This window comes from Brachyistius frenatus, unplaced genomic scaffold, assembly GCF_029030835.1.
Source record: "Brachyistius frenatus isolate BFR_SWC_R1_liver_20210118 unplaced genomic scaffold, ASM2903083v1 Contig_23, whole genome shotgun sequence".
Taxonomy (NCBI): domain Eukaryota; kingdom Metazoa; phylum Chordata; class Actinopteri; family Embiotocidae; genus Brachyistius; species Brachyistius frenatus.
In genome coordinates this window covers 3,387,472-3,531,650 of record NW_027210622.1, presented here as the reverse complement: position 1 = coordinate 3,531,650, position 144,179 = coordinate 3,387,472, and the positions used below count along the sequence as shown (strand labels likewise).

General features: G+C 39.6%; 6 protein-coding genes across 9 annotated transcripts; 2 read left to right on the top strand and 4 right to left on the bottom strand.

The window, feature by feature from the left end:
* Positions 1-68,260: 68,260 nt before the first annotated feature.
* stim2a (tromal interaction molecule 2a) lies at positions 68,261-84,031 on the bottom strand. Its single transcript, XM_069697428.1, has 12 exons — positions 83,313-84,031; positions 80,581-80,729; positions 79,335-79,446; positions 79,059-79,170; positions 78,832-78,947; positions 77,322-77,499; positions 77,055-77,232; positions 76,735-76,896; positions 74,484-74,584; positions 73,428-73,681; positions 72,181-72,373; positions 68,261-72,040 (listed from the first exon to the last, which is right to left on the bottom strand). Exons 1-12 carry the CDS (start codon positions 83,431-83,433, stop codon positions 70,531-70,533), a joined length of 3,186 nt encoding a protein of 1,061 aa, XP_069553529.1. The 5' UTR covers positions 83,434-84,031; the 3' UTR covers positions 68,261-70,530.
* A 3,180-nt stretch (positions 84,032-87,211) lies between these two features.
* rbpja (recombination signal binding protein for immunoglobulin kappa J region a) lies at positions 87,212-98,828 on the bottom strand. 3 transcript variants are annotated; one of them, XM_069697448.1, is made up of 11 exons: positions 98,790-98,828; positions 95,625-95,663; positions 95,430-95,525; positions 95,143-95,308; positions 94,533-94,707; positions 94,188-94,325; positions 93,973-94,085; positions 93,651-93,791; positions 92,615-92,770; positions 89,445-89,548; positions 87,212-89,250 (listed from the first exon to the last, which is right to left on the bottom strand). In XM_069697448.1, exons 3-11 carry the CDS (start codon positions 95,516-95,518, stop codon positions 88,908-88,910), a joined length of 1,425 nt encoding a protein of 474 aa, XP_069553549.1. In that variant the 5' UTR covers positions 95,519-95,525; positions 95,625-95,663; positions 98,790-98,828; the 3' UTR covers positions 87,212-88,907. The 3 variants fall into 3 exon arrangements, with proteins under 3 accessions (XP_069553549.1, XP_069553547.1, XP_069553548.1); XM_069697446.1 differs by lacking the exon at positions 98,790-98,828 and adding an exon at positions 96,451-96,476; XM_069697447.1 differs by lacking the exon at positions 98,790-98,828 and adding an exon at positions 96,203-96,438.
* Positions 97,160-108,088, bottom strand: hgsnat (heparan-alpha-glucosaminide N-acetyltransferase). Its single transcript, XM_069697429.1, is given in 20 exon segments — positions 97,160-98,404; positions 98,790-98,985; positions 99,229-99,341; positions 100,519-100,589; positions 100,771-100,848; positions 100,992-101,078; positions 101,299-101,425; positions 101,888-102,009; positions 102,201-102,316; positions 102,476-102,636; positions 102,998-103,028; positions 103,177-103,253; positions 103,603-103,703; positions 103,877-103,946; positions 104,256-104,325; positions 104,456-104,574; positions 106,327-106,463; positions 106,587-106,702; positions 107,520-107,601; positions 107,603-108,088. Coding segments are annotated over 19 exon segments (1,947 nt in total). The 5' UTR covers positions 107,690-108,088; the 3' UTR covers positions 97,160-98,404; positions 98,790-98,803.
* Positions 108,089-108,195: 107 nt separating this feature from the next.
* On the top strand, positions 108,196-111,064 carry LOC138620305 (dynactin subunit 6-like). The gene is made up of 7 exons (XM_069697389.1): positions 108,196-108,282; positions 108,471-108,535; positions 108,717-108,822; positions 108,922-109,007; positions 109,130-109,177; positions 109,325-109,467; positions 110,741-111,064. Exons 1-7 carry the CDS (start codon positions 108,254-108,256, stop codon positions 110,831-110,833), a joined length of 570 nt encoding a protein of 189 aa, XP_069553490.1. The 5' UTR covers positions 108,196-108,253; the 3' UTR covers positions 110,834-111,064.
* Positions 111,065-111,541: 477 nt separating this feature from the next.
* On the bottom strand, positions 111,542-121,474 carry gtf2e2 (general transcription factor IIE, polypeptide 2, beta). Its single transcript, XM_069697388.1, has 7 exons — positions 121,281-121,474; positions 115,180-115,262; positions 113,913-114,020; positions 113,275-113,457; positions 113,097-113,190; positions 112,231-112,346; positions 111,542-112,069 (listed from the first exon to the last, which is right to left on the bottom strand). The coding sequence occupies exons 1-7, from the start codon at positions 121,438-121,440 to the stop codon at positions 111,950-111,952; spliced, it is 864 nt and encodes a 287-aa protein (XP_069553489.1). The 5' UTR covers positions 121,441-121,474; the 3' UTR covers positions 111,542-111,949.
* Positions 116,051-119,997, top strand: smim18 (small integral membrane protein 18). 2 transcript variants are annotated; one of them, XM_069697387.1, is made up of 2 exons: positions 116,051-116,294; positions 118,815-119,997. In XM_069697387.1, exon 2 carries the CDS (start codon positions 118,823-118,825, stop codon positions 119,135-119,137), a length of 315 nt encoding a protein of 104 aa, XP_069553488.1. In that variant the 5' UTR covers positions 116,051-116,294; positions 118,815-118,822; the 3' UTR covers positions 119,138-119,997. The 2 variants fall into 2 exon arrangements, with proteins under 2 accessions (XP_069553488.1, XP_069553487.1); XM_069697386.1 differs by having other exon boundaries at positions 116,054-116,294; positions 118,818-119,997.
* Positions 121,475-144,179: the final 22,705 nt, after the last annotated feature.

Genomic DNA, 144,179 nt, shown 5'->3' with positions numbered 1-144,179 from the left:
TAAAACCAGCTACACAGAGTGAAAATCTGTATACAGCCCACACAAACACACACGCAGATACACACAAACAGCGGCATGTTTGTCTGATGAATAAAAAAATAAAAACATTGAATAGAGGGAGGCACATCTCATTGGTTATGAGCTTTCACAAGTGGTGTGAGCCAGTGTCTACTGAACTGTTCAGTGTCAAGGGAGAAGCATATGTAATTTAGTGGTGTAATTTGTGTAGCCAGAGCTCAGCGCTTAACCACTGTAATTCAGGCGTTAAAATACCTGCCTTCTCACTACTACAGTAAGCACTAAAATGGTTTTACAATTTCAATAATGTAAAACCAGCTACACAGAGTGAAAATCTGTATACAGCCCACACAAACACACACGCAGATACACACAAACAGCGGCATGTTTGTCTGATGAATAAAAAAAAAACCCACATTGAATAGAGGGAGGCACATCTCATTGGTTATGAGCTTTCACAAGTGGTGTGAGCCAGTGTCTACACACACAAACACAAGGTCATGATAATATACTCAATGATCACACACAAATACGCATCTGCTTATACACAGACACAATGACAGTGCCGAGCAGTGACAGTTCAGTTGTGGTGCCGTCATGCACTCCTAGTTTTTCAGCCACGCAATGTAGAAATGGTTTTCAATTACTCCCCATTATTTCTTTCTCTCTCCCGTTTCTCTAAAATACCCATTCACTGTTCCTCTTAGCATCCAGACCTCTTGTTTTCTCCCCTCATGCCAAATCCCCCTTCATTGTTCATCTCCATTTCCCCATCTCTTAACTCCTTCCTCTATAAGTCCCTCATTCCCTCTCTGTCACCTCAACCTGCCTCTGCCCTTTCTTGCTCTGCCAATCCTTTAGTCCATGTCCCTGTCATTGCAGTGCTGCGAATTTGCATTTAAACACTGTGCCTATTCACTTGATTACAATGACACCACCGCTCCCCTGATCTAGTCTGAGCACAACAGCAAACAACCATTAAAAAAAAAAGTGAAAGAAAAAACACCAAAGAGATGGTACACATGGAGCAAGCTCACGCAAGCACAGATTGGCACAGATTGGCTTTGATTACGTGTGTAAACAGTGATGTTAAAGAGAAACGAGGGAAGTGTGTAATGACGACAGACCGGAAGCATTGAGGACACACAGGTACAAAGACATATAGACATCGAAACATGCAGCGTTTCGCTCCGAGTAGTTGGTAAACAGTGATGTGTGTCTGAAAGAGATAGAGTGTCAGGGAGGTGCCAGCACAGCACAACCAACACGTCAGTCAAGGCAAACAACGGCACTGAGCGGTTTAGTGTGTGTGTTGGGTGTATGAGGGAGCGTATAAGTACGCGCGTGTGTGTGTGTGTGTGTGTGTGTGTGTGTGTGTGTGTGTGTGTGTGTGTGTGTGTGTGTGTGTGTGTGTGTGTGTGTGTGTGTGTGTGTGTGTGTGTGTGTGTGTGTCCCTGAGCCGTCCCTTTAGGACGGGTTGCCAGTCAGCATCTAAGCAGAGGAGGAGAGCAAATGAAATATTGATCTCTGATAAGACATGAAGTACCGTGTCGGCGTCTCTTCTTTGTTTGTGTGTGTGTGTGTGTGTGTGTGTGTGTGTGTGTGTGTGTGTGTGTGTGTGTGTGTGTGTGTGTGTGTGTGTGTGTGTGTGTGTGTGTTTATAATCTTCTTCAAAACACAAATAACTAATGTTCATGAGTCATAAATGCAGTCAAAGAAAAACAAATGTGACAGGAGGCTGAAAGTAACATGTCTTGGTCATTGTAACACCTGCAGGGAGATTCAGGCAAAGTGCCTCATTAGACTGTTGTTTGACAGGAGAGCAGATGTACATTTGCAAGTTAATATGACTGGCTTGTTAAGGAATCAGAGACGAGATCAGTCAAATTTTTATGTACCACAGTCTGACTGATAATGGATTTTTTTTTTTAAACTGATACCAATATCGATATTCAAGAGTCAAACAAACCCAGTAATGATAGATTCTTATTATTATATATATAGCCTGAAGCATTATGTCTGCAGGTAGTCTGTCTGTCCGTCCGTCTGTTTGTCTTATTCTTGTGAACAAGATATCCCAAGAATTCCTGGAGGGAATTTCTCCAAATTTGCCAAAAACGTTCACTTCCACTCAAAGATGAACTGATTACAATTTGATGACCAAAGGTTACTGTTACCTTGCAAAACAGGTTTGTGCCCATAACTCAAGAATTCCTACACTAATTGTGACAATTTTACATAAATATCTTATTCGATTAAAGGATAAAAGTGATGTTGTTCTGCAAAAACACGTTTCTGTTCAATTCAACAACAGGGCTCAGGAACAGAAGGAAAGACCATATTTCATGTTTGGCTGAATATTTAATTGGTGACACTAATCTTGGGAGTCCACCTTGAAACTGCTGATTGTATAGATCTTCTGTGCTGTGGGGTTAAAGGTGTGTGTGAAGCATCCATGTTTTAGAAGTTGTGATTTTTTTTTTGTGCAGCAACATCCGTATTTGAAGCATTGTCTACTGTCATTCAACTTTACTGGCCAAGCTTGTAAACACAGAGGGATTTCTTCAAAGTCTTCACTACATATATTTTATGAGTCTGGACAGATATGGATGTAAACTGCAGCTTGACTTGTTGGCAGAGGCACACCACAACAAGGCAGTAATTCTAGTTTATTAATACAAACCCAATAAATGTAATTATTCCCCAAATTAGGTCATTAAATAACTGATCCAGGCATGTACTGATGAGGCTATCTTCTTATTGAAAAATACAGTGCTCTGTAGTGAAGATACTATGCAATGGTTAGACATTGTGTTTTCATTGTCCACTCTATGTGGTGAATCAGCCATTTTGTAGTGATGTTTGAATTTTCAATCGGAAATTGTATTCACTAGATCACTTGTGCATTACAAAATCATGATAAAATCAACCTAGAACATCATCCATTACAGCAATTCTCATGAAAGTGTTGTAGAGTTGCAGAAGAAGAGCTGTTACAATGGGTTAGCACCAATGGCAGGCTGCTGTGAAAACAATTGGTTATTTTAATGTGTTTAATTACTTTGCATGAATAACATTACTTCACAAATAGTATACTGAAGATTAGTATATGATAGCACAGAAAGAGCTTCAGTCCCTGTCATGCTTGCATAGGTGGCAACAGTGCAGATTAAAGTATGTCGTGAAGATACGTGTCAATTACATATATGTACTTACCAAACAAAAAAAGGTGTTCATGTAAATTTCTTGTCAGCTGTTACACAGATATTGTGTAAGGTGAAAAAAAAACTTAAGGGTACAGCCATGCTAGTGGCTCTGTGGGGCTGATCTTTAGCCCAGAAGTGCTTTGAGCAAAAATTGCTAATTCCAGCGTGGTCGCACTGTTAACATGTTATTGTTTACTAGGTGTAACACTGGTACTCAGTACAACTGAAGCGGATAGATGTCATCGGTTTTGCTTGTATGGATTCATAAATCAGTATATGGCAGATATTAAAATGGTAACATGATGGTGCAATATGAAGGGAAGTGAAAAGTGAAGGATCACCAAAGTTTTTACAATTCATTATGAAGGAGAGGTGAATGTATGTATGAAATTTAATAGTAAACCATACAATAGACCAACTACATCTGTACAGTATATATCCACAGAGCCATTGAGCTAGCATGGCTCAAAATGGCCCAGCTGATGTGTGAACCAAACTAACCTTGACTTTAACCCTCTTCCCAAGACGGTATCAGGGAATTTATTCTTTGTCCAACAACACATGCTCATAAAAATACGTTACCGCATAAACCATGGGGACGCCCACCAGAGAAAATCCATAGTTTAGGCTCAAAGCTAGTGCAAAGCAATCAAAGCCTTGACCTTTAAAGTCCTGAGCCTCTCTAAGCTCTGCCAGCAGCCTAAGTCTGACCTATCAATTAACAATGTAAATATCCAACATAAATTAATTAAATGTGGTCTAACTGTTGAGGGGTAAATAAGGTAAAACAAACATATGAAAAAAGAAATCAATTTTGCTGCATGAGCAAGAAAAGGTAAACTAAAGGTCACTACCTGCCAGCACCACACACACACACACACACACACACACACACACACACACACACACACACACACACACACACACACACACACACACACACACACACACACAGACTGAACATTTGCACACATGCAGGTGTGTACACGAAAAGTTTAAGGAATGAAGTAAAGTAGCAGTTTAAAAATAGTTTGCAGAAGCAGCACCGTGTTATAGAGCTCTGTGCACTCTGTCTTCTCATCATCACTGCCAGAGGTTAAAGATAATGTGCGTCACTTTGTGTGTGTGTGTGTGTGTGTGTGTGTGTGTGTGTGTGTGTGTGTGTGTGTGTACAGAGCTCTCACTCAGCTAGCTCATCATAACTTTCAGAGGTTGAAGAGACATTTGTGTTTGTGTATGTTAGTGTGTGTTATCTTCCTATGTATGTGTGTGACACAGTTCTGCTCTGTATTCCTGTCTCGTGCTGATTGCTATAAATGAATCTCGCCCCAGCCCGCAGAGAGAGAGAGAGAAGAGAGAGAGAGAAAAGAGTTAAGGGAAAGGATGAATGGATGAAAGCAGAGAGGGAGAGAGGGAATGGCGGATTAAAGGGGTTGCAGGAGGATTGGAAAAGTGCATGTGGTGGGGATTTTGCTCCCCTTCAATCAGGTGCAATGCGGAGAAGGTGTTAAGATTTGCTGAATTTGCTTACCCATAAGCTTTAGCAGGTCGCTGTGAATAGGTCACCACTACAAGCAGGAAGTGAAGTTATTGAGCAAGATGCCAGATGAAGAAAAAAAAACTTTTTAATTCTCTTAAACCTTTTCATCAGATAAAAGTCTATAGGGTGTTAGGAGCAATAGCAATTAAAAGCTTATTAAGCTGGTAATTCTGAGGACAGTACAAACATTTGTCTCTTATAAATATTAAATCACTGGCAGTCATTGTAAATTTTCCCCTGGAACCATTTGGCCTGTTTAAACCCTTTCCAATTTTGAAACTGTGTATTAGAAAGTGACTTGTAGTAACTTCCAACAGAAGCAAGTTGGAGATCTAAAGAATGGTTTCTTGTGAGGGCCTACATATGAGCATCGGCTAAAAGCTATGCTCCATTTTGTGAAGGAAATGGTAAATAATAACATTATGTTGTACTTCTGCATTAGCAAAATGATTCATGACTACTATTCAGGTAAATGACAGGGAGCGCAAGAGACAGTCTGTGTGGCACCATAGTGCGTGGACTGGATGACGTCTTCTTCACTTAACATTTATAAATGTAATCACACATTTAAAAAAAAAAAAAAGTGCTAAAATTTTTAAGTGCCGTTATTACTGAAAAATCAATGACAGTCTCCTTTGCATGTCCTCCAGCCATTAGTGGGACAAGATTGGCTTGAGTTGCAAATGTATGAACACATCAAATGATTTTGTTGTAGAGGCAAGTCATTGATAGCAATGCAGCCAAGTCTTTGGAAGATTTTGTCCAGTCTACCAAACACCAGACATTCTATGAAAATAAGGAAATAGGTGACTGTTCTCTCATCATTGTTAATGAAATGTAGCACTTTTAACACAGAAATAGCTTAAAGACAAAAGTAGGTGAGGAACTCCACTGGGAAACAACAACAACTATTCAATCTGAAAAGTCATTTCATTTTGATGGTCTGGCATTTGGCTTAGGTGGTGCCCAAAATGGCTTAGGTGCTGCACACAAGCTTTATAATGGAAGGGAGAACCCTGAAGATAACTGACAGCATCTATGATGCACTTGACCTGACAGCCATTCTCCAGTCCATCATTGTTTAGATTAGAAGTTATATTTGTCACCTAGTGAAATTAAATAGTGATACAATCATCTTAATGCACATCTAAATGTGTGATACAGTGTGCTTAAACCTTGATCTTTAAGATTTCAAATTAGAAAGCTCATGGCCCACTGCTTCATAGTGTCCCTCGGTATGATATAAGTCGCTCCTGCAGTACCGTAACAGGCACAAAAAAAACAAAGCTGATTTATTGTGAGATATCTAGGTTGAAAAATCTTGGCTCTGCATGAGTTTTTTTTTTTTTAAATAGCACTGAAAGGGGCTCCACTGCCTACAGTACTGAACAACTAAACACTTACATTGACACAAATCAAACTCATTGCTGCGCCTGCGAACTTAAATTCAGGATTATAACATCTCAAATGGAGAAATAAAACTTATCCTACAAGCCCCAGAATGAGGGAATCCGGAGACTGTGCACAACACATCGTTCTGTCTATTTTGAATAAACTGCTCTCTAACAAGAATTACCGATGCTATCTATCAGTCAGCTAAACAGCCAAATTCACACAGACGGTAAACTCCAATCCATTTCTTGAGCAGCTGTATCACAATGGTTCATTCATCAAAGCCTGCTTCCTGTCCTCTGTCTCCCACCGGAACCAATTTGTTCATAACCCCATGAATTCTGGCACCCTCGCCCCCAATGTGGAGACAAGGACCGCTTCCTACATAATTAGTCTGTACCAGGCATTGCCGTCACAGTGACAAAAACACGACCTTATCCAGGATGGTCTGTAATTCTGGTCTGCGCTGGAGGAGGCACAGAGGGAGTTGGAAGGCGCATGAAGGGAGGTGAAAGGAAATGATAAGGTATGAGCAAAAAGTGAGTGAAAGATTAAAAATCTGTTATAATTAGGTTGTGCCGTATAGGGACCAAGGAGAATGAATAAGATGATGAAAAAAATGAAAAGAAAGATCAGGACCGAGCAGAAATAAAAAGTAAAAGGACAAAAAAAACCAACTATGAAAATGTGTTGTCATCTGGAACAGCGAGTGAAACAGTACGTGGAAGGTATTCAATGGTAGACACACATAATAGGAAACAAAATGTTCTTGAAGCAGCACAGTTGTAGGGGAACAAATCTTGAAGATAGATAAGTTTGATGTCGTGAAAGTTTGTGAAACAAGCACACGTGATGCATAAAATGTGAGGAAAATATACCCCACCGTGCAGGGATTTATGTGTGGGAGCTGAAATTAGAGACAAGTGAAAGAAGTAACAGATAGATAGAAACACTTTGGTAAATTGTAAGGGTTTTAAGGTTGTCAGGGGGATGGATTTACAGTTACGTCTGCCTTTATAGCTGACAGCTGAGTTTAACCCCCTACTCGAGATGTCTACCTCACGGTAAGACTTAATTAGCGTTTACATTTTTAGATGCCAACTGCTACATGGTTCAACAAAGTTACACATTGTCTCACTCACTCAGTCTTTGACACAATCACAACTGCTGTTCAATTTGCCGGCATGTGGTTAGTTTTAAGCATGACCACAATTGTTCTGATTTTTAACCAAGTACTTATGTAACTGGTGGACCTCTGCTTTGTGTTGAAGGACACCGTAAACATTTGGAGGGTATTCTCTGTTTATTTGGGGGCACGTCTGGTGACAACACATCAAGACAGTTTAAAATCACTGCGTGTAGCCCGCTCCTGACCCTCTGCAAACAAAACAGGCACATAGAGACAACGAGGTTAACCTAATGTAGCGTTTAACATTTAAGCTAAAAAAAATAAAAAATAAAAAATACTTGTTTCACAATAATCATTTTCTGGGCATCAATGCACCAAAAATACTGACACCACCAGGTACACAGCAAATTCACATCTTTGGAATAAACTCTCTGAGTTCAAATCAACTCTTTTTGCTTATACATGTGAGACCATCTAATACACTCTCAAGCAAAGTGAAAGTAACTCTTTTATTGGAGTTGATATTTACCACTTTTCAGGAGTTGAACCTGAACTCTTTAGGAGTTAAAACTCGACTCCCATGAAGAGTAAAATTTTATTTTAACGAGTTGTTTGAATATGAACTCTTTCACAATGTTAACAGTCTACACTTAAAAGTGTGAATTATTTTATATTCATGGAGTTACAATTTAATCACACTATAAAGGTTTTTAAGTAATAGTGACTAAAAGATAACATATTCATCACATATTTATATTACAAAATTATATGCAGTGTGCAATAATTAATGCTGCATGAAAACTTTGTGTGACAAGTTTCAAATTAACCAAATTATAAGTTCTGTGATTGGTATGTTACATTCCTACCTTGTACTCTTATGGTTTTAAATGATAGCCCCATTTTATTTAGCATTATGTCTTCATTGAAATATTGATAAACAGCATGTTTTAACAAAACTAAATATAATTTTTGCCCATCACTTAATTTGGTTGCTTTATTCTCAAAAGTTACAAAGAAATAACTAAGGCATCCTGGGAAATGCTAATACAGCAACAAAGCTGTGCAGTCAACACTGGGAGTCCTGTTGAATCATGCTCCTCAACACTCAGCGAATTAACCCCCAAAATATTACCCCACTAAAGATTAACACTGAACACAAGCTAGAGTCTAACTTAGAAAATGAACTCCCAAAATCAAACTCTTTGTTTAACTCCAGGATATTTCACTCCAGAAATTTGCTGTGTAGGATCAAATCCAAAATAATTCATAATAACAAAAATACACCCTTAAACAGAAAATATCAATAGGATTCATTTTGATTCAGAAACACGACAACATGGGGATTCATTTGAAAAGGGGAGTGGTAGGAGGATCCCAAAGAATCAATATTGGCAGACCACCACGGAAGAAGAGCACAAACGGGAGGGGCTTTGAACTTAAACTAAAGGTGCTTTTTTAGAGGAGGTGGGAGACCGATTTTGTGTAATTACAATGACCCAGTTACACTTACACTAACCCAAATCAATATACAAGTTAACCTAATTGTACCTAGACCTTGCTGAACATTGATCCATGGCAAGATCTCCTGTATTTCTGAAACTGTCTTATTTTGTAGTTCTTGAAGGCACTCACAAATGAAAGGCATGACAGATACAAAAATGATTATTTTGTATGTGTTATACTAGTGGGCAATGACAATGTATTTTGTCATTCAGTAGTGAGCTATTGTTCTGAGCTAGTATGTGCACGAGCAAGTGAAAGACATTCCTGACAACCGCATCAAGCGGTGAAACCAACTAAAAGTTGGTGACAGTGATGCAACGAAATACAAAGCAATGTGCCAGCCAAAAGGTGTGGAGGAATACAACTGCAAGCCAATGCAAACAGTTAGTTTACACATCGTGCATTTTACGGCGTATACACTCAGTCCCTCCAGGAAATCGAGAAAATCTTACAATCGCAATAATGATCACAAATTCAAGCAAATTCTGCAATATTTATGTGAGCTTACAATTTTTAAAAAAAATTCCCGCGATTTTTCCACAAAAAAGGTCATCAGCAGAAGCTGTGCTAAAACTTTTACAGCTATTGTTTTAAACAAAACTCGCTTTATTAACCAATCATTAACCAGTGGGAGTGGTCAAGTGTGATTATGTTGAAGTCAAGTATTTGTTTATGAATGTAGTTCCAACCATGGCAATGGTGGTAAAGCTAGATGAATGCAACAGGTTACCGACATGACGTTGCACTCACATTGGGGGAGGGTCTCTGGAGTTTACAGATTGGTGAGATCTGGTACACAACATACATCAAATGGTGGTCAACGCTGATTGGTCAAAGGTTTCTCCAATAGTTTCAAAACTAACCTCAAGTCCACACCCATTAGGATGCAATGACTTGGAAGAAGCCCTATGGCCAGACCCATATTTTCATGCAGTGAATTTAGGTCTCGTAATGCCAGTGTAATACTGCACAAAACCATGGAAACATCTAGAAAGAGATGGCAGCAAGCAGATCAACACGTGCGCTCTCTGCAAAGCATTTGCTGGTGTTAAAATAAGCCGTGTGCTGTGTGGAGCTCTGAGATAACATCTTGTCCTCTGTGATTGCCAGCTGTGCACAAAGAAGTACAGTTTCAATGGACAATGACAGTAATGACAGTTTAGCACTAAGCTACACCTACCCTCTTATTAAAACCTGCACATTCTATTTCTCGAAGGTAACGAACATCCGTGCGCACAATGCAAATGTACGTACACATCATGAGCACATATACATTCTGGATGTGTGGGCGAAATGCATCCTGCAGCCTCATTATGCTTCTCTAAACATCACTGAAATTAATTTCTAATAGGCCAGGCTGGAAAAGGTTAATAACCACCCTTATTAATTTTGGATTAAATACGCTGCAATGAAATCACAGAGCTGTGCTCAATAAACTGTTAAATGTTGTACTTCAGAAGAAGTATGCCATCGCCTTCTGATCACTCCCTGCAGCTGTTGTCTAATTTGCTTGTGGAAGGCTTTTATTTTGTTCATTGTATTCATTTTTTTTTTGTGGGGGGGGCTAATTGGAAAAGCAGACATCATGTGAAATTAATGCAGTTAAGCAGTTGGTTGATGAACTTGCCTTCCTGTTTAGTGAACTTGAGTGGCTTATTGTAATGGTGACTCATGACATGCAAAAGACCAAAACAAAAAGCTAAATTAAAGATTTTCAGGGAAGCACTTGAGGAAAAATTGTGTGTGTTCATACGTGTGCCTGTACTTCGGTTTGCCACTTGGGATGACTGAGTTTGATTGCGAAAAGTCTATTATTGTGAGTCACATTTTGTTGAAAATACCAGCCGTACAGTTTGATGATCAGTGTTGTCCAATAAATATTTACACAACATCGTTAACAACTCATTTTGCTGAATAACAACATACTGAATCAGACTCAAATGTTAATCAGTCATGATTGGACCTTTTACCTTGACTTGTCCTTAAAGACAGCACGTAAGGAGGACGAAGACAAAGTGATACGCACTTGTTATTACAGCACTGCTGTGGCTATTTAGGGCCTGAGTTTGTATTCATTATAGATAAAAGTAGAGTAGGGCCTTGTCTAAACCCTCGAAAATTATTCTAAATTATCTAAATATGTTCTGAATGCTTTACAATGATTGCAAAATCCATGTATAATCAATCCATATTTGTAATAAAATGGTTCACAGAGTTTTAGACTGATTAGGGAGCAGGAGGGAGAACAGAATATGGATTGATATACAGCCTAAATTATCTTAAATGTGGACCAGCACCAGAACGAAAGGGTGGGCAGGGGCCCAAGTATTGGAATTGGTTTATCAAACCTTTTCTAATTTTTGGATTCAATCAATCAAACAGTCCTGCAAAGTCCCACTCTAAATATCAATTCTGGTGTCAATGGGATCATCCTCCCACCCTCACATTAATTCCCCATTCATACATTTCATTATTCTGTTATATTCCAAATACTGGTCTGTACTAAAATAAACATAGACTGTATTGAATTCAAGACAGTTTTTTTTACATAAAGTTTTGCCTACATTAAGTAATCAACAGTGAACGGTGAAAAGAATTGTACCTCATTTGCCAAGTTATTTGGTTGTGATTGAGATATGTCCTATTCATTTCCCTCATCATTTGTGGCATATGCCTCTCTGTTTTGGTACATTAACTACTTTTAACAATAAAAAGTATTGATTGATAATAGTATTGATATCAATGATCCTGACTTGATAACTTGGTACTACAAAATTTTGTGGTGTTGCCCATTCCTCGTGACTGCTATTGGAGCCCCGTTGTACCATAAAATAAAGGTGAGAACCTCTAGTGTCGATCTAAAAATAAGATAATTCACTTAATTTAACATTTTAAAGACATACAAGTTTTCAACATGCCTAAGCTGGTAAGTCTGCAAATTTGGTCATCATGTTTCTTTAGAAACTCAATTCGATGACCTCTTGGAAGGAGCAATTTCATTTATTTTGTTTTAAGTTGGAAAACATCTGAAAATGACAACTTTTAGGTTGAATTAACTGAAAAGTAATAACACTTATAAAACGCAATAACATTAAAAGATTAATTGGTCCATTAAATTCAGATATGACGTTTGAAAGTGTATCAAGAAAAGGGCATAGGGTTTATTGTATTGTACGTACTTCACGGTGCTGCCACAGTGGGGACATTTGTTAATTATTTAAATCCTCTGACGGTTCACCAGTAATTGACCTTCTGTGCTTTTCTATTCACCTGGAAGATGTTCTATGAAGGTTTATCCAGTGAGCGCAGCCGCTGTACTTAGAATACGTCCTGAGCTCTATCAAAGGTTCTGCCGTGTCAACAGGATTATCATAGGGTACTCTATGTACCATGTAAGCGGTGATACTTTTCTTTACTCAAAGGTTTTGGAGTAGAAGTATAATTGTTGACACAGGCAACTTTTTCAGTCAATTGAAATAATAATAGACGGTAAAACTAGAAACAGTTTTACCGTACAAATTATCTGTACAGTTGTTCTCACTGCACAGACACTGTATTGTCTGGGTTTGTACAAAGACGTTGAACAGAATATAATTGTATCCTGAAATGTAAAAGCTTATTTGGTGCCATATGTAATGAATTAAAGGTGGTCTTTACATTTAATTAAGATTTGGAGTGCTCTATGTTTATATTAGGGTAAAAGCAATTTTCCACTGGTTCCGTCTCCGACACGTTCTGTCTCAGACACAGCTGCCGGAGCGAATTGTCATCGTTAAAGTCAATGCTTCATATCTCACCGACTGCGCCGCGGTCCGGCTCACCAGCGTCTCAGAAGTGGGTCGGCGCACTGCTCCGCGAAAGATAGGCGGCGAGTCTATTTTTGACGGAAGCCGGTCGGCGACCACGGCAAGCTTAACAGAGCAGATCAGCCAGGCAGAAAGTTTGTTGAGAAAATTTAATTAAATTCTGGGAAATTTTCAAAATAAAACACCCATTTGCAAACTTTGGATTGAAAAACACATCACTACATCACCATGTACCCCCGCGGTCTTTCAAATTGGAAAATCATTTGGAAAAACTTTGTTGGTAGGCTGCAGCACAAAGTAGAAAATGACAACAATAAACGCACAATAGACAAAAAAAATTTGCCATTTAACAACGTTTCCCCGCTAGAAGCACAGATATCAAGGAAACATGACGAAATCAGGAAGTAACATAAAACAGGCAGGCAAAATGCTCCACTTCTCAAACGCTCCCCGTGGGATATGAAGCCATGCAGAGGACAGAGCTGAATTGGGGAGCACACGCGACATGACATGCAGGTTAGACTGATCCACTCAGCTCATGGGACTACATTTTAAAAGTGAATGAGGGAGAACTAATGTTATTGCATTTGTGAGAACAACTCTTACTCCAGCCTTTCTTACGAGGAATAGTTTTTCTTCCTAGATGGTACCGCTTAAGCGTCTCATCTTAGGGGTAAAACTGTGGTTAATTATTCTTTACTACTTCTGTTGCTGTTTGGCCTAGATTATTCAGTTACATGTAAATTTTTCATATTCAAAATGACAGAAACATTTATTTAAAAAAAATGAGTAAAAAGGCTCTAACTTTGGTCTCTGCTGCTGAAAGCAGTGGTTCCACATTTGCCTTGTCAGTTTCTAAGCTATTTACTGAGAATACTGAGAGTATTATCTTCAGTGAGTGGTTCACCTAACAATGACATACACTCAGGCACAGACTATTCAATTGTTAAATAACATTCAAATCATGTGAAGCCATTTGTTCAGTGCGATTCAGCTCGATTCAACTCTTATTTTCAAGAGCATTTCCTCTAGTATTTAAAATGACTAACAGTTCAGTATTTAAACCTCTAGAGCAGAGCTTTCACATATAATCAAGCTCGCATTACATTCATGTCCTTGTCAAACCAGTTCACACACTGTATTTCACAGTATACAGAGGTTTTACATCGGTTGTCTGGGGAGACATTCCCAAACTGGTGAATGCACATTGGGCAACCTTATGTGGGCAGAGCATGTGCACCATAGCCTTCTGCTGACCAAGCGGGCTAACTTTGGTTTAGCACTATGCTAAATTCAATAATTCACTCGTACAGCAGAATGGATCAAATACTGATCATGACACCTTTTTTCATTTATCCACAATTTACCCACAATTTGACTGCAGAAACAGTAGTGATGGAGATGGCTACAGCGGAGTCTATGACGTAAGCATGATTCTCATTGGCAGAAGGGGAGAAAAAAGTTTCGTAGCTTTAATAAAAAAAAATATCAGGTCCAATTGAACATTTAAATTTCCTGAGAATAAATACCCCCCCCCCCCAAAAAAAAAATCATCTTATTCTTTTGACTTTCTTTCAATGACACACACACGAAATAACATAAAAATTAGCACAAACTTGATATGTATGATGCTCAAGCTCAGTGTATTTGTTTATAGATATTCCATCAATAAACTAAAGACTCACTTAGATGCAAACTAGATCTAATCTCAATCTAATTCAATCTAAAATCAGCCAGTTGATTCCGATTTCAGCAGTCACACTAAGAAAAAAATTCACAAACACAATTCACAAACACAATTCCAGTCAAGAACTCATATTTACTGAGTGAACCTCAGAGCAACAATCATTTGTTCAGGAAATCTTTTTTCTTTGTCTCTGTTAAAAAACAAAACAATTTATCAAATCTACCTGATTACTTGATGACCCTTATCTGATGGGATTGTGCTACGGTGTTTGCTATTATGAACGAGAAGATGATAACAACATGCCTTTAATAATTGTGTTTAAATCTAATCTGAGAGCTTAGATTTAGTCTTAATATTTTTTGGATGATTGTCTCTTCTTAGATGATGAGGATTAGGATGAGAGATATGAACCAAATATATTGTTTTTCGTGTCTTCTTTTGAACAAAATAATCAATCAATCAAACTGACACAATAGTCTGACTGTCAAGGACAAAAAAGCAAAAAAATAGCCACAGGTTTGTTTTTGATCAGTATATTCAATCTATGTACCATCTATGCTGGGATTTGTCTTTGCAGCACCTTTTCCTGAAACACTGAGGGAATTAAATGGCTGTTAATTAAATGCAGAGTAAATGCGTGATTGTCTTATACTGAATACAGAGTCGAGTGCACCACAAAATGCAGCTTGGTGATGCATCACATGTTTAGATTTATTGAAGATGCTCCTGTTAAACATCATGATAAGGAATATGGTTTGTCATCGTATATAACTGCTGCCCTATACTCCTGGTTCTCGTTCTTGAACTTTATGTCAAACTCAAGACAATTACCTTGTTCACATCTTGGTCATAAAACATGCACATTGCACTGTTTCTCAGACTAGCAGGTATAAATGTGTTGCGTTAAATCATTTTGATGGTACAGTGACCTGCAGCAGGGAATTGGCGCCTCTTTCATTACCACTCAGCAACCCGAACGCCGGTTCTTGCACTATGTAGCAAGGTACGATCTCCCGTGAAAAGTGTGTAACGCTTTATGCTACCATGTCGCACACCACTAACGATTAGTCTTCAGCTAGTTCAGTATTCTCAGTACAGACATCATGTCGAATGCATCAGGGTGAGGATTATAAAAAAAAACTAGTCTCCCATAGTTAGACCATTGTCCACCACCCTGGAGTGCCAGAGAGTGGTCTGGATACATCCGTATATCATTCTGGTATAAGGGATAGAAAAACATCCTGGCTTGTCTGTATTTGCTCGTGGGGAAGCGAACCATGACATTTAAATGATTAAATCTCTGCATAAGACTGAAAAGAAGATAGCGATAAGATAGATATTTTATTAATCCCACAAGGGAAATTGTTTTCGCTGCAGCAGCATATACAGGTACAGCAATACAAATTACAGGATTAAAAAATAGAGGTAGTAAAAAAGAAAAATTTTAAAAATGTAAAAATGCACATTAAATACAAATAAAAATAGAATAATATTAAATTAAACTTTAATTAAAATTAAATCCAGTGTCACTTTTTACCCAGCTGTCCAATCACAGCGAAGGAGGGACAGGACAAAGGCACATAAAAAAACAACACTGGTCGCTGATTGGTCCATACTTCAGATTTGTTAAACAAAAGCTAATACAAGCAGCGTATTCAGACTCTAATCACATTGAAGAAAACTCAAGCTTTGAATGATATTCTGGCGGAGTCAGGCTACTTGCTTGGTATTTGGCTGTGTCAGCAAAGTTGTTGGCTCGCCAGTTTTGGAGCATAATGCAACTTAGCCCATTTTAACAAAGGTTTAACCGCTGTCTAGACATCCTCAGGTGATGTTATACATTTGCTAGATAACACAATGTTGGCTAGGCTGCCACTCAAGTTTGTATCACTTTGAGTCAGGATAATCAATGTTATTTAAGGTTAAATTAGTTCAAATTTTTAGCATCCTATGTATTCTGACTTCATATGAGTGTGCAGCGTGATGGCTGGTTTGCATTGATCTTAGAATTTTGTGTGATTACCACTTCTGCCCACAGAAGCCGCTGTTGCTGCCACTTATCAAACGTTTTTAAATATTGCTTTAAACCACAGCTTACATTATTCTCAAACTTAACTGAAGTTTGAAAGTTAAAAAAAAAAAGTGTTTTTGTGAGCTACCAATTATCTGCGTAGCCCTTCTTCTTTCCACCTAATTCTTTTGGGGTGTAATCAAACTATCAGGGCTTGTTTTGTGTTTCAAAGAAAGGTAGGGAAAAAGTTAATGACAGTAATTTTTGTGCTGTTTGAAAAACAACTTCCACAGACCTGAAAATTGCTTGTGCTTGGTAATCCATCATAATAAACAGAAAGTCTTAATTGGATTTTATTATAGTTGCTGTGTTATTGTTCCTTCATTGGAAGTTGAGGGGTTATTTTCATATTATTTCACACCTACTGTTTACTGTCAATCACCTGAAATCCACAGGAAAAACTGGAGCTCTCCAGCAGAAAATAATCCTTCATAAATGTCACCTTTTCAAATTGGTGTCAAATCTAAATCTTTTCATTTGGGACATTCGGCTTAATGACTGCCGTACCATCACGATGGTTTGATAATGCATTGTAAGAGTTATAAATTAACCACCTACCATGACAATCTAAAAATGCTTTTCAAATGCATATTGAATAAAAAAAATATAAACTGATAAACAGTATTCATTTAAAAAATATTTTTAACAAACGGCAAGCAGACAAAGATCATCAGTAATGACTCTACTGTGCTTCTCTAGATACCTAAACATTACCAAACTTGACATTTACTTGTTGATGTTTTTATCACTAAAAGTTCTTCTTGCTTTTGGAAATACTTGCCAGATGGTGTCACTCAACTTATCTCACAAAAATGGTGTTCTTTCTATTTAATGGAATGTGGTCTTCATAACCATAAAAACGCAAGCAAACATAAAAAGAGACCAAACCTACTGCATGTGGGCGAAAAGTATTACAAAAGAAAACATTTTGTATTTGGGTTATGTCAAACAGACAGACTCATACACATGCACAGACAGATTTTTTACCTCCCACTGCAACTTCCCTAAAACCCACTGAATTTTTATCCCTGGCAACACTTTCCCTCCATCTACACAAAAGGTTGATGACACCGCGGCTGACTCAGCCATACGGTAGAAATCTTCATTGTGCTAATTAGATCCTTCGCTGTCTGTTAAAGACTTTTATCTCCCCCACATCTCCATGCCCATCTTATCTGGCCTTATCTGCAGGCTCCATCTCAAGGTGATTGCAGAGATAGTCTATGCTATAGAGTTAAAAGGAACACTGTTGTCTGAGTGAGCAGAAATTATGTCTCATTTCCCCTCAGTCAAACTTGTCTAAAGTCAGACTTCACATTTGTGTTTGTGTGTTCAAGTGTGGCTGTGCATGTGGGTCTTTTTGAATGTGTATGCACATTGTTGCCGTGACCCTGGGGAAAATTCTCTGAATTGGTACAAAATGTCATTTTGTCACTGCAGGCCATCATGCAGCAAACAAAACCAGAGACACACATGGTGGCACACACAATAAAGTTAAATAAAAACACAGCTGGCTTGTTCAAACCCCAGACAATTGGTTTTGTTGCAGGATAAACATTTTTAGTCAGTGCCACTACCAGCTGTGTTCAGGTCATTTTCATAGTGTTTATACATTTTTCTGTTCACATTTGGTTTGTTACATTTGGAGCACCTCAGGGACTCAAATGCCTGCTTTCTGCTCAAGCAAACATTTCTGTGAAAAAGGGTCCAGATGACTTGGATGAGGCGATTTGACTGTGTGTTGACACTGCAATGATCATCTATTTTAGACAGCTGAACACATGAGACAAGCTCAAAAGTGGTGGCCATGGCTCTCCATTTTGAAAGCAAGGGAAAGATGCCTGCAGCTTTACTCTTGGCAAACAGTCTGGCAGGAGCAACACAAAATTTGCCTGCTGCTGCATTACGACCACCAGAACTTCAGGTAGCAAGTTAATAGTTATTACATTACCACAGTAAAAAATATGCAGTCGTTGGTGTTGATCCAAATACTTAGATCTCTATTCCCTGTAGGAGTCTTAAGTAAATATGTGTTGCCTCATGTGGATTGGGGTAAAACAGAACAAAACTTAGGCTGTGTTTAAACTGTCTCAGTCTTAATTTTTAGCCACCATGATGACAGTGGGTGCTGTTGAATGTATTTAGCTGTGAACGGAAGTGTTGGGAAAACTAAAAATTAAAAAACTGATGACAATGCAAGATATATTTTTGTTTATTCTAAAATGGTTATGTCTACCAAATTTTGTGATCTTTAATCCAGTTGTTTTAGAGACATTTCATTTAAGACCTCAACTGTGATCGGTGGAGGGAAGTTCCAGAATCGCCAAAGTCATTTGACTTCCTCCTCCAGGGACCATAAATGTTAGTAGAAAAAGTAATCCAGTGTTTATTGTTACATTACATTTCAATTAGCTGACGCTTTTATCCAAAGCGACTTACAATTGTTCAGTCTGGATCCAAGTGGTGGACTCTACCATGTTAGTAGTGGCCAAACACAACGCATTTTCAATGGAGTTATAGGGATGTCATGCATTTGCCGAAAAACTTGAGCTCTCTGCCTTTTTAAATGTTTTTTTTATTATTCCTTCAATTTATAATGTAATTGGTTTTACCTGTGGCCAAATGCAGATGTATTAAGTCAAGTTCCTGACTTTTGACTGTGAAGTTGCCATTTTCCACACTATGAACCGTGACTATGTTAATGATGTCCAGCATACACTGAATGTCAGACACAGCATCGGCATGGTGGCATCTGTTTAAACACATGAACACCACAGCTTGTGAGTGATACATTGTAGAAACTTCTGTGCATCAATTAGTCTTATTAGAATTTGAAGTATCTAGTAGCATAAATTTACATTTTTGTCAGTTTAATTGATTTCTTTAAAATACTACACTCATGGTAAAGCTGCATTATACGACAAGTGTGTTAACATATTAATACATTCTAATTAATGCTTTACCTTGCTTCATTAATAGCCTCAACACCATAACTGGCTATCTTTAATTCACTCTGTCAAAGTGATTATTGCAGGATATTAAACAGCTGAAGTGGCTTTTAGCCTGTTATATATATTTTTATGCCCCTGGTGGCTAAAGGTGGTTCATTCTTGTAGATGTTTGATGTATATCAGATTTTTAATCGTTAAGCCCCTGCTACAAAGAAGTTTCTTAAGCTGTATCTTGTGATACTGCACTCCCATAAGCTTGATGTATATTTAGTTGCATGCTCTGGTTTCCAAGATACTAATCACAGTCACAGAAGCAACTACATCAAGAACATTTTAATTTTTTCCACAAAATGACCTCTTCTTTCTTTTCTGCAAGCATTTCATCCACATCTGTTAAAGGTAAAAGTGCCATCTGAGGTTCCCGACAAGAAAACTGTCACAGATATAAAGCATTTCAAATGCAAAGGGACACGATGTGAGCAATAGTGTGCTGTCCAAGATCCAGCATTGGATACAGTGGCTAATTCATAAAGTCAATTGCAGTTTACTTTATTGGCTACTAAAATTGTAAAAAAAAAAAAATAACATTAACAGTAATTTATTTTTTAAAGTGTGAGTTTAGACTTTAAAGTTACATAGGTAAACAATATATTTTATCCATAATGAACGGGGGACAATCGTGCAGCACAGGCACACATTTTACAGACACATTACCTTTAATACCTCCTTTTTTCTAGTCAAACTGTGAACAACCACAAAAAGCCATGTCTGCTGGGAAAAAGATGGATCTAAAATGAGTTTACTGCACAGATTTAGACATTAATATCAAAAGCACAGTTGTAAGCCTAATTATAAAATATATTCACATCAACACTAACACATGCGCACACACACACACACACACACACACACACACACACACACACACACACACACACACACACACACACACACACACACACACACACACACACACACACACACACACACACATACATCACATCCTTTGAAACATTCAGGTTTTCATTTTTGAGAGCTAACACGTTTTCTTTTATATATTGCTTTCTCTTCCTTTTCCCCTCCTTTTCTCTGATACAGCATTCTCCTACGACGATACGCTTGCAGAGTGATATCGTGACAAACTCAAAGGCTGTGGTCGCGTGGGAATTTGCAGGTATGCATGTGTGCTTTGCAGTGAATTCTAATGTTTTTAATTATTCTCTTGCTTTTATAGTAGATAAGAGAGCAGAAGTAATTTCAAAATGCATCTTTTGCACCATAATTTACAAGACAATTTATAATATTGGGTAATTTAAAGATCTTGAAAAGACATTCCTGAGTGCAGTTGCTACAGTAACTGCTACTTCAAGGGCTGTCATAATTCCTCATTCTCCATTAACACTACCACCACTTGTTGATAGTCCAAATCACAACAGAATAGATAATGCCATATCCAAGTATCAGAAGGCAAGTGTTGTTGACCTCCCGAACCCCTTGCAGGGTTGTGGGTATTGTGGCTGAATACGAACACATAATTAGTTTATCTTTATAAACCCTAGCTCTGGTCCCACAAACACTTTTATTCACTATGCTTTCTCACATTTTAGAGATGCTTGCAGTGGTGCCACATGTAGTTCTTTGTTGAGGTTTATGCTGGTGCTCATACTATTTGCATTACATTCCCTTCACTAAGCTAAACATCTCTGACTATCACCACTGTCACAGATTGTAGCACCAACAAACAAGTCTAATCCATAATAGCTGCAAGCAAAATAAATGGCCTGAGACTGATTCCTCTATAAGAGTCTATCCTTTGCTGCCATGAATGGGGAAAACTGCTTTTTTTTTGTGCTAAAATGCCTGAGTGGATGTCTTGGCTTTTCAGCTGGTGATTGTGTGCTTAGTAAAGTCAGACAATTATGATATTGCTTTATTTATTGTTCTACAATGTCACCATTAGATGCACTGGTCAGTAAAAGAATAAATACAACACTGTAAATCTCAATTGTTTATTATTGTGCAAATGTTTTAGCTGATTATCAACTGTAGCTGTTAGGTGAAAGTAGTTGAGTAAAAAGTACAGTATCTCCTTTGTAATACTTTCCCTGATAGATACAAACACTGAAGCCATAAATAGCCCCCCGCCAACTGTGCTGCACTCTGACCTGGTTTGAGCTGAGCAGAGGTGCAGGCACAACTTCCCCTCATATTTGACACCTAAATTGCACTGCACAGGCGCATATTACAGACACATCCCTTGTTGTATTCTTCTGCCCATCTTGACAAAGCCGGATTGCCACTGAGCCACAAAGCATGGAGAAAAAGCCCTTTTCTGCTGCAACAAAATTCCAGTGCACTTGAATCTGTGATGCGCTGTGCCGCGCTGCGCTAGGTACCAAAATAGGGCCCTTACTGTTTTGGTTGTGTCAAAAAATGATACACTGCCAGTTTAATGGGGAAATGCTCCCACAGAAAGAAAAGATGATGTGGAACATTACATGATGCGTTTCATGTTCATTACTCCTCTCAAAGGACTGAGCTCCAACAGCATACCACCACTCACTGTGAGCACAGCTGCAGCTGCTCTGCCAAGGTGTCATTGGTTGAAGCTCGGACTGTGACTGCATTTGTGTCTGAATCGATTATGATATGACTACAGTAGCTGTGCAGTGGCTACTCTTAACACCTCCGTTTACCACTGGCCAAAAAAGCATTGCATGCAGGTCTACAAGTGCTTCAAATGTGACAGATGTGTTAACAATACAAAACTAATAGCTGCAATACAATACTCAACCAGAACAACCATGTGAGTTCAATGCACGCGTATAACTCCATGTAGTGCAGTGCATGTAGTTAGTTAATGTGTCACAACCATAATCATAACAACCAAAGCATAGCCATGGCGACTGCCACTGTAACAAGTATATCTGTATCATCCCATGGTTACGGTCATAATTATAGCATCAACATGTCTCATTGGCCTCAGTAGCTGCAAGTTATTGCCTAAAACAGTGAAGAGAGCTACATTAACTAACTCTACTAGTTATTTACAGTGCATCCAGAAAGTATTCACAGCGCTTCACTTTTTCCACATTTTGTTTTTACAGGTTATTCCAAAATGGATTAAATTCATTTTTTTCCTCAAAATTCTACACACAATTCCCCATAATGATAACGTGAAAAACGTTTTTTTATTTTTATTTTTGCAAATACAGTGAACCCTCGTTTTTCGCGGGGGTTACGTTCCAAATAGAAACCGTGATAGGCGAAATCCGTGAAGTAGTAACCTTTATTTTACAATTGAAATAGATAGAACTGGACATTAAATATATCTACGTTACATATAGTCGTAATGTGATTTCAATGCACGATGCAAATCCGTGAAGCAGCGAGACCGTGAAAGGTGAACCGCGTTATAGCGAGGGTTCACTGTATATTAAAAATAAAATACGAAAAAAATCACATTCACAGCCTTTGCCATGACACTCAAAAATGAGCTCAGGTGCATCCTGTTTCCACTGATCATCCTTGAGATGTTTCTACAACTTGATTGGAGTCCACCTGTGGTAAATTCAGTTGATTGGACATGATTTGGAAAGGCACACACCGTCTATATAAGGTCCCACAGTTGACAGTGCATGTCAGAGCACAAACCAAGCTATGAAATCCAAGGAATTGTCTGTAAAGCTCCGGGACCAGATTGTATCAAGGCACAGATCTGGGGAAGGGTACTTTCTGCAGCCTTGAAGGTCCCAATGAGCACAGTGGCCTCCATCATCCGTAAATGGAAGAAGTTTGGAACCACCAGGACTCTTCCTAGAGTTGGCCACCCGGCCAAACTGAGCGATCGGGGAAGAAGGGCCTTAGACAGGGAGGTGACCAAGAACCCGATGGTCACTCTGACAGAGCTCCAACGTTGCTCTGTGAAGAGAGGAGAACCTTCCAGAAGGACAACCATCTCTGCAGCACTCCACCAAGCAGGCCTGTATGGTCGAGTGGCCAGACGGAAGCCACTCCTCAGGAAAAGGCACATGACAGCCCACCTGGAGTTTACCAAAAGGCACCTGTCAGACCATGAGAAACTAAATTCTCTGGTTTGAAGAAACAAAGATTGAACTTTTTAGCCTGAATGCCGAGCGGCATGTCTGGAGGAAACCAGGCACCGCTCATCACCTGGCCAATACCATCCCTACAGTGAAGCATGGTGGTGGTAGCATCATGCTGTGGGGATGTTTTTTAGTGGCAGGAACTGGGAGACTAGTCAGGATCAAGGGAAAGATGAATGCAGCAATGTACAGAGACATCCTTGATGAAAACCTTCTCCAGAGCGCTCTGGACCTCAGACTGGGGCAAAGGTTCATCTTCCAACAGGACAACGACCCGAAGCACACAGCCAAGATCACAAAGGAGCGGCTTCGGGACAACTCTGTGACTGTCCTTCAGTGGCCCAGCCTTCACCCAGACTTGAACCCGATTGAACATCTCTGGAGAGATCTGAAACTGGCTGTGCACCGACGCTCCCCATCCAACCTGAAGGAGCTTCAGAGGTCCTGCAAAGAAGAATGGGAGAAACTGCCCAAAAATAAGTGTGCCGAGCTTATAGCATCATACTCAAAAAGAGTTGAGGCTGTAATTGCTGCCAAAGGTGTTTCAACAAAGTATTGAGCAAAGGCTGTGAATACTTATGTACGTGTTATATTTATGTTCTTTATTTTTAATAGATTTGCAAAAATTTTAAACAAACTTTTTTTAATTTGTCATTATGGGGTATTGTGTGTAGAATTCTGAGGAAAAAATTTATTTAATCCATTTTGAAATAAGGCTGTAACATAACAAAATGTGGAAAAAGTGAAGCACTGTGGATACTTTCCGGATGCACTGTATCCAGCTGCAAAGATGCAGAGTTGCAGAGCAGCCACAGCTGAGGCAGTTTTACAGTTCCACCTCACTTATTGCCATTAAGCTTTGATCCATGTACTAATGTTCATCATCATCATCTTGTCACCCTACGTAACACTTGATAAGAAGAGACTGTCTTCTGTTAGCAAATACAATTTGCTGTGAATAATTATCTGCGGTGCTGAACTTTATGCATTCTTGCAGGGATTGATTATGTCAGAGTTTAGATGCCAAATATCAACTGATGTGCATATTCTGTAATTTATATAATATGTCATTCAATATGACTTGGCTTTGGTTTCTTCTGAAGATTTCCTCTTCTTATTTTGTCTCCCATTCACTCTTTCTCTTTCTCTTTCTCTTTCTCTTTCTCTTTCTCTTTCTCTTTCTCTTTCTCATATACACACACACACACACACACACACACACTGTAAACACAGACAGTCAGCGAGGGGGATGTGGGGTGGCAGGGAGATGTTAAGTTACAATAATTCAAATTCGGCTCACCATCTTTAGCCAACAACATGTCACTCGAACAAAACTGCTCTGAGAGTGAAAGACTTAAGAACCGTATCCAACCTTAAAAATAAACAACCAAACAAAAAATGGCATTTTGAGAAGGCTTTGGATTTTGTAACAAGGACAGAATAATTGTAGATGGCTTTGTGTGTTGTAAATTTAGAGCTGGCCAACTGGTGAAAGGAGGAAACTCAAAAATCTCATTATCAATTTATAACTGTAATGAAATGAATGTTGACACGAGTGAGTGAATTAATCTGTCTGACTGCATTTATATTCTAACTAAATAAACAGAATCAAAACATCAAAGCTAGATATCAGATATGGAGCATCAACTGTTGATGTCAATTCAAACATGACAGCTAGTATTTTAACAAACTCATGACGGCAGCATGACAAGACTTAATTGCAAGACTTAATTACCAACTCGCGTACAAGTTTATGCACTGACACATATTTGCAGTTATTTCTGCAATAAATTGTCAGTTACACTACCATCATAATTATTACAGCTAAAACTAAGGGTAAAAGAAATTCACAAGGTCTAGTAAAGGTAAATTTAAATGTTGGCTATGAGCTTGACCCTGCTGTGGTCAGACCTATCATTATTGGCTGTCAATAATGACTGTAACAATACTGATCATTATATGTGGAGGGTCTTTTAAAAAAAATGTATAATGGCTTGTGGGCTGCTTTCATTTGATGTTATGTGCATCAATATTGTTGGTTGACTTGGTGTTAGATTAGCAATTTTCAAAGGGCCGGCAGACAATCTTTCATCTCATAAACACTTCACTAAACAACTATCAGTATTACTGTATAGGCTTGTGCCCCCCTCTACAGGGTTAGGATCATATATATATGTATATGTATATATATATATATATAGTAAAATTAAATCAATGTGGGATTGAGTGGATTAATATCCTTAAGGACACAGACTCTATTGAGGCTACCACTGCCGACCTGGATGGCTTGTTGAGAACTGTAGACAAGTTTGGGTTCCCTGGAAGATTCAAGGACTGGGTCTACCAGCACGGACTCATGTCTGTTGTGGAAGGTTTTGAGTGCAATATGAAAATCTGTCTCCTCAGATAGCTGGGCTTGCTGTACAGCCTTAGCAGCATTGGGCTAAAGTGGAACAGCATAAAGTTCAAGTCCCGTTCAGCTGTGTAAGGGAAAAATTCCTTGTAGCAGGGGCACGAGAACGCCTCCAGTACACAAGGTCAAGGGACACCAAGGTTTTTGGTGCAGAGTTCGCCGTGAGGGCGAGGAGAAAGTGGAGGGTAGTCAAGGCAGTCCAGCAGGCAGAAACTTGGCTGAAGGACAAGGCCCTTCTTGGAAGTGTGGATCAGGGCAGGGCCACACTTGGGAGCTCAATATTGAGCCATTATGACACTGCCAGTGGGTAGGAGAGGCACAAGCTGTGATGGGGCAAAGAAGAAACTCCCCCATACTCCTGTGTTTAAAGACAGGAACCCTTGAACACATTCTGTGCAGCTGTTCCAAGACATTGGGCGAGGGGCTATCGCTGAAGACATGACCATTTGCATGCCAGTGGGAAAGCGTAGTGAAGGCTTTTCAAGCCATTCCCCAAGCAATACTGACAGGCAGGAGAAAAGTAATTAACCACAACACGGAGGCAGCAGAGAAACCGTCCAGATGGCTCTGGCCATTGGTCACTTGGACACAGACCGAAGCTTGATCAACCTCAGTTGGGTCACTTGGACGAGGTTTGACCCAAAATACCAAAGGACTCTTGGATGCAACGGTGATGATATATCCAAGTATGTGCAACAGAAGATATATATAAAAGAATTGTATGGCACATAGCTGATAAGGTATTACAAGACACCATTATTCAAATGGTATCTATTATCCGCTGAAAAACTTAATTTTTGCATGTACTTATAAGCAAAAAGAACAGTAATTCATATAATTTATAGCCACAGAGGATAAGGCAATAAAATCACAGCCATTAAATAGGGTTTTCAGAGATGAAATTAGTTTTCATGCAATTATGAGTCTCCACTAATTCTTGACACACGGGCACTGAGCATGAAGGGGGGAGGTGCTGTGCATCACACAGGGACACATTCACACGCGCTCACCCACACACATATACACACCTCCACGTGTTCACATACGCCCACACACACCCACACTGATACAGATACACATTTCCCCAGGCATGATTGAGTGTTGTTGGTCTTGTTAGTACCTTGTCGTCACAGGAGAATGTAGTTAATTAAATGTGCATGTGATGTTTATTAAGATTGCTTGCAAGGCATCCGCCTACACTTGCGCAAACCTTTTTCTGAACTTCATTAGCTCTATCCTACACTCACAGCTCCACTAACACTCTGTAGATGATTGCCTTCTCACCATCCATGTTTCTGCGCACTTTTACACAACCTCACAAAGGGAGGGATTTTGAAATATGTGAAATTGATTGGATTCTCATTACATGACTTAAAACGTTGTATGTGTGCATGTGCTTGTGAATGTGGGCTCGTGTGTCTCCGTGAGCAGTATGCGTCTGCATGCGTAAGTGTGAACGTCCTTTGATTGAGGGTGTCAAAGGTGGCTGCCTACGCAGCAATTAGAGGTGCCGGGAGAGTGTGACTGTGTGTATGTGACGTGATTGTTGTTTCACTGAAGGACTTTTTTATAGAGGTGCCAAGAAAGAAAGCACGCATTCATTACAGAATGATAGGTTAACACATCTGAAAATATTATTTTCCTTACTGTCTGTCTCTCAATCAAACTTTCTCCAGACATTTTCTCTCTCCCCGTTTGCCACATTGCTTGCAACACAAAGCCTCAGCAATCAGTGCATTCAGTTTAGACACAAGACCTACAACCGCTATATGGCCCTCATTAGGGTCCGAGCACCGATGGTGCAAAAGCCCTATTGTTATTCAAGCGATTATTATTATTCTCCGGGAACAACTGTATTTTTGGCGGCTTTATCATACTCAAAAAACTCATGAAAGTTGGTACACGCGTCTCTCCCGGCGAAAAATGTCATATTTTAGTTGCTAGTGCCCCCTAAACAGATGCCCCGGCGGCTACATTTACCTACATGCACGAAATTCGGTGGACGTGCTAATCACTGCACCACAAATCTTCCCAGGAGTGAGTCTGCACTGTGACAAATCTTTAGCTAACCTGTAACATATAACTCTACCGTCTACAAATACTCATTCAAATGCGACCAAAATTGCTGCAGACATTCTTTGGATAGTAGATATATATGTTTTCAAGGGAGTCGGCAGTGATATTAAATATCTTCCTGTAATGTGTAGTGTATGCAAACCTTTTTCAATTTCTCCAAACGTTTCAACTTCACGAAAAGTTGAATCACCATCAACAGTACAAGGTGGAATCTGAACCATTAATAGTAACCTTGGTGAAGTAGAATCTTTTACCTGTTGAGTTAACCAGGAACCAGGTTGAGTCACTGGAAGCTCTGAGTGAACTGCGTGAAACACTTTCTCCGCTGTGTCTGATTATTCAGCGCTGAAGATAGTCCAGTGGTCTACAATGCCACTTCAGAGCTGGAAACGACCTCATGAGGATGCGGGTTCGGGCCCTGCTCAAGGTCTACACAGCTCACAGAGGGTGAGTCCCTCTAAGGGTAAGCCACACGGTTGGGGGTTTGTGTTGTGAATGCAAATACCAAACCAACGGTCAACAATAATGTAAATACTCAAATAAAAGTCAATAACATTGGTTTTCTGTCCGAACTACCACAAACTGTATCCCCCAAAATCCCATTAATACATTTTAATGCTATAGTATTACTTTTTATAATATTTCTGACGACATGCTATAGTATGATTTTTTTTTCTTCATAATTTGGACGACATAGTATGACTTTTCTTTTCATATTTGACATCGATAGAAATACTTCTTTTTTTTAAATTATATTTTGGATGACGTGCTGTAGTATGACTGGTGCAGTGGTTGGAGCAGTTAGCAGTCAGTGAGGTGTAACAGTTCGATCCCCACTTGAGGCATGCATGTCAGTTCAGAAAAACTTCATACTCCAAAAAATGAGAAAAAATTCATACTGTATGTCATCCAAAATACTCAAAAATAGTCATACTATAGCATGTTGTCCAAAAAGTGACTCAAAATTAATTTTTGTATATAGTATAGCCAGGGCGATGCGGCTAAGTTTGATGTTTCGCCGTGACACAGGAAGTTGATGTTTAAGGTCAAACGATGCTCTAAACCTCACGAAATTTGCATCAGGCATCAACTTTCATGAGTTTTTGAAGATGCTAAAGCCGCCAAAAAAAGGAATTTTTTTTTAAAGAGGAATAAGGAACGAGATTGAGGAAACAACATGTTAACTGCAAGGGGGAATATGCGGACCCTCGTGTGCTGCACATCGGGGTGCCGGCTGCCCCGACCCGCTGGATCCCCGACGTGCAGCGTGCGAGGGCCCGCATATCACTGCTTGCAGTTTTAATTTTCTTTCTTACTGAAAGGAAGCACCATAAACAGATACTTTGGTATTTCACATATTCCACACAAAACACTCACAGCCCACAGGAATAGGTTCTAAATTTGAATTTAGTTCTAAATGTATTCACTGGTTTAGAGAGGGATATCACTTGCACAAGAGAAGCTGTGTAGAAGCTCTAAAGCAGTCCAGAACCACAATACCTCAATCGAGGAGTTGAGATATTAAACTTACCATTGTCATGAAAAAAAACTTATGAAAACTCCTGAAATATATGAGATTTTGTCCATTTCCACCAGCCCACCCGCCCCTATGCTCCAATTTCCTTTCAAACGAGATTGAAAAGTCTCTTAGAGTCTTCCGTCTCATTTCTACGCCTGTCAGAGATCTGTATGGTGGAAAAAAAGGAGAAGAGTGCTAAGAAGGGTGAGTATAGATCAAACACTTTATAATGTAGTCCAGTGAAGCTGGGAACTCCAAACGCCATTACTTGCAATGACACGCTGCCAAATCACCATCAGAACCTCTCTGTCAGCTTTTAAGGAAATCGACTTCATGTTTTTTAGACAAAAGGGGCTTTTGACAGTTAAGGGGTGTACTGGTGGAAAAGAAGGCTGCAGAGAAATAAAGAGATAGAGAAAAAGGAGAAAGAGAAAGAGGGAGAATGGGAGGAGGACGCTCCAGATAAGATGAGAAGATGAGAGGTAATTGCCTCTATTATAGAAAAAAGGGGAAAGATGGGGAGGGGAGAGTGGAGGGAAGAAGACGTGGAGGCGAGGTATTAAAGTCACACCGTCCGGCTTTAAAAGGTCACCTGTGATGTCTATGCAATTGTGCTTGTGTTTTATGGACACACACAGCTGCACTGCACACACCAGGCTGAACGTTTTTTGTGCTTGCTTTTATAGTTGTCATCCAGTGTCTGTTCTATTATAGTGCATCCGGTGTTCACACATTTTTACCCACACATACTCTGTATTTGTCAAATGTGAATCTGGTGTTATAGCCCTGAAAAAAGTGCAAATGTTTTTCCAAATGGAGAGAACAAAAGTGAAATGAGCATCAGCCTTGATGGCAACAGTTGCCTCTGACCTATCTGTATCTTTCCACTCTATCAGCCTTGTATCTCTGATGCCTGAATGCATAAGTGGCTAACCTGTCTTCACCTCTGGTTTGCTTGTTCAGCTTCCTCCCCCTGTCCTCCACCGCCAGTCCTTTCCCTCAGAGGACCCAAAGGAGGTTTATCAGCATGTCTTTGCTCTATTTTCTTATCTGGCCCCTCTCTCTGCTTCCTGTTAAGATCTCCCATCTTACAGTACTTTCCCTTTTTGTTCCGAGTCATCAGGATTTCCCCATCACTTTTGTGTTACCCTTTTAGTTCAATGAAGTGGCATCATTCTCCTCATTCATCAACCTTTTGTCTCTGCTACTGGCCTTACTCCTTCAGCACTATCCTACTTCTTCTCTTTTCTTTTCCCCATCACATTTCTCTGTATTTAATTCCCTCTTACATCTTTCATTCTTTCTGTCTACTTGACCTCATCCCATCCTTCTAAATCCCCCATTTCCCTCTTAAATCTCTCCCCACGTTCATTCAGCCGAACTCAAGTCTCCCCTGTTCCCCCTCTGCTTCATCTCTCCCTCAGCTTTACTATCTTTTCCAAACTTTGCCCTTCCTTTTCTATTTTCTTTCTTTAGTCACCCCCCTTTTATCTTCAATTGCTTATATCCTCCCTCGCCACTTCTCCATTGCCTGCTCCCATGCCCTCTTGACTCTCCCCTACTTCCTATTTCTCCCTCTCTTTGCTCCTTCTCTTTCACCTGCCACAGCGCCGCCAGTGAGGCTGTCTGCGAGATAAGCAGCCCCGGTCCCAGTGTAGAGCCATCAGGTTCTTGACAAGATACAGCCCCATGTGTTCAGGCATGACCCACAGCCAGGCAGCCATTGAACCTGTCAGAGAGACAGTGGCAGCGAAGGGCACAAGATGGCTGCCAGGTGGACAATGCAGGATTCGCAGAGGGGACCGTTTAAAGTATGAATTGTTGTTTAGACACACTGGAGAGGTTTGACCTTGTCCACCTCGAGGATGCTGTCAAGAGTTGTTGACTGGATGAGGTTGAGCATAGGGCAAACAGAGAGAGTCTTGGGCAGTAACAAAAGCACAAGTATTAGATTCAGCTGTTATAACCATGCTCACTTATATACACGGACATCAAAAAGAAATGACAAATTATACTCAGTAAAAGGAAATGACAGATAATAGCCCACAAGCATAGACATGACAAGACTTATGCGCATGTACAAAATAATTGTGCATACATTTCATGTTAGAAAAAGTCATCATCATTCTCACAGCGAACACATCCGCCCATACACATCCACTCCTGAATACCTAAGCAGCTGCCCACCTACAATCGCACACACACACACGCACACGAACACACTAGAGTCCCTGTGGGCCTGATGCTGCTGCGTTTGTCTTGTAGTCAGGCCTGTGGCTCTTACCAATTAGCAGAGCAGAAGATGTAATGATTTAAAACATGATGACACCATGGTGTTTCTTCATCCCACAGGCCACTGAGGTCCCACAAGCACAAATCACAAATGATCAGATCACATCAAAGTGATAACACAGGCCCAATGACACACATACTGTACTTACGTCTGCTTCAGCTGTCCATAATGGCTTATTATGACTCTTATTTTTGCAAGGTTTGGGAATACAGCTGTTGGGGTGGAAGGGGGGGGGTGATGTGTAATAATGGTGAGACAATGGTTATTGTATCAGCTTCTGCAGCCACCTCATGAAGTCACCCACCCACTGAAGATGTTGTGTGCTTCGGGGTATGGGTTTGAGGAACCCATACCCCGAAGCACACAGGTCGGTGTAATGTTACTTTGCTTTACAGGGATTTTTCCTCTGTCCACGAGGAGTGCATTTAGCAGAGCTTAACTGGCCATGGAGGACTTGGCAGGTAGGCATGCAGATGACATGCCCATGACCATACTTTGTGATGTTCCAGCCTCCTTTGTGATTTTTGTAGATTCCCCATGACACTCCGTATCACCTTCAGGGATGATTCCTGTCAGGGATGCCTCACCAATTACTGAAGCAATTTTTTTTTCACCCTCAGGCAATATTAAGCAGTCATTTCTTTTTTGTGTGCAGCATTTCTTTTTTGGGCTTTTACTTTCTTAACTTCACTTTGATTTCAGCAACTCCTCTCATTACAAAGACACAGTGCTGTCTTCTTCAGTCACATATGCCCAAACCGTGTCCTTTTGTTTTTGATAGTCCAGAAAATTATTTTATTCAGCACTACTTCATTCATCACTATATCACCTTGAAGCAGTTTTTCTTTGTTTTTACTTTTTCAAAATTGCCAAGACCAAGTGTGCCATTACATCCTTTTAAATGGAAGTGGTTTACCATATATGGTTAATTTGGGGGATGGGCATATGTAACAGCTGTATAAAATGTTAGGGATTTTCCCAGCTGATGGCACACAAATTTCCTTGTGCTTGCTGCATTTTTTTATGAGCAGAATTAGAGCTCTTTCTATGCATGGTTTGATGACTGAGTAGCCTGGTTTTATCAGACCCACATTCAGTGTGTAAATATATGGGATTGTTTCTGGTCATTGCATCCTAATGCATGTAGACCTTCTGAATTCTGAAACTACTAGAGCAGCTTTTAACCAATCATCATTGACCACTATACACTGTATGTTGTTTGCTAAAACACCCGCCATTTATGCAGTACTTCAAAGTCATCGCACATTATCACCCCCACTGGTTGCTGATTGGTCTGTCCTTCAGAGTGGGTCTGTAAACCCGAATGCGAACAGGGTTTCCAAATTATAATCACAGTGAAGACAGCCAGGCTAATACTGGAGGTCCCTGCTCTGTGATTGTAGAGTCTAATTTTCAAATTTAGACTGTGCAACTAATTAATTTTAATCGCATTTAAAACATGTTTGCTTCCTTCCCTGCACCTGTTGCTGTGCATCCTCACTCAAACAAGCTTTTGGCAAAACATGTTTTTTTCTTTTTCATTTACAAGCTTAGCTCGACAGATAACTTTTACTATTTTGAAAGCCATTTAATAGGTAGAAGCAGTGAAAATCAAAAAGTGAAAGTGAAAAAGCCATATGGTGATCGTCATCTCTTGAAGTTGAGGTTAAAGGTTGTTGTTGTTTTTTTTTTTTATAGAATAAATGTTTTTCCTTTTGTAAGACGGCTGCGAGCATTGTGATGACATAGTTCTTTTTGGTTTTCACATTTATTAAGTTTCTCTGCATATTAGATACAACTGTAATATTTGTCCTTGTTCTGTGAGATTTGTTAGGAACCACACAAAAGAAAATACCAGAACCCCAGAAGTCAACACATATTACTTCTCCATGTGAATTCTCAGTTACTGTGGTATCTCATGTTTATTCATGAATCCATTCTTTCTGTTTTTCCTTTACTTATTTATCTATTTAGATTACAGAAAACTATAGAGGTAGATGCAGCAGGAGATCCAAAGATTCCCTTCTGCTGACTGTCCCAAAAGCTTTGTCAACAAATATGGGCAATAAATTTATATCAATGTCTGCCCTCACTGTAAGGAACAGCCTGCAGGAAGATTTATGATTTGAAGAAGGAGCTCTTCTCGCTGAGTTCAAAGCCCTTGGTTCAACTATGAGAGATGATACTATTGGGAGTTGTTAAAGCTTTGAATTAGTTTCTGTCTGTTTGGCATTTAGATTGTGTGCCCCCATCTCTCCCTCACTCTCACTTGCTCTCCCTTGCACATGCTTGCTCCTCCTCATTGTCATAGCTGTGTCTTCTATCTAGACACATTGTATGGCTTTGCAGGATGTCTATGTCCTGCCCTGTTCTCAGCTTGGCTTCCTCCATATCTTAGTGGGAATGCCCTGCTAAAATACAGGCTACAGACTCACACTATGCACGCCTGACCTTGTAAAAAAACACTATGTGACCAGTTCACATGTTAAAGGGGTCCTGTTGAACTTGTGAACTGTATGTGCATGGTTGTGTGTGTGTGCCTTCAGTGCTGCTTGGAGGCAAAGTGCCCTGAGGGGGGCACAGTGAAACCACTCACAAGAAGGATAAATAACCACTATCTTGAGTCATTATCCCTTTGTTGTCTTTCACTACCTCGATCCCTCCATGATTCCGGAAAGAGGGCTTTCTATTCATCTATTTTTCATGCTTCTTGTGTAGTTTTCATCTGTGGAAAGGGTGCAGTCAGAGCTCTCTGCTTCCCTTCTCCCCCCTAAAAATAAAACCCCTTAATATCATCCACTACCTGCTAACCTCCATCAACTCATCTCCCCTACCTTTTCCTCAGGAAAGGTGTGTTTGAGCTTGTGGTCCGTGCATCTTTGTACGTGTGTTTGTTAATGTGTTCAGAGTGTGTTCGCATGTGTGTGTGTCTATGTAGGAAAAACAACTCATCTCCTTGCTCATCTCCTCCCGGAACAAATACTTCCTGAGTGAATTTTGCTTTCAGAGGTAGAATCTCCCCTCCAACAATAGTGCTCCCTTTTAAATATACCATGAACAACAACTAGTACGCACACATGCAATTAACAGAGAACTGAAACATTTGCACTGGCCTTCTGCTTGCCCTAGTTAAGAAGGACATGATGTTCACTGCTCCTTAACAGGAGTGAGGATGAAAAAACATTGGTGTCATGTCAAGAATGACATTAGCCGAGCAGTGGAGTAGAAGGAGGGCAAGAAATGCAAGGCGTGTGTGTGTGTGTGTGTGTGTGTGTGTGTGTGTGTGTGTGTGTGTGTGTGTGTGTGTGTGTGTGTGTGTGTGTGTGTGTGTGTGTGTGTGTGTGTGTGTGTGTGTGTGTGTGTGTGTGTGTGTGTGTGTCTGGTGGTGGTCAAGGGGGGTGTTGTTATGGTCGAGTGAGTTTTCTGTGTTTCATTCTTTCAATGGAGCTGAGCATATGTGATCTGCTCTTGTGTGTGCTTGTGTTTTTATTGAATATGAGCTCTCAGCTTTCTTTTGTGTGCGCGGACTCTCATAGAATTTAATTTCAACTCAGAATGAATCTTTTGGCTACTATAATCACCTAAATATAAGCAAAATCAATTTAAGAAATTTAGTTTTGCTCTGTTTAAGAAAATGGTAAAGTGGCTATCCGGGCAGCCCAGTGGTTAAGATGTATGGCACATGATCACAACATTTGAGGTCAAATCCACACAGGTTTTGTTGCACATTGTCTTCACTTCTTTTCCCATGTTTTTGTCTTTCTTGTTCATTTCTACCGAAAGTGCCCAATAAATCCTCCTAAATAAACAGTGTGGTAAGGCAGCAATGACTCTCAATTTACAATATAGATGATTTATGAATGGTCTTTGTTTTACTGTTGCTACGTGCAATTTATATTTCCTTGTGTTTCTTTTGTATCTTGTCCTATCGTCTTGTTATGTCTAATGTACATCAATGTGAATCACGTTGTTGTTGAAATGTGCTATTGAAAAAAAAAACATCATAAAATACTCTGAGTTTCTGGGCCACCACGTGCTGCCAAGACATTTTCATTGCTTTTTGGCTTCGATTCTACGAGTTTGTGCAACTCAACTGGATGGATTCACACCACTCTTCCAAAAGAAATTTCCTCATTTGCCATTATGATGATGCAACCCGTTCTCATTCCCAGAGCATCAAACACTGCTCTTGTGTCAAAGCCTGCTGGTGTCTCAGGGATACACACAACATGCCTCTGGTGTGGAGTCAGTTACATTTCGGCACCAAAACTATTTGGTTAGGTTTAGGAAAAGAGCATGATTTGGATTGAAATAAGTAGGTGCTTTTGTTAGTACTGTTACGTACATTAGATAAGATAAATACATTAAGTATATTTACTTTTGTATGTTAAATCCATGTTGACTTTTTCTTTTACACAGACACAGATAGAAACACTGGTTATCTGACTGAAGTCCTGTGTTTTGTGTTCTGTTGTCATTGATGTGTGTGTGTGTGTGTGTGTGTGTGTGTGTGTGTGTGTGTGTGTGTGTGTGTGTGTGTGTGTGTGTGTGTGTGTGTGTGTGTGTGTGTGTGTGTGTGTGTGTGTGTGTGTGTGTGTGTGTGTGTGTGTGTGTGTGTGTGTGTGAATCGGTGAAGCACGTTGTAGACCACTAAGACAAAAAAGGTGGTACATAAGTGCAGACCATTTACCATTCCTTTTTTGAAATGGGTGGTCACAGCACCGAAGCCAAAGTGCAGATTGACACATATCTCTAAGATGAGCTTTGGTAAAGTAGCAGTGTTTAACACCCTGAGAATTAGAACGGGTTGGAAGGTGATAGTAAGGAGTGCTGTCTCTCTCGGTCTAAAATCTTACACGGGTTTGGGATGCAATTTGGTGACGGAGGAGGCTGAAATATAATGATTCATATCATGTTCATGTTCATTAAATCGTTAAGTAACCCTCTATGTCATGTACAGGAGCATATGTGTTTGTTATGTTCCTTTAACATTGTTTTTTTCAGTGCCTTTCTGTAACTCTAGATACAGACTGCAGGTATTTGAATGCAGAGGGCACACTGTGAATATTGTACGAATGCAAACAGTTTTCCTCTATCACACTCATATTTTTTGCATACAAACTATGTGCTGTGTGTATGAGTATTCGTCCATGGTTTAGTGGATTTAAACAGCCTTCCTGCGGAGTCAGTCTGGTCATATTGCTACAGAGCCGGTTAAGATGCCCCATAGGTCACGGCTTGTCTCTTCTTGTCAGTGCATGCAGGTAACATCATGTAATGTATCCCTCCTCTCACTTTAACCCCATGGCCTGGGGTTTTGGCACAACTTCTGATCGGTGTGTGCAGCAGTGCACAGGCCATCCTCCCTCCTAATTGAATTATCAGAGTGCAAAAACAGGCATCAGACGGGATTCGTGTCATACTTGCCCCTGAGCATCCAGCCAGCCAGCAAGGCAGGCAAGCAGTCTCTGGTTATTCAGGGAAAGACGAGCGCATTGTGTGTGGATGCATGCGGGTCCATGGGCTAAGAGCAGGAATGTGTGTCTCTGTGTTTATGAGCACAACACCAAGCCTTTGCGTGTGTGTGTGTGTGTGTGTGTGTGTGTGTGTGTGTGTGTGTGTGTGTGTGTGTGTGTGTGTGTGTGTGTGTGTGTGTGTGCGCGCGTGCGTGCGTGCGTGCTGTGTGTGTGTGTGTGTGTGTGTGTGTGTGTGTGTGTGTGAGAGTGTGTGTGCCGTGAGGCTCCAAAGAGAGCACTCTAATTTCCGTCTCAGAGGAAAGTGTGATTGAACGCAAACCCTTTTGCCAGAGGGTCGAAACAGTCACACGCTGCAACAACACAAGAGGAGATAAAAAAAGGAGAAGTCTTATTTTGTCCTTTATTTCCCCTTTACTCTGTCTTCATACTGGTCTTTCTCTCTGTTTTATTCTCTTTCATCTTACGTTTTTCTTCTTTCTCATTTCAAATTGAATATCTTTTAGTCTGTTTCTGTTCCCCCCAATTTACCGTTTAAAGGTAAATATGGTTTATTGAGGTTGAACAAATGTGTGTTGTTTCAGACTGCTTTCCTCTGAGAATTTAGGCTTATGCCTTAATGCACGTGTGTGTGTGTGTGTGTGTGTGTGTGTGTGTGTGTGTGTGTGTGTGTGTGTGTGTGTGTGTGTGTGTGTGTGTGTGTGTGTGTGTGTGTGTGTGTGTGTGTGTGTGTGTGTGTGTGTTGTGGACCATCTGGCCCTGGACAGACCTGACTATGGATACAATCGCAACAGATTAGAATTAGGTGGAGGGGAAAGCTCCTCTTCTCTCCTTCATTTAACTCGTCCCTCCTTGTCTCCCTTGCTTCATTTAACCTGCTCCACTTCTTTATTTTGTGTGTATGTGTGTCTGTGTGCGTACGTGTGTGTGTTTGCATGTGACCAAACATTTAAGCATCTCTGTGTGTGTGTGTGTTCCTGCCCGAGCTTCTTTCTGAAATGTCGCTAAGTGTGATTATCTTGTATTGGTCGGTAATTGAGAACAATTCACCTATTGGCTGCTAATGGGACATATTTAGCGGAGGCTGGGGTTAACATCATGACTAACCTGCTGAATGTTAATCCCCACTGGATCAGCATGCAGCTAACAATGATGCTAACGAGTGTGAACACTCTGCTGATTAAAAAGATTAATAAGGCTAATGGGTGTAAAACAGCGTCACTTTATGCTGAAGCACTGAGACAAACAGACATGAGAGGGATTGGGGGCACACACAAAGGGTGGTGCTGAGAGAGAGAGAGCGAGAGGAGAGGGCATGTGTTTGGACTCCCCTCATCTCTTCATCTGCTCGAGTCTGTTTGGCATTCATTCACCACGAGTGGCTGTGACCCCAGTTTTGGCATGCTGCGGGAGTAAGCTGTATGAGTGAGCAAGTGTTTGAATGTGTGTGTGTGTGGGTGGATGCTCATATGCATTACAGCTCCATGGGTCTATGCTTCTTTGTGTGTGATTGTACGTGTGTGTATGTGCTTGTTCAAAATTGGCTCTGCGTGAAAGGAGCTAAGTAGGAGTCACCCGGAGAATGATTTTGGGCAATTTGTCTCATGTGTCTGCAGCTCCACAGTGACGTAGCTGCTGCAGAGCTGCTCTGTCCTCTTCTTCGGCCCACTGAGTGGGCTGGCCATGTCGACTGGATGTGTCGTACTGACAGACTGATTCCCTGTTGTTAAAATGTGTATTCACGATATGAGGCGTGTAGTGCACTTGGGTCGAGATGAGAAAGTTCCACAAATTGACCTTGCTGGGATGTCATAGTGAGAAGAGTAGCTTTTGGCCCTTTTCTTTATATTTCCCCGTGGAGTAGCTCTGGGCGTTGTTATACATGTAATTCTTGAAGTTTTATTTATTGATATTGCTGGACATTGTAATGATGTATGTTTCATGCTGTATTGCAGTTGCCCTTTAATATCTTTTCTAAAGTAATTTCCACAGCAGGGTCAGTCTCAGGTCACTAAGCTTTGAATGGCTGCTGAAATAACATCACTGGATAATAATGCAGCCTGTATACATTGAGCAGCCTAATATCTAAAACAGCTCCTTATTCCTTTATTAGGTGGCATCTTGTGCAAAAACCCGCCACAATTAAACAACAAATATACAGTGACTCCGCTTAAGGTGCACTTAAACTCATAATGTTGCTTGATGTGGCAGCTCCATCCCTGTTTGATGTCGGAGTAGGAAAAATACATTGTCAGGCAACTACTAAATATAAAAGGATTTGCACGCACTGCATTGAATATATGAGAGTATAGCTTTTGCTTTTTGTTAGGGGATGACACATCGATGAATTGTTACGTCAAATGGTCAAACCAATCAGGGAATACTGCTCTCCTTTAATGTAAGTCGAAAGTGCTAATGTTACAGATGAACAAAGACACTGAATAGAAATAGTATGAATTCAGGTCAGTAAAAATGTTTTTATAAAAATCTATGGATCCTACAAAATGAAAGATTTCAACACAAGTGATGACCTGATGAAAAAGAAGCTGGCCTGGTTTCAGACGATGCACACATATCACTTATCTGCTTTAGGTGCATCAGGCAGCCTTCTGTTTTGCTCTGTGAACAGCAAAATGTATCCACAAAACAACTTCCCCGTCAAAGCATTTAACTGAGGCATCTGTTTAGATTCTATGCAGCTTGCAGGGACAGAGGGTCCTTTCCCTGAAAGATGTGTTTTTTAAAAGCTACAACAGATTTTGATGAGACATCTTTATTTCATCAAATTAAAAGGAGTAGAGATTTCTGATTTAACCAGAGACATTGGTGAAGACATTCTGTAAAAGCAAATGTAGCAAATGTGTCCATGAATTTCTGCTTCAAAATCCTTGTAGAAGAACACACAAATGTGATGGATGTTCACCCCAGCTGTGTGTTTGGTTTCAAGTTTTTAAACGAGAGCAGAGAATCCACTTGTTTAATGAGAAAAAAAAAACGTGTTGGGTCTTGTTGTGCACAGATGGCATCTCCAAAATCCAAGGAAAAGATGGGGAACTTGCATGTCACATTTTGAAAACACAATTTGAATTGGCAACTTTTTACTCAGTCATAAAATAAAATATTTTGGTTTCAAAACATAGACTTTATATAAAAGTGGACATAGCTTCTGTATCTCAAAAGTAAGATCAACACGAAAGGGCCATGAAGTGCAAGACTACAAAGGGCTGTTAAGGGTTGGCCCCAAAAACACTCTGGCCCCATAGTCTCCCATTCAACTTCTCTCATAAAGCATAAAGTCAATCATTTTTTTTCACAAGTCACTCATTTTTTACAGCTTTTAATTTAATTTGCAGTTTAAATTAAAAAAATTCCCAAATATAAAAACACTGACTTGCATTTTGACTGACCATGCTTGTTTGCAGCACTTGTAGCAATTGTTACCTCACAAAACCGTTCATTGATTTGGTACAACAGTACAGAAAAGGTTTGCGGTTGAAACGGACAAGGAGAAAGAGAAAAGAGGCAGCAAACTAGATCTATAGCGGCAAAAATCCCTCTGATTAGGCTTCTAACTACACTACACATTCTTAATATTTCAATATTCTCGCAGATTGCCTTTGATCATATGATAACCTTAACTAACTAAGGTGCCTCAGTTAGTCTGCCTTTTTGTTGATATTCAAATGTAACTTGAAAAATCAAAGACGTTGAGCCTACGCCACACTGACATGCATTTTCCCTGTTTACTAATCAGTGATGAGAGAAGACATGAAAGAGTGCAAATATCTGTGGTGGTATACAAAACTGTTTGGAAAAAAAAATATTTACTTTTGATTGACTTTAGAAAGAACAACCCATTTATGTCCAGATAGTTAGAGTTCAACATTTCCCCCCTTTGGCTCTGTCTGTCTCAATCATCTGGCACCTTTTTCAAAGGGAGTTTTCCTGCATCTGTATTCATGTTCATGATTATTATGGCACCTTCACAGGCAATCAGTTATAATCACACTGAGGAGATGATTTTTTTTTTTTCATTTGTTTGGTTGTTTCTATTTTTGTGGAAACTGTTTTAAAGACATGAGTTCAAGTACATGGTAATTTCCAAAGCCAGAGACTGTGATGCTTATTATTTTATTTTGTGAACGGTCCTTTTGTCTCATTTCAGCCATCGCTTTAAAAAAAAAAAAAAAAAAAAACATAAAAGGCGTCTGACAAACGATATACTTCACGGTTATCTGAGCTGCTGAGTATATTGGTGTATCATAACATTTATGTTTTCTACTATTTGAACTGAAGAGTATTCACCAGATGAGAATTACACACAGAGATCACGTGTTTTCACTAAGTGCAATGAAGTCTACTTTTTTTTGTCATAATGCAGTACATATCACTGAATCATACATTATATATACCGCCTTGAAATACTTATTTTTTTCTTCACAAAACTAATTTTCACCATTCACATACAGTTAATATGAATCAGTGACTACAGGGCTGCAGATAACACTGTATAGGGCTAAATGGAGATGAGCTCACTGAGTCAATGTAATAAAGGTACTAAACAGGCACTTGGTGTCTAATGGCCTCAATAAAAAGCCACATCGCCATCTAGTGACACTTGAAAGGAATACAAGCCTGAAAGCTGGTTGTTGTAGTTGTATTCGCAGCTGCTTTCATGCAGGATGGTCCTGACCTTGTGTATGTCATTGGGGATATAAACATCCATTCAGGTATTTTACGCACAGACAAGGTGTACAAACCAATGCACATATCTCACACACACACACACACACACACACACACACACACACACACACACACACACACACACACACACACACACACACACACACACACTGGTTATACATATCCATATAAAAGTGAGTTAGTACACAAAGAAAGAAATGCAGCTTTTACAATAAAATACTAAAATGGTGTTTGCAGAGGCCCACAACATACTGCATGCACTGCTCTGCATAGAAAGGCAGCCATATACAAATACATAGTCCAGCTACAAAAAGAAGAGCACGCACAAAACGTAGCTCCTAAACACTTTTGCGCATAAGTGGATGACCATTAATCTTTTGAAGCTCTCACTGACTGTGTCCAGAAACTGAAACTCATCTTGACTTTTGATTTTTTTTTAACAATTGTTGTTTTACATCTAAAAACATTTGACCTTCTTTAAAAATTCCTAAACCAATCTGTCCGCACCCTCCAACATATCTCTCCACATACAGTATATACATCTACCACCAAACTTATACAGCTTGTGCTCTCCCTGCTCTTGTAGAAACTGTCTCTCATGTGGGCGGCTCCATAATCTTTGAGTCAACCACAAAAAAAAAGGCAGTTACAGACACTGGTGATATTGAATGTCTTTAAATATAACCTCATACAATTTTTCAAAAGACTGAAATGGGTAATGGCTTTGTTTTATCTTAATTTGACGAAACATTTTGGCCTTTTATAATCTACTTTTTCACTTTTAAAATTAACAGTGGTTAATAGTATTATTGTGCTGAGAGTGCAGTCTCAATAGACCATCCTGGTTAAATGAGATCAAATAAGATAAACAAAATAAGTGTGCAATAATAAAAACCAACATCATTACACTGAGAAGACAGTAATTCTGTCAGTAATGATTTGCATGTCTCAAACATCTAAATGTTCGCACTGCCCCAGAGGCCTGAATAAATAGTTTCCTGTGCATCAGCTGCAGAAGCAAATGCAAAGCATTTACACACAGAGAGTCACACATACGGTTTATGCACTGACTAACACAGGGCTGAAGAGGTTGACCAAGCAGTTGACATTTAACACGATGGAAACTGTTGTGGTTTCTGCAGGCCTCTGCCTCTCCTTTGATGCTGCAGTGGCTTGACCTTAAATCTGCAAAGCTTCAAACCCTCATGATAAAATGTGCACTGACAAACTGTTTTCATTAAAGTAAATGAATATGCACCTGCAGAAATAGAAATACGACCACGCCCAACATGCACATAGACACTGAGAAATATAGGCAGTTGTGAAGAGATTTCTTTTTAGCCTTCCTTGCATTTTAGTTGTGCAAATTTTTCAGCCTAGTTTAGTTCAATTTAATCAGCATCACGAAATAAGTCTCCAGGCACCCCTCTGTCAGACACCATTTCTGTTTACCAGTCTCCTTGGACTGCAGTTCAAGACAGCATGACATTGGCAGAAAGTCTTACTGTAAGTCAAGGAACAGTCATGATTCCACATATTCAGAAGTCCACATATTATTCTGAGCACGACCTTAACTATGTGATCATGTTGGGATTTTCTTGTGGCAGAGATTGAGTTATACTAAAATTAAGGATATAGCTTCTAAAACTATTTAATAATAAAAAATAAAAAATAACAACTGCCAATTGAAATTCTTTGAACATAACAGTTCTGATTTTTAGGTCCATGAAAAAAAAAACGTTTTTGTATGTTTTTAATTTCCATAAATTAATTTTATAATATATATACTCTAACGTACATATTTTGTGAATGCATATATCTAGTTGTCTATTATTTCAACGTAGAGCCTGATTAAAGGTATTTGTATCTGGATGGTGGCCAATGATGTCATCTGCGTGTCCCAGTTTTGTGAAGCCTCCATGTTTGGTTTGTGGATGAATTTGAATCAGAGCCATTTATGTAGATCACTGGATCAGAGTAGACTCGATGAATGATACAATAGAAGGGTTTTGGATTTAGAATTTACTCAACCAAAACCAATTTTTGTGAAGAGACAGAAGTATTTTCAGGAGGGATTTCATAATCAACCAATTGTGTCGCTGTACTCACTGGCTGTCAGCCTCCTTGCAGTTATATTTGTGAATCATTTTCCAAAATATGTGGAGAATCTGCATCCTGGGTTCACCCGCCTATTGCTTACAGCTTCAGTCTTCACTGTGTATTGTCTAAAAACTCTGATCACATTCAGGTTTGCTCAGCCACTCTGAAACGATGACCAATCAGTGACCAGTGTGTGTGTGTGTGTGTGTGTGTGTGTGTGTGTGTGTGTGTGTGTGTGTGTGTGTGTGTGTGTGTGTGTGTGTGTGTGTGTGTGTGTGTGTGTGTGTGTGTGTGTGGCTATCATAACATACGTAATATGGTTGTCAATGGCAATTGATTAAAGGCTGCTCTAATAGTGTCAAAATTAATCCGAGGTCTACGCCTATTAAGATGCAATGACTGGAAACAATCCTGAACGGAATGCGGCCAAACCCATATATTCACACAGTGAATTTGGATCTGGTAATACTAGGCTAGGGAGACAGTGAGTGACATCTGTTTCATTCTCTGGTGTTTTTGGGGTAAAAGATGTGAATAGTTAAATCACAGTGACTGAGATTAATTCTTACTGTGCTCTCACTGTTTTTGTTTTGAGCAGAAACATACTCTTAATCTACCCTTGATGGGAAATCATGTAACACTGTGCACATTTCAATCTGCTTTTATGATTGTGTTTGTATTCCAGGAGTTGTTTCCTGTAGTCAGGATTGGATTTCTGGATCAGAGGTGACAGTCAATCCAGAAGACAACATCACTGCCTACTGTGACTGCAAATCATCCACTGGAGTGTAGCGTGGAAGTGCTCTCATTAGAACCAGCCCTCTCTTCACTAAAATTAATATCACATTGAAGCATGAATAACACTTCTGACCTGCTGAAACTCTTCCCTCATTTTCAGTTTGAGATAAATCATTCCTTTGAATCTCATGACCTGGTTATTTTAAACATCACGGATCCTGGTGAGGGCTTCTCCTGCTAAACTGAACAGATGGAGATGGAGGATAAAGAAACACCTTCAAATATGTTTACAGATATGGCAATGTCGCAACAAGGATCATATTAGGTGAGTGTTCTCATCTGATTTTTATTCATGCCTGACAAATCTATGTGTGAAGGTTTAAGTTAATATAATTGTTATGTGGTGGCGATATTTAAACGGACCCAAATGCAAACACAACAGCAGATTCGCTTCAGAACCAGGACTCTTTATTCTCCCAGACCAGGGCAAAACAGGGGATAAAGACAGAATGTTCGAATTCAGAGGCAGCCAGGCGTCAACAGTCACTGAGTGGTCTCCTTTCTCTCACTCCTCCGGAGCAGAGGGAAAACTCGACCGCCACTCTTGACAGCAGGAAAGCCGACTGGAAACAGTCACGTGAGGCAGATGCGCGTCCACGCGCTCCGCTCAGGCCCGAGCCGGAAGCAGGCTCAGCCGTGAACGCGGCTGACAGACAGGCAGGCAGGCAGGCAGGCTGACTGAGAGAACCTACTGTGTAGGCGTAGCTCCGCTGTGTGGTTTCCCGAGGTCCGACACAGGGGGGCGGCGACACAAGAACAGCAGACTGGATCACCTTGTGGGTAGGCTGTAGTAGGCTTAGTATAGATATTGGGACATTTATGTCCTTTTACCACTTAAATAAATTATTAAAATTTTCAAGGCCTGTAAAAATAAGTTAAAAGGTAATAATTTTTTTTTTTTTTTTTTTTTTTAAATACAGAGTGATAGGAAGCCTGTTTGCTTTTGCTGATAACAATTTAGTTCAGATTGCCTTATTTTTGATTAAATCAATCTGTAACATTTCATCGTGGTTGGACTGCTTGTTTTTAAAGAACACATGATAGCTGTTTTCAAGCAATTTCCTATTTTTATCTGAGGCCATCAACCACAACCCCTCACTAGTAGAGTTTGATAGAGTTCAAAGTAGTTGTTATATTGGAGCTGTTTCTTCTCCAGACAATACAACTCAAAATACTACGTTTACTTTTAGGACATACCACACAAAAGAAAAGACCGCTTTCTTATTTACCTTGTTTATTTAGGGATGGCCCTGCCACACACTGTTTCCAAGAAGCTATTTGACAAAGTTGACAGAACAGCTAACCTCAATCACCTTGTAATCAGTAAAGCTGACAGGAAACCCACAGTGACAGAGACCTGAACGAAACTGCATAGGTTAACATGCAGACAGACTGAACCTGCTTATTAGTGCACAATCTCATTTTCCATAGTTCACTATATGCGTTAAGGCAAGGCAAGTTTATTTTTATAGCACAATTCAAAAAGGTCATTCAAAGTTATTTCTCCAAAACATAAAATACATTAAGACAAAAAAATAGAAAAGCAATAGGATAGAAATTTAAGGGAGTTAGTTAATTAAAGAGAGTTAATTTAATTGAAGACAAACAGAAAGGGCTCCAGTCTTGGTTTCAAAGAACTGAGAGTTGTTGCAGACCTTCAGTTTGTTCTGTATATGTGGAACATAAAAACTGAACGCTACTTCATGTATTTTTGACTCTGGGGGAGACCTGACGACCTGAAGGGTGTGTAAGGCTCATAACTTAGCAGCAGATCAGAAATGTAGTTTGGCCTCTCACCATTAAGTGCTTTCGTAAACTCACAGCACTATTTTGAAATCAATGCTTTGACAGTTTGGAAGGCAGTGTAAAGATCTGAGAACCGGAGTGATATGATCTACCATCTTAGTCTTGGTGAGGACTCGAGCCGCAGCTGTCTGATTGATTTTTGAGAACAGAGATCAGACATCAGAGACACAAACGACCATATTGAATGGAAAACTGCTAGGCTCATACAGTTCTTATACCCTTCTGGATCATTATATTCTTTTAACTCTACAGGCTTGAAATTGGTTTACGTTGATGTGGTATGTCTTGGTTTATGTTAAAACGTAGTCAACAAAGCAAGAATTTAGCACCTCTGCAGTCAACAGCTATATTTGGATGAGCAGTGTATTTCTGACTACACATCATGAACTCGAGCACAACATAACTTTGTGGGATTAGTAACACTATCCACACCGTGCAGATGTTTATACGTGTACTGTGTGAAGTGTGGTTCCATACACATGTTGTGAGGTAAAAACAGTGTTGTCACTGTATCTAAATAACAATGATCTTGTAGACTTTTGTTGCCAGTGGATTTTTTTCTAAAGTAATTTACTTGTTCACATACTATAAGATTAAGTAGGTTATTGGTTAACAAAAGCTTATTTCGGACACTTTAAGGATTTTGTATATTTGAAAATGTATTCAGCAAGTGGTAGGATAATGTTGATGGTTTAATCTCTAAACAGTTGATCACTCCTGGTCAAGGAAGAATTCTCACCTGTCGTGGATATGTGAAGTATTGAACCAACAAGACCCCTGATGTTTGAATTTATCTATCTTTATTTCATATTCATTATAGCCTCTGCAAAAGTAGATTTTTATTATTTTATAGTTTTAGTGTCGCCCAGTCTGCCATGCTGTGTGAGTAGTGTAACAGCTTAATACCTCCTTGCTCAGAAAAAAAAAGAAGAAATAATCCATATTTTATATATGTACTGTATTCATCTTGTTCTCATTCAAATGTAAACTTTTGTCTTACATGTAGTCTTATGTAAATAACAGAGCATCAGTGGTTGCCAAGCAAATACTGCTTGCAATGCACACCAGGAAGGTTTTCATATACTCAACAAAGTAATGCATATACTTAAGGTACAGACTGTATTATTGACAAAATCGTTAAGACGCAACCAGATACATTCTCCAATCCACAACAGAATATTGAGTCATTGTAAGATTTTGTTTTAGGTGTCTTAGGTTAAGGCAGCAAAAAACAAGTTTTTAGGCTTACAGAAAAAAACTACTTAGGTGGGGAAATGAGGAAATGATTTATTAAAACTGGCTTTTCACCAAGTCGCTTTCCCACAAATTCAAACAGGTCTCCTCTGTGAAAGTTCTGGGTTTGATCAGTCAAACTGTCCCCAATCTGTCATGTATGTACTTCTCACAGCTAGGCCAAATGGCACCAACAGTGACGTCACTGATTGGTTTAAGAACGACCATTATGAAGCCTTGAGTTCAGATTTTGGCTTTCGGCAGCTTGCTAGTTCGGAGCAGTTTGTAGCCAGTGGCCATATTTGGACGAGCTGAGTGTTGGACCTGGCTCGATCTGATTGGAAACCCGACGATACTACATCTTGCCCACTGATAGCGGAAACCTGACTGCACCACAGGCCTATTAGTCAAACAGACACGCCCCCCATAAACACAGCTTTTTCAGGCCTATTTCCTAATCAATGATGGGATTATGTTCAGATGGAGCGCCAGAAAACTAATAAGAAGGAGCGACTTTAGGATCTGGTAACATCAAAGTGACTGGTGGAAAAAAAAATATTGACTTTCTTATTTCATGAGACAAGTTGAAGGGGAGTCTATGGAGCCAAAGGCTTTTTTGAGCCATCCTCTGGTGGCACTGTGTGGTATTGCAGTTTAAGGCACCTCTGCATTGGCCTAATTTTTTAGTTCTGGAAGTTGCGTGCACATTTATATACATTGGCTAGGCGATGCAAAACTTGACACTGACACAGTATCCTCTGGTGGACTGCAGGGTGTATTACATGCTTTAGCATGATACTGGGCTGTGAGATGTTGACAAGAGTAGAATACTTTTAATATTGTAATGGTCCTTTGACCGCATCATGTGCCCAATCTTTTCAGATGCTAATTGGACTGTCTTGTTTTCAACTCACTTTGAAAGGAATCCTCGAGGTATACATCCTGAGTAAAATTAAGACGGTAAAGTCAGTAGAGTTTTACAGTTTTATCTCTTTTTTTGTTATCTCTTTATCAAAATGTTTTACTTTACCTGACTTCCTACTAAATATGACAAATTTAATGCAGATGTTTTAAGATAATAATTTCATAAACCTTGACCAACGCAATAATTTCATATTCACCTCATATCATGGATCTAAAATTACTGTCAATTACTGTTATCACTGATAACATGATATTGCCTTTTGTCTTGGAGATTCTCAAAAGTGTTGAACTACTGTTGTCCCGTTATGATTCGAAATGCCCAAATTTTATATAAATCTACAGTTTACAGTTTAACAGCATTACAGTGGAATTTAAGGCAGACTGTACTGTATATCTGTGATGCGATATTCATTGTACAAAATGCTCCTAACACATACTTTTGCTTTATTGTAAAGTCTAGTTATGGATTCAATGCATCAAAGTATTCATGACTGTGATGACACAGACCAAAGCAATATTGTCCAGGTCTAGTCCAAAGCAGTTTGAATTTGCAGTGCAAAATTGCAAAATCCATCACATTGCGTGTTGTGCGTTACACCCATAATAACAACCACAAAAAAGAGAATATGTTCCATTCAACTACCCAATCACCAGCGACATCTCCTTAAATGGAAAAATCTAAATAGTTCATGACATCCGCGCGAGACCTGTGAAGCTGTCTTTCAACAATAGGTCATCACCAGAAATGGATGGACTACTTCTTACTCTGGTTGTTCTCTTTGGTAATTGTATTTATTGATTCTTTTTAACATTTAAGTTACTATAGTCAGGTTCTGTTTAGAAAACGATTTATGTATATACATATAGTTTTAGGGTTGTATTGATGAGCAGTAACCTGCTGAAATTTCAAATCTTGTAACATTGGTCACAAGCTTTTATAATTATAATTATAATTATAATATAATTGTATTTCTATTCTAGGATCTTGCAGTCATTATTGGATTTCTGCATCAGTGTTGGAGGTGACAGTCGGACCAGGAGACAACATCACTCTCTACTGTGATTGCAAAATGACACTTGGAAAATACATTATGTGGTTTAGGAACTGTTCCCATGAGAACCAACCTTCTCTTGCTCTACAAGTAAATTATAAAACCACAAAATCTCCTCGATATGAATTTGTCAGCAATCATTCTTCTGATTCCTATGACTTGCTGATCACAAATGCCACAGATTCAGATGAGGGCCTCTATTTCTGTGGAACCACAACCGAGAAGGTGGAGGATAAAAAATACATCTCTTCCAGAAGGATTTACAGTTATGGCAATGTCACAACAAGGATCATATTCAGTGAGTATATTGATCTGAATTATCTTACTGTTAGTGTGACTATGTTTACAGTTGATGTAATTATTTGACTAGATGATCATTATACAGTAGTAAATTGCCATCTGATATTCACGTGCACTTGCTGAATATTAATGTGGGTGAAGCATCATGTAATCATCAAGTTCACCTGAAAACATCCTCAAATCAACATGTGAAAATCAACTGCATCAGGGACCCCCATCTGGATTAAAAGTTCTACAAACCTTTTTGTAGATTTGAGGTGGAGAATCATCCATTCTTAAATGTGCACTTAACATCGCCACAGCAATTTTTATGCATTATGTTTTAGAAAATTTTACATTTGAGATTTGAAAAGAAATGGCTCAAACTATAGGAAAACAAGTTTAGCATTACTCTTGTAGGAAACAGATGTAAATCTAATAAACTGTTCTCAGAGACATTATTCAAATGAGATTTTGAGTATTTATTCACAGGTAATGCTAAAACAGGACCATTGACAGTCTATTAATAATGCAGGGTCAATATTGTACCAAAAACATTGAGCTAAGTGGAACAGATAATTACGGAAATGTTACTTGTAGCTGCCCAACGGAGACCTCAGTTCTCCACAAACTTCTCTGAAATTTTGCTTAAATGCAATAATATTTATTTGAAAATTGGTTTATTTCCTGCCGAACAAATAATGCATCTGTGAACAAAAGAAGAATTCCACACAGAATATGTTTTGTTTGACATCAAAGTCACAACATGAAGCTCACTAATGATCTTGTGTTTGATGCAGAGCCTCATCACTGTGACTGCTGTGGTCACCATGAGACTCCACAGCACTGTGGTGTCTGCAGGACGCTGCTGATCTCTCTGTGTCCAGCGCTTGCTGTCCTCTCGTCTGTCCTCTCCTCCTGTTTGGTTTATCACCTCTGTCACAAACCAGGTAGATGCTCTATATGTGACTTGTATCCATGCTGCTCTTCTGTTTCCTTCTCTTTTTATTGCTCTGATGATTTGATTACTAATCTTTGTCTGAGTTTTTTTTTTTTTTTTTATGTCTATAAACAGAATATTTTCATTTTCATTGTTCAGTTGAAATGGATGACTACTTATATTTATCTGTTATGTTTTAATGATGTATTAATTTGTGCAGCTGAGGAACCTCAGGTTGAGGAGAGAAGATTTGGCAACAACAGTCAGACGGGAAGAAACCAGGTAATTCAGTCGAAGCTTTCATTCATCTTTATATGGTATTTATTCTTTTGCACTTATGACACAAAAATGTTTAGCATTAAATTACAGCATGTCATATTACATCAGTACATGATGATGATGCTAAAGAAAAAATTTGAAACCTCAGGATGAAGATGTGTGTTACGCTGCACTGGAAATCCGTCCGGTGTCACAGAGACCAAAGAAGAAAACTCAGACTTCAGACTTCAGCACATATTCTGCCATCAAAACTTCACGAGTTTAAGAGGGTTCAAATTTAGCATAGAAGTTTGGTAATACAACACTGTAAGTGTTCATCGTAATCACCCTTCCTTTATAGATACATTGTTTTTCAAACTGGTTTTGATCTGGACCTCTGATGATCTCAGTTCTCTGGTTCTCAGTCTCTCTGGATGACAATAAATGAACACCAACAACAAACATGTGGGCAGGGGTTAAAGGGCCCCTGTTATTCTCGCTGAATTTTGATTGCTTAAGCTTGTTTTACCAGTTATTACACCACAGCCTGTATGAATTATTGTTCTTTCTTTTTGTAGATTTACAACAAAACAGATGTGTCTTGTGTGTTTTGCTTCTTTCCACTACTTAAAGAATAAATAAAAAATGTATCCACTGCTCAGAAACGTCCGGACAGAGACTCTGTTGCTGTTATACAATTCAGCTTGAAGTTAACTTCTTTGATTGAAATCAGTCTGTAACCCAGTGATAGTGAGTTTGCAATAAGACATGACAGCTGTTCTCAGGCAATTTCCTGTTTGTTTGCTTTTATATCTCAAGTAAAGCATCAGTCATATAGCCTTCGCAAGATAGAATCAAGACTCAAAGTAATAAATGTAACTCAATGAACAGGTAAGTTACAAGGCAATAGATAGTCAACAGTGGAGCCAACCAAAATCACACCATGTTGCCCATGTAGTGATTAGCAATGCTCACAGGAAAGCCACACTGGCACACAGCCCCTCATACAACGGCAGAGCTCCACATGCAGACAAACTCAAGCTGAAAAGATCGAAGCTTGAATGATAACAATCACAAAACTGAAGAGTATAATGTTTACAAGATTAATGTCAAATTTATAAATTATTTAGTGTGTTCAAATCTCTCAATCTAGCTCAATGAAAACGTATTTGCTGGTGAGTTGAATGGTATTAAACCAAGTGTAATTAGAGTATGACTGAAGAATTTAGAAGCAACACACCCACTGCAGCAGCAGTAACAGTCAATAGTTTGGACACACACACAATCATTCCATGTTTTTTCTTTTTGTCTATTTGTTATTACATTGAAGAACAAAGCTCAAAGCTTAAAATAAGTCAGACAATAAGCACAAAATGTGTAAACAAAGCAAAATAAGTTTAAAAACCTTTTAGGTTTTGATAAAAGCTTTGCACCCTCCTGGCATTCTTGCAGCTTCATTAAGTTTTCACCTGGAATACAAAGGTCTTGAGGGACTTTTGTTGGCTGCTTTTCCTGCAGTCCAAATCCCAAACCATGTTGTTTGGGGGATTGTGGAGGCCAAGACGTATGATGCAGCCCTCCATCACTCTGCTTCTTGGTCAAATGGCCCTTACAGAGCCTGGAGGTGACTTTGTGGGTCATTTTGTACTTGAAAAACTAATAAGGGTCCCACTAAGTGCAAACCAGATGGAATGGCATGTCGCTGCAGGATGTTGTGGTGCTGGCTAAGTGTGTCTCGAATTATAAATGAATTGCCAACAGCGTTACCAGCAAAGGCCCCCACCACCATCACACCTCACCCTTCATGCGTCACAGTGGGCTCAGCACATGCAGACACCATCCGTCCACCTTCTCTGCGTCTCACAACAAAACAAATACAATTTTGACTCGTCAAAACAAAGCTGAAATTTCCACTGGTCTAATAATCAAGTCTTTGTTATCTTTTTCAATCAATTCTCTTCTAATCCTCCAATCCCCCAGTAGTGGTTTCTTTGCAGCAGTGTGACCATAAAGGCTTGACTCCCACTTTCTCCTCCACACACTGATGTTGAGATATAACTGCTACTTTAACTCTGGGAAGCACTGATGTGGGCTCTAATTTGAGGTGCTGTTAATTGCGCAGCACAAGTGGTGTTCTCAAATTCATTAAGAGGGCTAGAAATGAATTTGTGACATGGCAAACTTGTTAACTAAAAGTCATTCCATCACACAACAATGACACCATTGCACTGCTGTTTGTTTGTTTTGTTTTAATTCATTGCACTGTTGTTTAGTTTAGTTTATTTAATATTATTATATTTTTTATTGTATAGAATGTGCATTTAAAAAAATTATATTTAATATTTTTACTACCTCTATTTGTTCTTGCCATTATTATTGCTTTGCCCTGTATATGCTGCTGTAATGTAAAAATGTATCTATCTATCCATCCATCCATCCATCCATCCATCCATCCATCCATCCATCCATCCATCCATCCATCCATCCATCCATCCATCCATCCATCCACCTACCTACCTACCTACCTACCTACCTACCTACCTACCTACCTACCTACCTACCTACCTACCTACCTATCTATCTATCTATCTATCTATCTATCTATCTATCTATCTATCTATCTATCTATCTATCTATCTATCTATCTATCTATCTATCTATCTATCTATCTATCTATCTATCTATCTATCTATCTATCTATCTATCTATCTATCTATCTCTATTCCAGGTGACTAAACTCATTAAGATGGTTTAGATACTGCCAATAGTGTGCAATGTAAACAATGAATGCTTTGAGAGATCAAGAATGTGAAACATAATTTGCTTTGTTTATTATTTTTTTCCCACTGCAGGATTTAATTTGAGACATTTCATAGTTTGTATGTCTTCAGCACTTTTATACACATTAGCAAAAAAGGAAAACTCCTTGAATGTCCTGGTGCGACACATGTGTATTTTAGACATTGACACATTCACTTTATACTTGCACATACAGAGGCAGTTTGTGGTTTCTTATACAGATACTAATGTCACTGAGGTCATATTGCTGTAGTTCTGCAGCTGCCACACTAGCGTCATGTAAACCTCTACTGACCTCTAGTGGAGATGTTTCATAGATGTATATAAAAAGAAGACCATCAGAGGAGGTTTGACTGCAGAAAATCTCAACTAAATTATCCAGAATTTTCTAAATTTGAATCCTTATTCCAAGCCCATTAGTTTAACTAAACAAATACAATTTTAAGCCATTAATCTGGACAATTCATTTCTAATACACAGTGTTCCTCAGTAAACCATAGTTTAGCTACATTTTAGGGTTTATTTTGATCATTATTTATTATTGTACGTCCACCTTGCTGGCCTTTTCTCCTTTGACACATTCACACTTCTTGGACTTGTCATTAACCTATGTGATGGTTTTGGAAGGTACCTTTGTGATTGTATTTGTTCACAAGGCTGTTGCTCCCTCCTGCACACCCTTTAGGAAACCTGCTAATCTGTCATTACAAATGGAAAATAAGATTGTAAATAACACAGACAACATTATAATAAATTTTTGTGGTAAACCTGTAAAGCTTTTGGTCAAAGCTTTGGAAAAGGGATCTACTCTGCACTGTAGTGTACATATATGATTTAATCTCATTCATTTGCTTAATTAGAAACTGCACTACATGCATCAGAATATCCAGGTCTGTAATAATCAAGGTCAAACCCCACTGTTAGCCTGACAAATATGGGTAAAGAATCATATGTAAAGGCCTTTTGTTGAACATTACAGTGTGCAACGGCTTTTTTCTTTTTTTTTGTCCCCATAAGAAATGAGTCCAACAAGGGTGTCTCAAAGGATGTTACTCAAAGTTGTCCTTGGGTCAAAATGACCCGCAGCTGTGTTCAACCAAGTTCTATTTTATTTCTATATTTTTATATTTTTTGGGATCATTGGTCATCATTCTTTGAAGAAACCCTCACAGCCTCTTTGTCACCAATGATCCCCAAAAATATAAAAATAAAATAGAAATTGGTTGAACACAGCTGCGGGTCATTTTGACCCAAGAACAACACGAGGGTTAAACAAACACAGTTAGTTTAAACTAAATTGAAAACAAAACCACAATGGAGTGTGGAAGTCAGAAATATCAGCAACGCAAGCATTGTATTGATGTGTGCCATGTGTGCTGCGGAGTAGTCTAAGGTGCAAATGCAAATGGTTTTGCCAGCTCCTCTTTTCAGCTGACAACCCTCCCCACAACAAATACAAATTACAATAGAAACACAAGTTGTAAAATGTGTATAAAACCCACTGGATAAACTGTTTAGCAGTTCTGCAGTGCTATAAGAATAATTGTTGCAATTTTATGTGAAGATATAACTGCAACAAATTATTCTTGTTCTCACCTTTGCGACTTTAAGAGAGATTACAAAGCAGATCTGCTGGTTACACTTTGGGTCTGGTGCACTTTGGTTTGCAGAGAGATGCAGAGTATGGTTCCATAAACAGACCTTTGTCTTTGGCACCATGCAGAGAGGTCCTCCTGAATTTAAAGGTAAACTGACTGTAAATCCTTGTATCTGTAGCGTACAACAGCTTTGGCTGTTTCATTTGGTTTAGAGTAGGCAAATCTAAAAAAAATCATATTCTTAGATTGAGGATTGAGGAAAGGTAATTTAAGGGAAATGTTTAATAAGGACACACATAGTGGCAGGTAAAACTCCTCTGATCTTTTGTGGAAGTGTTGAATAATTGCAAGAAAGGCTGACTTTGGTTACTAGAAGTTTATAATAAAGCCTGAATAGAATTATGTGATTGTCTAACCAGCCTGGTGTGCAATGTGAGATTATCCAACACAAACCAAAGATTCTGGAACTGATTGGAACTGAACAGATAAAGGAGGAGGGGAAAAATGCATAACTTCCAAAAATATTTACAGAAATGACAATGTCAGAAGAAGGATCATATTCAGTAAGTAATCTCATCTGGTTCTTCTGACATATTTGTGTGAGGGCGGTTTCAGTGAATGTATTTATTTGAGTAAATTAGGAAAATGTGTCATGTTTACAAATAAGGTAATGTCACATGTATTCTTGAATTTTCAACTTTAAATCATCAATACAATGAATTTCAATGACCACGGCCCATGTGAGCTATCAAACCCCTCTGTTTATTACACAATTTTGCACATCTCAAAAACTGTATCAGTAAAAAAGAGGAGAGATGTGTGCCTGTTTTATCAGCTTGCAAAACTAATTTTTTATTAGCATCAAACAAGGGCACCAAAGCATACACTAACACAAGAATAACACTGGGGGTGGGGGGGCTCCACTCTCCAGCTTTCACTGTCCTCTCCTCTCTCCTCTCCTCTTTTGTGGTTGAGCTTCTCTGTCAGAAAACAGTTACCTGTTGAGTATTCACCTGTTGTTGTTTTTTCTTCTACATTGTTTGTATTGCGTTTATAATTAGATGATCCTATCTTTTCACTAATATTCAGATTTGTATTGTCGAGATCCACAAAGCTCATTTCTTAATACACAAGAATGAATCAGGCTTTATATAAGTCTCTCTTTTATTTATTGGTACTGTTCATTTGAGTAATGAGGCTGTAATTATCTGTGGAGCTAAAAGATCCTCAAGCTGATGAGAGAAGAACTGACACCAGAGGCCAAATACACAATCAGATAATTTATAGTGATCTTTCATCAGTCTTAAAATGATAATGGCAAAGATGAGGACATTTTTAAGTAATTACACACAGGTATCAATCGATGTCTACCATATTTGTATATGATGACCAAAAACATTAATAAAGGCTATAAGCATTTTCTAAAGTGTGCATGTTGACTGCCGTGTCTTACAGGAACAACTTAATGTAAGTAAACAATCAATACTTTTCCACAATAAATTATGGAAAAATTCTATATAGATAGATAGATAGATAGATAGATAGATAGATAGATAGACAGATAGACAGATAGATAGATAGATAGATAGATAGATAGATAGATAGATAGATAGATAGATAGATAGATAGATAGATAGATAGATAGATAGATAGATAGATAGATAGATAGATAGATAGATAGATACTTTATTAATCCCTCAGAGGGACATTTTTATGTTACAGCAGCATAAAAAAAGCACATTCTATACAATAAAATAAGATAAATAATGTTAAATAAACTAACCTAAACAAAACCCAAACCTAAACCTAAACAACAGTGCGATGAATTAGAATAAAACAACATACAAAACAGCAGTGCAAGGAAGTTATTGTTGTGTGATGGATTTTGCCCGAGGTGAGTTATTGTACAGTCTTATTGCAGTGGGCAGGAATGATCTCCTGTATCTGTCCTTGTGACAGCGAAGCTGGAGGAGTCTATTGGAAAACGTGCTCCGCTGTCCCTGCAGCAGGTGGTGGAGAGGGTGGTCAGGATCATCCAATATGGATAATAGTTTGTTCAGCGTCCTCCTCTCCACCACCTTTTCCAGACTGTCCAGTTTGCAGCCAACGATGGAGCCGGCCTTCTTAACCAGTTTGTTAGTCTGTTGGTGTCGCCGGCTCCAATGCTGCTCCCCCAGCAGACCACAGCGAAGTACAATGCACTGGCCACAACAGACTGGTAGAACATCTCCAACATCTTGCTGCACACATTGAAGGATCGAAGTTTCCTCAAGAAAAAGAGTCGACTCATCCCCTTCTTGTAGATAGCGTTGATGTTGGTCTTCCAGTTCAGTCTGTTGTCAATGGAGACACCCAGGTTGAAAGTTAAGGCCATGAAGCTTTGGCATTAGGGGCCATGCTTTAGTCATGTCACCTCCTCAGAAGTGAAAATAGTTTTGTCATGGTCTGATGACAGCACTTCATGTCTGAAAGGTGAACTAAACAGGAGTTATAACCTTGGTATCCAATCTGTAGCTGAAAAAGCCTTAATCAGTGGTCCAAAACATATGTCAGCAGAAGTCCCAGTCCTTCATATTAAATAACACAGTGAAATCACTATTATTGTAAAGATAAATTCTTATTATAGACTTTGAACCTCAGCAATGGCTTTTCTTCGTGGAGTTTACATGTTCTCCCTGTGTCTGTGTGGCTTCTTCCCAAAGACATGCATGCCAGGTAAATAGGTGATCCTAAATTGTCCGTAGCTGTGAATGTGAGGGTGAATTGTTGTCTGTCTTTTTGTGTTGGCCATGTGATGTGTAGTGGCAACCTGTCTAGAGTACCCCACCTTTGCCAAAGTCACCAGCAGGCTTCAGCGTAATGGCTTGAATATGCCAGACTATTTATTTTTATTTTCACTTAAATGCTTCTGCAGACACACACAGGATTTTGTTGCTCCCATCTCTGAAAAGTTCCTTTCACTTGTAGTCTCACTGTCTCCAACTGGCTGTCAACAAATTGACACTTCTAACACTTTTACAGGACCTTGTTACAGAGGAGTGTTTGTCTGAGAAGTCTTTTCGTAGAGTCTCAGAAAAGGATTCTGCTCTACACTACAAACATGCTTCTATCTCATACCTTCACCTCTCCGTAATAGAGCAGACCCAATATAGTGTTCTGCACAGTACAAAAAAGTAGTGAAGGCATAAGGAAGTACCCAACTGCACCAAGTAAGGCGTGTCTAATCTTAATATTTAGAATCTAAATGTACGCCAAATGATGATCGCGAACCTATATCACTGCTTGACATAACCCCAAAAGAAAACAACCACAGAAGAAAATGTTCCATTCAAGTAGCCAATCACAGTTTACACCTCCTTTAATGGAAAACCCTGCACGGGACATGACATCCTGTAGTCGTACCGGTTTCAACGTATTTCTACACCAGGTCATCGTCACGCATGAATGGGCTGTGGATTTTTCTGATTGTTTTTGTGGGTAAGTTTCAGAAACACCTGTGAGGAGTAAAGTTTTCTATTGATTCTATTTGGACAATAAATACTACATTATCAGTGTTTTTGGGCAGCAGCCATATCAACATTTCCACCTGCTTTGTGGTTGTATTCCAGGAGTTGTTTCTGGATCAGAGTTGGAGGTGACAGTCCGACCGGGAGACAACATCACTCTCTACTGTGACTGTAAAAAAGACACTGGAGTATATGTAGTGTGGTACAGAAACTGCTCTCATGTGAACCAGCCTCATATTGTTCTAAAACTAAAAAGTAATGCATGGAAACAATCCAAAGATGTTGCAAATCCTCTTAACCCTTTTCCTCGTTTCCACTTTCTGACCAATGAATCCTCTAAATCTTACGACCTGCTGATCACAAATGTTACAGGTTCTGATGAGGGCCTCTACTACTGTGGAACTGAACAGTCTACGGTCAAGGGAGAGGAAGAGGAACAAATTACCCAAGAATATGTTTACCAATATGGCAACAAAACAAGAATCAAATTTGGTAAGTAATCAGTTGTGGTTTCTAATTGTGTGTGAATATATGGTTAAATACTATTACAGTAATATGTGACTGCTGAGCCTCTCATTTATAATCCAAGGAATAGGCAACAGCCTTCACTCTTCCAGAAACTATTTCCACATGCTTTAGTAAAGCCAGGCTCCGATGTTCAGTGCTATGGCCTCTCTTTTAGCTTGGTTAAGTTCGAGGGGTCATTTTTTTTTTTAGATATCACTTTTTGAACCAACATCACAAAGTTGAAATAGGAGCGGGCCTTCCCCAAACATTTACTATTGTCTAAGATATGATTCTATGCTGTAACTAATCATGAAAAACAGATCCAAAGCTGTGGAAAGAAAATGTGCTCCTACTTTTGAATATCTGCTTATATGTAGTGAGTCACTTCCCAGTCGGAGAAAGTGCTCCCATTTATGCATTTACATCAACATCATGATATATATCAAAGAAAAATGAAATCCTTATTGCATATATAATATACCATACAGTAACTGAAAACATGGATGTGCAACAACCTTCAGTGTGAATTAGGGTATCAATACAAGGCACTCGTGCTATACAACAGACCAATGGGATCTAGAGTTACAACGACATGTTGAAACAGTATTATTTATACATGTACAGAGTGCTGCTGTAGTATGGTACCTTATACAGTCTAAGTTATTGAATATTTTGGAGGCATTGTTCTTGATGCTGTTGAATTGTATGAGATGTGTTTCTGTTATTTAGCCTCCGCTCATCGATATTAATGGGAAGGTCAAAATTACAGAAACTCCTGCTACAATAATTCACTGAAAGAGCTAACTGTGTTTGATTCAGACTACAGCGGGCTTCAACACCATGAGACACCTCCAGACTGTCGTCAATGTTGGACGCTGCTGTTTTGTCTGTGTCCAGCCTCGGCTCTTCTCTCCTGTTCCATCTCCTCTGTTTTGGCTTATTATGTCTGTCAAAAAACAGGTACTTGCTTTACATGTCATTTTTATCCACTTAGTCCTTCTGTCTTCACTTCATTAGTAGAATGTATTCTGTTTATTTTCAGTTTTTAGCTTTATTTCCTAATGTGTTTCTTAAGGTGTAGTGCGATGTTGCGTGTTATGACCCAATAATACTGTATTCATGTCTGCAGCAAAGGAAACTAAAGCTGAAGAGAAAAGATCAGACACCAGAGGTCATTCCAGAGGGGATCAGGTATAGATTTATGTTATAAAAGATATTTCAAATTTTTAAACAAAACTGTAAAAATATTCATAGCTGCTTCAGTCCATTTGGTATTCCAGCAGCAAGATACTGTACAGATTAACTCAGTAGTGTAGCTCACTGGCACAACTAAATGTACCTGAGTAATTATTAACGTTGGTTTTCTCATAGCCATTCTTTCATGTTCGCAGCTTCATGTACAGTAAATGATATTACGTATCGCCTCAACTTTATTATTTAAAAAAAAATCTAATTATCTCAAATCTCAGGATGAAGATGTGTGTTATGCTGCACTGGAAATCCGTCAGGCATCACAGAAACCAAAGAAGAAGAGATCCCAGAGTTCGGATTTCAGCACCTACTCTGCAATCCAAACTTGTCGGACATAAAAGTCCATTCAGTTTTCAAAAACAGAACAAAGTGTAAAATTAATTAATTATGTTTGTCATCTGACTTTTTCTTGCCAAACAGCTGCAAAATCAACATTATGGTACAGTTTGAAAATATGTATTATTTTACTTAAGTCTTAAAAGCAATGATGTATTTGAAAAGTTGATCAATTATTTTCTCAGTTTCAGGTTTACGCTGAAAATAAATATTTAGAGAAGGAGAACAAAGAGAGTTTCTTTCCTTGCAACAGTTTTTTCAAGAAATTACACAACTCAAAGTGACAATGACATTTACCTCAACCACGTTATCTCAGCTATGTGATCTAGCCCACAGGAAACTCACATTCAAAAACAGCCCCTCATGTTGCAGATCCACCGATGCAGCAAAGGTGTTGAAGGTGTTGTTTTGTGACTGCATCATGTCCACTTTTTCAAATAGGGCCGTGTGGGTTTGGATTTTAAGAAATCAGGAAGTGGGCAAACACTTTTTCACACCACTGTATGTGTATCCACTTTCATGAGTTTTTGAATATGATAAATCCTCCAAAAAGGCAAATCACTTTACGTAAGAATAAGAACGTCGAACGACAAAGAAAAACGTCTAAGAAAAATAAATTTTTTACGAAAAACAATAGAGCTTCGCACCATCGGTGCTCGGGCACTAATTATTTGTGTAAGCAATGCCTTTATTTGTCTGATTTTTTTGCTCCCATCTCTGAAAAGTTCCTTTCACTTCTTGTAGTCTCACTGTCTCCAACTGGCTGTCAACAAATTGACACTTCTAACACTCTTACAGGACCTTCTTACAGAGGACTATTTGTCTGTGAAGTCTTTTGGTAGAGTCTCAGAAAAGGATGCTGCTCTACACTACAAACATGCTTCTATCTCATACCTTCACCTCTCCGTAATAGAGCAGACCCAATATACTGTTCTGCTCAGTACAAAAAAGTAGTGAAGGCATAAGGAAGTACCCAACTGCACCGAGCAAGGCGTTTCTAATCTTAATATTTAGAATCTAAATGTATGCCAAATAATGATCGCGAACCTATATCACTGCTTGACATAACCCCAAAAGAAAACAACCACAGAAGAAAATGTTCCATTCAAGTAGCCAATCACAGTTTACATCTCCTTTAATGGAAACCCCTGCGCGGGTCATAACATCCTGTAGTCGTACCGGTTTCAACGTCTTTCTACACCAGGTCATCGTCACGCATGGATGGGCTGTGGATTTTTCTGATTGTTTTCGTGGGTAAGTTTCAGAAACATCTGTGAGGAGTAAAGTTTTCTATTGATTCTATTTGGACAATAAATACTACATTATCAGTGTTTTTGGGCAGCAGCCATATCAACATTTCCACCTGCTTTGTGGTTGTATTCCAGGAGTTGTTTCTGGATCAGAGTTGGAGGTGACAGTCCGACCGGGAGACAACATCACTCTCTACTGTGACTGTAAAAAAGACACTGGAGTATATGTAGTGTGGTACAGAAACTGCTCTCATGTGAACCAGCCTCATCTTGTTCTAAAACTAAGTGTATGGGAACAATCCAAAGATGTTGCAGAGCTTCTTAACCCTCTTCCTCGTTTCCACTTTCTGACCAATGAATCCTCTAAATCTTACGACCTGCTGATCACAAATGTTACAGGTTCTGATGAGGGCCTCTACTACTGTGGAACTGAACAGTCTACGGTCAAGGGAGAGGAAGAGGAACAAATTACCCAAGAATATGTTTACCAATATGGCAACAAAACAAGAATCAAATTTGGTAAGTAATCAGTTGTGGTTTCTAATTGTGTGTGAATATATGGTTAAATACTATTACAGTAATATGTGACTGCTGAGCCTCTCATTTATAATCCAAGGAATAGGCAACAGCCTTCACTCTTCCAGAAACTATTTCCACATGCTTTAGTAAAGCCAGGCTCCAATGTTCAGTGCTATGGCCTCTCTTTTAGCTTGGTTAAGTTCGAGGGGTCATTTTTTTTTTACAGATATCACTTTTTGAACCAACATTACAAAGTTGAAATAGGAGCGGGCCTTCCCCAAACGTTTACTATTGTCTAAGATATGATTCTATGCTGTAACTAATCATGAAAAACAGATCCAAAGCTGTGGAAAGAAAATGTGCTCCTACTTTTGAATATCTGCTTATATGTAGTGAGTCACTTCCCAGTCGGAGAAAGTGCTCCCATTTATGCATTTACATCAACATCATGATATATATCAAAGAAAAATGAAATCCTTATTGCATATATAATATACCATACAGTAACTGAAAACATGGATGTGCAACAACCTTCAGTGTGGATTAGGGTATCAATACAAGGCACTCGTGCTATACAACAGACCAATGGGATCTAGAGTTACAACGACATGTTGAAACAGTATTATTTATACATGTACAGAGTGCTGCTGTAGTATGGTACCTTATACAGTCTAAGTTATTGAATATTTTGGAGGCATTGTTCTTGGTGCTGTTGAATTGTATGAGATGTGTTTCTGTTATTTAGCCTCCGCTCATCGATATTAATGGGAAGGTCAAAATTACAGAAACTCCTGCTACAATAATTCACTGAAAGAGCTAACTGTGTTTCATTCAGACTTCAGCGGGCTTCAACACCATGAGACACCTCCAGACTGTCGTCAATGTTGGACGATGCTGTTTTGTCTGTGTCCAGCCTCGGCTCTTCTCTCCTGTTCCATCTCCTCTGTTTTGGCTTATTATTTTGGTCAAAAAACAGGTACTTGCTTTACATGTCATTTTTATCCACTTAGTCCTTCTGTCTTCACTTCATTAGTAGAATGTATTCTGTTTATTTTCAGTTTTTAGCTTTATTTCCTAATGTGTTTCTTAAGGTGTAGTGCGATGTTGCGTGTTATGACCCAATAATACTGTATTCATGTCTGCAGCAAAGGAAACTAAAGCTGAAGAGAAAAGATCAGACACCAGAGGTCATTCCAGAGGGGATCAGGTATAGATTTATGTTATAAAAGATATTTCAAATTTTTAAACAAAACTGTAAAAATATTCATAGCTGCTTCAGTCCATTTGGTATTCCAGCAGCAAGATACTGTACAGATTAACTCAGTAGTGTAGCTCACTGGCACAACTAAATGTACCTGAGTAATTATTAACGTTGGTTTTCTCATAGCCATTCTTTCATGTTCGCAGCTTCATGTACAGTAAATGATATTACGTATCGCCTCAACTTTATTATTTAAAAAAAAAAATCTAATTATCTCAAATCTTAGGATGAAGATGTCTGGTTTGCTGCACTGGAAATCCTTCAGGCATTACAGAAACCAAAGAAGAGATCCCAGAGTTTGGATTTCAGCACCTACTCTGCAATCCGTTTTCAAAAAATGAACAAAGTGTAAAATTAATTAATTATGTTTGTCATCTGACTTTTTCTTGCCAAACAGCTGCAAAATCAACATTATGGTACAGTTTGAGAATATGTATTATTTTACTTAAGTCTTAAAAGCAATGATGTATTTGAAAAGTTGATCAATTATTTTCTCAGTTTCAGGTTTACGCTGAAAATAAATATTTAGAGAAGGAGAACAAAGAGAGTTTCTTTCCTTGCAACAGTTTTTTCAAGAAATTACACAACTCAAAGTGACAATGACATTTACCTCAACCACGTTATCTCAGCTATGTGATCTGGCCCACAGGAAACTCACATTCAAAAACAGCCCCTCATGTTGCAGATCCACCGATGCAGCAAAGGTGTTGAAGGTGTTGTTGTGTGACTGCATCATGTCCACTTTTTCACACAGGGCCATGTGGGTTTGGATTTTAAGAAATCAGGAAGGGGGTAAACACTTTTTCACACCACTGTATGTGTATCCACTTTCATGAGTTTTTGAATATGATAAATCCTCCAAAAAGGCAAATCACTTTACGTAAGAATAAGAACGTCGAACGACTAAGAAAAACGTCTGAGAAAAATAAAAATTTTACGAAAAACAATAGAGCTTCGCACCATCGGTGCTCGGGCACTAATTATTTGTGTAAGCAATGCCTTTATTTGTCTGATTTTTTTGCTCCCATCTCTGAAAAGTTCCTTTCACTTCTTGTAGTCTCACTGTCTCCAACTGGCTGTCAACAAATTGACACTTCTAACACTTTTACAGGACCTTGTTACAGAGGAGTGTTTGTCTGAGAAGTCTTTTCGTAGAGTCTCAGAAAAGGATTCTGCTCTACACTACAAACATGCTTCTATCTCATACCTTCACCTCTCCGTAATAGAGCAGACCCAATATAGTGTTCTGCACAGTACAAAAAAGTAGTGAAGGCATAAGGAAGTACCCAACTGCACCAAGTAAGGCGTGTCTAATCTTAATATTTAGAATCTAAATGTACGCCAAATGATGATCGCGAACCTATATCACTGCTTGACATAACCCCAAAAGAAAACAACCACAGAAGAAAATGTTCCATTCAAGTAGCCAATCACAGTTTACACCTCCTTTAATGGAAAACCCTGCACGGGACATGACATCCTGTAGTCGTACCGGTTTCAACGTATTTCTACACCAGGTCATCGTCACGCATGAATGGGCTGTGGATTTTTCTGATTGTTTTTGTGGGTAAGTTTCAGAAACACCTGTGAGGAGTAAAGTTTTCTATTGATTCTATTTGGACAATAAATACTACATTATCAGTGTTTTTGGGCAGCAGCCATATCAACATTTCCACCTGCTTTGTGGTTGTATTCCAGGAGTTGTTTCTGGATCAGAGTTGGAGGTGACAGTCCGACCGGGAGACAACATCACTCTCTACTGTGACTGTAAAAAAGACACTGGAGTATATGTAGTGTGGTACAGAAACTGCTCTCATGTGAACCAGCCTCATCTTGTTCTAAAACTAAACCGTGGTGTATGGGACCAACCCATAGATGTTGCAAAGATTCTTAACCCTCTTCCTCGTTTCCACTTTCTGACCAATGAATCCTCTAAATCTTACGACCTGTGGTGTATCTAAAAGAATAAACAATTTAATGAAGCCCTAAAAGCTCGTAGCTACCCAAATTTGGGTACAAAGAGAAATAGGTACAAAAGTCGCTAAGTAGAAACTCAAGAGGATCTTCAGCATCCTCTTGATTTTCAAACTCTTCACCTCAGGAAGACAAAATCTTGTCCAACATCGAGACTGCACACCCAAACACCATGTTATCATCGTCTCCACTCGTTCTCACTCGCGCTCCCTCCTTCACCACGTTGGATTTTCTCCCGAGAAAGACAAACACACTAGAAGACAGGAGGACGAACAGTCGTTGAAATCAAGAAAAGACTCATAATAAAATCCTCAACTTAAGTTGTCATCCTGCTAAACCAGCTGACAGTGGATGATTTATGATACTTAATTTATGAATTTTATACCCTGTCATATATATTTCTCTGACACAGAGCAACTGGCTCTTTGGTGCATTTATATCAAAAATGAAAGCAGTTCTATTCTTAAAAAATAGTGTCAGAAAGACCCACATGTCTGGAGAAAAAACTTTATTGATGATTAATAGATTAAGCTTTTTCTCTCAGCCAGCACTGTACAGTGAGCCATTGCTCACTGCTGATCACATTTGACCGCAGCCATCAGATAAATTTGCCTGTTATTTATCGTTGTACTGTATGAACCACAGTGTCTATAGATTCACTTTTGCTGTTATTGTCCTTTAATCTTTCTTTAATCTGTCAGTGCTTTTTAAAGTTCCAAACCAGTAACAGAGTGAACAATGAAGTGCACAATGAAGTTAACCTCAACCATGTCCGTGTGACAGCTACACAGGAAACCCACACTGACAAACTGCAGAGCTCAACATGCAGGCAGAGTGAAGCTTTAGATCAGCGGCCTGCTGAAGATTTTGGTGCATGACGTCTGTGTGGTGACAGGTCATCAGTAGAAACAAAATCTACATTGCAGCGCTGCAGCCACCTCAAATCAGACTGTAGTTATTCCCATTTACTATTAATCATCATATTTATGAGTGTTCAAAAGCTATAATTGACATAATCCCCTCTGTTTACTATTTGTGCCAGGGTGCATGTCTGCTGAGGTGGTTTTCGTGTCAGTGAGGCCATATACAGAAGGTTCCTTTGAATCCATCTGGAGAATTATTTGTGTAAGCAATGCCTTTATTTGTCGTCATGGATGAGAGCTCAAATTATTTATCATTCAGATCGTGTGAGACTGAGAAGTTTTGCTGGGTGAAATCAAAAGTGGGAGAAGATTTCCTCTCTGAACATCACTCACAAGCCACATGGCTCATTTTGAAACACTTCTTCCCTCTAGTGGAGATGACATGTAATAAACCAATAATTTCCACCACAGGAGAGTTAAGCCCAATCTTTCCCCAACTGTTTAAATAACATTACATTGTGTTAATTTATTCCTAAATTCAGTCTGGCTGCTGGAAGTTTATATTATGAATATGAGACACCTCTCTCCATTCTGATAAGCCAAAATTGCACAGCCATCTGCTGGTTGTAGCTATACACACATGTAATTAAACCATTTTGTGGAACCAAATGAAAAACTTGAAACCACCCACACTTTTTTCTTTCTCCATACCCATTGTGTTCATTGAATTTACAATGTAAAGACCAATATAAAGACATTAATGTTTGAAATTCGCAGTGTTCCCCTCCAAGCTGCAAGTTTAAAGTTCACAGTTTCTTTCACAAATGGAAGAATCAACATACTGTTATATTTAGGTTTTTATTGTCACACACAAACAAAATGTTCTAATTGTACCATTGTTAATATGTTTTATCAGCAGCTGCTAATCAATGATCGAATTACAGCCTATTAAATCTTCTTTCCATACTACAATTCATCAGTTTTCTTTTTCTAAGACAAGTTAAAACATTCTATTTATACAATATGGACACAATAAATAAAGAAGCAAATGGTATAATTAAATAAATAAATGAATTTTTTTTTTTAAACAACCCAATTATAATTACTACGTGAGAATTTAATTTCTGAATTATTTAAATTCAAAACCACAGGTACTGACCAAATACCCGTAAACAATAAACAAAACATAAATACGTATACCAATATCTTTAAAAAAATCTGATAAGTGCATTCAAAATCCACTTATTTTAAAAAAAGAAACAAAGTTATAAGATTCTCTCATTTGCCATTTTAGCAATCAAACTGTTCATAAATAAATAAACCAATCAATAGGACCAACTATGTTCGGTCTGGTGCGTGTCAAAACTTTTTAGTTGACTCTTTTTTTACTGGTACACTAGTTGTCAAAAATGCCCCAAAACAAATGACCACAGTGTTGTGACCAAGTTACCGGCAAGTGAAGTTCACACCATAAACAGCCACAGATTTAAATTATGAAACCCATAAAAGTGCTGATGTTGACTGAAAACAGCATTTAAACTTTTAATCACTCTGGAGATAAAAAATAAATAAATAAAGAGGCCGTCTAAGCCCTGTCCAAAGCTTTCCACTCCAACAAAACCATCCATCCATTATCTATACCCGCTTTAACCTGTACAGGATCAAGGGGGGGCTGGAGCCTATCCCAGCTCACTTTGGGCGAAGGCAGGGTACACCTTGGACAGGTCGCCAGTCTATCAGAGGGCCAACACATAGAGACAGACAGAATCAAAGACCATTCACACTCTCATTCACACCTACGGGCAATTTGTAGAATCACCAATTAACGTGCCATGCATGTCTTTGGACGGTGGGAGGAAGCCGGAGTACCCGGAAAAACCCACGCAGGCACAGGGAGAACATGCAAACTCCACAGAGAAAGGCCCCTGGCTCGGGATTGAACCCGGAACCTTTTTACTGTCCCTACAACAAAACTATTTTCCACAAATACACAAAACACCTAATCTGTACAAAATATAATAGGAAACCATTAAAATGATTTTCTTTGTTACAAAATACATTGTTTTTTACAGCAGGATATGTTTGCAGACCTGTTCAGATGTCACAGAAATCCTGAGTAACAAATAATCGTCAGGCCAAATAAGACAATCATATACAAAGTAAAAGTTTAAGAATAATCAAGTCTGCTGGTCAAAACCTGAAAATATATCTAATCAGCTTCATGTGGTTGCAGTTAAATGATCAGCCCCACAACTCCAGTCAGATTCTGATGTTAAATCCTCAACAGTGCATGAAGAACTTGACATTTCAGGGCCTTTAAAATGTTTTACTAGTATTGTTTTGTGTACTGTGCAGTATGGAAAAATGACTGAAAGTCTCAGACCAGTTTTATACTTGATATCCAACCCTGTGTCACGCTAAACCATGTAATACATCTGTCACTCCACTACAGCATACTGTGGCAGTGTTACATTTTGCCCCGCCTTGAGCATGGAAAAACATTTGCTTATGTTTAGGAAAACAAAACCACAAAATTAGCTTTATGATTCAAAAACTACTTGATTGGGAAAAGATGTCAATGAGTCTGTTTTAATTTGATTTGAATCCTGGGTGAAAGTGTCAGGGTTTAAGACATTACAGCCAACCTTCCTCTTTACCGAAGTTTGGCACTTTTGTCAAATGACCTCCGTCACGTGACCTTCATCACATGACCTCTTTCTTCAAATCCTGATCATACTTTTGTGTACTTCTGACATGGTGTACTTTATTGGACTGATGGGTGGAATACAATTCGGTTGTAAAATCATGGATTTGGATCAGCGGGAAATACTGTGATTGGGACATCACTAAATTCCTCTTTGAATAGAATGCATTTATTTTGTACTGCCATAAATGTCTTTCTTTAAGGTTAGCGCTTCGTTTAACTGAATTCAAGCACGGTCTCTGCTATACAGAAGAGCAGCGTCTGGTAAAACTTTGTTTAATCCTTCAACCATAGGCAAAGCATAAAAAAACAGCATCTCGAATTATATATGGTATCAAGCATCTGTCTATAAGACTTAATAACAGAAAGTAAAATCTGTTTTAAAAAAAAAAAGCTATGTACGACTTATCAAACAAATTATTTTGATCTGTAACATTGGATATACTGTACATGTATCATGATTCAGTCAGTACCTTCAGCAATAAATTAGGAGAATGGAACCTTCAATTTATTATTATCCTGCTCTATCTTAATTTTGGCTTTGAAAATGTACCGTTTTAAGAAAGATTATGCTTTCTAAAACTTTTCACTACCAGATATTGTCAAAAAGTTTTTAAAGCTCCAACTTTCTGGTTCAATAATATAATAAAACAAAAATATATATATATTCACAGGTGACTGTCAAAGTTTCTGAAGACCACTTTGAAGCTTCTCTGGAGATGAATCATTTTTCTTTTTAAAAAGATTTTTGAGCTTTCTGGATTTCTTGCCCTTCTCCTTCTCCTTGTTCTTTGCATCTCTAGTATCAGCAGGTGATGCAGGAGATGGGTGGACAACCCTTGGTGGTGGCAGTGGTGGCTCCACCTCTGGTGGCAGCCTGCTCTGAGGCAGGTTAGGTGTTGAGGCTGAGAGGTTGGTTGGAGTTGCAGCCGTGGAGCTGCATGACTTTTCAAGTATTCCATCATAGACAAGCTGACTTAACGGCCCGACGGTGAAAAGATCTGATGAGGACTTCCATGGCACCTGTGAGGTTAACATAAGGTCAGGCTGCCCAATTCGACCTGGAGATGCTTTAGATGCTGCCAACTCTTCCCTCAGCATTGCTTGTGTTGGTATTTCCATTGGAGCATCAACTCTATCCCAGGAGATTTTTCCTGTGGGAGTGTCTATGGAGCTGTCCATGTCATCTCTTGGCATTCTTGGTATTCTCCTCCTGAGGGAACCAGCAGACATCTCAAGTTCATTTCTCAGTATCCTTCTACTTGTTGATGACTCCAAACCAAACTCTTGCCTCTCAGGCGAGGAAGAGGAATCCATAAGTGCTTCAAATTTCTCTCTGGGTAGCATTTTAATGGAGCCAGTATCTGTGCAATACTCCAGCTCATCTCTGGACATCTTTCTTGGTGGTGTTCTCGCAGTCTCAACCATTTTGTCCTTTGCTAATGCCCTCAAAGAGGAATCAAGCTGGGATTCTCCTTTATTCCATAGAAGCTTTCTTGAACCGGAGTCTTGGGACATTCCCACTGAATCTCTTGTGATTCTTCGAAAGTCAAATGGATGCTCAACATCATCTCGTGTCATTATTCTGGAGGCACTGTCTATTGAAGCCACCATCATGTCTCGTGATATCTTCCTTGGTGCCACATCTCTTGATGCTTCGATTTCATTCCAAAAAATCTTCCTCACATCCAGTGGTAAATCACTTCTTTCTCTGTATATATTCCTTGAGGAAATATCCATCAAATCTTCTACTGTATCTTTCTCTACATTCCTTGGTGAAAACTCTGCATCTAATTCATTTGAAATCCCCTTTCTAAGAGCAACATCCATGGGACCTTCACTCCTGTCTCGGGATATCTTCCTTGATGTAGCGTCAATGAAAGACTCTTCTGTAGACATCTTCAAAAAAGAGGTTTCCAAAGAAGTATCAAAGGATTTGTCTTTTGCAATCTTCCTGCAGGCAATATCCACAGAAGCCTCGAGCTCTTCCACAGAAATTTTGCGAACTGGTGATTCAACAACAACTTCTACTTCTTTACTCAAGGGTTTTGTAATTGAGCTGTCAGCAAGCAGCTCAGTTTCATCATGATAGAGCTTTCGAGAGGAAGCTTCAACAGTGGGACTAGGGAACATCTTGCTAAGAGGTGGGGGAGTCATATAGTCTGAATCTGAGAACTTCTCTTGGGAATCTCTATTAGTGAGAGAAATAAAAGGAAGCAATAAGAGAAGGAGGAGACAAGAAGAAAATCATTAGTGTTGCTGAAAGTTTTTTAAAAGGAGTAGTGTGCAAACTCTAAGTGGCCTCTAAAAGTTGTGGGCAGGGACAATTACTGTTTTTTTAGAGTTTTCAGAAAGATCCTCTCTTCTTCATCATAGCATGGGTAAGTGGCTCGAATGGGGATGAGAAGGTCAGGGTCCGGTGAGATTATGGCAGCTGGCGGCTGAGTGATGACGCCAGGACGGCGTGACCTACATCTGGTGGATGCCCGAGTTCGAGGAGAGTGCTTATGAGGTGGACCTGGAACTGGGGAGAAGCCAAAGTTTAACAAACCAGCAAAACTGATCAATCTATCTGAACGGACTGGTGTAATGGCAGCAATTAATATGTACCATTGCTTTTCAGCGCTTAAAGTCCGGCAAGATCAGAAAGTGTCACAGCAAAATTGGTCTGTGAATCTTCACCAATTATGTGGTAGTAGGAGCTTTGAAATGTAGGAACATGCAGGGCTTGTTAGTAAACCACAATATCAATATCTGGTGAGCTGAGCATGGATATGCTAATGCTATTAAGCCACAACAGCGTTACAGGTACTTTCTTTTATATCTTTAATGTCTCTGTACTCCTAACTTACAAATGCAAAAAAAATGAGCTCTCTGAGCCTGCCAGCAGTTCATGAAAACATCACACTTTTTTCTTTTTTTTTTTTAACTTAATTGCTTCTCTAGTTTACTGAAGTAGAGCTCTGTGTGAAATAGTGCAGGTATATTTTGCCTTTGCAAGTAAATTCTGTGATTGCAGTGAGTCCATTGGAATATAATATTTTTACCATTAAGTTTACGAGTTTTAAAAATCTGGTACGACTATGTCCTACTAATACTGGAGAAGGTTGTTTGACAGTGTATAGTTGCATATACTTTGTCATATATTTGATGTTACAAATGGATCATTTTTTTTGAATACCAAAAGAGTCATTTCTGCTTAGTTTATTGCAATGTTAAGAATATGTAAGACCTTAAAAAATAACATTGAGGTTTTATCTGATGCCGAGAGGATTTTTAGCTGCATATACCACAAATAGTCACACTGAATCTACAGCTTTGTATTGACTGATACCACACATGCTTTGGATATCCCCAGCATTTTAAAGTACACACATACATCTAACAAAATAAGAAGAAATCCTGGGTTAAGTGGAGAACAATGGAAGTTGTTTCCATACGGATCACAAGGGGTCAATCAATATAAAAATTATACTAATCAAGTGCCGCAGCTTCCATCAGCAATTCTCAAACTAATTGAAAACTTTCTAATGATGATCCAACTGAAGTCTCAAAAACCCATCATTCCTGTTTCCTACCTGGCATCTGTGGGAGGTTTGGAGAAGCAGACTCATCTAAGAGGTCCTCTATAGATCCATGGATGGAGCTGTGATATGAACAAGATGTCTGAAGCACTCGAGGCAACCCAAGGGTAATTGATTCTGAATAGAGTTGAGCAGTGAGGTTTGCCAGGCCAGGATTCCTGATGATGGGGAAACCACAGAGGAGCTCAATCTGCTGCCAGCGATGAAGGCGCTCCCGCAGGCAGGCAGTGACTTCAGACAAGGCATTCCTTTGAGAGATACAAAGACCTTTGCGATAAAATGGTACATGTATATATTGAAGAAAGTTTTCAGATTTTACTTTTACTTAAGTATAAGTACAAATACAGCAATTTAGCCATTACTAGTAAAAGTGCTGCATGAAAAATCTTACTCCAGTAAAAGTGCTGAAATATTAGCAGCAAAATGCAGTTAAAGTAAAAGTATTGGTTTTGTCCCTCTAATAAAGTATTACATATTACACCATTATGTTTATAATATTTAAGTATCACTGTATAAGCAGCATGCTACAGTTGTAGCTGCTGTAGTCGTAGCTATTTTAAAATACTTTCTATCCAGATTTATATCTAGGGACATTAAATATATGTGAGCAGTCGTGGGATGATTACTGGGAGAGGGAAAAAAACAAAGTTCTGATCCACAAATCTGTGTTCAAGCTTTTTCTCAAACCTTTGATTTTTGGGGAGATATTGGATCATTTGAACATTTACTGAAATAAATCCCTGTGAAGTTTAAAGAGAAAAATCACTAGTCAGTGGACTCAAAGACATTTGCAATGTGACACTGACTACACATTGTTTGTGTTGAAACACAACAAAGTTGAAAACCACTGGTTTAAGTCTTTAACGTTGTGTTACATTTTAAAAGCTTGTTATGTTATCCATTGTGCCAAATCTTCATCTCAAAAGTAACCAAAGCTGGGTAGAGTAGAAAGTATTAATACTCAATACTTCAAAATTGTACTTAGGTACAGTGCTTGACAAAACTTCTTTTCACCCTGTGAAAACATTCACAGGTAATTGAGTTACTAACTTTGCCTCCAGAATCTTGTGGTCAACCTGGTCTAGAGAGGAGCTGTGGGCAACATGGAGTGTCCCCAGCACAGAACTTCTCTTCTTCTTAATCCTCTCTGCCTGAAAGAAAGCATATGTGCAAATTAGTTGACAAAAACGTCAAGGGAAATTAGTAGTAATTTTATGCCACAACCCTGTTTCCCCAAAAATTGGGACGCTGTGTAAAATGTAAATACTTTGTAAAAACAGAATGCAATGATTTTTTTGGGGGTAATGTTAAAAAAAAACATCTGCTGGAACATGTCACAACTAATGAGGTTAATTGGCAACAGATCAGTAACGTGGTTGGGTATTAAAAGAGCGTCCCAAAGAGGTAGAGCCTCTCAGCAATGAAGATGTGAAGGGGTTCCTCACTCTGTGAAAGACTGTGTGGGTAGGGTACATAATATCATAAAAAGATTCAGAGTCTGAATAATTCTCTGTATGCCAAACAGCAACATGGCTGGGATTTGTGGACCTTCAGGCAGAACTGCAATAAAAACAGTCATTAATCTGTTATGGAAATCACTGCATGGGCTCAGGGACAGTCCGGAAATCAATTGTCTGTGAACACAGTTTGCCACTGCATCCACAAATGCATGTTAAAACTTAACCATGCAAAGAAGAAACCATATACACTCACCAGCCACTTTATTAAGTCCACCTGTTCAACTGCTCGTTAAAGCAAATATGTAATCAGCCAATCACATGGCAGTAACTCAATGCATTTAGGCATGTAGACATGGTCAAGATGACCTGCTGAAGTTCAAACCGAGCATCAGAATGGGGAAGAAAGTGGATTTAAGTGACTTTGAATGTGGCATGGTTGTTGGTGCCAGACAGGCTGGTCTGAGTATTTTAGAAACTGCTGATCTACTGGGATTTTCATGCACAACCATCTCTAAGGTTTAATGGCCCGAAAAAGAGAAAATATCCAGTGAGCAGCAGATCTCTGGGCGAAAATGCCTTCTTGATTCGAGAGGTCAGAGGAGATTTGGCCAGACTGTTCGAGATGATAGGAAGGCAACAGTAACTCAAATAACCACTCGTTACAACCAATGTATGCAGAAGACCATCTCTGAATGCACAACACGTGGAACCTGGAAGCAGATGGGCTCCAGCAACAGAAGACCACACCGGGTGCCACTCCTGTCAGCTAAGAACAGGAAACTGAGGCTGCAATTGGACAATAGAAAGATTGGACAATTGGACAATAGAAGATTGGAAAAATGTCTCCTGGTCTGATGAGTCTCGATTTCTGCTGCGACATTCCGATGGTAGGGTCAGAATTTGGCGTAAACAACATGAAAGCATGGATCCATCCTGCCTTGTATCAACGGTTCAGGCTGGTGGTGGTGGTGTAATGGTGTGGAGGATATTTTCTTGGCACACTGTGGGCCCCTCAGTACCAATTGATCATTGTTTAAACGCCAGAGCCGACCTGAGTATTGTTGCTGACCATGTCCATCCCTTTATGACCACAGTTTACCATCTTCTGATGGCCACGTCCAGCAGGATAACACGCCATGTCACAAAGCTCAAATCATCTCAAACTGGTTTCTTGAACATGACAACGAGTTCGCTGTGCTCCAATGGCCTCCAGTCACCAGATCTCAATCCAATAGAGCACCTTTGGGATGTGGTGGAACGGGACATCATGGATGTGCAGCGGACAAATCTGCAGCAACTGCGTGATGCTATCATGTCAATATGGACCAAAATCTCTGAGGAATATTTGCAGCACCTTTTTGAATCTATGCCACGAAGAATTAATGCAGTCCTGAAGGCAAAAGGGCCTCCAACCCAGTACTAGCAAGGTGTACCTAATAAAGTGGCCGGTGAGTGTATAAACATGGTCCAGAAATACTGACACCTTCTCTGGCCCTTAGTGTTGTTAAAAGAAGAGGTGATACAACCAAGTGGTAAACATGCAAACTTTTTTTAAATGTGTCACTGCCATCAAATTAAAAATGAGCATATATTTTTCATAAAACAATACAATTTATCAGTTTTAACATTTGATATGTTGTCTTTGGTCTATTTTCCATTAAACATGAGCTTACATGATTGGCAAATCATCAAATTCTGTATTTATTTACATTTTACACAGCGTCCCAACTTTGTTGTAAACAGGGTTCACCATTTGTAAAGCTGTGATTACATTTTTTTAAATAACTTTTCAGCACAGTCACTCGAAATACTATCAGTGTTTTTCATTTGTTTTTATTTACCTCTTCCTTGGCGGTGGCAAGCTGTAGTTCTGCGCTGTGTTTTTTAACATTGTAGTACTGAACCTCTACCTCATGTGTCAGCTGCAGCCACTGCTGAAGAACCTCTGATGCTGTCCAACTAGCCTGCATGTCCTTCTCGGCCTGCTTCAGTGCTCCAAGCACCTGAGGAAGTCGCATAAATCAAGTGTTAGGACCAGTGTATAGAAAAATAGCTGCAGCCTAAATCTTTTCCCTAATATCCTTAAACCTTTCCAAACAAGGGTAACGATTTTCATGGGCAGCATTTGTGAAATTGCTTCTTCCAATTTTAGTGTGTCTACCTGTTCCAGCTCCTCCTCTGCATATCGCAGGCGGCTGAGCTCGCTGACAGCTCCCTGCCTTAGCTCGTGCAAACGGTAAGCCTCCTCCTGTGCTCCCATAATCTCATCTCTCATCTTCTCCTCCAGGTTTTGTTTCTCTTCCGCCACATTACGCTTTTCTTCCTGGGCTCGTTCCAGTCTGAGTAAATAACAAAGGATTTTAGTTCAATCACACATAGCAAAGTATAGGAGTGAGGGACTGACTAAGAAAAACTACTGGCTACTTACCGTTCCTGTAGGTCTATGAGGCTCTGTTCAGCCCTCTGCAGACTTTCTAAATCTTTCATCATCTTGGTTATGTGGACTTTGCTCGCTTTGTTCTGGGCCTGGGCAAACCAGCAGCCTCCAACTCCCATCACCACTGACACAATTAGGAGCAGGTCCTTCATGTAGTTATGAGGGGGGCCTACAATAGAGTGGAAGGTCATGATCATTGATAGTGCATGTATTTATGTATAAACACAGAGTAAGCTAAAAGTCACATACCATTAATATAAACAAATTTGGCTCACTAATCAGTCCTTTAATGTGGATTTTTAGATTAAAGCGTTAGGGAAATTACTGGAGCTTTCTTGAAAAATAATGGAGATTTGGAAGGTATATACACAAAAATAAATATCTGCCACTTTTAATGTGTATGTCCAATCAGTGTAAATGGTAAATATAGTCAATTTAAGCATGCGACTGACGTAGTTGGTGACCTGAACAACGACTGGCTAATTGAGCTACGTTTCCAACAGCAAATATGGTATCCCAAAATATGAACGCAAAGGATGTTATGGATGAGGATGTATTTTATAGAGTTTTGGCTGACTCTGATCCTTAGTCGTATCTAAGACTTGGACAAAGAAATGCCGCAGATTGAGCCCGAAACTGCAGCTGCATGCAATAAGATATGGCTGCCAGGGACCATCCAGAAACTGAGTTGCTGAGATTAAACATGAACTGGTGGCTCCTTTTCTCAAACAATTTGCCCTTAAATGCCAACAGAAACTGAATCATTCTGCTGCAATGAACGTCATTGGTAGTTTTTGCTGGATGCTGTCGCTGAAACCGACCAAGAGAGCTTTGCTATGCACAAAGGTTTCACCCCCAACTCGGACAGAAATCTGCTGGAGACATCCTTCAGAATAAAGACAATAAACCAGAAACGATAACTAAAACCAGCAGGGCAGAGAGGGCAGATGACCAGTGAGTGTGAATTTTTGTCACCAAATGCTTTATTTTGGACAACAAAGTGGGTGAGGGGTTTGATACACAGCAGTGTTGGACAAGCAGTTTACTCACCATATTGTGTTGGTTGTGTTTACAATAGATAAAAATGTTACAGTATCTGATCAGTGCCAGTCACCTCCTGATGAATAACCATCATTTGCTCTCTGGAAACCATATCGATTGTCTGCTTATTGGTTTTTTCTTTGTTGAGTGGGTGTTACGAGGGGAAATAATTTGCAATGGGAACCAAAGGATTGGAGGGTCAAATATAAAAAATTTGGTTTGCAATACATCCTGGTAAATGAAGGCATTATCAGCAAGGCAGGAAAACTGCTAGCAGGATACTCAGCTTTCTCGGTAAATGACTTCAAATGAACTACATTTAACATCAACACTGGGTGGACTTCCACATAAAAAGTGGTGAATTTTTCCATTTCAAGTTGAAAATCAGAAAAACAAAAACAGTTTCTATATAAAAGAAACATGAAAAAAAAAAAATAGGGATGTGAGAACATGTTCTCACGTGTAGGTGGTCCAAATAGAACTACATCCAGAGCTTTAATATTAAGCTTCTGTTTATCTCTCTGGTCCTGAACTCTCAGATGGCCACTCAGGAATGAAGGCTCATTAGCTGCAATCCTGCAAACAGATGTCGCAGGCAGTACAGCTTCAGTGTGGATGCTGCACATAACAACAAATAACTTGTTTTTTACAGCAAACTGCTCAGACATCCTTATTGGTTGATCTCACCTGGGGAGTGTGTTTCCATTGACTCTGAAGTCCTTAAAGTTCCTCTCATACTGTGGCAACTCAACAAACTCCTTCAACCAGCGGAGCACGTGATCCTGGGTCCAATTATGTACTGAAAATTATACAAAAAGTTACATAAACTAGGACTTAATATCTTTGGACACAAACAGACACTTTCCTTATCATACACACACACACACACACACACACACACACACACACACACACACACACACACACACACACACACACACACACACACACACACACGCACACCTTCAGACAACTTCCAGCTCCTCCAGAGCTCCTCAACTGTGATGTGCTGGTCTTCTCTGTGCAGGTTGTTGTGTTTGTTGGTCTGCTGTTGCTTCATGTCTTCAATAATGAACTGTGACAACAGAGAATACAAGAACAAAGGGAGTGAAAATCAATACTTTTTCAGATACAACTATAAAGTTCGAGGGTAGGGGTCACAAGCAGATGACATAACCTGAACATTATCTCTATCCAAAATAAATTAGGTGAGTGTTGCAGTGTGTCATGTACTTAGATTTCAATCCAGGACTAAGGAGTGGATGTAATGAAACTACATTTATGTATTACAAATTTCAGTGATCGCATGTGTGTGTAAGTGCTGTCTTGGAATGTGTTCTTGGCTGTAAACGGAGGTTTCATATGATGGCTGGTGGAATTTTGGGACTTTGATGAGCCCAGACCCTTCCCCTGACATCTCTATGGCAACGGCAACCCGAGCCCCTGGATACTGTGTCCCTGAACTGCATTCTGGAGGGCAAAGGCATTTTAGAATACTGGGTTTACTACAAATGTCACATCCGACTAGAGGCTCACAGACTCTCTGGGCAAAATGCTAAATACTTTACAGGATATTTACCCGGAAATGCTAAGACGAATACAAAAAGTGCGGTACAAATATGAGGTAAATATGTTGTTACGCACATGCACAGAAACACATTCAGCAATGACTGCCCTTTCAGACTGATCACTTTTTTGCATGGCAAATATATTATTATTTTGCTTTAGGCTAAATGTTAAATTAATTTTTCCCTTGAGAAAAAATACGCTTGATTGATGAATGTATAAAAAACTTTTTACGGCATAATAGTAATATTTAAAATTAAATAAATGACATTCATTACGGGTTTTTTTTTCTCCTTTGTTTTTGCAGGATAGCAGTGTATTATCACTGAGGTCAGTGTATTTTTTCATGTTGTTTGTGGCAACTACAACAAACTGGCTGAAGAATACGTTAAGAAGAGTAAGTATGACTCAGAAGGTCACCAGTGGCACGGTATTCTATTAGTGCAATCAAATTTTGTCACTGAGCCAAAAGCAACGTTATACTGTTGCTATCCTTGAAGGAGCATTTGACTCTTCCACCAGCCAGGACACCTGTTGTTGCACTGCTTTACACTGTGTGTCTTTAACATGCCAGAACATACATGCACAATGATTTACAACAACTAAGAAAATGTAATTAAGTATTTTAGAGTCAAACTCTTACCTCCACGCTCTCCTCCACCTCAATCCCACCATCTTGGTCATCGTCCATCATCTGATGGATGCTTCGCAGAGCCTCCAGGCTGTATCGATCAGCTTCGCTCATACATGGTGGAGACACCACCATGCAGGGGTCAACATGGGTGGGGAAAGCTATAACATATCAGTCATTATTTCACACAAGGTATTCACAGAATGAATTCCTTTTATTCATTAATCCAGTTTAACCAACTAATTCAAGAGATCTATAGATTAAACACTTTCTTTTGTACATTCCAAGCTCCTTTTAAATTAGATCCATACATATTTATATATATACACAAGAGCAATGTGGGGTGTACGTTGTTTATAATTGTTCTTGTCTATATAGATCAATCACCACAATTTCTCAATGAATGAGCATTTGAGCCACCAATTATCAATTGCATGTTTATCAAAATGTATTTTCCAGGATGTCCCATTTCTAAGTGCTTGATATTCATTAATATCAAATCTCTGTGTAATCAATTTGATTCTGGAGATTAAAATGTAACATTTCCATTCACATGAATGAGACTAACATGGTATGGACAATAAACACACTGAATAATCAGTTCAACCCATTTGTTGACATTAAACAATCTAACCTGAAAGTCTATCTATTTATTAAATGGACTTTTAGGTGAGATTGCTTTTTCAGTGGCTGTTTCCAAGATCGAGACTAAACTGTTGTTGTGCAGTATCTGCAATATGCTTTCATTCCATCAATCAATCAAAACATCCCCACACCATTGTCAAGGAAAGTTTATAGCTAGGACCTTTTTTTTTTTTTTTTTTTTAGATATGTGCATCATTTCAGAACCCAACATCCAGTCAGTCTGTACCAGAGCTCTCATGGGATGCTCATATGATTTATATGAATAGTTAATGCAAGTAGGTAGGTGTCACTGAACCAAGACAGTTTGTTTGTATTAGTGACCATACAACATGGATACTAAAAACCAGGCTCCCAATACACACAACAAACTTTTACAGCGACCCATATTGCCAGTGACAAACACTGGTAGTCAAACACACTGTTTCCCCTAGATGTCCAACCAAGAGTAGTCCAGACTGCCATCAGGAAACTTTCTCTGTAAGAGCTTAACTCCAGCGATCTATAAGAACATGTGTCAGAATGTACTTGGTCACATGGCAATGAGGACTCTGCACTCATCATGGCCAAATCAACTGTTGTAATGAGGCTTTACGTCGTACAGTGTGTGCCTGGCTTGAGTGTATGACGGGAACACTGCTGCATGGGAGGATGACGGATAGCTTTTCGTTAACTGTTGGTCCACTGAGTCAGAGTCCATTTTTGTGCTCCAAGGGGCCTTGGACTGAGGGTCAAAGGTCTGCTAGTTAAACCCACTGTCAGCCAGATCCAGTAACACTAGCCGCTCTCCGCCCACATTGGAAGGAAGAATTAAGCTATGGGAAAAAGAGACTTCTGGGAAGAGAGGCTTTTTAAAAAAATTTTTTACAGCATTGTGCCAATAATCCCAGAAAAATATTGACATAAATGTCTGAAGTAATATATTTTTGGGGAGAAAATCGCCCTGTAACAATAACTGGGTGTTATTGGCAAATGTTTCTACATGTAGAAATAATAACGGAGACGAACCACAGGGGTTTACATGACTTTTAATGATTGTTTGTTTCTGTGTTTGATGTGGGCCCATGCATTGTTACACATGTTCTTTTTAAGATAATTATCAGGAATAATTAATTTAATGTTTTTTCCTCTTGCTCTCCCAGCTGGTTGTACAGCATATCAATGCACAGAGCAATGACACTGATCCCTTGGTTGTTGATGAAAGTTACATTTCTCAAGAATGAGGCTACCGCTCAGCTGGACAGGCTATTACATTTCTGTGGTGTATGCAAAGACACACATACACGCATGTGTATGTGTGTCTTTGCATACACCACTATTCAGTGTGTGTGTGTGTGTGTGTGTGTGTGTGTGTGTGTGTGTGTGTGTGTGTGTGTGTGTGTGTGTGTGTGTGTGCCTATAGCCTATTACTCATGTGAGGAAATAAATGTGTTTACACAGTCGCATATGTTGACACACCCCCTATTAGGCAAATCTCTACCATGTAAGCCACAACATTTTAGGGTGAGGGCTTGCTTTACGTTTAGACAAGTAGCTGTTATAGTTGGGGTAAGTCTCCAGTGAATGAATGTACGTCAATGTAATGTCCTCTAAAGTGACGTGAAACACGGTTGTGTGTGTGTGTGTGTGTTCGTGCGTGAATGTGGACGTAAATGGTATTGTTGTCCCTGCGGGACCTCCATTGATGACCTGAGTTTAACCCTTCCCACAAAAATAGCAGCAGTTGGATTAAAACGTTAGTAAGGACAATAAACCAAATCTGCATATCATAAAAATGTCATGTAAAAGTAAAGGTTCAAGTCTCCTAATGTATTTTTGATCTTCTTGTGGAAGATTTACAAATAGCCTACCCCAAAACTGAATTATACAGGTTAGAGGTTATAATAATATCAGAAAGAGACAAAATGGGTTTAAAAACGAGATAATTTTGTCACGCGAAAAAAAACAAAAAACGGGTGATTGATGAAAAGTTAGTAGAGGGCAAGTTTTAAACTGACGCATGGTTGACTGCCCTGTGCGCATTACTTGCGATGACAGGGCAGATTTGATAACAACGCAAAGACTTGACCAAGCTTTCCTAGTTTCTTCTTTTGACTACATACCTGCCGCGTCGAAACCGGCGCTCCCACCCGGAAAGGTAAAGCCCTGGAGGTCCCCAGCGCCTTGTGCAGCCAAGAAGAGCGCAGCAGGGAAAACGAGGAACAGAGGAGACGGAGGAAGCATTTCAGACCGTTGATAATATTGTCGTCCGGAGTGGAGAAACTCCTCAAAACAGATGGAGAAAGAACAAATGAAGAACCAGCCCCTCGTTTTGGAGGCACCGCAGTGACAGTCTGCGAAAAGTGTTAAGCGATCTGTGTTGCTATAACGGGTACAGGCAGCAGCGAGATGTGATACTGATGTTCACTTGAGAAATCAGGCAAGTGGGACAAGTGTGCGCTTTGAAAAGTATAATTGCGCCAAAAAGAAAGAAAGAAAGAAAAACAAACGACTTTCTAAACACGTGAAAAGGTTTGCAGTCAAAATTTGCAGAGTCATCCAAACACAAGCTTGTGCGTCAAAATGATCCAAAAATGGGTAATGTTATTCCGGAAAATGAAACATAATAAATCCAGACAAGGTCTTCAAAATAAATGAACCTCAGATTGATCTGCGCCAGTAAAATCCAGTGTTATAACCACACGCTTGAAAACGATGCTGCATGAAGGCAGTAGGCCTGCAGAGTCCTGCTCATGCTTGTCTGTTTTATATAACAGACATATATGTTTTATATGACATATAATATATATGTAAGCCAGCCAGTCGCACTTCAGTGGAACTATTAGTTCTCTCTTCAGCCACCCTTTTCCCAAGAGAAGTTTTACGTGGAACTGACTCCCCCCCCTCCCTCCATCCCCCGTCTCTCTCTCTCTCTCTCTCTAGCAACAGGGCCCCATTATTATGTTTCCTTAACCTAATTCCCTACATAAGTAGGCTATATGCATGGAGGTCAAAAGTTATAGTTTTCTTCTGTATTAATCCTCTAACTTTGGTATGCACGTTTTGTTTTTTGTGTTAGTTTTCCATTTGTTTCAGGTCCGAGCAACCGATCCACAACATTGATGAGGGAGCCCATTAAACAGTCATTCCTACAAGATCATTGACTATCAGAACTGCCTTCAGTCTCTTACTGATGCTGGCTCGGATAGCGGATCAATTAAAGCCCCTTAGACCTCACAATGGGAAGTATTGCCTGAGATCAATACTATCATGCCAGGAATAGCATGTCCAATGTCATATAATCGCCTGACTGTCTGGGGCTGACATTTGTATACTTGTTCACAGTTCTTTGAGCTGTGTAAAAGGGCTTAGCAAAGGTTGTACACCTGTTCATTGGGTTTCTAATGATGTCTACATTGTGGCTTGCCATTTCTGGTACATAAACACGCAGACACACACAGTCTATCTTGTTCATTGTTGATAGAAACCTCAAGAGAGTGACGGGCGCAAGCAGACCACACAGCTACGCATGCACGCACGCAAACACAAACTTTAACAGTAACAAAGTGTCATGTTTCCTTCCAGCAATCCGGCTTCCAGTTTAAAAATAGGGAGGCAGATTTGACCTCTACCCTGTGGAGCATGCCCAAGTGGCAAGTGTCCAAGAACGCCTCGGTAGGATCCGTGTCAGTATACAGTCAAATTGTGTTTTACTTGACTACTTCTGCTTTGAGATTATGAGAAAGAAAAAGGGGAAGGATGCATTAGCAGAAAAAAAAAAAAAAAAAAATTTATATGTTAAGAAGTTGCTTAAAAAAGTCCTGAAACATGTAAAAGAAGCAGCCACCACAACCAACACATCAAAGCGAGGCAAAGTTAAGAATGAAGACATGTTTCAAGCAAGCTGCGCAATATTTGCGGGAGCTTGCAATTTTTTATAATTCCCGTGCTTGTTCTGCAAAAAAATGTCATCAGCAGAAGCTGTGCTGAAAGTATTAATGGCATAAAGTAAGTCTTTTCAAACAAAACTCGCTTTATTAACACAAATAACTCCATTTACAATTGGCAGCGTACTCCTCCTCTCATCTCCTCACCAAAACAAACTATGTGCGCCGGAGGAAACCGTATCAAGCAGGAAAACTTGAAGTGGCTGGATTCGTGGAAAATGTGGCCTTCACAATAACATTTCCTAACGAAATGCTCATTATCAATATGATTGCATATTACTGTATGCTACAGAAAATGTATACACATCAAGTTGTAAGAGACTGCAATTTGTTTTTGTGACTAAATTAGGCCTGTGTTGAATTAGCATGAAGTAAACAGCATCCAAAGCTTTTATTTTGAAACTAAGGTGGTAGTATTGTGTATTACAGTCAGAGACTGAGTGCATTCGACTTAATGACTTAAACTGATGCATACTGGACTAACAACGTTGCATGATGGTTAGAAATTGTGCCCGACTTTAGCTAGGGCTGCAAAACGTCCCAATGTCACATGATATTAAAACCTTGCAGGAGCATTGGCTGCAATTTTCTGAGTCAGGCGCAGCAGCTGCTGTTCTGCGGCTGCACCAGGTCAGAAACTCCTCTGTGACGACACTACTCTGTCCTGACAGGTTTAAAGTTTCACGAGCATGCGTAACTTTTGTTTTTATTCTAAGATCTTCAGAGCAGTTATCTCCTGTATTCATCTTTCCTAATTTATTGGTCTGCTCCTTCTGGAGCTCAGGTTTTACATCTGGACACAGACACAATGTAGTTTTACATCCAGCAAGAAAGCTGTAAAAGAGGTTGTTTCTATTAAACAGCCATCCATCCATTTTCTATACCCGCTTTATCCTGAACAGGGGTCACGGGACTGGAGCCTATCCCAGATCACTTTGGGCGAAGGCAGGGTTCACCCTGGACAGGTCGCCAGTCCATCACAGTCTATTAAACATACTTAGATTTAATTGTATGTGTCCAACACTGATGTAAACCGTGTCTGGTCTGTACATTTCAGAGAGCAAAATATTTGGGTGTATAAACCGAGGGTCAGCTCATCAGTCTGAAATATTGAGGTTTGCGCTTATACGCTTAAAATACAAACCACAAAGAAGCTGCCGGTGTTCCACACAGAGATATATGAACAAGCTGCTGCTGGGACACAGCTGGAGAGATTTGTATGTGTTGGCATGTTGCTTATTGATGATGAAATGTTTCATGGTACAAACCTGAACATGACAGGCAGATGAGAATAGACCAATCAGACCGCAGGACAGAATGGACCAATCAGAAAGCAGGCTAGAATAAACCAATCAGATAGCAGTGTAGAATAGATCAATGGGAAATCAGGATAGAATAGACCAATCAGATGGAAGGATAGAAAAGACCAATAAGAAAGCAGGATATAATAGACCAATCAGAGGTTCTCCGCCGTTGCAGGAGGCGAGTGGGTCCTTTTCCACGGAGCCACCATGTCACATGCCATGTTTCTACAACAGCTTAGAAGGGACAAACCAAACTCTGACTCTAAAAAGGGTCTTTCAAGATTTTTGTAAGGGGAGTGAGGCGAGGTGGGTTCAGAGTGTTGCAATGTGCAACCTCACCACTAGATGGCACTAAATCTCAGGTGAGCAACATTTCATCCCCAGGGGTTATCCTGACTTGCATAAAGTAAGCGACGGACTAAACATTGGACAACTGAACATGAAACTCATAGTGGTGAATTATACTTGTATTTGGACCCAACTGATTGCTTTGCTTTAGGCTATTAACCGGCACAGAAGGCCCAAGTCCTTTTTTCAAAAAACAAGATATTCCCTTTAGAAAATATTGACTTTTTTTTTTTTATAGCTGTATGTGTCGATCTAAAATTTTTGATAAAAGATGACTTGCATAAAACAATCCACTTAGATGCAGTATCAACTTTTAAGTTAGCATACATCTTGCCAGTTTTCTGATATACAGTACACAGCTGTTTAAGCCACTGATGAAACATATTGCATTATGTTATAGATGGGGACTCAAGGTAGACTGGATTAGAGTTATACAAATTTAATTTAGCCCAGTTCAGACCGAAGATTTGTGACAAAGTGAAACAGTTTTAGAACATTGCAGTGAAAGGTTGCAGCAGTGTAAACTGGCCCGTTTCAGCTCCACTCAAGCCAGCTGACCGTGTCGCCTGCGTCTCGGCTCCATCCCACCCTGGACACCCTCTGTTCCAGCTCCTCCCCTCTGGTAGGCGCTACAGAGCACTGTGCACCAAGACCACCACAAACAAGAACAGTTTTTATACACGGGCCGTCACTCCGCCAACAACGTAACATCTTCAACATCACTGGACGTTTTGCACCACACCCAACCGCATCAGCACCATTCGCACTAGTTGCAATTGCACCATTGTTTAGGTGTATATATGTATATATTTGTTTCTTAGCTGTATATATGTCTATTTAAGTTTAATACGTCTATTTATGTCCGTCTGGTTTTTTTTTTGCACCCTGAGAGAGAAGCTACAACCGGAGTCAAATTCCTTGTATGTGGAAACATACCTGGCCGATACAGCCGATTTTGATTTTGATGAGGCGTCAAAGAGCTGCCGGGGTAGCTATGGAGCTACACGGCAAAGACACGTGAGCATGAACTCCACGGCCATATTAAAGACCAAATCTTGAATATTACTGTACGGTTTTGAATGGCTTCTTTGTTCCTTGGCTTCCACTGAAAAGACGCAAGAGATCAAAGAGCCAAGTCTTGTTGTTTAAAGGCTCCAGTGTTGTAAAAGAAGCGCTGCTGTGTACAGGACTAACAGGAACAAGAGGGACTGATGATGTTTCGATTTGAGTTTAGGCAAAGAGTACAAAAAGAGCATAATGATTAGAGAACAGACCACACTGATATGGATTATACATGATCAAATCCTACATTAATCAATAATGTCATCTTTGATATAAAGAGAAATAGAAACTGGTCAGTGGCATTGAAAATCTATAGTAGCTAATTCTTTTTCACTGTTGTTAAGAGTTCAGTAATGCCGATACTCAAGTAAAGAGGTGAGGAGGCAAGTAGAGAAGCTGTAGTCAGATGATCATAAAAAAAAAAAAATTAGAAAAAACAGTTCCACCTTTCCACCTTCACCACTCCATTGAGACACAACAGAAGTAGGAGCCAACATGACGAACTCTATTTGGTAACAATAGTGAACTTACTATGCAGTATCAAACAAAATAAAATGTCAAAATGTACCTCAGCAAAAGCTTATAAAATATAATATGAATAAAATAATATAATAATATTCCTTGGTCCATAAAAACTATGTTACCTTTACAAATTTTTCCCTTCCTCTTAACAGTTAAATCGACAGGTTTCTCAGTACAAATATGACCTTGGTAGTAAGAAAGTACAGTGAAAGTAGCTTCCGAACACAGGTGTATAAAAACAAAATGGTTATTTTACAAAATCACGCTGTTGTGAGAGTTAGACGGCACAGTCACCTTCTTTCAGCTGGAAGATCTTGGATATCAAGGTCCTTATGATGTGTCCACAATTATCCACAAAAGGGTGCTAAAGTAAGGCTTCAGTTATCACCGGTATTCCTCGTGATTTCACAGGTGCTCTCTGATAAAGAGCTTCTGAGCTGCTTTGCAGTTCTTCACAGGTCCACGAGCCTCTTTGGAGTACATGCCCACATTTTCCCGCTCAGTCATTCCCAGCACACGCGCTATACAGGTAGTACTATGACAGCACCGACATGGTTGACGCCCCAGACGAAATGCCAGAGTCGCTGCTGCTGTAAGCGCCATGGCCATCCCCGAGCCCGCCCAACGAAGACGACGGGGAAGATGAAGATGCTGGTGATGATGAGGAGGTGCTATGTGACCGCAGAATGGCCCCAGCAGCACTGCAGTGGGGTCGGGGACCCGGTTCCGGGGTGTAGGTGAAGGTTAGGGTGGTGGAGTAGATGATCCCATCGTTGCGGACCAGCGTGACGGGGACCTGAACCGGCTGTCTCACCCAGCGCCACCCCTCCCTGAAGGCCGAGATATCCGGCACCACGCACAGCACGCTCTCCCCACATCTGACAAGAGCAAGTGGGTGAGTCGAAACTTGGTACATTTGTGTCGTTACACCGAAACTGCCCACACTTAAGACATTAACACACACACACACACGCACGCACGCACGCACGCACGCACACACACACACACACACACACACACACACACACACACACACACACACACACACACACACACACACACACACTCGTACCTGTACATGGTGTCCGCCTCCACGTCTCCGAACCACACTCTGAGGTTGGGGGTGAAGTTCTGTCCCGTCAGCTCCAACATGGCCACATCTCCCCCACCATTTAACTTGACACAGACACACAAAGGAGGCAGATGGATTTAAAGTTGCTGTAAAGCAAGTTCCCAAGATTTGCTTCTCAGACCATTATATACGTGTGAAATGAGTCGCTGAAAGCTTGTGCGAAGTTTGAAAACTTTGTCGCACTGAAATGTGGCGTTAGACCGTTTGAACAGTTTCTCAACCGTCTCCAGCGCAGGTTTTCTTAGGCGGGGCCAAAAGCTAGCCGATCTACGTCACAGGTCTACCGCGCACACGGTTTACGTAACCTCCTGCGTGGCTCCTCCTCTCACACGGTGAAACGCTATAAAAGCCTGCGGCTCATTTGCACGAGAGGTCGTCCCACTCGAATTCAGTTGCGACTCCTGCCGTAGTCAAGATTGTTATCGTACGTCAGCTGGCTGCTACAGGACGTCCCCCTCCACCAGCAGTTCACCACTCAGCGCAAGTTCTGTGTCCTTGTTATAATTATACGAGATAACTTTTCCACAGTAACTCTGTTATATTTAGTCCGCGCTGCAAATCACCGACGTGATTTTATTTATTTTGGTGAAATGGTAGCTAGTGTGCTAATTAGCTTCTATTGAGCTCACAGCCGAGCGGAGTTCAGAGGAAAATGCTCCGATAACCACAGATTTTTTGCATGCGTCTCAATAGAGCTACGATAAGGAACTATAACGCATGTAACTCTGTATTTTACATGTCGGGGTGATGGTAAACATGGACCAGAGGATATCTTGTCCTCCCGATTAATGAGCGTTGTTGTTTTTGTGCTCCGGTGTAACGTCACAATCACCGACCCTCGGTTACATGTACCGGTACCGGTCCGGATAAACGAGCCCGACTACATGTGCAGGAGGCTGCAGAGAGCAGGTGGAGGAGGAATTGGACATGGAGGGACATCAGTGGAAGAGAAAGACTTTCGGCTCGACCTGAGCAGGTTCAAAGTTTGAAGTGTTGTGATGTAATGAATAGACATGTGATGTAATGAATAGACGTGTGATGTAATGAATAGACGTGTGATGTAATGAATAGACGTGTGATGTAATGAATAGACATGTGATGCAATGAATAGACATGTGATGTAATGAATAGACATGTGATGTAATGAATAGACGTGTGATGTAATGAATAGACATGTGATGTAATGAATAGACGTGTGATGTAATGAATAGACGTGTGATGTAATGAATAGACGTGTGATGTAATGAATAGACATGTGATGCAATGAATAGACGTGTGATGTAATGAATAGACGTGTGATGTAATGAATAGACGTGTGATGTAATGAATAGACGTGTGATGTAATGAATAGACGTGTGATGTAATGAATAGACGTGTGATGTAATGAATAGACGTGTGATGCAATGAATAGACGTGTGATGTAATGAATAGACGTGTGATGTAATGAATAGACGTGTGATGTAATGAATAGACGTGTGATGTAATGAATAGACATGTGATGTAATGAATAGACGTGATGTAATGAATAGACGTGTGATGTAATGAATAGACGTGTGATGTAATGAATAGACGTGTGATGTAATGAATAGACATGTGATGTAATGAATAGACGTGATGTAATGAATAGACATGTGATGTAATGAATAGACGTGATGTAATGAATAGACATGTGATGTAATGAATAGACATGTGATGTAATGAATAGACGTGATGTAATGAATAGACGTGATGTAATGAATAGACATGTGATGTAATGAATAGACGTGTGATGTAATGAATAGACATGTGATGTAATGAATAGACATGTGATGTAATGAATAGACGTGATGTAATGAATAGACGTGATGTAATGAATAGACATGTGATGTAATGAATAGACGTGATGTAATGAATAGACGTGATGTAATGAATAGACGTGTGATGTAATGAATAGACGTGTGATGTAATGAATAGACATGTGATGTAATGAATAGACATGTGATGCAATGAATAGACATGTGATGCAATGAATAGACGTGTGATGTAATGAATAGACGTGATGTAATGAATAGACATGTGATGTAATGAATAGACGTGATGTAATGAATAGACATGTGATGTAATGAATAGACATGTGATGTAATGAATAGACGTGATGTAATGAATAGACGTGATGTAATGAATAGACGTGATGTAATGAATAGACATGTGATGTAATGAATAGACGTGATGTAATGAATAGACGTGATGTAATGAATAGACGTGTGATGTAATGAATAGACGTGTGATGTAATGAATAGACGTGTGATGTAATGAATAGACATGTGATGCAATGAATAGACATGTGATGCAATGAATAGACGTGTGATGCAATGAATAGACGTGTGATGTAATGAATAGACATGTGATGCAATGACATCCATCCTCACCCGAGAGGATGGATGTCAGACGGACCGCTTAGTGGGGAAAAGAACTGCAGCCACAGCTTCAGGCATCACGCCTCACTCCTCCCCTCCCCCCAGTCTCAGAGCAGAGAAAACTGCTGATTTTCTCACGATTTCAGACCCTAATTTATCAAACTTGTCAGTGTTTTTTTTTTTCATTCAACTTTGGATGGGGAGTTAACAACCCATACTTCTGCGGTGTGATGAACTTAAAACTCATTTTAATTTCTACTTTACAGCATCTTTAAAGATCCTTTACGTCTACGGAAAAACACACTGAAAAACAAATTAAAATGCAAAAACTTATAACTTATTTAGAATAATAGCATCATCATCATCATCATCATAATAATAATAATATAGTGATAACAAAATTAAGCTGTTCATTCATTTTTCTGCATTCAAACTGAAAGGTTTACCGGCTGAATTGACAACACATCAGGCACACACCGTCTCCAAGCCAATCAAGTACAGTAACATAGGCATGTCATGCAAAGTTATTAAGTGCACTTGCAAAGTTGCAATGTGAACCCAAAACAAACCAGATCAGATGTTCAGAATATAACAAAAACGTTAGCCTTGGCCTGGACATTCAGGTGTGAAAATGCCTTTAAAGTAGTTGGTAAATAGAATTCTAAGCACATTTTCAACAGAAAAGACAGTACAAGGACTGTATTGTTTGTGTACCTGCAGACTTTCCACCACAGGGACTGGTGTGACTGGTGTGGGGACGGGGCCCATGCCCTCATAAAAGGTGTACTCTGCCTTGTCAGTGCTAATAATAGTCCAGGAAGCGCCATCGTTAATGATCTCCTTGTTAGTCTCTTTGGAGCAAGCGGAGGCCTGAAAATAAAAAAATAAAAAAAGACATAAAAACCTATTTACAGATTATTTTCACTTCCCACTTTTATGTCTAACTAAGCGGAAAAAAAAACCACACATTTGGGAAAGTTTCCACAGCATCTGTTAGAAACATGCCAATGACTGGACTCTTTTCTTTTCCCCAGGAACGCTCATTAAAACGCATTTTTTAGTTTTCTGGTGTGGGGACTAATTTCACAACACACTACTGCAGTAAGAGTACTCTCACCAGATGGCTTCATATTCTGCTGGGACTGACACAGCAACAGTGTTTCAAGTGAATACATTAAGCCAAATGTATGTCTTTACTAAAATCTATATTACAAATTCTTACTTCCTTTTTTCAAATGCAAAATAAAAGGTAAGCAAAAATCATAGAACGTATGGACACTTTCATGGTTATTCTATTTAGAACCACCCTTAATGAAAAAAAAAAAAAATCAACAGACAAAATATCTCAGAAAGTTGAAACAACAGTTAAAAACAGTTAACAGTTGGCCACAACATAAATCCATAGCAAACATAACATCGTCTGGACGAGTCTCATCATGTTTCCGCGGTAAATGGCATAGAGATAACCTTTAAAATATCTCTGAGATGCAAATACAGAGCAGATAACACGAGAACAAGTCGGAACAAAAACACTTCTACAGAAAAAAGCCACAGTTAAGAATTATTGAATGTTTCTTTTAGAGACTGGAACAAAGATTAAAAAAACAAACAAACAAAAAAAACGGTTCAAAAAGCAGAATTAAAATCACTCCAAATCAACTACTCAAACCTGTGTATATGTGTGTGTGTGTGTGTGTGTGTGTGTGTGTGTGTGTGTGTGTGTGTGTGTGTGTGTGTGTGTGGCTCCCACCTGGTACTGAATAATCCTCTCCTGTGACAGACAGAGATACATCCTGTCTGTATCTTTCAGGTAGAAGGCACACTTGTGAAGCTGGGACACCGGGTCATCTGCATCCATTAAGGCTGTTTGCTTGTCCACTTTGCGAATGACCTGTGAAAAAAGGGCAAACACACCCACCATAAATACACGGAAACAAAAACTGAAAATGAGTGCAAATTAAACACAAACACATGGTGAAACGTTGCTACATCTCTACATGTTCATTTGACAATGTACTTTCTCACAAAAAAAAAAAAAAAAAAACACAGCTGACACAAGAACAGACACATACCAGTCTGGGCAGGGCCATGCCAGTAACAGAGCAGACCAATTTCACTGTCTGGCCATAGTGAATGTAGCCATCTCTTACAGCAAACTCCTCCCCTTCGGACTCCTCGTCGTCCACTACACAAAGCCACAGAACACAAATATTTCAAGTGTCTACCTTTTAAGAAAAAAAAAAAAAAAAGAAAAATGAAACAGATAAGAAAACATAGTGTGACTCACAGAGGTGGATGTAGAAAGCGCCCCACTGTTGGGAGCTGGCATGAAAGTTTCCCCCCTCCACATGAAGATACCTGGTACTAACTGTCTGGGACCGCAGACGGTTAAACAAGGCCACTTTGGTCCCTGATGCTATACACACTGGGGAAAGAAAAAGAGGAAAGTAAAACCAAAACTCTTTTCAAATCAAAGTTAAACATCAGGGTGTGGTGAAACCATGCAGCTGAGTTTACTTTGTGTGTGTGTGTGTGTGTGTGTGTGTGTGTGTGTGTGTGTGTGTGTGTGTGTGTGTGTGTGTGTGTGTGTGTGTGTGTGTGTGTGTGTGTGGTGCAACATCCTGGTACTCACAATCAGCATTTTTCAAGGACTGTTTCTTCTTGGAGGGCTTGGAGATGACTTTGATCCGCTTGCTGAGGAAGACTCCTATGTTGGAGCTGTTTCCATATAACATCTTCACGGACAGCATGAAGTGCTTCCTTTTATCCGAGTCACTGATATACAGTGTCTTTGCCGTGCAGAAGTGCTAAGACAGAAAAAAAAAAACATTAAGATTAGGGGAGTTTACATGAGGCTTTGTGTTTTTGTCCGTCTCCCTTTCACTTCCCTATTTTCATCTTTTTAATTGGGGTACCTGTGCAAAAATAAAAACGGAAGGATATGCAAGAATAATAGTTACAGACCGAATACAGATAACAAGATGTTGTTGCAGCAGCAAACAGAGGATATGGGTCAAACTGCAAGCAAAGCAGCTCTGTATTTCACTGCTGTGGTTACTTTTGCATGGTTTGTCAGTGGTGGAGCGCAGCAAAAAAATAAAAGCTCAATATGATGAGTAAATAATTGGAAGCGTATCGTGAACAGATAAGACTTTATTAATCCACAGTGAGAGTTACCCATACCATCACATTGCAATATGTTTAACTCCCAGCACACTTTGTAATTAGAAATTACCACCCACCTTCCCCTCTAGATTGAGTTGCTGCATCTCCTGCTCACTGTTGCCAATCCCAATGAAAGCACATGGCTGGGCCTCCTGCTCTGTGCAGCCCTCCTTCTCCATTTTCTCCAGCTTCTTCTGCCAGCCAGTGCCCATAAGATACACACACGGAGGCGGACAGAAAAACCTATTAGGCATAAGGAGAAGTTAAAAAAAAAAAACAACAACAACAACAAAAAAAACACATAAGAGTTCAATTGCATCTATTTTAAACAGAAGATACAGCTTTTAAAAAGTCCAAAACAAACCTTTTTTCATTGCCATATGACTTTTGTGCAACTTTGGCATGTAGTATGAGCACTGTCTGATCATCTTTGTCTTTTAAGTAATTCCTCATAGCCTCTCTGAAACAAAGGGGAAACATGTTAACGCGTTCGCAGCACTCTCCTAAATGTACCACGCATCCACTTTAAATGAAGCTTGCTCCGTTTGTCTCTCTTTACCTTGTTAAACGCTGGGGCTGAGGTTGCTCACCAAACTTCCTGCAAAACAAAAACATCAGGGTGCAAGGTGTTTACACGTGATTATAGTGGAATAGAAATAAAAACAAGCCTGGCTTGAAAGTGAGAAAATGCATATTGTGAGTGACATTTTGTAAATGCCAGTGTCAGTGACAGGTGTGCTTCTATTACACTGTTAAGAAGTCAGATAAGCGCAGAAGACCGAAAATCCTCACAAAGAAAAGAGCATGCCACTTTCCTAGGTTATTTGAAACTTTGAATGGAGCTACTGTACAGTATACTATATTTACATGAGGTAAAAGTTTTAACAGAGCAATTAAAAACATCTTTTATCTTTTTGAGTAACTTTCTGATAAAAAAAAAAGGGGGAAATAAATTAAACCAATACGTGTATGTTGAAGAAGGGAACTAATACGTCATATTGTTGCATTTAAAGTAGTTTATGAGTTTATTACATTGTTACTGTTAAAACAGAAACTAACCGGACGTGAAACAAGTGGATAAGCCAAAATGGAAAACTGTTGACTGACAAAAAGTTTCGGAAATAGTTTGAAACTTACTTAATTTCGTGCGACATCTAAAACAGACCGCAGAGAAACCAAGCGATACTACGAAGAATAGTTTTTGCACAACTGACCCCGCATCGAGCCACAAGGTAGCACTTCGTGTCGGGGGATCTTACTGAGACCGAGGCGGCGGGGACTAAACACCCAGAACATCACCGGAACACACGGACAGACTGGCAGCGCTTTACCACGAAGAAAACTTAAACCATTTTTAACATTACGCTTTAAATTTCAGCACTTACCCCCTGACTACGGGCGCCATCTTCCGAATAACTCCCCCCCCCCCTCTTCCCTCCCTCCCTCCCTCCCCCCGAAAAGAAAAGTCCAACAATCGCGAGATCCCTCCCCGCCCCCCCCCCCTCCCACCCCCTCAGCAAAGCCAACGACACAACAGAAGAACCAGACTGGAAGCAAAAGAAGGGAGAGAAAAGAGGAGGGAGGGGGGGAGGTGTGACGGGGCAAAGGGGTGAGAGAGAAGTGGAGGAGGCAGGCAGGGAGGGGCGACGGGCAGAGGGCAGACGCCAAAACAACAGGCGTGGGAAAGTTACCAAGTCGCGCGAGAACGGAAAAACTCTCACAATAGACATTAATAAGGACGGACCGGTGAAATCGCGAGATGATGAAGCACTCTCACAACTTGCTTTCTTTTTTTTTTTCTTCCACGGGGCACTCACTGTAACTCGATTCCCACGCCTTATTGAGCAATAAAGCGGCAGACTACACCTTTCTGCACAAAGGAGCTGGAAACACTGCTATAAGATAAATGACATGAACTGCAGCTCTGGAAATTTGTTCTATAAATCCTTCACATGGCCTTAAAAAGATTGGTAATTGTCATGATTCTCAAAGAAAATAACAATAATTACAGTTTCCTTGTTTTCACAAGGCTTTAAGTGTGATCAGAAAGATGTGACCATATTAGAGCAAATCACCCTCAAACAACAGCAAAAATATTTTTCAGACAAGTTTTATTATATAAACTTGTTTTCAAATGGTGAATATATAAAAAAGTTAAATGTACAAAAGTTCGACAAAATCAATGTAATCAAATCACAATCAAATCAATGTAATCAAATTGTGCGAGACTTGTGTGTGAATGTCCATTACATTCCATCAAATCAAAGGAGCAGTTATTTCAAAATCTCTCAGCGTTTGGATATTCTACAGACTGAAGACATCACTTTTCAAAATATAAAAGGGGGCACATTCATACAATAATGTAGAGGTAATGGCAGCAGATTTGAATGGGGAGAGACGACACCATCAAATTCATACTGTACTTTAAAATCTCAATGAAAATACTGCTTATGTTCAATAAACCCTTTTACTGCTATTTTATTGCTTTCTATTATTCTATTATTATCTTATTGCTTCCTGTATACTGATGTAGTGAAAAAAATTTCTCCCCGGGGATTAATAAAGTAACTACCTAACCTAACCTAACCTAAACAGTAAAATTGCATTCTGTGAATTTGTGACACATTTCAAACAATTGTGCGAGACTTGTGTGTGAATGTCCATTGCATTCCAGCTCTTTCCAAATTAGCTCACACAAAGGCTAATTAAACTTATCACCACCAGTGAAAATATATCTGCAGTATACAGTTTTTAAATCTGGTGACTGGTTACACATTATTGCAATGCATGCTCAATGGGCAGAGCTTTCGCACCAGAGACTTGCACCTGCCACGTGATTTTCAGTTTAAAACACATGCTAACTTGAATAGGGATAAAATAATTGAATACCGCAGCTCTTCTACACTTTCCTAATGTTATCGGGCCAAGTGGATTAAATTCTGATAATAAAATGATTCATTTCAGGGGAGTTGTGACACTCAAAATATTTCACCACTGTTTTACAGTACATAGAACAAAGCATATGGCAAGCATCTGACAATATGGTTGTTGTAAATATGCAATGTCATTGGCACAAGGGGGAAACCAGAAGTTCCACAGAGCAGTTTAACAAACTTTTGTGCTTTAAAAGCCCTCTGTGTAACACTGCATTCTTTATAACCTTTTCGTTTGAGTATACATCATTTACTTTGTCCTCTTGCTCAAGAGTCACAGAAACCCGACTTAAACTTTCAGACTGACACAACAGAACGTGAGATGGCAACAGGGATTCTCCCAAGGGGAAGTCCACAAGGGTTTGTTAAATTACCACCGCAACACGCTGCTGCAGTAGTCGGTCATCTAAGATGAGGAATAAAAACAAGGTGAAAACAAGGGGCACATTACACTAACAATGTCAGTCTTCATAGTTATTAAATGTGCTATTCTTCCTGAGTCAGTGAGGTGTTTTGGCAGGGTTCAGCTGCTTCATAACTGAATAGCTTTGGAATAAGTGTTGAAAATGTTTATGATAATGTTTAGACAGTGAGTAGTGGCAAAAACAAAATTAAAAAAAAAAAAAAAAAAAGAGGTGCTATTTTAAAAAAGAAACCCTTACAAGTTCTGAGACAGAGAATCATTACAGTTTTGACTAAACATATCAGTTTCCTGTTTCCCCGTTCTAAAATGTTTTCAGATTATATCTCCAGCAATTATGATATAAACAATGCCCCTGCTTTTGTCATACCAGGAGCTCCCCTTCTAAATCTTCCAGAAAATCTTCTTTCTGTAAAGCAAGTAAGAGATGAAGACCCAACAGGAAGTGGCCACAAGGTTCTGGATGAGGTGCTCAGTATGGGATTGGCTGTTGGCCATGCGCCAACAGAAGGGAAAATAGTCTTCAAACACTTCGTGGCCCACGTACACAAGGATGGAGTTCATACCTAAAATCAACCACACAAGTGTAAGTATAGCAAACTTTACAATGATTAGACAGAAATTCAAAAATATATTAAAATTGGTAAAGTTCAGAGTCCACAAACCCGGACTTCTGCGCTCACATCACACTCAATTAAAAACAGCTACTAAATCTGGGCAATCAAAAGTTGTATTGGTCCAGAATGTCAAAAATTCACTCTTAAAATGGTCGACTAATCCAGCTCCTTCTGTCTGATAATACTGCTCACCAGGGTAGTAGAAAGGAGCCCCAGACCACCACCTCTTCACGTCTACTGTGTAGTAGACCAGCACGAGCAGCACAAAGGCAAAACAGGCCAGTGTTGTCACATAGGACAAAGACCTGCAGGTAAAATAAAAAGACACACGGCAGCCAATTGAAGCAAATGTCAAGTGACAGTGAAGTCACCCATCGGTTTGTAAATTGGCTTTCTGAGGCAGTTGATCTTGGGAGGAGTGAGGGGTGCATCTGACCGAGAACCACCAGAGAACACTCGGCACATCCACCAATACTGGCAACCTGTATTGATTTATTTCATTTTTTGTGTATACAGTCTGTGTGTGTATTTATTCATTGCTCTTTTTCATATTGTGTGCACCTTTTTGTTCTTTCTATGCTACTGTGATGACCGAATTTCCCAACTGTGGGATCAATAAAGAAAAAAAATATAAATCTAAAGGCACCCCAGGCATGTCAATCAAACCAGGCACACCCACCAACCTCTCTTTTAGACTTAATATCTAATTAATTATAGCACCATAATGGGTTTTGGAAAAAAATATTGATTGACTTAGTATTTCAAGAGAAATTGATGCTTTCTGAATGGGAAACTATTGGAGCCAGAATTTGTTTTGGAGTGAGCCCCAAGTGGCCCCCAGTGGTATTGCACTTCAAGCACCTAATTGTTGGCCTCACTCTTCAGAGCTGGAGACTTCATTCATTTTTATATTGAGTCTTTGTGTTGAAGACATTCTATTGCAAATATTTCTCAGGGACATCCCTGTATATGTATGGACTTCACAAAGCCACTTTCATACAAGTCACAACAACTCCATATTCAAGATTTGAAGCCCATTATTCACAGTCATTTATGTTTAAGCAATGAACTGGTGTAACGGGGAGACCAACTTGACCCTGTGCTTTAAACTCAAACTTGTTACACTGTTGGGCTGCATGTCATGATGAAATCTTGTTCATTATTTTTGTTTGGGGAGATGGCTGACTAGGAGTGAATGGTAAATGTGGAAAACCTGGACAACAGTGGCATTTTGTGAATTTAAACAAATTAACGTGAAACCAGATACAATGTTTTCTGTGTGTTAAATATTCAAACATTAAAAAAAACGAAGTGAGAAAAACACACAAGCATAGTAATTGTTACTGATCTATATATTCAAAACAACAACAACAAAGAATGTATATTCTATGCAACAACTTCACTCAACTTTCAATCAACAGATACCAAAAACAAACCTCAAGCAAGCCTTATCCCATCTGCATACATAAAAGCAAATCTTACCACAGGTTCTTGTTGACAGGAATGAAGCCCTGATCTGTGGAACACTTGGTCAGGACTGCTGATATGACTCCCTGCATGATGCAAGAGATTTTATTATTCAGTCAGGAGAGGAAAACTGCCCTGAAAATACATGTGTTTGGGAAAATTCAAAGACATTGTGACTGAGATACTTTGTAATGTAATGACTAATTTAATTTACAGACAGTGCACACATAGAAGAAGCAAAAATATATAACAGGTCAATTTACTCACCAGTAAGAGTCCCCATATGAGGAACCTTGACATAATACTTGTGTGGAGATCTCTGTTGTGTAAGATTATCTTTCCTGCCTGAGGACAGGTACAAATACAACAGTTAAAACCAATAATGTATTGTCTTTATTGTGTCAATCATTATTAATGTTGACATCAGAAATATGAACATAAGAAAGACAACAGAGGTAAACAGAACCAAACAAAAACACATTACAAACTTGTAATCCAAGGAAGGCCATGAGGATAGAGTTAATGCTGCCAAGAACACCTTCTGGATCATATGGCATGTGCGTTACATAAATAACCTGAATTAAAATGAAAAAAAAAATGGATTTGAGTAAATATCAACAAATTCTGACTCACTCTTTGCATCACCGGAAACATAATCATGGTTGGGTTAAGACAGTGTGTATGGGCCTCTCACAGAGAGGCCATGTAAATAAGATCAGACTAGACGTTTTGAGGTTAAAGAGGACTAAATTTATCCACTTTTGCTGTGTTTGGGTTGTGTTGGTGGTTACTCACCCGTGATGAGGGAATCTGGTAGATGTGTTTTTCCCCTAGCAGCCAACGGTCGATGAAACCGGCTGCTCCTCCGGTGCAGTTAGCATAGAGGCCCATGTCCCCAATCCCACCTGGACCCAGGTAGCCTCTGTTCCAAAGAGTGGGGTTGAGTCAGTGTTATTAAATGTAGAATATACTGTACCAAGACGAGTAGTAATGATTAAAAAGAAATACAGATGTTAGAATGGGGATTTGATAACAATTATGTACTTGTTAGGACTAATTTAGTTGTACCGTTTCATCTCTGCTGAATAACTGCTAAACAATCATACTGCAAAAATACATTACATCGAATACATGAAACAAATAATCAAAGCAAAATAAAAGGTAAATAAGTTGAAAAGCTGTGGAACTTCTAGTAGCACTGCTACTTATACACAACAATTAAGCATCATACTTGTCATTACATTTCACTAATTATAAAAACACACAGTGACAAATCTATTTTTCAGATGTGGACAAAACTTTGTTGCTTGGATTTCTCTTACTACATGCACACCAAAATAAGCATATTTAAAGAATGTATAAAAACACGCCATCTTTGACTCACGTCGGGCAATCTGGTACAGGAAGCAGGAAAGTGAGGCAGAGCCAGATGATTTCTAGTAGAAGCACACATAGCCAGGCTGGCCAGTAGAGTAAGATATCAAGGCCAGGGGACCACCAAGCGTCCTGGAATATATACACTCTCCCCAATCAACACTTCTTTTCTTCTTCAAAATACATTTAGTATTTAACAAGAAATTACAATCAGAACACAATAAATGTACAGTTAGATTCTATACAATAGAATAGGTGATTTTTTTTTTTTTAATTTGTATTGAAAGTTAAAGAATGAGGGTAAAACTGAGCTGTTGGCTGACCATTGGAAGAATGTCAAGGTGAGCTCTTGCCACCAATAAGTCCAGGCAGGCTACAACCAAGTATGACCAGGCGAGGCGCTGCAACACACCTGGGATCCGCAAGTTGTCCCACGACACTGTGGAGCACATGAACACGAGTGTGAGCACAGACGAAGGCAGGAACACAAAGCAAACAAATAAAGAAAAGAAAAAAAGACCACACACAGCCTATTAATCATCTACCTATGTGCCATGGGATATTCTAGTCAACAAAAGATTGTGGAGTTTATGCTTACATGTTCCCTGGCAGTAGTTTGGGTTAATGATGAAGACACCAATCATGAAGAGCTGTATGCTTCTCCACACAGCTTTCCTGAGCAGTGAGCGGCGGGTCCAGCCTGCACGCAGCAGGGAGTTGATAGACAGTGCGATGGATGTGCCCATTATGAACACAAACCTGGTGGAGGAGGGGAACACGGTGTGTGTGAGAAAAGGGGATAAGGATTTCCATTGTAAATTTGAGCAGTGGTTTCACACGTATTAACTAAAGCTGCAAAGACCAAATAAAGTTTATTATTGGGATTTTAGCAAAGGTTGAAGTTTTAGTTTGAAGATCATTTTAAAATCCAGTTGAAACCTTTATTCCCTTTTAGGAACATGTTGGCTGTCAATACCATTTCATAGAAATACTGTTACTGCATATTTCATTTAATGTGCATGTGGAAATAGTAGCATTGTGACACCTGTCCAAATCAAGAGTGTGGTCAACTGTTGTACAGAGACATGCTGAACTGTAAATATATTTAAATTGAGCTTACCAAGGAAAGACTAGATCTGCAACAGTAAGACCTGTAAAGTAACAAATGGGAAACGCAGGCTGACACATCAACAACAACAACAATGCTGATAACAGGGGAACTTAAAAAAGATCTGTAAATAATGTGAGTAAGTTGTGATATAATTCTAAAAACAAAAAGTGACATCAGGTGGAGCTCACCATTCCAGCTGTCATGTCTGAAGAACCAGTATCTTCCCCCTCCGTAGTTCACAAACACCATGATGACTAAGGAGATACTGACAGGAAGAGAGAAAAATGCAACTTTTAATGAAAAACAAATGAAACAAGCAAAGCTACATTCAAATATTTGTTTCAAACGATGCATCAAAGTGAAAATTGAACAGAAATACAGCTAAAGGGTGTGCTTTAGATAAAAATAGACAACAATGTCAAGGCACTGGATCCATGTTAATAATATCAGTGGGTCCAGAATAATAAGAGACAGTTCAGCTTCCAAACAGTCACACTGTAATGAGGATCACATGAGACAGTACAATGATTAATCAGACCAAGTGGTACATAAGTTACTGTCTTTCATTGAGCAGGCTGAGCTGGGGTGGCGTGTGTGTGCGTGTGTGTGTGTACCCTCTAAATGTGTCCAGAGATCGAAGCCTCCTGTTGGGGCTGGGTGGGGGAGGTAGGATGTTGTCAGTAACTGGTGCCGCTATCCGAGGGGAGCCCAGTTCCTGGATGGTGAAAGTAAAGCATAGATTGATTGTTTTAAATATTGTAATAATACTTGTGTCACATTTACATTCACAGTTTATTATTACATCAGTCATTTTCAATTTGGTCAAGGCTAAATACGCTCCAACACTTCCAGTTATGCTATAAGAATTTCTTACTCAGAAACACTCACAGAGTTGATGAGTCTCTCGGTCTCCATGGACCCACCGATTCGCAGCACAAGATCCTTTACTGAATCAAGTCTGGACAAGACATAATTAACAAGTTTAGGTGTAATTCTGTAATATTCACAAGTGCACAGTTCACTCTTGAGACACAAGTGGCCGAGTGAGCAAAGTGTGTTCACATAATGCCACAACACTGCAAAAATATTTTAGCAGAATTATTTAAAATAACTGTCATATATCGTGTATATTTGGCTTTGTTTGTAGCAGTACACAAGACTGAGTATGTTTTCTAATCTATAAAAAAAAAAAAAAAAAACTCATCACATCTCTACTTTGGTATTTACTGAAGAAACAGACAGTAACAAAACAATAGAATGAGCTTACGCAAATATTCTTCTTCCAATGGCAAACACCAAGGCCAGTCCAGCGAAGATCAAAAAAGCAACCAAGATGGCTGTGTGGAGAGAGTGGGATGTTCTATAAATGTATCATGTCATTTGTATAGCATGGTACGTATGAAAATAAAACACTCGTTATACGGTATGTCAGTGCCATACAAGCTCACAGATGTGTGTGGGACTCACGTATGTAGCTGTTCACCGGGTCTGCATCAGTCACTACAGAGCAGTTGTACACTGAGGAGTCATTCAGATTTTTCACCCACAGAGAGTAGTTCCCATGCTCCCCAAAGTGGAAAGGAACCCTGAGAATAAAAAAAAAAATGATATGCCAGCAGCCAATGAGACAAACCGCACAAAGCCATTCCACTGATTTTCAATATGATTGATGTACATTGTCATTCATAATGTTTTTGTAAGAGGATAGTTGTGCAAAACAACACTAACCTTGACTAAATATGCTGTAAAATTCCAATGTATGAGATACGTGTAAATTTTGTCAAGTTAAATTCTACAGTGTCTCTGTTATAGGCTGATTAATTAGCCATTTGGCACTCTTTTTTAAAGATATCTTATCTCTGTGAGTTTGAACTGTGTCAGATTGTGAAGATCCTCAAATATTAAATCCATTAATTTTGTTAAGTCCATCTAATTGTCATCATGTTAATGAGGATCTGATGCCATAAAGTACTTTTTAGAGCTCACAAGAGAATTTTTCCACTTTTTATGTGGAAGTTCATTCAGTGTTGATAGTAAATGCAGTCAGTTGAAACAATACATTCCTCTGAGTGGGCTACATTGACAGAGAAAGTTTCGTTTTGCTGCTTGTGGACCCGTGCTGGCAGTGCCTGCATGTTCCAGGATACATTGCGCACAAGCGTCTGATGCCCAGCTGATATAAATACAAACAATACAATGTGTTGAGAGAACCATTTTTCCAACATTGCTGTGCATCACCACCCTATGGCTATTACTTTTCGATTACTTTGTTGGCCAAAACATAGTGTGAGATGAAAAAAAAATACTCAAAAGTCATCTGCCCTCTCAGACCTTCTGGTTTTGGTTCTCTTTTGCAGGTTATCGTCAGTATCCAGAAGAAGGGCTCCAGCGCAACCGTGTCCATGTTAAAAGTAAACTTCCATTCATTGTAATGGCTTTCTCGGTCGAAAAATGGCGAAAGTATCCAGTAAAAACTTCTCCGATGAAATTCACTGCACATAATGATTCCGTTTCTTGAGCAAAGGCTCCAGCAGTCGCAGTTTGCTCTGAGCAGCTGCGTTTCTGGATGCCCCCTGCCAGCCATATCCTCTTTCACTGCTAATGCAGCCGCAGCGTCTCTCCACTGAATTTCTGTCAGCCGTATACTCTGGCTCGAATAAATACAGCTGAATATCCGAGTCAAACAAAACACTGTGAACGGTATCCTTGTCCATAACATCCTCTGCACTCATACTTTGGGATACCATTTTCACTGCTGGAAACATATCTAGTCACAGTAAGAGAGAACAAGGTTTTTGTTCCAGAGCACGACCCGCTGACTACCCAGAGGCAGGGTCTGAAAATTAATATGTTCAGTTAGCCGTTAGTTTTTCCAGCCATCAACAGCAACGTAATACGTCACATCATTCGACATGATGGTACTTGTGCCAGAAGAACACAACATTCACAGAACAGATCAGAAGAACAGAAAATGTAATGATTGCTTCAACTGACAACATTTACCATCAACACAGATTGGACATTCCTATAAAAACTGGTGAATTTTTCCCTTTGAAATATATGTATGGGCACAACTGGGCTGAGACAAAATAGCACTTTCTTCTCACTTGACTTGTAAATGGAATCTTTATTCTTGAAAGAATGTGTATAATTTAGGTCAGATTAGTTCAGCTGTCAGAGACAATTCACACTCACTTACACCTCAAATATGAAACGTAAACAATACCAACACATTGACTTTTAGGGTGATATCATCAAATATTTGTACAGAAAATGCCCTCATAAAAGGCTCAATTCTGATGCATGCAAACTATGCATGACAATACTTGTAAACTTACTTGCACAGCTCCACGTTGGCAAAAGTGCTGTTGATCTGCAGTGTTATTTCATGCTGTGTGCTTACAACAAAGTCTGCTGACCTGGGCTGGCCAGGGCCCAGCTCAGCGGGTACCACCCCCAGCTGCTGGTACAAGCACTAATACGGAGGGAAACACAGGTTCAGATCAGAACATTTCCGTCATCCTCGTCTGAAACGAGTCACAAAGCCCCAAGATCAACTGGAGGAGAATATTTGGCAGGGCTGCGCTTTTAAATGTACCTGGTAGCAGCGCTCCGACATCCAGGACACCTGCACCTCAGCCGTCAGCTCATTGTTGACCGTCAGTAGGGCCTCATCCATCTTCAGAGCTGCGTGTTTATGAGGATGGATGTGAGCTGGAGTAAGAAACGAATAGTGCAGATCAGTTAAAAATCCATTAACGACTCCATTTTCTGCCAGTACAGACACACAACGCGCATAAGACGCTGCAGCCTTGTTCTCGGTGGCGGACCCCACCCAAGCCACAGTCCCCTGAACATACTCTTATTACATCATTTAAATCATCAGAAACCCATCACACAATGTTTGCTGCCACACTTCGTTATTTATTTGAAGCGGGTGCACATGCGCAAAACAACCCCAGCGTCCCTGGCTGCATTGGTTCCACGACAAAATGACGATAACCGCATTGTAAAAGCCTATAAAAAATAAATAAATAATAATTTAAAAAAAAAGGCTGCAGCAGTGCAAACAGCTTTCAGTACCTTACCTCAAATTTATCTGCGACGAGAAACGTATTTCATACCAGCGTATCTGCTACCCAGTTTTAAGAGCAAGCTACTGGTCGCCAGCTAACCGTGCGGAGGAGGAAAGCATGTGAGAGGGCTGACGTTACGGCTGCAGACTTTGGCGGTCACATGCTAAATTAATCCGTGAAATACCCCCAGGGAGGGAAGTTCAAACAACCGTATCTCTCTCTTGGCCTGTCAGCTGTGTCCTCCAGTTTCATCTACAGTTAGCCCCGAGCTAACACACACACACACACACACGCACCTTAAAATAGTTTAAATACCTAAACAACACGCCGAAATGTGGTGGATCTAAAGGTAAATAAAGTCACACTAATTGCTGTGTCATCTAATTGAAATAAATACAGAGGTTGACCTAATATTTTGTCGGACATGGGAAAAACAGCTGTTCTTCTGTACTTACACATGTCCGCTGTCAGTGGGACCGCGCACACCGCCACGACCAAAGCAATTACAGCGAGGGTGAACATGTTGTTGTCCTCTGGTTTGTTTCACTTCTTTCTGTCTTGTCGGTTTCAATTCCACATCTGAAAATGTCTGTTTCGTGTTTGTCTTAAGTTTCCTTTTAGTCATAGTCGATGCCGCTTCCGATTTTCTTGTTTTGACATTGTAGTGGGAGCGAGAAGGGACAAACGTTCGCTTTTTATCGATAACTGTACCTGGAAGGATCGATACACTTGTTATCACGTGTGAAGGTCAAAGAGCTTTAAAGCTTGTGTTACATTTCTGAAAGGGTTAAAACATTGTGAAGCCTGTTAATACAGGGCTGTACCAAAAAGAAAAAAAAAGACATGTCCAAGTGTCTTCACTGTGTGTGACACCAGGTGTCGCCTGTTTGTCCAGAAAGACGAGACGTTTAGTCCGGATTATATCAAAACATCAAAACGCACGTTGTATCTGACATTTCCGTGTAGTTTGTACTGTTTCATTTTGTTCTTTGAAGATTATAGAAGTTCTTTTAATGAGCTGAATCCCATTTCTGTTATTTCTGACCAGACCGGAAGGAGCTGTCATTTTTTTATTATTATTATTATTATTTTGATAAGCGCATGCGCAAACGCACAAAAAAATAGCGAGGATTCTGAATCGATGACCGAGTGAATCAACGTCGCCTCCCATCCGACTCCATTTATCACAATGGCAGACAAACAAAATTCCCAGAAAAGGTACTGTAAATAGTTGTCTGGAGATGACTTGTAATAGTTTACTTCAATTTGAATATCATAACAAACATGACTGAATAGCTAAAATGAAGTAATCATGTAGTAAGACAGTTTAGCGAAGTTGCTAGCTAGCAACGTTAGCTAACAGTTTTTAACATATTTTTTTTTCTCTGTCCTCTTTTTTTTTTCAGTGTCAAAATAGCCGCTGGGGCCGTAGTTTGTGTCGAAAGCGAAATCAGAGGAGATGTTACCATCGGTAAGATGTTCTATATGTGTTAACTTTCCGCTGATGGGTTAAAAAGAACCTGCATTTTTTTTTTGTATTTTTTTTTTTTTTTAAATACCTCAAAGCTAATCAGCCCCGCTGACAGGATTTTGCAGATTTACTTGAAAGTGTGCGTGATTTAACGACACCAACCAAATCCTTATTGTCTCAGGCCCAAGGACAGTCGTCCATCCTAAAGCTCGCATCATTGCAGAGGCAGGACCCATCGTGATCGGAGAAGGCAATTTGATTGAGGAGCAAGCTCTGATCATTAACAGGTAAGTTGAGGAATCTCTGGACCTGTTTCCACGTGTCTCTGCTCAGAAATCAGCCTGACATCATTACTACCTGCAAACGTGTTTGTTCTTCCCCCACAGTTACCCTGAAAATATCACACCCGATTCCGAGGTGGAACCAAAGACAATGACCATCGGCATCAACAATGTATTTGAAGTTGGCTGCGGTATCCTTTTGACTCGTCCAGTCCCTTTTTTTTTTTTTTTCATAAGTGATTTCAAATTGTAACCATTGGATGAATCTTTGCTGCCGAAACCCTGTTTTTTCCCCCTAACAGACAACAAACAGTATCACAAGCCCTGAAAATTGGCGACAACAACGTGATAGAATCTAAAGGTGAGGTGTTCACGTCATCGTTTGCCTGTCAAGTGTTCGATCGTGGAGAGATGTGCATCTACAGAGAGGGACAGATTGTGTGGATGAAGTTACTAACCCCGTATCAAATATCCTCCGTGTTGTTGTTGTTGTTGTTGTTGTCCTCAGCTGACGTCGGCAGGAACGTGATCCTCACCAGTGGCTGCATCATCGGAGCTTTCTGCCAGGTCAACACCTGCGAGGTCATACCCGAGAACACGGTCATTTACGGCTCCGGATGTATGAGGCGGGTTCAGACGGAGAGACCGCAGGTATGGACATGAATGATTGGCAACATGTGAAGTGCAGCCAAGTTCCCTGGCTTGCGGTGGGCATTATGAATTATATATCTTGTGCTTTCAAGTGGACAAATTAAATGTAGGTTTTTACCGTAGAGACTCTTGTCAGAGAGGTGTCCCCCTGTCACGGTAACTGGATACTGTAGTTGGAAGAGGGCGTTTTAGTACTGCAAAGTAGTTGTACAGGTTTTCGAGCTACTGGATCCACTTCTTCTGAAGGGGACTTTTCGTAAAAACATAATATCCATGACATAGTTCTGTGCATTTTATGCATCTGCCAAGACGTGCTATAAACATGGTACCGCGTGTGAGCTATGCTTTTATGTTTCCAAACTAGACCCAATAGATTTTGGTATTGGTATCAACTAATTCAGATACATTTTAGACCGTATGTAATGATTTTTAAATTATTACTTACAGCCTTGACAGATGAGCACTACAGGATTAACACTGTTTTTGGCAGCGTCACTTCAGTACTGCAATATTTCTTTACCTTTGTCAGCAATGCTTTAATGTCTGAAAAGCTCCTACTTATAAAAGTATGAAAATAAATTGTCCATTTTGCCACGCTGTAAGCAAAATGACAATTATTCTTTTATTAATTGATCTGCTGATTATTTTCTTAGTTAATCAACCAGCTGTTGGATCTTTTTAAAATGTCAACCAGTGTGTACCAAAGCCCAATGTGCAGCCTAAAATGTCTGGTTTTGTCCTTACAGACAGTTCACAGCCAGTTGATATTCAATTTAGGATCATGTAGGACAAAAGGAACCAGAAAATATTCAGTTACGAAGCTGGTATCAGAATTTTTTTTCTCATTTAAAAAAAAAAAAAACTAAAGACAACTACCCGATTTACAAAATAGCTTTCCAGTATTTTCTATTAACCGAGTCAAGTAATCGTTGAAGCTCTAGTGTGAAATACATATTACGTACAAGCATAAACGGAACCTCAAACATGAGGCCTCGTGTTTTTTTTTTAATGTTCCTCTTTACTACACTTATAGTAATAAGCAATACAACTTGATCTGCATTATGCAACTATGATTTAACAGACTGATATTTGTCACAATACTGCATTTTTTTCCCCCAGTAAAATAATATAGAGGTATTTCAGGTATAAAGTAGTTTTAAGTAGGTGCAGGATTTCCATGTGTCCAACTGCCTAATGTTTAGGTTTGAAAGCCCTAAATTACACTTCTTTGTGTGTATTTTCCCTCATTAACATGTCTATTTTATTCTTACAGCCACAGACTCTTCAGCTGGACTTTCTTATGAAGATTTTGCCGAACTACCACCATTTGAAGAAAACTGTTAAAGCAGGCCAAACAGCCAGCTAAAACTTTACTTTTTGAATTGTAAATGGCTCACAAACCTAGGTTTAAATGGCTCCTTCTGGAAAATAAAAAAACATGAATGTATATAATTATATAATATGTACCTAGCCTGTCAGTAATTGTTTCTCACTTACTGATATTTTATATTGCGGACTCCAACATCAGATTAAGATTCATCCTTATCTTGCTTAGCTGATGTACTCTTTTCTATGATTAATTAAATAATTAATTATTCGGTGTCCCGAATGTACTAATTTATAATCATAGCAGTTACGAGTACTTTTTTCAACAGGCTTTAAATAGTGTAAATAATAAGAATACACAGGAATTAGGAGGATGTTTTCAGTCAACGTTCACATTATATAAATAGGAGAATATAACAATGTTAAATGAATTATTTTAAGTATTTGCATTGATTCTAGATTTGAATTTTATATACAACAAATACTTCATGTTGGCAATTAAAATGGCAACGAATTGATCTAATAGAATTGAGGCAGTGTTGTGTAACAATGTACTTTATTAAAATAAGTTGAAAAATTTAAATATTTGAAACCACTATGCCATGGTGCTGCAAAGTAAAAGCATTTGAAATGAGGATGTTTTGTGCTGGATGAGACTTAGAAGTGATGCGCTGCACAACAAGCTGCTGTTTGTGACTCCTATAAAGAAGATGGATGGTGGCTTCAAATAAAACCGTCGACGCACCTCTTTGCGAAATAGTAAATTAAATGATGACAAAAGTATTTACACATTTAAGCCTCATTTACATTTCAACAGTATGGTTGTGTTGCCTCCTTTAAGAGTGGTAGTTTTTTTTTTTTTTTTTTAAAAAGGGCCATTCAGTGACATCAATGATCTCAGTACTCTCTTCTTCCAGAGTCCTTCAGTTATGATTGATCAATAAACAAACTGAGAGGGATTCCACGTTACAGTTTCTATTCACTGCATGTAATGCAGGACCACTGATCACTGGGAGGAAATGGAAAGAAAGGAAAAGGAAAGCTGGTTTCTTGGATATTACACAGCCATGAGAAGTTTTTGTATCGTAGTGAGGTCAGGGTCTCTTATCTCCATCTCCAGCCATTTCTGAGTTACAGACTAGTGAGTGAAAAGATCTCACTTCTTCACAGGCACGCCTTCTGAATAGTCCTCCAGTACTCCTGCCAAATGGTTGTTGTGGGTCTTAAAGTGTCTCTTCCTCTGCCCACCTTGCTTCTTTCTCTTTTGAACTGGTAACTGCAGGGAGAACACAATTAGCTCGGACCAAGATGCTCGAGAAGGTACAAATGCCACTATTGAATATTAATGCCTTTATTTCCAGTGAAATAAATCAGGGCATGTTTATTTAGATTTGTTAGAATGGAAATCAGGTGGATGCGGGACAAGAAGGCACTGACCACTTTCTTTGGTCCGGTTTCTTGCATGGAGGAGATGCCTTGTTTCTTCAGGTACTCATCAATCTTCTCTTCATCCATGGAGTCGACTGGAACACTCCTCCACAGCTTCTGAAATTCTACAAATGAGAGCGAAGAGTCGGAACGAGAAGTACACGAGAGCTGGACACCAAATTAACACCAAACATACAAAGTAACACAAAGCAACCAGCACAAATGGAAGAAAATCTAAATGTACTTAGGAATGGGTTTTCCCACATATCTAAATAACTGCATTCAACATAAAAGTATGGTGAATCACAGCAACATAACTAAATGAACACCAGTGAAATCAGGAAAACAATCCAGGTCAAAATGCATGAAGGGTTTTGCCAACTCATTTGATTTTCAGTACTTTAGTATTATAAAGACATTGACGTTAATGGAAGTGACAATTCAGGGTTGAGGGCTGAGTGCATTCGCAGAAATCAGTACGACCGTCTTAAGTTTTGATGCAAGTCCTATGGTGCAATAACGCCGAAATTTGCTTCTCATTTATTTGTATGCAGAAAGACACAAGACACACTTGCATGCCGTCGACCTGCCTCCAAATTGAACCAAACCAAGAAGCTTATTTTGTTAAATTAGAGAAACTATTTACGAAAAATACATTTATTTTACAATATGAAATGGTAAAAAAGGCTCATTTAAACACAAGTCTATGTTAAAGTTGAATGTTTTGTATTTTTAAATGACAACTTCAACAATTTATTTGCCAGATCTTTTAAATTAAGAGAGCCTTACAGACACAAAGTCCACACAGAGATCAACACACGGAAAGAAAGAGCGAGTCATTTCTCAACCGGCAGACGAAGCTGCCTGATGCTCACCTTCATCCACAGCAAACTGGCAATGTTTGTCGTTGTAGAATAGGATCTTTTTCTTATCTGGTTTTGTTACAAAGATGATCTGATCTCCCAAAGCCTGTGAACAAGCACACGACAGGTCATTTCTCTGTCCAAATTACTCATCACGTGGGTGGCAAATAGCATCAATTATATTTGTGACCTTGATGGCTTTGGCTGAGTTGGGCAGTCCCTCCTCTACGTCATCCAGCAGCACTCCTCCCAGGCCCAGCTGGTCGTGTTTGTCCAGCAGCCTCAGTAAGGCTTTCTTGTCTTTCAGGTTGTACTTGGGCTTGAAGCCATACGTCCCATCCCGGACATCAATTTTTGGGTTGTTGACCAGGGCCTGAGATTGGCAGATAGAAGCAAAGTAGATTCCGTTAGTCGTATGTGATGTGCAGAACTATTCTACATTTCCCCCATTAAAAATAAACAACGTAGGATAAAAACCTACATCTTGTGTTGCAATTATCTTTTAAAAAAATTAAGAAATAAAGTTTTCAGCTTCAGTAGTGCCAATTTTTTTCTTCACTAACAGTTTTCCATTTGAACAAGAATATTATAACCATGGTATTTAATGTTGCATGAAGTGTGTTATCACCCAGCTGCTACTCAGTGCTTCCTTTGTTTGCTACATACAGGATCTATGTGGATGAGAATAATTGATGCAAGTATCCAACGTCAGCTTACAGATGAAACAAGTACTGTTTAGACTTCAGGTGAGGGAGAGTCGAGTGAAACGGTGGAGCACTCCAGACCATAAATTATAAAAGTGTGGTATTCAAAAAGGCAGGAACACACCTCAGTCATGAGCCATTGTTTCTGTTTCATGCTGATGTCAAGAAGTTTGGTCTCATCCAGAATCTCATCAAGGGTCAGGAAGTGCGTGTCACCATTCTGATGCCTTGTCTGAGAGGTACGGACAGAAAAGCACACAGGTTTACATTAAAAAACAACAACAACAACAACACAGAGTCAGCAACAAGCAACAGGATTACATTTGATATAGTTCTTATTTTATGGGAGAAGTTCTTTGTCCTCTGCCACTGACCGGGTTTTAGCCAAATGTCCACAACATTTTAGTGTCTTACACGCAACAGTCAGGGTATTTCACACATTTTAAAACTGAGCATTCAACAGATGGCACGAGAAATGCACACATTCAAGGAAAATCTGTCAAGTTGAGTGCGAGTTCAGCAGAAAGGGATGAGTCAGACAGCTAGTGTGACAGGGCCTGGCTGCCTCTCTGCAGAGCAACAGCATGATAAACAAGTTGTTTACATACAAAAAGAAAGACTGGGGACCAAATGTCACAGCGGACACAACTGACTCACTCGGCTGTCACAAAAGACAACAACTTTTAAAGAGCTGTGATGGAGAGGACGACAGGCTTCACATCTAGCAATTGAGTCGATGCTGTTGCGAGTAGTTGACAATTACTTGTCAACCAAATAATTGTGATAAATAATTTGTCTTTTTTTTGTTTATTTTATGCCACTGTTACCGTACTAGCTTAATCATAGTGTAATGCTACACATGCATATTCTGAAGAAGAGGCATTTATTGACACTGAACAATGAAGTTTAGAAGTGAAAATATGTTTGACATTAATAACTTTGTTATGCAAAAGCCTATTACTGAAATATACAAAGAAATTACAAGCAATGACAGGTACCAATAATCAAAAGAAACACTGTTCTATATTGGCGTTAACGCTCCACTCGAGCAAATAAACTGCAGAAGAAGAAAGGGGCACAATGAAATGTCATTAAAAGAGCTCCAGTCAAACCTCAAACGGTGGAAAAGGTTCTGGAAATAGTGACAGAAATGTGATATTTGTTGGCTTCATCCAGCTGTTTTTATATAAATGAATGTAAACAGTTCTAAAGATTACGCAAAACTATTTCGGTCAGCTCAAATAAATTCAATCAGGTGATTATCCAATTGTTTGGGACATTCAAACCAGTTGCCATCATGGATGCTAAGACTTAAAAGCTTAATACGATCACACCTAAACGGCTAAGACAACATTCCCTTCCTAAAAACCTAAACATCGCCACACAGTTACCTTCATATAATTGACTATCTTGGCCAGGCAGCCAAACTTGTACCCGGAGCTCGTCTTGATGTTGAAGTTGCCATTACTAGATTCTGTGGAGAAAAAGAGAAAAATGTTTAAGGCCGACAACCAGGGGACTCACTGATCTTTGTTTATTCAGGTTACAATTTTTAATTTAGTTGCATGCATTTTGTGACATTTTCCTATCGACAAACAATCCAGTGAAAAACAAAACAAACTGCATTGTTTTGCTCACTCTTTAGTTTTTCCCATCAATACCTTTTGTTGCTGTAATTCTTTAAAATTGATTTTTTTTTTTTTTTTTTAAAGGGAAAGTAATTACCTAAAGCAGTGTGTCACTGTACCTCGATGCAAACTTAACTCAAACAGGAATAAATTGTGTATTTTGTTGTGGACTGCTCCCAGCTGCCATTAACACACATTCATCAAGCTGGTGAATATACTGTATATGGCAGCAGGACATGAAAATTAACTCAAAATAATCTACAGTGGCCATGTTGATGTGTTCATGGTAACGAAGGGGCATGTCAAGCGGTACAACAATGTGGCTGACCGAGGTGATTGTACTAATAAAGTACGACAGCGTTCGTATACATGAGAGCAGTGTGATGATAGTGATTTGAAGTACAGCCAGCTGCTCGTTTTCTCCGCTGGAGTCCAATAATGCTGCTCTGCACTGGAGGCTGTCTGAGGTCTGGGCTCAAGCACTCGCCAATCACGGCTGAAAACACACTGATTCATGAATGATTCACGGTGTGGGCGGGAGCTTCTGTCGCTGCGAGCTGCACAGGGGGCAGGACGCCGAAATTGTGACAGGCCGGTTAACGAATGGTGCAGAGGCAGGGCTAAGAGGAGAGAGCCAATGACGAAGAGCAGCCCGTGCCGTTGAGCTGAGACATGTAGAGCTGCAAGGAGTGGCGGAGGAAGAGATCGAGTGCACGAGCGACCGCTGAAGTGTGCATGAAAGTGCTCGGGAGGAAAACAGGTCGAGGAGTGAACGTGGAGGAGGGAGAAAGTGGAAACCCGGAGGGATAGGTGGAGCACCAAAAAACAGGGGAGAGCATCCCTTGACTTGCATCCTCTAAAGCCTGAGCCAGACACAGGTGAGTCTGCATCTTTTTCAGAAACGCATACCCTGAATAATGTTTAAGTGTTGTGCCATCAACAGATCATATTAATCCACAGCATGAATTCAAGCTACAGGCTGTAGGCTGCTCTTGGTCTCACTGTGAAGCTACGACTATGTGAGTGCTCCAGCATTTACAGGGTGAATCATACATCTTTAAACGCAGCTTATCTATTCATGATGCCAAATCCTTCTGCAATGAAGAAATCCCAGATTAAAAACCACCACATCTAGCAACTATTCATGGGAAATTTGATTTGTTCTGTAACAAGACAAAGCCACGATATTTAGGTGGAAACTGTAATATTGAGGCCAAGACTGTACAAGCACACAGCGGATTAAATAAACATGGATCTGTCTGTCTGTGCTCTTTCCACTTGAATACCAACTCAGTGTTTCTGTGCTCGTGCACTCATGAGCACCGTGTCAGTGTTTGTGGAAATGCTTGACTCGGTGCAAAATGAAGTGCTCGAGACAAATCAATGAGGGCTTGACAGCTGTGAGGAGTCAGCCAGAGGCTTTAGGAGTGTGTGTGTGTGTGTGTGTGTGTGTGTGTGTGTGTGTGTGTGTGTGTGTGTGTGTGTGTGTGTGTGTGTGTGTGAGAGAGGGGGAGGGGGGAGAGAGAGAAGCATCTAGTCCTACAACACCTTTACAGCCTGGCTGGGCTGGGGTGGGGCTCATTTAGGGGGGAGATAACAGATGCTGCAGGGAGCCAATCTGCCCCTATCTGTGTGACTACTCTGACAAAAGAAAGGAGGAGAGAGACCACGGGGGAGGGAGGAGAGGGGAGAGTGGGAGTTTAGGCGAGACAAATTAGTGAAAGAGGTTGTTGTCATGGCAATGAGTTGAAGTGAAATTGATGTTACGAGCTGGGTCAGCAATAAGACAATGCAAGCATGGTACAGGGAGTTAGGTTGCATCAACTGAAAAGAAAATATCACAGAACACTTAACACACTGTAAACACGTGCTTCAGTCTGTAACCATAAACCAATTACCTGCTCACAGTAAAAGCAGTCAACTCTGGGACTCATCCATAATCGTTTTGTGTGTCTTATCTTGTCTGATTTAAATCAATCCATAACAGTGTAGTTTAAGTATGTTGTAAGCAAGTGGGGAAAATTTGTATCTCGCAAAATCCAATGCTGCTGGCAGATCCCCATTAAAAATTCATCAATGCAACATAAGTGTTCAGAAGCGCGCCTGTCATACACTGTCCATTTTCTTATAAAAACAACAACCACAAAATAAACTGAAAGGAAACCATCTCTTAAAAAGTCCCCGTCCAGCACACTGACCCATAGAACTGCAATTTATAGCTGCACTCTTACAAGATTTAGGCTACAGCCATAGACTGTAGGTTACAACATAATATGATCATTTCGGATACCAATACAAGACTATAAATTACACATGTTGATCCTGAGGTGAAAATGTGGGACCTCTTGAGACAACTGCAGCCACCACAAACTTGGGTTCTCACCATGTGGAGCCTCGTGAGCTGCAGGTTGGGAATCACTGGTCTGATGTAAAGACAAGCACTTGTGCTCCTCTTCCTCAACTTCTTTCTGCACTCCACTCAAGTGACCCAGGTGAGCTGCCTTGGTTTCAGAATGTGATTGTGTGCATACATACGTGCGTGTTAAGAGCATGTATGTGGGCAGAGAAACTGGTGAGCTGTTCCCTGAGGATGTAAAAATGGGAGGATTTGGCTGGAAATGTGAAAGGATAGATGAGGAGGGACAAATGGTACGACACTGTGCACAGTGAGTGATGAACATCCTTTAAATTCATTATTAGATTTCAGCTCCTTCACTTCAACATTTGTGCCAGACGTTATGGCTGAAGAGTCGCAAAAGAGAAGTGTAGCCGCTACATTTCATGGTGCAGCTCTCCTTTCTAAAAGGCTTTTAAATCTATTTTTGTTTGGAGCAGATGGTCTCAGTAGGGTTTCTGCTCTTTTGCAGTATAACATTTTGCTCCAATAACACACTGTCTTCTCATTCAACTAAAGATGCTTTCTGTGGTGACAGATAAACCTGGGGACTTTTTGAGCAAATATCAACACTGCACTTGATCTTTTTACAACATGATACCCTGCATGACTGATCATGATGTATTAGTACACTAATCACGTAACAGCAATTTACCTGTGAAGCTCTGATTGTTTTATGAGGAGGACATGGGTTTTCCTTTGTGCCTTCTGTTTAATATTTATAATTATTAGGAGCAAATGATTCTAAAGGTCTGGCACAACAGAGCCTGCAACATCCAGTTGAAGTTTTTGTGTCACATTTAAAAGTCAGAGAATCCTAACTGGTGTGCCCTGAAGGGCAATTCTTCCATTACTTTCAGTTATTAATCACTCTCCCACCAAGAAAACAACTATTACAACCATCACCTTCACTTTCTAATTTGTTCTGCAGTGAAAAACCAAAACCAAACACTGTCACAGACATTAACAAACTGTCTTTCTTCATGTTTTTGTTGTTTCCAAGCAGAAATCATGGCCAACATCACAACCACTATACACCCAAGTAATCTCCCTGAGGCCGTCCTTCTGTCCCACATCTCCTCTCAGGTCCAAGAAGTCTATCCATTCCATGATGGCTGGAATGTGGCCTGCTTCATCATCCTTCTGCTTTTCATCCTCACTGTCCTATCCCTGGCTGCCTTGGCTGTGCTTTATGAGCTACTGGACTGTGGGTGCTGTGCCAAAGGGAAAACACACCACCAGCTACAGGAGGAAGGGCCGGGGAGCTGCAGCAGGCTCATGACCGGCATTTGCAAGGAGCCGGACTCCCACAATGAGGTGGTATAGGGGCGGCGAGGATGAAGAAAAATGAAAAGCTGGAATTTAGGTATATTGCTGAATTGACCGATACCACAGCGACGAACCATTCCCTGAGAGAAAAAAAAAGACCTCAAACTGTCAAAAAGTGATTCATTTTCTCACAAATTAGGGGGATACTGAGGAAAGATACAAAATATGGAATGAGAGCAATCTAAACAAGAAAGGGGGACACTGGTTTGGAGCGAGTCTCAACTTTTCCTTTCAGTTCAGAGGGAATCTTCACACATTTACAGCAGACACTGAAAGCCATAATTTACACCAGAAATACTGCTAGAAGAAAGAAATCGCACCTGGATAGAGATAGTACTAGAAAACACAAGTTTGAGATACTTAACAATGAAGGCTGAGCCAGAAAATGTTAAGTTACGAGGGCCTGTTCTTGCTTTGTTTTCTGTTTTTTTTAATGGAGTATAAATTTGAGTGGCCAAAACATGGGTAACATTAAAATCACAAATAAGACCCAAAATCAGCGAGTAAAAACAACAACAACTGCCCTGTGAGTATTTCACATACTTGTGACCTGCTGGATGCAAATGAACTTCTATAAGTATAAGTGTATAAAAATGATGTCCAAAACCGAGAACTCAAATATCCTGGTTTAATATGAATCAAGCTAAGTTGGATATGATCGTTGCTTTGGATGAAGCCTATATTTCTCTGTTCTTCAGTAAATTGTATGCCGGTGGTGTTTACATGTTTGGCACTAAAACATTATCTCATGACAAGTTTGGTTGCTGCACAGTGATGTACTTTTATCAAGTCATATTGAGCACACTGTATGATTTCATATGCCTTACCACACCATGCCTAATAAATTGTCACTGTATTATGTTTGTTTTTTTTCTGCTCCAAGTAACTGGTTCTTGGTAAATATACTGAAGTTTCAAGCTTGCATGGGAAGACAACAGGCCACTGCTCAAAATCCAAATCTGAAATGTTGTATTACGATACAACGCCATGCTGCAGTGCTCCCAGCAGTATTAGGGTTTTGTAATAAGTAACCTACTGTATAAAGAAGTAAATCACATTTGGAAAGGCTTCTCATATTTGAAAATCATGTTATAGCTTTCTAGAGAAACTGGCACCATTTGTGAGTGTTATTAGCTCACGCAGCATAATGACATAATGAAACACTCTGTAGCAGCTATATAAATAGGTAGTATAAAGTAACTACCTAACCTAACCTAAATACTGATGTATGTGGAAGTACACTGACAACAAAGGATTTGACAAAAAGTAATTCGGAGTTCTACACACTGCAAGTCAGGGCACGGATTTCTGAGAGCAGAATTAGATTTGTGCACAAGGGGGAACCGATTCATTCATTCAAAGTACAACAAATGACTTGAACATACGAGACAAATTGTGTAACTACATTTGAGTGAGCAGAGCGTCACCTGTTCAATTAGACCCGGTGGTAAAGGGTCATGCTGTTAGATTCTTTCTTCTACTTTTAAAATAAAAGCTGGGGCAGTGGCCTTTTTTTTTTAATCCTCAGCATCAGACTGCATTACTGTATTTGGTGTCTGTATCATCTTACAAATCAAAAAGCACGGGCATTAAAATGTGAAAATCACATTCTATTAATCTAGTTTTTAAGCCTGTCTGTCACAGTCATTTTAAACCTGTAGTGCAGGTTGTCTCCTGCTTCTGCCAGTGAGAGTGATAATAAAAACCTTGTTGACATGAGCTTATGTCGCAGTTATAAAAACTGTGGATGAATGAAATAAAAAGAGTCACAATCCACACAAAATGATTTGTTTCACTCTCAGAATTTGAGCCATTCGGTACAATGACATTTCGAAAGTTTAGAAAAGCCATGCATTTGAACTTTTTTGGCCCCATTCAAGTTAACGTGGGGCTGAACCAGAAGTTAGCCAGCTCAGCCGGCGGAGGTCTCAGGTGCACATGCTCTGCCCCTAGATCATGGCCAATATGCGCCCAAAGCACAAATGTTTCACCAGACACCAGATTTAGAAACTCTGTATACTGTGAAATACAGAGAGATTTACCTGGCGGTACTAGGTTTAATTGCCATTATGGGAATTTTATTTGCCAATGGCTTGAATGTAATAATGTAATCCATTTGAAGAAAATATGCTTCACCTACCGGTGCTGTGTTTGGACCCGGAGGAGCTCTCCTTGTCGAATTTGGGTTTCTTCTTCTTGTGTGATCCAGAGTCTGATGCAGCCTGTCTCTTCTCTACAGCTGGAGTAGAAAGTGCTCTTTTCTTGAACAGCTCACGCTCCCTCAGTAGAGCTGGATCCATCCCGGCTGCCAGCACCCAAAATATATATTTTTTTAAAAACAGACACAATCTGACAAAGATGAAACCCAAAACAATTTAACACATTACAAGATATTTGTGCAGTTTTAACTTTTCAAGATATTACTTTTCAGTTCTTACCAACACTCGCCAAACAAAGCCCAGTTGTTAAGGCAGACATGTCGTAATAAACCAAATACGTTTAAATGAGTAAAGAGGAGATGGGCGAGGATTCATGTGTTTTCATACCGTCACAGATGCAGGAGCTGCAAAAAATATTTGGATTACCCACTTTAGGGTGCCAGAAATGATCTTCTGAGTCCAGAGGGACAATATACAGAGGTAGCTGTGTGTCTATGTTTTCTGTTGCTTCAATTGTAGGCAAATTACATGACACACAGCAGACATGGGCAGCTTCCTGCACAAAGCCAAAGACCAAGCAGTTTGACTACAAGCACCTGATAAAGAAATAGCCTGACGCTGGGGCTTTTTTTTAATTTTTTGAGACAATGAAAACACCAAGACTGACTCGCGTTGTCTAATTTACTTAATGTTACTGACTGTTTTGCATCAGTTTTAGATGAAAGCAAACGTAACGACCCAGTCTGACACTGGCTCGTAGTTAGCCTAGCACTAGCATGCCCAACGTTATTTTACTGAACGATACCTGAGAGGAGGTTGACGGATTAGTCCCAAGAGGCCTGACTAATGACGGAGAAGATCAAGCAGACGGCTTCCTTCCTGCAAATCGTCGTTTTTCTCGCTCCTTTAAATGATCATATAAGTTAAGGTAAGCTAACAAACTTCACACACATCATTTCTCATGCTGCACTTCCGTTTTCTTGTTCGACTTGTCGGATACCGACAGATAATCCTTGGGTGACGTCATTACGTGCTTTAATAATAAAACTCGCAGGCTGTTTTGTTGTCTTTTTGAATTGGATTTTAAATCCTCAAAATCCAGTTCAAAAAGACAACAAACAGCCTTTGCGTTATACCACTGCAGCAGGAAAAAGGAAACGCTATTATAAAAAATAAATAATTAAAAAATAGAATCGAGAATATATATATGATGAGATATACAATGTATGCAAACGTCACCCCAGGGCAGATCACATGGCCTATTTGGGTGATATTTAAAGTGAAAATATGTAGTTTATCTACAAACCCTGCTGCAAAAAGACATTGTATATTAGTATCTTTCAAATTTCACTGCACTGCTGATATGTATGTACATACGACTGTATTTTACCCACTGAATATAACCAAAATGGCTAAAACCCTAAAGAAACTAAATAAAGCCTAAAGGGAGGCAGATTTCGGCCAAACGGTCTGATTCCATGGCAGCCAGCCACAACAACTGTTGAATATTATTTTTACAAAACAAAAATAACTTGTAGTCCAAATTATAAGGGATTTCATTTGCAAGGACAGCTCATTCAGAATATAAAAAAATAGGCTACTTCAGCTTTAGTGATAAAGGAAAATAAATATAACGTCATGTTATTCTTTTAATATATTTTTGAGAGGTATCATTCAGAATATATTTTCTCAGTGGTTATGCTGAGCATAGTTCTTTAATCACTGCACTTGTCCATGAAAAAAGGGTTGGAGTCGTCGCCAAAGAATACGTGGCTCAACATTGCCGCTTAGTGGTTCACTTAAGCTACTGCCTCAATACAGACATTTCTCGTTATTTCCAGTGCACACATATCAGCAGTGCAGTGAAATCTGATGGATCTTCTCACATATTTAAGGTAAGGATTAGTAGTACCGCAAATTTTCTCTTGCTTTCAAGATGAATCATTCAACAGTTTTGCATCAATGCAGCGACATTAGAGAAAAAAAAACATCTCAGACAGACATAATGCAAGAAAGAGGGTAACAAACAAAAATAAAGCATTGATGTGCTGCACCACCGATCAAGTTTTCAATTCAAGGTAAAAAAAAAAAAAAGAAGTGCCGCAAAGTCCCATTTTCAAATGTTACAAGTACAGTTTTTTCAGAATCCGAGTACAATACTTATAAAACCTTAGACAAAAAAAACAGGCAAAGACATCTCAAGTGTATAGGTGCATCAAAACCTAGATGCAACAAAAGATGTATTTGAAATAAAGTACCAACATGTCATCAACAGTGTGACCCTGTGAAAAATTGCAATGATGTAAACCCTGGCATCCACTGAGCTTGAGCAAATACGGTGGCCAGGAGTTCAGAGATCAAGCCCATATAGTACATGGAGCGTATTGGTGTCCTCTGGTGTCTTTTCAAGACAAACTTCTTGAAAAGAAAAAGAAAAATCCACTCTCTAAAGGACATGACTGTTATAATGGGCCTACACTGCACTGTTGACCATCACTAAGCTATAGTCTCTCTTACAGATTGATCAATAGACATGATCTAGCCTTACTTGTCACTACTCATTGCATCTGTAGATTTGCTGTATGGGAGACTTCAGTTTAAAAAGGCCAAACACTGCAGACATGTTTTTATGAAACAGAATACATCATTTCATCTAGCTGAAGCTAGACTTTGCTGACTGAGGAGGGAAGGCCATTCCACTACTGGGTAATCAGTTGAGAAAGGAAGCGAGATAAGGCTGCAGTCCAGCCAGGTCACCGAAGAAAATAAGAGCTAAGCACTCAGGAGTAGCAGAGGGTGGAATATAAACCACAGAACAGAGCTGGACCTTAGCATTCAACTCAGGCTGAAGGAACAGAATAGAAGACAGTTTTTCCAAATTAGTACTCAACTGGCTCACATGCATAAGCTTTTGTACAATGACAAAATGCCTCAGGATTTAAAGTAAAGGATGTCTCCTTGTTTTATTCAAGAAGTAGGCAAAAACTTGTTTCAATTTCAAAGCTCCTTAGATGTTAACAGAGTGTTTCATAGCTTTCTTTTTTAGTTTGATTGGCTTGAACATCCTGTCAGTGTTTCCTTTGTGAATTCAGTTGCTTTGTTAGGCAAAGTACATCAAACTTTTATTCAACAGTATTTCTGTGTTGTCATGTTTGTTAGTCTGTCAGATTAAAGCCTGTGAAAACTTGGTTTCAGATCTAAGGTATTTATTCACACTTTATTGATTTATTTAAAAAAAAAAAAAAAAAGCTTATCCACTGCATCAGGACTGTGTGGGTGGTTCAGTAAGATTTGATTGAAACACACTTTGGAAGAGAAATGCTGATTAAAAAAAGAAATAGAGAAATCTCTCATGAAATAAGCAACACTGCTGTAAATATGATCACCAACTGTATAGTAAAAGCCGATGGTCAGATTTAAAGGCCTCTGATGGGCACTTTTACCAATGTCTTCATGTGAGCTTTTCACCATAAAACACAATCACTGACCTGCAAGTCTATTTGAACACATAACTCTGCTTATGAAATATGCAGAATGAGTAAAATCAAATCAAAATCAACTGACAAAAATGTTTAAAAGTGAAAAAGCTTAGTTAAATTTAAAAAAATTACAGTAAATTATCTTTTCATATTTTTATTTTTTTATTTTATTTTATTAATCCCCGAGGGGAAATTTCTTCACTACAGCAGGGGGGCTCTCAGGGGGGAGATGCTGCAGCAGGCTGCCACTAGCGCGGCGCCAGGTAACCTGACCTGAGGTGCATGTTTTTGGATGATGGGAGGAAGCCGGAGAACCCGGAGAAAACCCACGCAAGCACATGCAAACTCCGCACAGAAAGGCCCAGGACCGGATTTGAACCCGGAACCTTTTTTGCTGTGAGGTGACAGTGCTAACCACTGCATTGCACACACAGATACTGCACATGCTCACTGTTGTGGTTTTTAAAACCCCACAGTGACAGAAAAATTACCCCTCATGCATTTGTCACACAGCTCTCTTGTAATTTTGTCGGATTGAGTTTTTGATGTATATTTTACACTCTCTTTTAGAAGCCCAGAGTTTTTTATAATGTGAACAACACACTGATATTCTGTGTATTGTTAGTGTATTGTTAGCAACTCTATATGAAAATGTAATTAGGACTGCCTGTGCATGTTTGTGTACATAAGATAGACATGTTCAGTCAAAAACCTATTGTCTCATCATCCAACCTGTACCTTAATATGAAAAGCCAGAGATGTTGATATTAAAAAAAGTCTTAGCATATGATCTCCAGAGCATTTGAGTGAGTGAGTGAGTGAGTGTGAGTGAGTGAGTGAGTGAGTGAGTGTGTGTGTGTGTGTGTGTGTGTGTGTGTGTGTGTGTGTGTGTGTGTGTGTGTGTGTGTGTGTGTGTGTGTGTGTGTGTGTGTGTGTGTGTGTGTGTGTGTGCGTGCGAATCGATGCCCTTGGTTCGGTCTATTATTATAAAAATTATTCTCAGTCCTTGACAAATAACACAAATAACAGTGCAGAAAACTACATGCAGGCACAGTTCATCCAACTTTTCAGATGTTAATGCAGATCACAGAACAAATTAGCATTTCCAAAAATCCTAATTAATGTTTTAGTGGGCTAGTCAAAGAAGGCAGTCCACATGAATGATTAAATATGTGCTAACCTAATTTAGGCCCTAATCCATAGTTAATGAATTACACTGTTTAGTCATAGCAGAGATAGAATGGAAGAAAGTGACAGATACGATTTAGACATCATAGACTAATAAGACCTAATGTCACAGGGAAAAAAATGATTTTGTTTCAGATGGCTCGGCCGCTCAGTTATTTCAACTATATTTACTTTCAAGCCACAACATCCTGGGCAAGTCAAGGTGCAACGATGTCCAATTACACAGATGCTGTCAGTCTGCAGTAAACTGAGATTGACAATGAATTAGATTCATTTTAGGAGGCAACGTGCTTTCTTTATTGATCTAGTTCAGTAATTTGTTGTTTTTCACAGTTGAAACTGTGAGAAATTTAGTAGTAGGTGTGTGTAGTGTGTGTAGTAGTCAGGTACAGGGGAGGGGGGGGGGGTTATGTTCTACAGTAACGGAGAGAGAGGAGAGAGAGTAGAGGTGAGGTGAGGAGTAATATCAAAGAGACGAGACGACTGAAGTCCAGGAGCCACTGCCGAGTGCAAATCCCTGTGGAGGAGAAAATCTCAAAGTGACAGCTTTCAATTACAACAGTATGAGAAAGTGTGTGTGTGTGTGTGTGTGTGTGTGTGTGTGTGTGTGTGTGTGTGTGTGTGTGTGTGTGTGTGTGTGTGTGTGTGTGTGTGTGTGTGTGTGTGTGTACTATCTGTCAGCACTTCTGGGCTTCACTGACAGTTCGATGTCACAGCTTCTGAATTGTAAGTACCTCATGTACACACAAGAAAGCCCACTCACTCACAACTCACACACAGACAAACACATACACATACACATTCACACATTCACACACACACACACACACACACACACACACACACACACACACACACACACACACACACACACACACACACACACACACACACACACACACACACACACACACACACACACACACACACACGGTTTCACACTCGTTTTCTTTTCCTCTTTTTGTCATTCTCACATTTGTCTGTGCTGTATTCTCAGGTGTCTGGGTCGAACTGTTGTTGGACTCTGAAAAAGCCAGAGGAAGAGGAGGCAGCTACTGCACACTGGAACTCGGTGTACTACTGTCAATTGTGTGTAGGTGTATGTAGTCTGTGCCCATGACCGTTACCGTAGGCTATGTGAGATATAGATATAATGTTAGATCGATGGTGTTTTGAAGCCTTTACTTAGGGTAGCAACTACGAGGGGGGATTATGATATATTTATGTATTTAATAGGAACAATGCAGTAAAAGAAATATGACTTAGAAAATAAATTCAATAGATATGCATTATAGTGGACACACAAACATTAAACCCACATGTGACTCATTCCAAAATGATGAGTTTAAATACAGTACATTGCTCCAACAGCCTGCACTCTTCTTGGGAGCTTTTCTCGTACCTGGATGCTCCCAGAGCAGAGCCATTAGTGAGGTCTTAGACAGATGCTGGATGATAAGGCCTGGCCTGAAATCAGCGTTCCACACGTCATCTCATAGATGTTGGGTGGGGCAGAGGTCAGGGCTCTGTGCAAGCCACCCAACGTCTTCCCCTCTGAGTGTAAGTCAGCCCTGAACTGGAGGCACATTGAAATATAATTGTATGTTCCAACACTAAGATTAACCTTAACCGCAACTATAGTTTTAACCATGAAAAAAAAAAAGAGATATATGTCCACATAGTGTGTACGCGAATAAAATGTCTGGATCATTTTCATTTAAAAGTAAAGGTAATAAAACATTAGGTCTATGTAATATTATAAGGAAGTTGATACTATCGGCTACATTTATAGTGGCAGCTAATTTATAGTGGTGCCTGTTAGAAAACATTTTACCTTTGAAAAAAGTGTTACATACTGTTTCACTGTCATGAGATCACTTTCTGGGAAGAAAGAGGGATTTGGGTATCAAATGCTACAATTACAACAACCACAAGGTGGCAGTATAACAGCGTTATTTCCTGCTGCAGCAAAGCGAGTGACTCATCGAGGCAGAGGAGCTGCAGCCTCTTAGCCAGCCAGGGGAGATAAAAACAACCAAACCTGCTGTATTGACCCCAGTCTCTGAGATATAGCTCATCCACTAACCTCTCAGAATGAAGAGCACACCATGGCTGCAGAGGCATCCAGATTTCCTTGTTAAATATAAATAGAGGAGATCAAGGGACACAGCATCTTTAATGGAGGAGACATAGAGGTCTGACATGCTGTCATGCTCTAAACCAGGCCAGTAGTCTGTGGCTTTGTTCAGATACTTTCTACCTTGGCCTTTTTTCAGACCTTGCATCAGAGAAATCAATGATATAGTTTTGACTGACTGGTGAGAAGTGTACTGGTCAAGCCAGACAACCCTTTGCTAAATCTGACAATTTAACAGACGGAGGAGATGCCTCTTAACGATTTTGAACAAGCTCACTTTTTGTGAGGTGGCTGGTGAGGCATCGTTATGTAAGACTGCACAGACACTCAAGGATGGAGCAGAATTTTGTTGCAGAGGCAGTTTTTCAACTATTCTGTACTTTGTAGCAGAAATAGTATCCCAGAATGAGTCTAATAGGCTTTTAAATGTCAAATGAAGAACAGCGTCATTCTGCTGTGTTTATTAACCAGAAAGGGGGTTTGTAATTAATATACACCATGGGTTAAAGACTCTATTTCCCCTTTTCTCTGTAAAGAACACATGTCTTCATTACTTTACTGGTGAGGACTTTCAGTGAGTATTCACTCCCTTGTTGCTGAGGCAGTTTTTATATGAACCTTCATCAGCAAATACCAAACAGCTCTCTATCCATTAACGTGCACATACTGTACATCTGTGTGTGTGCTACTAGCAGATCCATGTGTGTGTTAGCGTGGCATGTGGTTGTGTGGGTGGCACCGGAGGGCTGTAGGACAGCCAGGTGAAACGAGTGTGTGCTGTCCAAAACCTGCAGGGGAAAACTAATCCTGATTCCTGATGTTAATCTGAGTATTGAGCTTCTACATAGGGGGGGGGGCGATGCTGACACCTGATGGTGTGCAGGTCAAAGGTGTGTGTGTGTGTGTGTGTGTGTGTGTGTGTGTGTGTGTGTGTGTGTGTGTGTGTGTGTGTGTGTGTGTGTGTGTGTGTGTGTGAGAGTGATGCTCCTCTTGCCCTTTCCAAATGTCACAGAAGGGCCAACTCCTGAGGAGCGGGCCCGTAATGTGTGCCCACACATTATGTGTGTGTGTGTGTTTGTGTGTGCGTGCCATGATAATCCCCACTATTAAGCCCTTCAAACGAATCGCTTCCACTGATGTTTGCACATGTGCGCAGACAAGAAAGCGTGCGTGCTGTTTGTGTGTAACTCTCTCTTCTGCATGATCACATTCTCTATTCTCTTATTGCATCTTTAATACCCGTCGTCCGCAGTGCAGTGTATTTCACAAACAAAGTCTTCAAAACAACCTCTGCCTACCACAAAATTTCAAAATATATTTTCATATATCATCCTCAAGTGGTTCATAGTTAAGTCTTGATTTATATTCATAAACAGCTCCTAAAGTTAGAAACAAGTCATAACACTATTGTGTCTGGCAATATAAAGTTTTACATCGTTAAATGAATGGAGGCCCAGTTTTTGTATTATTGCTGTGTTACACTAATTACATTTTGCAAGGTTGGGAGGGAGAAGTGACCCTGCTATGAAATAATTAGATGTCGCATGTATATGACTGTCTGATTCATCAACAATCTACAAATCTGCAAGGCTCAGCTTCATGAATTCCCCTTTTATGTCTCAACGCAAATTTCCTTCTTACCAGTGCGACTAATATTGGAGAAAACAAAGTTGAGTGCTCCACGGTGCTGGAGCTAGGCAAGCATTGTCTGCCTACAGACTTCCATCAGTCTGTCCTATTTTATTCCTCATGCCATTAAAAAAAAAAAACAATTAGCAGAGCCACGTCCTGCTTGAGAATTGTTGACCACCAATGAGAACATATCTGTAAAGCATTGCTTTATGATGCTAATGTTTGTTCTTGGACTTCTCAGCAGCACACCAATTTTTTGCCAGCTGGGAGTGTGAAAAACATACGACAATGAACAAGTGTAAACAAGCGATGTTTGATGTATTCCTTCTCCGCTCTTCACTGCTTCTCTCATTTTTGTTTTCTTCTCTTGCTTTTTTGTTGTTGATTTGTATCTGAGACACAGTTGTTTGTGTTACAAACACTCATTAAGCTGTCCAGAATTTCAGGTATAATACAAGATTGATTTTCCCTTCAGTCCCAACATTAAAATGCAGCTTTCACTAAATGTTGGCCTGAATAACAGAATGATTGGAGTCACACAGCACATTAAACTCTGTCTCAAACTGAGATGCAAAAGGTGTTTTTTTTAACGTATAATTTGCAAAACATTATGGAAAACAACTCAAATGTCTCAGAGTAATATTTTAGTAATACATATTGATAAAACAGCATATTTTCATGTTAATCAAACTCTGTGGGGGACTGGGAGTGGCGCTGCTGATGGTAGGGGGTCGCACAAATAAAGCCAAAGGGACGTTTATGAAACCGTTTCTATGACAACCAGAACACAGCGGGTTCCCTTACTTTCCTTACTAGTAAAATGCTTTTAGAGTTATTTTGTTTCACAATCAAAGAGCTCATGTAGCACTAATGACTTGTACGAGGGTGGATCAATAAGTTCCGAGACGCCTACGGAACTGGAGGAAAATATCTCCATCATTAGTTAGTGTTACACATTGCGTGACGCATGTTTTTGTGAGCGCTGGTCCATTGTGTCCACGATTTCTCTGTGGACATCTTCATACTTTGAAGATCGGCAACACACCCTTGAAATGCTTCAGTTCCCTTATGAAAATGAAAATGAATCAATGAGCCTTTTGAGTGACAGTTGTGTTTCCAAGGGGCAGCATAGCACTGTCCAAGACCGAAAAATGCGCATCAGGTTGGGCACACAAGAACGTGGGTTTTCTTTGACATTTGTGGGATTGCGACTGTAAATCCGTGCTCCAGGGTCAGACTGTCAACACTGAGTTCTACTGTGATGTTCTGAGGCATCCGAGCGAAAACATTCAGTGCAAATGACCTGAACTGTGGCACGATGGCACTTTGGTTCTCCAACATGACAAGACACACAGTTACTTGTTTTTGTTCCCCAAAAATTTCACACAAACTTTGATGTGCATTCTCTACTCAAGTTTCAGGTGCGTAAAACATTGCAGACACACCTGGGCCACTGCTCAGAAAAGCATGGGTATCTCTGGTGCTGATTTTGATCAAGTGTAGCGGATTAGATTTATATTCGAGGCACCACTTTCTGTGTAGCAGAAAGAATCAAGATTTATTTTTAATAGGCTGTATAGGACTATATAAAAGTGATCAGTCATCATAGTCTGAACCGTGACTTCTGCATTCAGGGATTTCTTTCAATATCTTCCAGGAAATACGCAAAAACAAGTATTTGGTCAAAAAGGATATTTATTGAACAATATTTACACCAAGAATAAACTATATGAATATATATTGCAGTGTATGGATCATGGATATCATGAACAGGATTTTGGAGCTATAGTGGAGTGATAGTGGGAACTAATAATAGATAGGTTATTAAAAACTGAGCTAGTTCCTGACGTAAATGAGAGATTAGGAATTTAGAATTGGATAAATCAGCTATCAGACATCAACCCAATGGATCAAAGTACTCAGAAAGATTATGCCTACTGGAGGGTGGTGCTAGTCATCCCGACAAGCCTCTTTCTTGCGGACCACCGTGCAGATATCAAGGGACTGGAGTTTGGCGTCGTGCTGCGGGTGTTCGCTCCCACAGCTGGCAGCCCCATCCAGGCTTTGTCTGCTGGTACCGTCGGATCTTCTGATTATCAAAAATACTTCTTATAAGCGGAGCAGAGAGAGAGAATAAAACAACGGCGTTGTCGGTTGCAGCCAATAATTAAACTCAATTAAACTTAATCAAAAGTATGCGTTCTTCTTGAATTAAAGTTTACTTGGCGTAAATAAAAATATAGAGCGTGGTAACTCTAAAACGATCGGAAAGCGTGAGATTAACAGAGAGGGCCTAATGATCAATATTAAGGCTAATCAGAAGAAGAGAAAAAGCCCGCTTCAGTCTGAGGTTCACAGTTTTTATGAATGGTCAGGCTGGAGGTGGGGTCAAGTGTCAGATGACCACTCTCTGAGCCCGCTCTGAAAAGAGGGAGAATGCTTCCTTTAAGAAAAGGGCTGATTATTATTTTTGACATGGCTAAGAATAAAAGTTAATTTTCCACCATGACTAAAGTTAAGCAGTTACACAAATACTTAATACAAGTTTATATTGTTAGCCAATATGAGTAACTAAAGACAGCAAGGCTTATAAATGTCATTGATATGTACAAGACTTATTAATTGGCTTGAGAAACAAACACAGAATAAAACATTATATGTGCATTATAGTTTCAGCTTCAATACTGAGTTTGTCATTGTGGAGTTGTAACTATGTTCAACCATAGGGCAGCAGACATTAGTGGTCTGGATAGTTTCACCGTATGGGGCTGACAGGGGCTGACAGAGGTCAGCTGGTTCACAGCATCAGACAGAGTCAAAACCAAGTTTGAAAGGAGATTTTAGATTTGTTTATTCGGCCTGGTGAGTTTTATGACGTGAAAGCTTTTGGGAGTTTATCTGTAGATCTGTGATTTTCTTTAGCTGCTTCAGTTTCAGGGTCCTTGTAATGTGTCAACTGGCTCACTGTCAAAGCAGGGCTAACAGTACGGCGACACTAAGAGAACTCAAAATGTCTGTCCCAAACTACTAGGGACATCTTTGCATTGGGTGACATGTTCTTTCATTACAATAAACAGTGAACATGTAGTTTATTTTTAGCTAACCTTGTAGACAGCTCATCAAAAGTGTTTTAAGGCTTAAAATATTCCCCAACAAAACACCTGTGTTACTCTGGTTTGAATAACCTTTCTATAAACTACACTCAGTGCCCAACTATTGTTTATTAATGAAACAATATATTTGTGACCAGCAGTTTTATAGATTTTTATCTTCAGTGTAGGAATTAATGGGCTTGGAGCTGCGTGCCACAAAGTTGGTTTTGCTGTTTTCATTGGATTTGATGACTATTGGGAGAATATATAGAAATTCTCCACCCCCCCTGGTTTGGAATGACAAAATTAGGTATTTAATAAATTAAGAATGATGGAGTCATCGATGGTATGACTAATTATCACCTATTATCACCACTAAAAGCCCTGTTAATCACACGTTAATAAAAAAAAAAAAACCCGGCAGTTTCATGAAAGCCACTCATATCCACTTCTATTTCTGTTGTTGGCCAAATCACAACCATGTTTTAGTGAATTCCTCTTGTGTTCTAGGGTGGATCATTGTGGCTTTTCTACTCAACCAACTGGACTCTGTTGTAACAGATGTCGTGGGAACACTGAGGGTCAGCCATTCGTGTGTGTGCGCACGTTAGTGTGTGCTTCCATCTATGTACATGCATATCTGTGTGTGTGTGTGTGTGTTTGTGTGCTTAATTTGTTGAGGAATTCCCCGGATATCAGTTGGCACACATTACTTTCCCAGCCTCTCACATAATCCTCCTCCCTTTTCATAAGTGTTTCCCAGACCAAAATGGAAAAAAACAATTGAATGATGAAGTATAATCTGATACAATACTTCACATATTTCCGCTTTTATTATCACCACTAATCAGACAAACAGGATGGCTTAACAAGCTGTTTAGGCTGGACATTAGGGCTAAAAAAAGGCCACCCCTTCAGAAAACTGTGGAGGAGATAGATTCATATTCTCTGCAGTATCTCTGTGTTTGTGTAATCGGTAACAGCATAAAACGAGTATAACTTACACTGATCAGTCCAAACATTAAACCCACTGACAGGTGAAGCATACGGTCTAACACAACAGGCCAGCAACAAATCCTCCCTTCATAAGGATTACAATGTTCAGTTATTAGGTAGGTAGGTAGGTAGGTATATACTTTATTAATCCCCGAGGGGAATTTTTTTTTTTTTTTTATTATTTTTTTTTAGGTATTCAATCTGATTGATGGAAGTGTGGATTAGGTCGTTTTGGAGACTGTAATTTGTGGTGTTGTTGAACTGCACTGGGTTATACTGTGAGGTGTTCCTAATATTTTTGTGCCATTTAAATGAAACAGGACGACAAAATCTGTATCTAGAAATTTCACTGCCAGTCCCTTTATCCACCAGAAAAACATCACAATTGTTTGCATTCTTTGTGGGGTTTTTTTGTTTTGGAGTATGAAACAAGAAAAACACATTTTATTTATTGCCACTGTTTTGGTTTACTGCACACACATTTCTATCATCAGTTGCAGCTCACCAGAAGCTTAGCTAAATAATAAGAGCCTTTTCTCATATGATGCACTGAATGTAGTAGATCCGGTGTATGGTGGACTAAATATTGCTCAATCAATGCTCAGTGCCAACTAAGGTATTCCTTCTCAGGGTACATTATACAACTTGTCTTGTCTGCTGCCCTGTTGTTGTGTTGTTGTCTGCCCGCTATTGTTGACCACAAAGTAAAGAGTCATAGATTACTTATTGTACTTTTATAGCATCATTCATTGATTTCCTTGGGCTAAATTGGCTATTGTCTTATAGCATGCTCTTGACATTAGCGTTCATTTGGAGAGATTTTTCGGGCCACCTGATTAATGTTAGTCTTAGCAGGTTAGCTGTTTTCCTCAATTACTGAGAAAAACATAATAAACCTGTATGTCTCTTTAGCTTGTCAAATGCTCTCCTAACTTGTTGCTATCTTTTACTGCCTGGCATATATATCTATATATGTATATATATATGCAAGTGTTTTTATCAAAGCTTGTTTTGGTGAAGACAAGTGCTCGTTGCTGCTGGAAACGAGGTTGATAAGAGTTTGTGGGCAGGAATCCTTAACAATTAGCTTAAGGAGGCTAAAAAAGGAGGTGTGAAACTGCGTTGGGTCATAATCATTTGTGACTTTGTCAATACAAATGGCAACCTTCCTCTTACAAATTGGTAATAATCATTTGTTCTATTGCAATAAAAGTAACTAAACTAACAGCCCATTCAGCCATTCAGTTTGCATGGCTAAAAATATTGATTGAGTGGAACTTTAAGTTATTTATATCCAGTAGCAATATCAATTCCAAAATAGGGAAAGAGACTTCTAAAGCCTGAAATATTTAGATTAGTAGGAGGATGGTGATAGGAACTGTGCATGCTGTTGCATAATTAAGACAATCATCATGAAGTTGGTGTTCTGGCCTGGGAGGCTAAATGTTGAGGATCAAGCTCTCTGCCATTTTGGGTGAGATTTACTCGTTATTATGGGGAGATGATTGCCTCCGTCCAGCACCCCCCCTCTCCTACACTCCCCTTCATCTCTCTTTATTGGAGCTGCTGCAGCACGTCGAGTGCATGCAGCCGCAGATCCTTCAGAAGACGCTGCAATAACTACTCATTCACTGCTGTGTATTAGATCTCCAAATCACAATCTGTGCATGTATATATACATACAGTATGTAGGCTGGAAGTGCATGTGTGTGTGAGCGTATCAAACACACAGATAGAGAAACACATATACACACACATGTACACGCAGGGTCTGAAATATCAATCCAGCTAAATCCCCGCAATCACCAAGCACTTTGCCGTCAATGGATGGGTGTATTGAGGGGAACATGAAAGTGGTGTGTGTGTGTGTGTGTGTGTGTGTGTGTGTGTGTGTGTGTGTGTGTGTGTGTGTGTGTGTGTGTGTGTGTGTGTGTGTGTGTGTGTGTGTGTGTGTGTGTGTGTGTGTGTGTGTGTGTGTGTGTGTGTGTTTATGAGAGAGAGCGAGAGAAAGAGAAAGGTAGCACAAAATAAAACTGAAAGAAAGTTTTCTTTTTTTCTGTGAATCTCTTGGATTCCCAAAATGGAATCAATACAGCATAACATTAAGTAGAGAAATAAAATCATTAAAACAAATGATGATACTAATTTTGACCTTATTCCTTGTGTTCTTATACTTTTCTCATCCGCTCAATAATCCCTCCTCTTGTCTGTTCCAGAGTTAAAACCACAGAAGCTATTCTCCCTCTCTCCCTATCTCCCTCTCCCTCTCGCTCTCTCTCTCGCTCTCTCGCTCTCTCTCTGTGTGTCTTGTGTGTGGTGTCGGCAGGAGTGATTTCTCAGTTGTTGGTATTACTATTAGTCTGTGAGGAGTGCAAAGCAAGTCACACCAATATCAGACAGGTAGGTGAAATCAGCTGTGACACATGGGCAGTTATTCATACATAAGGCTCTTGTTACACCCAAAATATTTACTTTTTGGAGTCAGCATGCAAAAATACATAGAAAACAGTTATTTTGTATGGGACAAAGTAAATAAGAATGTTTTAGTTTGGGTAAATGACACAATAGTTGGGTCAAAACTCATCCGCATTTACAGTTGCTGACAAATGCACTTGTATCTGCTCAAAAATACATTATTGGATGTTATAAGCCTTAAATTAAATGCTTGAATACAGCATATAAATGTTATTATGGGGATCTTCATAGCAACTGTAGCAGGGTAATAATGTTTTTTTTGTTTGTTTGTTTTTTTGTTTTTTTTGGGGGGGGGGTTTCAGTGATTGCATATCCTTTGTTTGCCCATTTCAAATCAACATAGAAAAATCTTTAAATTGAATTGAAGATAAAAATGATGAATGAATCAATTAAAACTAAGCCCTAAAAAAGTCTGTAATTATTTCACAGTTAAAGCTTCTTACAAATTGCTCCCGAGGGACATTAAAGATATATTAGATTGTACTGAATGGAATCAACCTCGGCTATATGACACACTGATGTCAGCTGTAATGCCGGGAGACATCAGGTCTATTATTGAGTCTCTCTCACAACATGTAGCAAGAATTTTAAATTTAGACAGCTTGTATCATATTTAATGTCACCTGCTATCATAATGTTTATTTAATGGACAGTAAAGCTGAATCATTAAGTAGCAGTTGCCTGTGTTACTGCATAATTCTGCAGCATGTTGTCTGATATTTAATTGTTAAAACCTACTTATGTTGTTTGTATTCATGGCTGCTTGAATAAAAAACAAGTACATTGGACATTTCTAAACCAATGAAATTATAATGTGGGTGATCAATCATAGCCATGATTTTTTTTTTTTAAGTTTTTACTTTTCCTGCAAATTCATAGATTGCCAAAGCAACGTTTGAACCCAGTTGATCTGAGCACAGTTGCCATACTTCAGACATGTCAAATTCCCAGCTTCTGACACCCAACCTCCACTCATTTTCCCCTTTTAACTCCTGCTTTTTAATATCACTTTCACTTTCGCTATCTTCACGCATCTCTTAACGCAACCATCTCTCTCACTCTTGCACTCTCACTGTCTCATTTCCTCACACACCCAGCAATCTTTTCAAAATCACTTCCTTGATTCACATCTTTGCCCTCCCCATTTATGAGCACTTTAGTGAGAAGCAGAGAGGTGGCAGAAAAACAGACATAATTGCCTGGGGTGGTAAGTTATTGGAAAATGGATGAATTGCTTTCTTCAGGGAAGAGCTGTGAGGGTGTCAGGAATAGAAAAAGCTCCTTAATAACACTGAAGGTCAGGTGCAGGGATGTTGTGAGTATTGGTTGTGAATACACACAGCATTTTCTCTCGTGTTTTGCTTTAGCAGTTTATCAGTGTGTGTTTTTGGGGTATGTGTGTTTGTGTGGAGTACAAGGGTTTGGATGGGTTGAGGGACTGGAACAGCTGATATTGTTATTCTTTGCCAGCTGGACTCCTTTTGATGGGGTCAATGAAGTTTATCTCCATGGTTACAATCAGACACCCACAAGGTGGTTCAGTTGCAATAAGTGAGGATGGATTTTGAAAACAAAAGAATCCTGCTGAGAGAGACATATATAGTCTGCCTATTAAAATTATCATTCTATTTTTTTATTTTATGTTATTTTTTAAAGTTTTTATCGTGTGTGTGTGTGTGTGTGTGTGTGTGTGTGTGTGTGTGTGTGTGTGTGTGTGTGTGTGTGTGTGTGTGTGTGTGTGTGTGGGATGTGTCTTTTGTGTCCTTTTTTGGTGTCATTTTCATTGTCTCTTTTCCAATTAAATCAAACCTAGTTTTAGAGTTTGGGAAAGTACATCACAAAGATGAGAGAAGCTCCTTTAGAGAACTGCGTCTTTATCGAGAAGTTTCAGGTTGTTTACAAGGTTTCTGGTATTAGGATGGTTTTAATGAAGCAGCTTCCTCTGCAGTCATTGCCAGTTTTACATTTTGATGGTGCCTACAGCTGCAGAGAAAAAGGTTTTCCTTTTTCCATTGTTGTTGTTTGATTTGTTTGATTTGCCTTTACATCCAATGAATCCTGCCTTTTGCCTTTTGATAACACATACCTGTGGTGATGTAACAAGTCTGTGGTCACATCATTGTCAAGGTGGCAGCAAATACTGAGAAAAACTGAGAAAAAAAGAATATTAATCTCAAAAATGTATTTCTGAACCAGGCTGGCTAACATAAGGTAAACGGTATTACCAACCATAGCAAGGATCAAATATTTGTCCTTGTCTGCTTCTGACAAACCAACTCTATACTGTTATTGGTTGATTAAAAAATCAACAACAGTAGGTAACACAGGTAACGGCTCAATAAACATGAGCAAAGGGATCTACTGAGTAACTGTTTGGAAGCAATAGATACATATGCAAAAACAGACAATAAAAAAAATAAAATAAACCCACTTCAACCAATCACGTTGCAGTTTGCATCCATGTCTGTCCAGATTCTGATGATATACTATACTGTATCGAATGAAGACTGTGAAAGAATCTCAGAAATGCCTTAAGGGACTTTCTTCAAATTAGGCAGAGGTCCACATTGACTAAAAAATGAAGTGACAACAATTTGGGGGATCGGATGTCAAGGTTTTTGTGACCTCACAAAACATGCTTGTGACCAAAACTTAAGAATTCATACACTAATTTATGCAAAAACTTCTCTCAAATGTCTGATAGGATATAATGGTGAAGTAATAACATTTTATAAGCAAAAGGTCAACTTCTCTGTGTAATCTTCTTGTTCTGAATAACACTTTTCTGGCCATAATTCAACACAATTACTCAGGAACAGACAAGGATATTGTCACCATATTCCACATTTGGCCATATAATGTATTGGTGATGAATCTTGGGTGTCCACCATGAAACTGTACTGATTGTATAGATCTTCTTTGCCATCGGGATTAAAATGTGTGTGAAGCATCCACTTTTAAGAATCTGTAGATTCTTTGCAGCAACATCCACATTAGAAACACTGTCTTCACTGCATGCGTTATATGAATATTGAAAAAGGTGTATATACAGTGCATCCGGAAAGTATTCACAGCGCTTCACTTTTTACACATTTTGTTATGTTACAGCCTTATTCCAAAATGGATTAAATTAATTTTGTTCCTCAAAATTCTACACGCAATATCACATAATGACAAAGTGAAAATAGTTTGTTTAAAATTTTTGCAAATCTATTAAAAATAAAGAACGAAAATATAACACGTACATAAGTATTCACAGCCTTTGCTCAATACTTTGTTGAAGCACCTTTGGCAGCAGTTACAGCCTCAAGTCTTTTTGAGTATGATGCTATAAGCTTGGCACACCTATTCTTGGGCAGTTTCTCCCATTCTTCTTTGCAGGACCTCTCAAGCTCCATCAGGTTGGATGGGGAGCGTTGGTGCACAGCCATTTTCAGATCTCTCCAGAGATGTTCAATCGGGTTCAAGTCTGGGCTCTGCCTGGGCCTCTCAAAGACATTCACAGAGTTGTCCCGAAGCCATTCCTTTGTTATCTTGGCTGTGTGCTTCGGGTCGTTGTCCTGTTGGAAGATGAACCTTCGCCCCAGTCTGAGGTCCAGAGCGCTCTGGAGAAGGTTTTCATCAAGGATGTCTCTGTACATTGCTGCATTCATCTTTCCCTCCATCCTGACCAGTCTCCCAGTTCCTGCTGCTGAAAAACATCCCCACAGCATGATGCTGCCACCACCATGCTTCACCGTAGAGATGGTATTGGCCAGGTGATGAGCGGTGCCTGGTTTCCTCCAAACATGACGCTTGGCATTCAGGCCAAAGAGTTCAATCTTTGTTTCATCAGACCAGAGAATTTAGTTTCTCATGGTCTGACAGTCCTTCAGGTGCCTTTTGGTAAACTCCAGGTGGGCTGTCATGTGCCTTTTCCTGAGGAGTGGCTTCCGTCTGGCCACACTACCATACAGGCCTGCTTGGTGGAGTGCTGCAGAGATGGTTGTCCTTCTGGAAGGTTCTCCTCTCTTCACAGAGCAACGTTGGAGTTCTGTCAGAGTGACCATCGGGTTCTTGGTCACCTCCCTGTCTAAGGCCCTTCTCCCCCGATCGCTCAGTTTGGCCGGGCGGCCGACTCTAGGAAGAGTCCTGGTGGTTCCAAACTTCTTCCATTTACGGATGATGGAGGCCACTGTGCTCATTGGGACCTTCAATGCTGCAGAAATGTTTCTGTACCCTTCCCCAGATCTGTGCCTCGATACAATCCTGTCTCGGAGGTCTACAGACAATTCTTTGGACTTCATGGTTTGGTTTGTGCTCTGACATGCACTGTCAACTGTGGGACCTTATATAGATGGTGTGTGTCTTTCCAAATCATGTCCAATCAACTGAATTTACCACAGGTGGACTCCAGTCAAGTTGTAGAAACACCTCAAGGATGATCAGTGGAAACAGGATGCACCTGAGCTCAATTTTGAGTGTAATGGCAAAGGCTGTGAATACTTATGTACATGTGATTTATTTGGTTTTTGATTTTTAATAGATTTGCAAAAATTTCAAAAAAAATTATTTCACGTTGTCATTATGGGGTATTGTGTCTAGAATTTTGAGGGAAAAAAATGAATTTAATCCATTTTGGAATAAGGCTGTAATATAACAAAATGTGGAAAAAGTGAAGCGCTGTGAATACTTTCCGGATGCACTGTATACTGCAACTTGACTGGTTGAAGGAGGCAAACAACAAGGTGGTAATTCTAGATTTTTTTAAAGTGTTTTCTATAAGAACCAATCACCAGTGTTCATGCGCTCACAAATTAAGATGCAGGGATAATGATGATGTAGTTAGTGTTTTCCACAAAATCACATGGGACCTTCTCCAAGAACTTGACTGTATGCTGCCTTAAAGCCTTGATAACCAAAATTAAATGTAGCTGAGGCAACAGACAACTTGCTGATTCCTGCCTGATTGTTCATTATTTTGAACAAATGTTTACACATTGTTAACGCTATTAAAATCACAGTGTGCTCAAAACTAAATTAGATTTGATGCGATGACACAGGCAAAATACTAGGCTTTCTGCATTTGTTTTTTCTTGCCTAAGTATTCACAGTTGGATGGTTTAATATCATGCTGTAAACAACTCTCTTTACCAAATCATAATGACAAAGCAGTTGCACAAATGATTGATAAATCATCGAGGTTTCACTCTATCCTCTGAATCCTGACTTTCATTTTATGCCCTCAAACACGATACAGAGTCCTCCTTCCATAGTAAAATCAATTTTGAGAAATACTTGTCCACTGTCCACATCAGTTGACTTGCAGAGATGGTAATCCTTTTTGAGCCCGTGTAACTTTACTTGTTAAATTGGATTTGAATTCTTTTTGAACTATTTTTGCCTTTACATTTGACGTAGCAGTACCAAAGAATCAAATCGTAGTAATCATTGGTTTTGTGATGTTTAATGTATTGGAGATTAATTGTGCAGGATGAAGATTCATTTATATTTCTTGGCGAAAAAATTGGACTACAAAGTTGTCTTTGAAATGATATGCACACATTAAAATGTGCGCGCAACCTAACACAAAAACATACAGACAACATGCCCCCTACCCTAATCTAAACCATCACAACTGACCTCCACGCTTACCCTAACCTAAACCTATGTTTAAATAAATCCAAATCTTAACCCATCATATGTCCCTTTAAAGTTGTGAGGACCAGGCTAATTGTCCTCACATGTTTGTCTTCAACATATTTAACCAAAATTGGTCCACATAACCAGAGAAAGGAGATGTACACACATATACCTGCTTGTACAGCTATTTTTTATGAGGACATTCCTTGACATAATGCATTCCTTAACCCCTAACCCTAAAATAAGTTTAACCATCAATACTATGTGCTTAACCCCAACCCCCACCCTAACCCTAATCTAAAGCAAATCTTAACCTTAACCCCAAAACAAGTTCCAACCTTCAAACAGCCCTTAGAAAGGGTGCGTGAAAGCAAGGACCAGCTAAAATGTCCTCACTTTATTAACATGTGCTATTTGCTAAAATTGTACTGTTTTACTCTGATAGGCTAAAATGAAAATGTATCCTCTCAAAGATAGTTTTACAAGTACAGACAGACACAAACAGACGCACACACATTTCCCAGCACATTCCACTAGAGTTTTTCAGTGGGAAACTGGGACAAACTGTTCTGGCAGGGGAAAACGTCTGTGCTCAGAGAGCAGATCTAACTGTTTGGCAGCCAACAAAGCGAACGGCCGGGCTAGTATGTGCACTGGAGTGGCTACACATACACACGTACGTATTATAAAGTAGCAGGCCACGATGTTAGATGCAAAATGGATGACATCTCACTGTAGCAAAGTTCTCTCTGTGTGTTCATGTTGTTCCTGTTATCCTGAGAAACTGAGGGAGAAATGGCTAAATTTGGCATGAGCTCTCAAGATCCAGAGGTAAACAAATTCTCTGCCATGAAGGAATGTGATATTATTGCCCGAAGACAAATACCAACCCAATATATGGAGGATGAGCAAGAGGAGGTAAGTTGGAAAGGCAACAAGAAGAGATGAGAATAGGATGTTCGGGGATAAAAAAGACAAGATATGAAAGCAGAAAGAAACAAAGGCAGATGGGAATGGTGGGGAGGAAAAGAGGAGAGAGAAGGAGGAAAAAACAGAAGAGGAAGTGGAAAAGGAAAGAAAAGAGACACAGTGGAGCAGAGGTTTTTTTTGTGGTCTCATTTTCAATCAATCTATCTTTCTACTTCTCTCCGCCACTGCTGCTCTCATGGGATCTAAGTTCTGAGTTGCTTGAGTTGTTTGGTTTACCAGTTTGTGTGTGTACACCGATGCATACGTGTGTGGGAGGTGGTAAACTGAGCAGGTGTATCAGGAACAAAAGAGCAGGGACGATCAGTGAGTCAACTACCACCATGCGGTGTGTGTTTGAGCGCATTTGTAGTGCATGCATTTGTGTGTGTGCATGAGAGAAAGTAAACGAGCAGGAGTGTAATAAAACTGTCGACCTGGGGGATTTGTCAGGGGAAACAACACACGGTGAATTAATGTGCAAGTGAATACACACTTTTTGAGAGACACTCATGCAAACACACTCACTCATGTACAAACACAGCACTGGATTATGTTGATTTTTGTAAATTCCAGAAGGCACTCAGTGATGCAAGTACGCTTCACGTTGTCTCCTGGTTTGAGGTAAAAAGTGGCTCTTGACAAATTGAAAGCCATCCAATCCTTCGTTTGTATTTTTTGAACTACAGCCTTTATAAACTGTCACTGTTGTTTACATGAACACACACAATACATGACAACCTCTGTGCACACCACTGTACTAAATGACATAATTTGATGACATGCTGAGCGTTCATTCATTGTGCATAACAACGTGTCTTTTACAATATACATATCCTATCCAAATTCAATAACCTGAACACGAGTGAGTCAACAATATTATTCAGTGCTGTTGTCATGGAAAAACGTGAGCCACAGGTTATACCAAGCAGGAGCTCCATCTATTTGTGGGGGAGGAAGCCATTTACGCCAAAATGGCTTCTTTGCCATATATCAGACGTGGATAAACAGATACAGAATTTGAATATATTTCCTTTTCTTATACCCTCTAATTTCTTTCTTTCAGAATTTCAATGAGCTGTGGCGTGGGTGCTGCTTCTCTTTATCTCTGTGGTGTTCCACCAGTCCAGTTAAACTGCCTCCACTTTGGAACAGGGTCACACACACACACACACACACACACACACACACACACACACACACACACACACACACACACACACACACACACACACACACACACACACACACACACACACACACACACACACACACAGATTTGTGATGAGTTGC

Coding starts and splice junctions, on each gene's coding strand:
- rbpja (XM_069697446.1), bottom strand. CDS start 96,470: ATGGCGCCCGTAGTCAGGGG. Junction 95,526..95,624: donor CAGCCCCAGCGTTTAACAAG/GTAAAGAGAGAC, acceptor CCTTTGTTTCAG/AGAGGCTATGAGGAATTACT. Junction 94,326..94,532: donor GTCCTTGAAAAATGCTGATT/GTGAGTACCAGG, acceptor TTCTTTCCCCAG/TGTGTATAGCATCAGGGACC.
- stim2a (XM_069697428.1), bottom strand. CDS start 83,433: ATGCTTCCTCCGTCTCCTCTGTTCCTCGTTTTCCCTGCTGCGCTCTTC. Junction 78,948..79,058: donor AATGGAAACACACTCCCCAG/GTGAGATCAACC, acceptor ATCTGTTTGCAG/GATTGCAGCTAATGAGCCTT. Junction 77,500..78,831: donor TCTATTTGGACCACCTACAC/GTGAGAACATGT, acceptor ACTCTATTGTAG/GCCCCCCTCATAACTACATG.
- gtf2e2 (XM_069697388.1), bottom strand. CDS start 121,440: ATGGATCCAGCTCTACTGAGGGAGCGTGAGCTGTTCAAGAAAAGAGCA. Junction 113,458..113,912: donor AACAATGGCTCATGACTGAG/GTGTGTTCCTGC, acceptor TGCCAATCTCAG/GCCCTGGTCAACAACCCAAA. Junction 112,070..112,230: donor AAACCGGACCAAAGAAAGTG/GTCAGTGCCTTC, acceptor TTCTCCCTGCAG/TTACCAGTTCAAAAGAGAAA.
- LOC138620305 (XM_069697389.1), top strand. CDS start 108,254: ATGGCAGACAAACAAAATTCCCAGAAAAG. Junction 108,823..108,921: donor CAAGCTCTGATCATTAACAG/GTAAGTTGAGGA, acceptor CTTCCCCCACAG/TTACCCTGAAAATATCACAC. Junction 109,468..110,740: donor TTCAGACGGAGAGACCGCAG/GTATGGACATGA, acceptor TTATTCTTACAG/CCACAGACTCTTCAGCTGGA.
- smim18 (XM_069697387.1), top strand. CDS start 118,823: ATGGCCAACATCACAACCACTATACACCCAAGTAATCTCCCTGAGGCC.